At 38.7% G+C, this 144,179-nt stretch overlaps 2 protein-coding genes across 8 annotated transcripts; one reads left to right on the top strand and one right to left on the bottom strand.

The window, feature by feature from the left end:
* Positions 1-23,136: 23,136 nt before the first annotated feature.
* zfp36l2 (zinc finger protein 36, C3H type-like 2) lies at positions 23,137-25,121 on the bottom strand. The gene is given in 4 exon segments (XM_079801145.1): positions 23,137-23,809; positions 23,813-23,815; positions 23,818-24,399; positions 24,943-25,121. Coding segments are annotated over 4 exon segments (1,152 nt in total). The 5' UTR covers positions 24,985-25,121; the 3' UTR covers positions 23,137-23,284.
* A 38,622-nt stretch (positions 25,122-63,743) lies between these two features.
* ppm1bb (protein phosphatase, Mg2+/Mn2+ dependent, 1Bb) lies at positions 63,744-107,919 on the top strand. 7 transcript variants are annotated; one of them, XM_079846119.1, is made up of 7 exons: positions 63,744-63,840; positions 64,039-64,127; positions 94,983-95,828; positions 97,342-97,459; positions 97,961-98,072; positions 101,335-101,392; positions 105,831-107,919. In XM_079846119.1, exons 3-7 carry the CDS (start codon positions 94,998-95,000, stop codon positions 105,858-105,860), a joined length of 1,149 nt encoding a protein of 382 aa, XP_079702245.1. In that variant the 5' UTR covers positions 63,744-63,840; positions 64,039-64,127; positions 94,983-94,997; the 3' UTR covers positions 105,861-107,919. The 7 variants fall into 7 exon arrangements, with proteins under 7 accessions (XP_079702245.1, XP_079702242.1, XP_079702244.1 ...); XM_079846116.1 differs by lacking the exon at positions 105,831-107,919 and adding an exon at positions 102,077-104,075; XM_079846118.1 differs by having other exon boundaries at positions 63,766-64,127.
* The last annotated feature ends 36,260 nt before the right edge of the window (positions 107,920-144,179 follow it).

Here is a 144,179-nt window from a genome sequence, read left to right as displayed (position 1 = left end):
TTCTTAGTCATGTTAAGACAGAGAACTGGGCCCACACTGATCGACTTCACTCCGGAGACATACATTTTACCCCAGTGATTCATATGTTGTTTTGAAACACTTAAAGTCTTTTATATTTTTAATGTCCTTTCTGGGCTCTCAATAAATGACAATAATGAAAAGCAAGTAAAACTGCTAACACTATGGAAAATGTACAGTGTGCTGCATTCATACTCAGTTTTACATGCATAATATTGCTCAACATGACACATTTTCTTCACACCTCACATGAATGTGTCATTTAATCGATGTCTGTCCCTCTCATCTGAACCGACGGTCCTTATAGCACCCATATATGACGTTGATGGAGTGTTCAAGTTCACATAGATTGCACGTTCAAACACGCTTATCTTGGGTGAACCTGTTTTACTGTTAGGTTTTACATCTTTATTATTGTGACTTCTTGACACCACCTGGGAAAAACAAAAAATCATGCCTTTTTTTAGAGAGTTGGGATTGTTCAAATGATGCCTGTTCATACCTGTTAGTTTATTTTGGCACTCTGCATGGTGTGCTATTGACTATAGTTGTAATGCATCATGCCTAAAGAAAATGATTGTGACAGATCCAAAGTAGTTTTATCTTGCCTGTCTAACTGTGTGTGTATTTTTGAGTTTCGTTGAGTGTCCATTGGTGGACTTTCATGTTCCCTTCTATATAGCAATGGCATGTCAGCCACACACCTGCTCCAGACCAAGGGACCTCATGGTGGATTTATATCAGGCTGCTTTTGATGCTTTATTGGGCTGCAGACCTGTCCAGATGGGCCTTGTAAAGAGCCCAACAAACCCGCACACCTCCTGCCTGGTCAATCTCCATAAACCGCCAAATGAGATTCACAACATAGACAGGGGAAAATAAACCCAGAATGCAGACCACAAAAGCCTTGACTGTCCACCCCCACCCCCAGACCGGACAGCAGGAGATGGGACAGGAGGCAAGAGAAAGCGAGCTGTAAATACCCGCATGTCTGTCTCCATGACAGTCTGTGGGACATTCAAGGACAATCCCATGAGGCTTCATTGCCAAGGCCTGGTGCACATTGGCATTGAGGACTGCTTGTGTGCCCGCTCCTATTTGAGCCTTAGAGCAAGTAAATCAGTTGAGTGGTTGATGTAGAGTTTTAATTTAATGTTTACAAAGAACAGCAGTTGTTTTGAGTGAAGCTTTTTACTTGAACTTGAACTTGGACTTGAGGTGCTCCTAAATATTTGCGCACATGTATGTACCAAAAAGAACATCTATCACCCATGTGTCACCCATGTCACTCCAAACTTGTATGATTTACTGTCTTCTGTTGAACACAAAAGGTATTTTGATGAATGATTGAGGACTGAAGCTTTCAACTGTAGGGCCCGCTAAAAATTCATTCCAACGGAGGCTAACGATTGCAGGTGAAGGTCTTTTCAGCTGACCAAGGGATTTAATTCCAATTCATCTTTTATCTGACTCCATTTTATCATAATCTCAAATTTAGTTAGAATGCCAATTGGTTATTTGGTCATTTATATTTAATAGTTAATCGCACATTTAATTATTCTGTTTAACCCTTTGTTGAAATTATACTCATTCATAATCTACTAGAGATAAATAATAATCCCAGAGTAAGTATAAATCAAAATGTAACAATTTATTAACAGTCAGGTAAATGTACAATGCCACTTACATAATCAATTCAAAGATAATCCATACATAACATCAAATGCTCTGAAGTAAAGCGTGAAAGATGCATTCCTGACTTCTGAATATTATCTAGTAGACGCTCAGCGTTACGGGCCGAACTCGCTGCAGTATCGCGCCGAACCTTTTGTCACAGCTAGTTATATGCTCAGACCAAGACAGAAATCTCTTTCAAATGGAAACACGTGTTAACAATGGGAATTTACATTTAATCACAATCCCATATGACCTGTATTGACAAAAGAATGGTTGAAGCCACACCCACCGTAATTAGCCGAATTTCTCTAACTCTTAAAACCTTTATTATCTTCTTGTTTACTTCTGTGGCGATGAGATCTTTGTAGCAGTCGCACTGAGACATTTCAAATGATATCAAACACGTATAATACTGTATAGTGAGAATTGACATTAAATTATGTTTTATTAACAAGGTTCGGGAGAAGCACATTCAGATGATTGACACAGGTGGAGAGTACTCAGCCAATCAACAATAGAGGTGTATATATACGCAGCAGTTCTACCTCCATTTGTTGACAGTTATCAGCAACCCTCCACCACCCCTTCTCCACACTTTTTACTCTAAACCCCTTACATATTCGGGGGGGGGGGGGGGGGGGGGGGGGGGGGGGGTGTTGGGTACTCTGAGTTGAAAGCTGAGTTCGGGGCCTAAATCCGAGCTCGAAGCTCTCCCCCCGGACAGCACGCCAAAGACGCATTCAATTACTCTCTATAAATTATATGTAAGTGCGAACTCATGATACCATAGATTTTGTGAATTCTACAGGAAGGATGGGGGAAGATTCGAGTAAAAGGAAAAGCATGTGAATTAAAGCCATTCTCAAATGATTCACTCAGTGTGACGTTGTCTCGGATGGGAGTGATAACTGTAAGAGACAGATGTTAATTTCCAGAAAACGTCTTTTGTCTTCTCGGGGAGTTCTCAATTCAGATGTTCTGGCATGCTAGCTTTTTACAGTCTTTTTTCAACCATAAAAGTAGCTAGCATCAAAGTGGTCCATATGACTCATGACTCATATGACTCATACATTTCAAGTCTGGAGTCATGCTATAAATTTGTTTATTGTTATGACTGATAATCTTTAAATCAATGAGTTGAAACCGAGAATTAAAAAAGTCTGATATGCGAACAAATAATTTAGGTTTTGTGAACTGGATCAACAGTCAAAAGAATGAACCTTATGAAAAAGAAGTGTATTTAAGTGTACTATTAGTATACTTCTTTTAAAAACAAAATAAGAACGTATACTTTTTATGTACTTCTCAGAAATATACTTAAAATTGCACTTAAGTATGCTTGACTTATATTGACAGAAAAGTTATTTTTTCACATAGATTTACATACTATCTTATAAACGTAATTTTTTTTAAAATATTGATTTATATTAAAAGTACAGTACAAAAATATATACCGAAATAGGAACAGTAGTACACTTAAATAAAAAAATGATATATATAGTAAACTATAAACTTGCAGTATAAAACTACTAAACTAGTAGTTTACTGAGAGTACACATCAAAGTGTACTTTCATGAACTAAAAAAATGTGTTTTTAGTTTTTGACTAAACTGTTGTGTACTCAAAGTTGACTACTGTTACACTTAAAGTACACTTAAAAGTATACTTTTATAAAAGTGGGCCAATTTAGTCCCAAGTATTGAAACAGTACACTTACAAATACTTCTTGAACTTTATTTAATTAAATGAACTTGGAGCATACTTCTTTTTTGTAAGGGGATTTACTCACAAATCGGGCATCACTGCAATTCTTATGAACTCTCATAAATAGCGTGGCGGATGGAAAGATTTTCAGTGAATACTGACTTTTGGTCCGTTCTGTACATAATTCTCATGTAACTTCATAAGACTTGAGCTGCATCCAAACTTGGATACTGAGTACTACATTTGATGAAAAACTTATTTTGTGAACATTCAAAAATTATGTTTTATATATTATGAATTTGTGTAGTATACATGAAATCTAGATGTACTACATCCGGCATGTTGTCATCGAATTGCGTCGCTTCACTGCCATCCTCTCCCGTGGCCTCATGGGATAGTAAAGTTTCCATCAGATGTGCACTTCAGAATCTCTGCGGAAGTAGGCATATTTGGACACAGGGTTGGAATACAGTCCGTGAGTCCACTGAGGATTTTTTGTCATTTTATCTTCATTCATTTTCATTACTGATCATTATGAATATCCCTCAAAATTTCACTTTCTGTGTTCCACAGAAGAAAGAATGTAATACTGGAACAACATGAGGGTAAGTATGACAGAATGTTCGTATTTAGATGAACTATTCCTTTAAGATTTCTGTTTTATGATAATAAATGAGCTAGTTTGGCTGTATCTGACTCTGTTTCCAAAAGACTGCACATTACAGCTTATGCATCCCACTATGTCCCAGGCAGGGAGAATGGACATGGAGATCCGCGACCTGCGATCTTAATTCCGTCAGGGAGCGCATTCACTGGAAATGTTAATGACAGTTTTGTCATGCAGTTCATTACTGCACCCATGACTCTTCTAGGCCCTCGCTCAGACGGACAGAAAAGAGAGGGAAGGCCTTTAAGCTTGAAAGAGGGAAGAAAAAAGAAACCTTTTTGAGACCAAGCACAAAAGACACAGGGAGATGCTGAATGTGGTGGCTGCCAAGCGCTGGGAATTCATGATTGGGTTTTCTTCCTCCTCATTGGCAGTGGTTCCTGCTTGAAAAGAAGGTCGAGGGGGTAAGTTTGCTTGAAGCGACAGATTGCAGATGTCTGTATTGGAGTCTTTGAAAGTGTGCCCCCCTCCTCTCCTCCACCCCCAAGAGAAAAGCTCCATACAGTACTGTTTTTTACTCATTCTATCACAAGAGCGCAGGAGGACCAGACACTTTTCTAAAAGAGTTACCCTTGAAAATCCCCAGAGCTGAACACAACATAGGATTTTAACCCTAGCTTAGTATGCTGACAGGGACATAAGCACCATAGACATCGAGAGGGACACGTTCCCAATACTCAGAATAGCGGTTGACCGATATGGCTTTTTTTTTTTTGTGCTTTCTTCTTCAATTATTACATTATGTGGTTTCATCCTTGTCTGCTGAGGTAATATACATTATATTTATTTCTACTTTGTTATAAATTAACATTACATTGAAACCACAAAACTAGTCAACTCAGCCCTCTTGTTCTGCGTGCTTTTGAGAGGTTCTCAAGTCCGTGTGTATGGCACATGTCAAGTGTTGACAGTGTAACCCAGATAGAGGGATGAGAACGCAGATCCCAGCTGACCTTTCCCCTACTTTCACACACACACACACACACACACACACACACACACACACACACACACACACACACACACACACGCACGCACACACGCACGCACGCACGCACGCACGCACACACACACACACACACACACACACACAGAGAGAGAGAGAGACAACAGAACCCATGCTGGCATGACAGATTAAACACTAGAAAGGTGAAAGTGACTAATCTAAAAATGTGTGATTTTTGCACAACTAGTGGCACCAAACAGAATTGCAATTTGTTTGTTTGAAACTTGTAGAGAAAAACCAACAACAATACACTCTTTTAGCAATCCTGCTTGGTTGCACAAATTGCATTTAATTAAAATAGACTTGACATTTTCACATCACATCAAAACTGACTTGGAAACATGTATTATTCCTCCTCCTTTATGTTTGTTACTTTTCAAATGCTTTATATGTGTAGATTTTAGATTTGCCCCAGAAGCTTGACTTTCAATCTTACAATATGAAGAACCATCATATAAATATAGACATGTTTAAAATATTTTAAACCCTTTAAATTTTTTGCGTGTGTGAAATTTTTTAAAAACGTCCACAGGGCCATACTTGAAGAAAACCTTTTTTTTTCATAATTTCTCCTGTGTTTAAATCTCTTCATCGATGTGTGTCAAATAAGTTGTGTGAGGGATGATGTGGTGGCTTTCTACTGCAAAACCCCTCGGGCTGGAGGCCTGAAGTGGTTCGCCACAGTAATTTCACAGCCCCTGAAATTACGCAGGCAAGGTGAGTAATGGCAGCTTCTTGCAGAAGTCCAGATGGTAAGGCACCTCTTGGAAGGGAACGGTACTGTTCCACTACATCAATTTAGAGCTGAAGGATGCCTCTGCCACACTGCCCCATGGGTCATGAAACGCAAATATTTTCATCAAACTGCAACACCGATTCTCAAGGGGTTTTCACTTCCTCCCCATTCATCAGTGGTGAGTCTGCAGACCAGCTTCTGATCACATGACAACTTCTCCTGATTAGTGGTTATCTGGTGGAGGATTCTTTCATGACTCGTCATCACTCTGACCACAAGGGTCTTTTCTTCTGCATGTGCCGTCATGTGTGTCAAACCAGTAATCTTGTGTGGTCATTTAGTCTGTGGTTGACCTCTCATTTTATTCCACTGAAGAGCCACAGGTACAGAGAGATGAAGATTGAATATCAGAGCAAGTGTGGACAGACACACAGCTTAGATTTACTTAGATGTAAAAATAGAACAAGAAATCCACACAAGCTGAGGGCATGCAAGGTTATGAAAGTCACTCAGTAAACTTGTCTCACTTCCTTCTGTCCACAAGTGCTAGAACTTCTAGGATCTATCTACGCTGTAAACAAATATATGATCAATAAGTTATGACAATATGTTTTTACATTGCTTTAACTCATCAAAATAAGTTAAGCAATTTCCAACTTTTTAAAATGACTTAAACCATTAATTGTACTTAATTTAAGGCAGCAACTTTTCTACTCTATCTATCTATCTATCTATCTATCTATCTATCTATCTATCTATCTATCTATCTATCTATCTATCTATCTATCTATCTATCTATCTATCTATCTATCTATCTATCTATCTATCTATCTATCTATCTATCTATCTATCTATCTATCTATCTATCTATCTATCTATCTATCTATCTATCTATCTATCTATCTATCTATCTATCTATCTATCTATCTATCTATCTATCTATCTATCTATCTATCTATCTATCTATCTATCTATCTGTCATCTGTCTGTCTGTCTGTTCATAACTCCAATAAAGTTTTGTTACCTTATCATAGCATTAAATAAACCAAAGACTTGATCTCTGAGGAAGCTCTTTGTTGATACCAGGATTACATAAATCCAATAAGCAGTGTAGTGTTGTTCCTTACAAGAGATTATTACAGTAACACACAACCTTTATAGTCAAAACTGTTATTTTTGCTCAGTATGTTGTTATTTTAGTGTATACCTGCTTTTAGTCAGGTTTTACTCTTGGTCTGAACCCAAGTTTGATTCTACGCTCCTCCCCCTGTGGATGCTTTGCAAGAGTTGTGAAGAATTTGAGCTGCTCTGAATGTAATTTATTTGGAGACAAACTACGTTTAGACTTTAATAAATCTGATGGGGAGATTGCAGAGATGCAAATTACAATAGTTGTTCATACCAAAACCGTTTCAGAGTTTAAATGAACTGCACTTTAGACAGCCGTTTTAAATGGACTCAGGTGTGGTTCACTGGCATGAATCCAGTGTTGAGAAACCATCTACACATCAATCAAACAAACAACTCTGACGTCAGGTTTGTACTAAAAACTCGTAAAAAGTGCTAGAGGGATTAAATGATCAGAGAAATCGAAGTGAAAAGGGTGACCTTTCAGAACAGATGTTACCATTTTTTCATTACTTTATTAAAAAAAGCTGCAAGCCAAGAATCGTTTGAGTTGCTTAGACATCCTCACACCATGTACAATTTGTCTGGTAATGATCTGTCATGAATTTTTAAACATACGTGTACGAAAGACAGCACGTGGACTGTACAGTCTGAGGACGTGCCCATGTTCACAGAATTACAGCCACAATTGAGCTGTTGACCTGCAGAGGTTTACAATTCCATTATCTCGTGGTCAACCATTAATCATGGGTTCACAAAGGGGTATAAGGTTACAAGGGTTAAACTACCAGGCATACCTGAAAAACCAACACTCTGTGTTGCAACGTAAGTCTTTTAAAAACACTTAAATGTCACAGGTAAGACAGTGCTTGACGGTAATTCATGCTAATCTTCGCCCAGTTCTAGTGCACTAATTCCCTGAGTGTGTAAAAACTGCACTTACGCACAGCTGTTTCGCCATTTTATGGTCCTGCAATGACGGCAGAGCAAAAGCTTGTCAGTCTAGCCGCACAGTGCTTATCAGGTGAGGGCGATATTATGAGACAGGCCTGTATAAACAAGTGAAGCAGCAAGACACAACCGAGAATCCAGACAAGACTTCAGCATTGTTACACTATAAACATTTTATTTGCTTTGTAAATATGATTTCCAGAGAAAATGAGGTATTGCAAATAAAATTTAAGAGTCAAAAGTGATCAGTTTACTTAACTTAATTTTTTCAATTATGCATGAAGTTTATTTACTTTACTTTATTTTAAGGCAACAGGTTTCCTCACTTTTTTAAGTTAAGTCAACTGATCACTTTTTACAGTGATGCTTTGTATAAAGCTAGAAATCTCTAGAAATCTTGAACATTTTCACCATGTTTCAAATAATGTTTTGTATATATTAGCATTCCGTGATGGAAATGATGTGGATATGACCATTCTATACCAACATGTTTACAATGTCAACACATTTGTCCTGACATGGCAACTTATATAGCTATAGATTTATGTAGCATAAATACACACACTTAAATAATAGTTTTACACTTTGTGCATGATTTGACAAAATTACAGCTTAATTGCAAATGAGGAGCAATAAATAAAATACTATTGTGGAAAAAGAACTGAACTAACTTTTGTTTTCTTGGTAAACAAGTATACTAACTTATTTAGAAACTTTATTAGGACCAAAATTGTTTGTCATGAAAGAACTAATAATGTTATATTTATATTTTTCATATTATTTCCATTTAAGTTTTGGACAAGGATAAAACAATGAACTCTATACATCAAAGTCATTAACACAGTGCCTAGATTCTGATTTAATACACTTCCATACAGCCAGCTTATGTAGCGTCAGTTCTTTCAAGTTTTCTCCTCAAAGTTGTGAAGACCTTGCGGTTTAGCCTATAAATGCTTCAATGTGTTTTCATTTCTTTATCATTACATCAGATGTGTGGTTTGAGAGACATCCAGTTCAGAACAAGACTCCCCAAAAGCAAAGCCTCTAGGTGAATCCAGAATTGTTCAAAGTTAAGACAGGTGAGGTGTTTAGCTTTAGCTGTAGGTAACTGGTTAGACTCATCTTCCCATCTCTTCTCCTTCAGGGGTGAGGTGCTGTGTGTACATGTCTGACCTGCAGCTCCGGTGAGCTGTCTGATTGACTAATACAGCCTAGAAGCCTTGAGGGTTTTTCTAGTGTAAATGCTAAGAATATTATTTAGTGAAGGCAGTACTGTAGTTCAAACACACTGACTCATACCTTGCAAATCTAGTAATTTGCATTGTTACAAAACACTGTTCTTTGGAACTTTCTATTAATCAAAGAAAAATTTATCACAGATTCCACAAAAATATTAAGCAGCACAAAATGTTTTCAACATTGGTAATTTGAATTTTTTCTTGAGCACCAAAAGAGCATATTATAATGATGTGGTGATGTGACACTGAAGGCTGGAGAAATGGCTGCTCAAAATTCAGGTTTGCCAACACAGGAATAAATTACATTTTAAAATATATTAAAATAGAAAACAGTTATTTTAAAGTGCAGTTATATTTCACAATATAGTACAAATAAATGTAGCTATGGTGAGAAAAAACAAAAAAAAAATCTTTCTCCAAACATTTGAATGGTAGTGTATTTATACACAGATGCAAAACATTATGACCACCTACCTAATATGCTGTTGGTCCTCCGTGTGCTGACAAAACCGTGCCAACCTGCCGAGGCATGGACTCGACAACACCCCTGAAGGTGTCCTGTGGTATCTGGCACCAATATGTTGGCAGCAGATCCTTCAAGTCCTGTAGGTTGCGAGGTGGTGCCGCCATGGCTCAAACTTGTTCTTACAGCAGATGCTCAATTGGATTGAGATCTGGGAAATTTGGAGGCCAGGGCAACACCTTAAACTCTTCATCGTATTCCTCAAACCATTCCTGAACAATATATGCAGTGTGGCAGGGTGCATTATCCTACTGAAAGAGGCCACTTCCACAAGGGAACAACATCCTCCATCCACCATCCTAATGCCATCATTTCCCCAAATCGGCGCACACGTACAGGGTTGTCTGTTTGATATAAAAGAAAACGGGACTAATCTGACCAGACGACCTTCTTCCACTGCGCCAGTCCAGTTCCAACACTTGCATGCCCATTGTAAGCGCTTTTGATGATGGATAGGGGTCATCATAGGCACTCTGATTGGTGCGCAGCAAAGTGCAATACACTGTGTGTTGTGACACATTCCTCCCATATCCATTATTAAAAATTTGACTTTCTGTTGGCTCGAACAAACGGGATAGCCTTTGTTGCCCTTGTGCATCGATGAGCCTTGGGCACCCTGATGCCAATTTGTGGTTTGTCTCTCCTAAGACCACTGTTGGTAAATTCTCACCACAGCTGACCGGGAGCAACCCACAAGCATTACCGAGATACAAAGGGTGCGTTCCATTCGACCGTAAGTGGACTGCAGAGGGTATTCCGCCATCTCAAGTGAGATTCCAATCCAAAGGGAGCGAACATGTTCATTTCGAAGGGTACTGTGAACGGCATAGGGAAGAAGGGAACATCGATACATCACTTCACAGGAAGTGGAGAGTGAAAATCACCCAACTGCCATTGCGCGACGGCGTCGCATCACTTGTCTGAACTAACGATGGAGCAGAGGCGTTGAAAGAGTTTTAAACAGCTCTGCGATGGAGGAGTTTATAGCATTTTAATATTCATAGTTATTATGCAAACTATATATTTATGAATGGTTATGGCAATTCGCATATTATATTTTATGAATATGTAAACAAATTAAAAGTGTTGAGAAGCAGCTGAGCTTTTTATATTTTACTTTATTTACCTCAGGAATGTTTACTATGCAGCTGCGCTTGGGAAAGAAAGCACACGAGATGAGACCTCTACAAAGACCATTGATTAAGAATAGCCTACATGTATACATAGTTAACCAAATCAAAATGTATTTTCTTATTGAATGACAGATGCAGCTTCAAATGTGTTCAGTCAATACAACTTATATGTAAACTAATAAAACTAATGTTTTGATTATATTTTTAGATACACACTGTGTGTTTTATGAATGTATATAGCCTACTTATTATATGGTTTTAAAAAAAACTTTACTTTTTGAAAGTAAAGTAAATTACTATACTAATTTATGTTAGCTATATCATAATCTGCGCGACCCCGTCTTTGCCTTTCTTTGATGATGTTGCAGGGCGTTCCAAATGAGTGATTATTGTCAGCGAAGTCCACTTCAACTGATACACCATGCTCAGGGAGTAGGGAGCAGTGAACAGTGCATAGGGACCCTGTCGAATGGAATGCACCCAAAGTCACTCAGATCTTTATTGCCCATTTCTCCTGCATCAAACACATTGACTATGAGAACTGATTGTTTGCTTACCATCTAATCTAGACTGTTAGGAGAATGATATTCGCTTTACCTGTGACTGGTCATAATGTTTCCTCAGTGTATAGTATATGCATCAAAACCTTTATTATAGGATAAATGCAGGAACTGTTGAGCTGGCTAGCAGTATTTGGGATCCTTGGCATGTGAGGAACCTCAAATGGTAACCTTAATATGAAATCTTAAAAGTTTCCATATATCAAAACATCCATAAATTAATCACAGGGTGAATCACTAGAAGTGGTTTTTTTTTAAGAGAGTCTTATCTATTTGACTTTATCTTTTATATGCAATCAACTCAAAGAGCTGTAAAAGTAGTCTGTCCTGCTCTCCTCAAGGGGCAAAGTCCCAGATTGTGAGTCAGACAGGAAATTGTTTATATGCACTGATATTCGCTCTGAGCTCAATCGTCCTCTAGCCGTCTCATGCCTGTCTGTTGATTTGTGAGGGCCAAGTCACAGTGCGATGACTGTGTGGTGTTAGGTTTCTTTCCAGTCCCTGGAGTATGCGAAAAATGAAGCGCACATGCAGCACAAGTCCAGAAGAACATCCAAACAGCCTGAGTTGTGTAAACATGAAACACAGAAAGGATGGAAGAAGTATCTGAATGAAGCCTGAATGTGGATTCAAATAAACATCTGTGGAGTGGTCCAGACTCAGTGTCTTTGGCTCTCGCTCTGATGGTTTTTACCACTGAAGTGTTGCAAAAGGCTGCGGCCAGCACTGTGGCCTTCAGATGGTGACTGTTCCTTATTGTTCAAGAGTTGAGAGAGAGTATGTCTATACTCTTTCACTCACACTTTGGGCTTTTGTGTGTTTGCATTATCTGTTGACAGATGAGTGTACAAGTGAGTATTATTCAGAAGAGCGTGGAATGTGCGGAACATCTTCGGAAATTCAGAATATGTCAATCGCTCATGCCTGCAGATGCCTAGAGTTGGTATGTGACTGTCACGCAAGTATTTTCACCTTGTCAGTAACCTGAAAAATAATAATTAGTAATGTCTGAGTCCAACCGAAGCTGCCTACAACTTTAGCTCTGCATCAAATTTAGTGAGTCCCGGCATCCTACCTAATGCAAAATATACAAATATCAAACTATACGTGAAACAAATGATTGATTCTAACAGAGGAAACATGAGGGGAACGATTCTCATAAAAAGCATTAATATACATTGCACACACATTTTGGGTGAAATAGTACATTTTAAAACGTCCCCATAAAGCAAATAAATAACGGAGTGTCTATTTACACCAAGTGCAAATAGCGTGCCTTGCTTTTCGCGCTAGCGCCGCCTAGCAATGCCTGGTTGGACCAAACAAGATTAAAAAAAAGAACATGCACATTTCAATGTCTTCATTGGTGCAGTCAGTAAAGTGTAAGTCCTAAGGATTTTGATTTTGACGTGATCGACCAGGGTTCGAATCCACCTTTTGCTGAGCTCGTTCTTCTCCCTTTTCCCATTACATCGGAAAGGCATTTACTTTCAATAAAAATTAAGAAAACTTTCTACAAGTGGAAATAAAGTGCCTAACGAAATGTTTAATAATAATAAAAGCATGTATTGGGTAGGGGTAGGTGTAGGGAGGGCTTTTATTGTCCCATTAAGGCGGCATTCAGTGAATAATTTTAATAAATATAATCATTTACACTCATCCTATTAATGTACAACAATACTGAGGTGCAAATAGTATGTATCTGTCAAAATAAAATATAAATTGCATGTAATTACTATTTAAACATATTGCAAAGAACTGCTACTTTTACATGGTGTAAATAGAAGAATATCACTATTTTCACTTAGTATGCTATTTCACTTAGTAAATATCATCTGTCGCTAAGAACATTTTATTTTCACTTAGGGTAAATAGAATCTAGTTGCTATTTACACTCGGTGTAAATAGTATCTATCGCTATGTTTAAATGTATTCTTAAAAATACATTGTAAAAATGGCCGAGAAATATATTCCACTGCTAATATTGATTTTATATATATATATAAAATCATATAATTTTATATATAAATATATAATATATTTTGGGTCATTTATATATATATATATATATATATATATATATATATATATATATATATATATATATATATATATATATATATATATATATATATATATATATATATATATTCATATTACTCCAAAATATATTAAAATGTGTTTAATTTTATGTTGAACATTTCTTGCCCATTTAACCTCTATTTTGTATTATATAGTTTTAAATTTGAGAAATATGTTTACAACATCTATTTATCATGTATTTGCAATGGATTTTGACAAATAGTTTTTTTGTTTTTTTTTGCCTTTCAACCTTTCTGCTATTTTGGATGGTTTTTACACTGAGCTTTTTGCAGTGCATTCTGGGATTGGCTTCTACATGGAGGTAGGTAATGATTACATGTGAACATCCCATTTCCAGGCAGGAGAAACAGAAAGGCTATTCTCTCTCTCATCAGCCTTGCGCTCAAGGTCAGTTTCGTGTACGCTTCATACTGACGTCAGTGAAGACTCTAACATAGCAAACTGTATGTTAATGTGTGTGTGCTTGACCTATTTAGCAGCCAGGATAGCAAGAGGATCAGAAAGGTGACTCACTCCTGTATGAGTCAACGTCATAAAACTTGAGCAGGAGGCTGCAAGCTCCATATAAATTAATTTAAACTGACATAGTGAAAAAAAGCATCTGGCCAACACCAATCAAATGAGCATGGCTTTAAATCAAGCTTTATCTAACAGTGAGATTTATTAAAGGGCACCTGTTATGCAAAATTCACTTTTACATGGTGTTTGAACATAAATGTGTGTCAGCAGTGTGTGTACACAACCACCCTATAATGGTAAAAATCCAACCACTCCTGTTTTTTAATCTCCATAAGCAGCGTATCAGAATAAGCCGTTTGCAGTTTCTATGCAATGTGACATCAGATTTTTCAGGCTTTACTTACTATTTACGTTCACAGATATAAACGACTGTGTTTATGTGAACCTTTTTTGACATTACTTTGTGTGTATTTGACAGTTTAAGTGCATTGAGTTTATAGTTACGTTTATAGACTGATATGGCTTTAAAACGCATGTAGATAATAAACTTTCATGATGATGAAGAATTGCAATGTCACGTGAGCGTGACCACGATAGAGATGATAGTCAAACCAAACAGATGTTTTAGTTTTTGTCAGAGATTCTGAGGCATGAGATGTACCGGCTCCGCCCTCTTCTGGATCGGGGGCGGGGAGCAGCAGCTCATTTGCATTTAAAGATACATGCATGAAAACAGCATGTTTTTCCTTCCACTCAAAAATACTTTTTGCAACATGGAATAATTAATGATATGTGGGCTATTTTGAGCGGAAACTTCACAGACACATTGTGGGGACACAAAAAATCACTAAGTATTACAGTTTTTCTCAGTCGCTTTGGTACATTTCTCGAATCATCCTCGACATTTGCAAAACAGTAAGTCCATTTCTCAAAACAATTCGTACAAATAGCAAAACACCATGGATTACCTGCAAAAGCCAGTCTCTTGCTCAAAATCCTTAGTTCATCTCTCAAAAGTAAATATCTGTGTCAATGAACATGTCAGTGCCATCAGAATGACAAGTCCTTGTGTCATTGTGTATGAATAAGACAGTCAAATTGCTTAGTCATGTTGTCAATATAACTGTACTCTGGAGGGATGTTCTAATGTAAATATGGCTAAAATTTTGATGACAATTATTGTTAATTGTAGGTTACACCTTAGTGTATGTGGGAGTTTGAATGCAAGAGACTGGACAAGATTCACATTTATGCTTTTACTGTTTGTACTGTAATTTGTTGACAGACCATGTCATTGCGATACAGAAAGGAAAAGACAGCACTGCATAGCACAAAGAAAAAAACCCCCAGAAAAACAAAAGTAGAAATGTGAACGTCTAACGGAAATGTATAGAAATATGCTTGACATTTTATGACAACCATTTTGCATGTAAAGACTTATGCTATGAACTAATGCCTAAATGTTGTGGGGGTAAGACTATTCAACAGAGACCCATTATAATACATTTTGATCAACATGACATAAGCAACTGATAATGTAGGAAACAGCAGAGAATTGTACATAATCATTTGCATGGATGTACACAAGCATTTGCAACTTGTTCAAGGAAATGAGAAAAAACAGCTTTTTTGATGTGCACAAGTGACACATTGATGTGAAGATTGAACAGGTAGCTTTGAGAATTTCAATTCTGATCTGAGAAATGTACCAAAGCGACTGAGAAAAACTGTAAGTCACTCCACATCTGCAAGTTATGGAAGTTAATTTCCACCTCAGAGTACGTATACATATATAGATATAAGTTGCATGGATATATTTGTGGCAATAGCCAACAATACATTGCATGGGTACAAAATTATCGATTTTTCTTTTATGCCAAATTATGTAAAGATCATGTTCCATGAAGATATTTAGTAAATTTCCTACCGTAAATATATAAAAAAATTATTATTAGTAGTAATATGCATAGTCTAAGGACTTCATTTGGTCAACTTTAAGGGCAATTTTCTCAATATTTAGATTTTTTTGCACCCTCAGATTCCAGATTTTCAAATTGTTGTATCTCAGCAAAATATTGTCCTATCCTAACCAACCATGCATACAAAAAATGTACCCTTATCCAGGGTCACATATATAGGCCTATATATATATATATATATATATATATATATATATATATATATATATATATATATATATATATATATATATATATATATATATATATATATATATATAGTGCCCTCCACAATTATTGGCACCCCTGTTTAAGATGTGGTCGTGGACTTCTAAAAATTCTCCTTTTTTTTAAACAACATAGAACCCAAATGCAAAAAAAGACAAAAATCCAACCTTTCATTTTATTACATTACTTTGGTGGTAAAAAAAAATCACACATTTAGAAAAAAACTAAAACTTGAAATCATGTGTCCCACAATTATTGGCACCCCTGATGTTAATTCTTTGTACAACCCCCTTTTGCCAACAAGACAGCACTTAATCTCCTCCTATAACATTTCACAAGATTGGAGAACACAGAGAGAGGGATCTTTGACCATTCTTCTTTGCACAATCTTTCTAGATCATCCAGTGTCCTGGGTCTTCTCTTATGCACTCTCCTCTTTAGCTCGCCCCACAGGTTTTCAATTGGGTTGAGGTCTGGGGACTGAGATGGCCATGGGAGGACTTTGAGTTTGTGACTGCTGAACCATTTTTGTGTAGATTTTGCCACATGTTTTGGATCATTATCCTGCTGAAAGACCCAATGACAACCCATCTTCAGCTTTCTGGCAGAGGCCATCAGGTTTTTATTTAAAATGTCCTGGTAGTGCAAAGCGTTCATAATGCCATGCACCCTAACAAGGTTCCCAGGGCCTTTGGAAGAGAAACAGGCCCACAGCATCACAGATCCTCCACCATACTTCACGGTGGGCATGAGGTGCTTTTCGGCATACTCATCTTTTGTTTTAGGCCAGACCCACTTAGAGTGTTTGTTGCCAAAAAGCTCAATCTTAGTCTCATCTGACCAAAGCACACGATCCCAGTTGAAGTCCCAGTACCGCTTAGCAAACTCCAGACGTTTACGTTTGTGAGTGTTAGTGAGAAAAGGCTTTTTTCTTGCATGCCTCCCAAACAGCTTGTTGGCATGTAGAGAGTGTCTGATGGTTGTTTTGGAGACTTTGTGACCCCAAGATGCCACTCTTTGATGCAATTCTGTGACAGTGAGCTTAGGACATTTTTTTACTTCTCTTACCATCCTCCTCATTGTGCGTTGTGGCAATATAAACTTGGGACCTCTTCCAGCCTTGTTTGTCACTGTTCCAGTTGTTTTAAACTTCTTAATGATTCCTCTGACTGTAGATACGGGCAAGTTAAGGCGAGTGGCTATTTTCTTGTAGCCATTGCCTGACTTATGAAGGTCGACACACATCTGCCTTACTTGAATGGTGTGTTCTCTTGTCTTTGCCATGTTGACAAATGAGTAAGAGAATTAGGCCTCTGTGTCACGTAATTTTTATACCCCAGGGAAACAGGAAGTCATGAATTACTAATTAAAAGTTCCTAGATACCCTGACCAACTTTAGCAACTACAGAAAAATATATTTAAAAAAAAATCAATTAAATTTTTCAGAGGAATTGTTAGGGGTGCCAATAATTGTGGGACACATGATTTCAATTGTTTGTTTTTTTTCTAAATGTGTGATTTTTTTTACCACCAAAGTAATGTAGTTAATGTAACTTGTACTTTTTCTCTTTTTTTGCATTTGGGTTCTATGTTGTTTAAAAAATAAGGAGAATTTTTTGAAGTCCACGACCACATCTTAAACAGGGGTGCCAATAATTGTGGAGGGCACTGTATATATATACTGGCCGTTTTTTTTTCCGGCAGTGGGCAGTATCAAGATGCATGTTGACTAAATTCAAGCATTAAAGAGAAAACAGTGTCTTCACTTTTATCTTTTTAAACATTAATTTCCCACATATAATTGAATGAGGAAAGGAAAAACAAAAGAAAACTTCAACAACAGACTAGCATGTTGACTACTTGAACATACATTTTGCTCTCCTTTCTTCCTGGCCAGCAAATTTCTCAATGACTCTCTGATTAAAGTCAGTCATCTCAGTAGTGTCATGACGTTTGAATTTTCAGTTAGATATTTGAGGCCTCTTACCCCCGTTGTTGTCCACAAAACTTCAGTACCGACACTTTGAAATAAAAGACAGGGAAAGCAATAAAGGGCATTGCTAACAACACATCCAGCCAGCCACCTAACTTACGTTTCTCATAACAAGTGCGTGAAGCTCCGAGTGTAGCTTCGTCCTCTGCCACTGGCCTGCTGCTGGATTTGTAAATCGCGTTGGTTCGGGATCCTTTATCCTTTTTTTTCTTCCAGCGAACGTCTTGTGAAAGAATTTGGTTTAACTGCTGCCATCTCTACGAAAGTGATCATCCTAACAAGGTTTTGGCGGAGTCGGAGTGACTGTGTCGCCCGCGCACTTTCGCTTTAGTTGCCAAGAAGGGAAAGGTGAATGACAGGTGACGAGAACCAATCAGAATGGATAAAATAGCACGCATCCAATTCTGATTCGCCAGGGTCGCAGCGACCTGCGTCCGGAGGAGGATCTTTAAAAAACCAATTAGAGACCAGCTTCAGGTCACATGCTGCCCGTAGATTTTTGTACTCAGATAGACATCCATTGGTCCGGCGTACCTCGAGCATGAAACCGCATGAAACATAGAGAAGAACATATAAAATAATTAACCGATAAAAGCCCATTTTTATTACATGCTGAGGCTCTTACTAACTAACAGCCGGCACATCGTATGAGTAGCCTAAACTATTTTATTTTTATTTCATTTTTATATAATTTTTGCATACATGTATATTTCTGGAATTTTGATGGGCGCCCTCTATTGACCAGCCGCCACTGATATATATATATATATATATATAGTATATAGTTCAAATAAGAAATGAGACAGTCAGATTTGAAAGAATTTTCAATGTTTAAATTGTGCAAAATAAATGAGCTTGTATGAAAATAAAGTCTTAATTTTGAGAAAGAAATTTGTAGTTGTGAAATATCGTCACCTTTGGAAATATAAGTCACATACATGAGTCATGCAGTCTCTATGTGAGAAATAATTTTTACATTTTTAAGAAATGAAGTCACAGTTGCGAGCTATACAGACACAATTCTGAAATCGTAGTTGTTTTTTACTTATTTTAGGTGGAAAAAGGCTTCCATAGCAGACAAACTTCACCACATGAATTCTTTAGAGTGAACAGGTTGTGCCATTGTTCTGTGCTGTAGTATTTTGAATCAAATCCCAGATGGGCCTCTCATTTCCTTTAGTTTAGACCCCTACTGAGTGCGTTGCTCTTTAAGGGGTCTTTGAATTTATTGTTTTGCACTGTGGGTACTGTGTGACACAGCAGATTCATCATGCTTGACGGTTTATTTCTGTGTCCCTGATTCTATTATGCCAGTGAATCCATCCACTGTAGAGATTTCCTGTCTGCTTGAGTCCATATGGTGGAGTTTGTCTCAATCCAAGCATCACTATTGCTCCATTGGAATCTAGCCCATCTTGGAGGAAACTAAATCAAGGAGGGCGATATCCTTATCGGGCTAGTAAACGCTTAGCCCGCCACACCCCTCAGAATTTGTGTTTATGGATGTGATGTGCTGTAACTTTTCTTATGACTCACTGAACTATATTGTGTTGGCTTTCCCCTGGTTGCTCTCAGATAACGCTTAAGACAATACGGCTACCTCGGAGGCAGAACACATGGGGTTATGAGTATAGGACTGTTTGCACAAGGAAGGAAGTGTTCACTTAGTGCTTTTTAGAATCCAGCACTTGAGGAAGAGGAGGAGGAGGGTGGGACTTCCTTGCCTTGTGCATGGAGGCACTGAAACTAGCACCAAGCACACATTTCTGACAACAAAACAGGAAAGGCACAGACCAGTTGGTTTGTTTGTCACAGGTGCTCAGTTGCTGAAGATAAGCCTGAGCCAAAGTGGAGCCTGTCCTCTATCCTTCAATGCAACAAACCCTGTTAATATGTTAAAGGATTAGTTCACTTCAAAATGAAAATTTCCTGATAATTTACTCACCCCCATCTCATCCAAGATGTTTATGTCTTTCTTTCTTCAGTCGAAAAGAAAATTAATTTTTTGAGGAAAACATTCCACGATTTTTCTTCACATGGTTTTCAATTGCAACCAAAATGTTGAAGGTCCAAATCAATGCGGTTTTAAAGCACTTCGATGGGCTTCAGAGGTTCTGCGTGATCCCAGACGAGGAATAGGGTCTTATCTAGCAAAACGATCGGTCATTTACAAAAAAATTACAAATTAATATACTTTTTAATCTAAATTGCTCTGCGGCCGCCAGTGATTGCACAATCCCGTTGAGACGTCACACTAGACGTAGACGAAAGTACCGCCCCAACCAAACGTGCGAGGACTAATACAAACGCCCTTTACCAAAAAACACTCCATCTTCAACTTCAAAATCGTCCGACATCGTTGTTTTACCTTTTTTTTTTTTGATAACGGGCGTTTGTATTAGTCTTCGCATGTGCGCTTTGTAAATAAGGTGGCCTACTTCTACTGTGACGTTTTCGACGTGATTGTGCAATCACTGGTGGCCGCAGAGCAAGATAAGCAATTTAGGTTAAAAAGTATATTCATTTATAATTTTTTTTATAAATGGCCGATCGTTTCGCTAGATAAGACCCTATTCCTCGTCTGGGATCAAGCAGAGCCTCTGAAACCCTTCAAAGCGCTTTAAAACTGCATTGATTTGGACCTTCAACATTTTGGTTGCAATTGAAAACCATTATGTAAAGAAAAATCCTGGAATGTTTTCCTCAAAAAACTTAATTTCTTTTCGACTGAAGAAAGAAAGACATCAACATTTTGGATGAGATGGGGGGTGAGCAAAATAGGCTATAAGGAAATTTTAATTTTGTGAACTAATCCTTTAATAACCCAAATTATAAAACTATGTGGTCTTGTATTAAAAACAGCATATTGTCTAATTGTTGTCAAATATATATATATATATATATATATGATTATAATAAATCAAGAGACATATTTGACTGTCAAAGAAGATCATTTATTCTGACTCAAATGTATTTTGTTTGACCAAAAAAAAGTGTGACAAAATGTATGGATGCAAATGTGAAAAATGGCTCTGTGCCTTAAGCCTACTCCACATAAATCACAAAAGAGGGGTAGTGGAAAATATCTAAGAGGAATAGCTCTGCTCCCAAGAGTCCCTAATCAGTGAACAGAGTGGTTTCCTGCTTTTGTGAGATGTGGTTCATTAATGGCTGACAACCTTTCGTTTACACATGCACACTGACACGCAAAAGACCCCCACTACTCTCACACACAAGCACATTGGATCCAGACATGTTTAAGTAAATGTTCACATATAAGCTAACGCAATCATTTTAACGTTTATCAAATTTATCATACATATGCTTGTGAGAGGCCATACATTACGATCCCTCTAAGTTAAACAACTTTGTCAAAGAAGTTCTTAGGATGTAAATATTTGCATAGCGCCTTATCTTCACGAGCAGACCCTTAACACTGACACACGTCTGCCTGTATTTTCCTAATTCCATGTCTTAACTTAAGCACAGGACGAGAATTTCATATATTAGCCTAATACAGGAGAGTCTTTAAGTTGCCTTTATATGATGATACTGAGCACATCTGCATTAATCAAAGAGGAAATAATGGACATTGTTGCACTTTTGACCAATACACTACCTCCCAAAGATCGCTGTGCAAGGCCACTGCTCCACCCTCATATTTTCTGCCATTCACACAAAGTAGGCCTCGGTTGAACATTCTGCCAGGAAAAGAGAAATCATAGCTATTTTACCTGAAAGAAAAGCAGGAGTGTGGGAAAAAAGACTAGAATAAAAAGTAGACAATCGTTTACAGGACACTGCATGAATATGTCCTGTCATAAACAATAAACAACTCATATATCCCACTATTAACTGAATAAAAACTCCTCAAAACAACATCTTGTTCAAAAAATGCCTTTATTAGAAGTTCTATATTTAAAATAAAAACATACAGTACAAATTTACTCTGCACACTTTCTATACACCCCAGCTGACGTTCACGTATTACATTCAGTGTTGCTTTACTTCATCTAAAAAGTTAAAGTAATCATTATTAACCAACTACACAACTTAATATCCCCAGTCAGCACGTGTAGAGAAGCACAGTTGAAAAGCAGAGTATTTTTCATTAGGAATGGTGCGATTGAATGATCTAAACGTAAAAAAATAAACAATGAAATAGCATCTCATTCCCCATAAAAAGGCACCTTGATCTATGAGCTACATTCAATTCGATTGGCTTTAGATATACACCAAAGCGACTGCTTTATTAGGTTAAGCTACAGTATGCAGGATCCTCAACCCCGACAGGGACATATTAGCTAGCTGTTAACCTCTAGATAGGAAAGTGCTACATTCTCTGGCACTAGACAGCAATCGTTATGCAACTGTGTGCAAATGGTTACTTTTGGGGTGGGGGGGGGGGGGGGGGTCTCGTAGTTATCGTTGAAGGAGAAAAAGAAAAAAAAAGAAAGGAGGAAACAGTCATACTTGTAGGTGTGAAGTCAGTTAGTTCTTTACGGCCAAAAAGACCTCATAAGACAGGCTACATTCTACAAATGCCCATAGATCCTCTGACGCTCCCCTTCCTCCCAAGAAAAATCACAGCGTGACCTCATCAGACGCTCCCACTTTTTAATATAGATACACAGTAAACAAAGTCGAAATAAATAGCATACAATCTTAAATTATTTACCTATTTACAGTAAAATAGACAAGTTAACAAAAATATATTATTGTGAGACAAACCCAACAGTTTCCAGATTAATATTGGCGATCACAATTTAAACAGGAATATAAGTGTATTGCTTTAGATTTGATAAATACCATATGGACTCAATTTCTCCTTGAAGGCTATACTTTCAAAATGACAATAAATAAGTTAAATAGATTTCAAAGCATGATGCAAAATGCAATGATACCACACAGCTTACAAAAAAATCTGCAGTGACATTCCACGGCCAACTCATGAGTCCCAGTTCTTGTGCGCTCACACCACTTTCAAACTTATGGAATGTTTTCCCAAGACTTGCTTCTAAATGGGCCTTTTTTTCTAGACGGCTGAAGCCATCATCTTGGTATGTCATTGTAAGGAAAATGAGAAAAGAAATATATAAAAATCACATCTCAATCATGAGAAAACCAACGGCTGAGACTGATGTTTGACCTGAAACTCATGTTGGCACTACTTGGATAAAAGGCTATAACAATAATAGCAAGTCAATCGTCTGAAATCGACAGCCTGCTGAAGATTGGCAAACGTCTATTTGCGTCCATACTGGGTGACTCCGAGCCACTGATCGTGCCGGAGGAACAGCAAGAGCCGCTATGGTAGCCCTCGGGATCTGAGAGGGAATCCGGCGGGCTCGGTGGAGAATCGAACACTGGAGACTCTGAGAGTGGATGCATGGAGGGCAAGTGGCTCATTTTGAAAGGTGGCGAAGGGGGGCAAGTGTTGGTCTGAATGTTACCGTACAAGCCACCGCTGGTCTGGTGGCTAAAAGCACTTTGGGTCTGAGAGATGATGGGGGCAAGAAAAGCCTTAAGATCCTGATCTGGGAAAGTGAACGCGTTCAGACAGGGTGAACTGGGAGTGAGGGCGCAGTTGGGTGGTGGGGGCGTGCGTGATGTTGGGTTGTCAATCAACACGGACTCGTTGCTGCGGGAGCTGGAGAAGCCAGAAAAGCTCAGGCTGTGGTGCAGCTTCGGTCTTTCCCGCTGTCTCAGGAATAGGTTTGAAGACTCCTAGACTCCTTCTCGCCCAGGACACCAATATCCCGGCTGAGCCTCAGTTGAGAGTTACTCGTAGCAGCTCTGCGCTCATCTGCATTGTGAATGAAATGGCAGCGGGGGCCGTACGGGCAGAAACCGATAGTGTGGAATGTGCGACACGGCTCAGTTTTGTACTTCGGGTGGCGGGAGAGGTTTCTCAGTTCGTGATAGCCGTGAGCAAACTGACACTTTTCTCCATACTTGCAGGAGCCGTTTTCCTCAAAAGGTCTGCAAAGTTCAGTTTTGTAGCGGGTCGAGTTGATCTGAGAGCCAGGCTTTTGCTGAAGGATTTCCTGAAGTTGTTGACTGCGTTCCCCTGTGTCACTGAACGCACGGTCTCTGTACTTGTTTTCTTTATTCATGAAAGCAGGTGCTGAGCTCTCAAAACCGATCTGGAGCCTGTTGCTCATGTTGAAGTCCATGTGGTTTGTTGAGTTACTCCTGAAATAACCAAAAGACCTGTTGCTGTTGGTATTGGTATTGGACGCAGCAAATGGGACCCCAACATTCCTCTTTTCCAGCATATTTTGGAGATAAATTGCATTTGAACTCGGGACTTTTTCCTGAAAGAAACCAAACAGAGAATTCCTAAGCACAGATGCCAAATAGGTTCAGTGGGTACAAGTTTAACCCTTTAGAAATGAACTACAAGAGTGAAATCGCTATTGCACATGACCAAAAACCTCCTGAGGTGACAGAAGTTAAAAAACAAACAATTCTGAGAAAAGTCAAATGTGTATGCTGAATGACAAAACTGGTATGTTCTGAATCAGCATGTCTCGACGTTAAATTTACAGTTTGTGTAAAACTACCTTTATTTGTTGAAAACAAATACGTAATATTATTTTAAAAAAGTGTGACAGCGCAAAAAAACGGAGTTACAAAAAGAAAACTCGTTCCTCGCTCTCTCCCTTTAGCGCGCTGTGCCACAGAAAACTGAGTGGTAACATTTAGTAAACATGGAGCTCTCAAGTTACACATTTTCCAGCGCGGATACATTGAGAAAACAAACTAAGATCAACAAAACACCAAAATAAGTTGAGAAAACAAACAGAAGTGACTTTAAAACAGCTTCTAGTACTCGTTTTTAAAACATAAACTCTTACCCTGTCGAAATCATATATGGAAGACAGCACCGAAGCAGACATTTTCTATAGTGAGTCCCAGCTCAGAGGGGGAAAAGTTTTCGGACCGAGAAGGATCCTTGTGTTCTCAGAGAAATCCACGGCTGAACGTGGTTTGCGTCTTGAAACGGAGTCGGGGAAGGTCGCTGGAGTTCTTTGGAGTTGAGCCGCACAGGTTTTGGGGAGTGTCGTACATGAGCAAAGTTTGCACATGTGTATAAATGCGGTGCAGCTGTTAAAGGGAGGAGCTCAACAAAGTTTCAACAGTGCGCTGCCCGAAGCCACGCCCTTTCGTCACGTGGGTTCGGAAACTCCCCCTTCTAGACTTCAGCAACCCTAGAGCGCACTGCGTGCCTCAAGCCAATTCAACACAACATAAATTGAACTCATGTTCTTGAAATCGAATTCTCCTCTGCTCCTCCTTGTAGCTCCCCACAAGAGGTCTGACAATAGATTATTAATTTTTAAGGCTGAATTTCTCCATCTAAACTACTTTCAAAATTGCACATTGCTATGTGCCATTAACTGTATTGTTGTTTTACAAATTTTTACATAGCCTAATATAGTGGTGCTTAATCCTTGTTATGGAGGACCACAGGCCCAGAACCGCACATCATGGATGTCTCTTGACACATTTCAGGTCTTGCGACCTCTACATTGCCCCCTATATGTTAAAATGTGATGTGCCGTTAAAATAAATGTGGCTTTGCTTGGCAATAGGCCTGGATTTTTGGAACATATTATTAACTCTTTTTATGTGCAACATAACAAACAAAATTAAGATTGTGCTGATATGTCTATATATATATCAGCGGGGTAGCCTACAGCATCAGCTGTGCAGTTTTAGATGTCAAATCAGAAAAAATCCATTGTGCCTGCCAAAAATTTACTCAACCAGAATCTTTACCATTCGAGGAAAACTCTCTTAGCATCTCTTAAGCTCATAAAAGCTAATTTTATTTGATCAAAACTACAGTAAAAACATAGGCTACGTATTACAATTATTATAATTTTAAAATAACTACTAGGCTATATATATTATAATTGTTATAAATATTATAAAAAGTTATTTATTCCTGTGATGGCAAAGCTGAATTTTCAGCATCCAGTCCAGTTTCATTGCTCCAGTCTTCAGTTTCAAATCCTTCAGAAATAATTTGATGAACACTAGTTTGACTAGTAAACACATTCTATTATATTTGTTCCTGTTTAAAATGTTGTCTGCCCAAATGGTTAAAGGAACACGTCGACTTTTTGGGACTTTAGCCCAAGTCCATACCATTCTCATCTCTGTGTGTGCCATAATTCTGTCTGACACACCCACCACTAGCTTAGCACAAAGACTGGAAGTAAACGGCTCCAGCCTATACTCCTCAATAAGTGACAAAATAAAGCCAACATTGTTGTGATATGTATAGTTACATCGTGTAATAAGACTAAGATGAAAAGTTATTCATCTAGCCGATATGACTAGGAACTATTCCCTCATTCCTGCGTAATGATAAAGGAACTTTGAGCCGTACCATGGGTGCAGCGGCGCAATGATATTACGCAACTTCACTTATTTTATTCGCTTATTGAGCAGTAGGCTAGCTGGAGCCGTTTACCTCCAGTCTTTGTGCTAAGCTAGGCTAGCGGTGGGTGCGTCAGACAGAGTTATGGCACACACAAAGATGAGAAGGTATGTATGGACTTATCTAACTCTGGGGGATACACTCTAAAAAAAAAGGTTCTATATGGCCCCAAAAATGATTCTTGGCTCGTAATCATAGGGGAACCTTTTTTCGTGCTATATAGCACCAATTTTGGTGCTTCAGTGGTTCTTCAGCGGTTCTTCAGAGGTGCTGTATAGCACCTTAGTCAAAGAACCGGTGAAGAACCTCTGAAGAACCGCTGAAGAACCACTGAAGCACCAAAATCGGTGCTATAGCACTAAAAAAGGTTCCCTTATGATTACGAGCCAAGAACCATTTTTGGTGCCATATAGAACCTTTTTTTAGAGTGTACGTTGAATAAGCTAAAGTCCCCAAAAGTCACCGTGTTCCTTTAAATGTTTGCATTATTTCATTGATTTGTTTCCACTCTGAACTCATTGACTCATGGAAAGGAGAGCTGACTAATACAGGCTTTGTCTGTGATATCCTGGTTCAGTGGCTATTTAAGTTCAGTCCATGTGAAATTCCCATCATTTTGAAATAGGCAGTTTCTCTTAGCACTCCTCACCACAGTGCATGATTAGACTCATATATTATGTAATATGTTACATGAGTTACAGGGACCATCTCATTTTGCGTGATTCAACTTGTGTACATAAACTAAAGATGAACTGCTCATATTGGATAGGAAAGTGGCAGAACACTAATCATAGTAGATGCAGTTCTTGGCTACAAACCCTCAATTTAGAGCTTTAAATTACGCAGAGTGCAAGCCTTAGTTCTGCCGTGGCTCACGGATAACTGAATCAACCCATCAAAAAATAAAAAGAAGAAGAAAACTCTCAAACAAAACTCTGTCCACAGAAACCACTCATCCATTACTCTGACTCCAGTTCTCGCTGAGCTGCTCCGATCATTCCAAAACATTACATCACTGCACATAGAGGGAACATCACTACTATGGCCAGAGCGGCTGCCAAGGCGTCTGCACAGGACTGTACACTGACTTCTTTGTGATGTCCACAATGCGTATCCAAGGCGACCCCTAGAGAGGACGGCCCATAAGGGAACGTTTCTTGTCTTCCATGACAACGCATGGTAATGTTGAACATTCTTTCTCTGACTGTACTGTTGCTGTGCCGAGTCACACTGACTAGGCTGCTATCGTTTGAAGATGCTGCTGATGTCTGCCGCAGGTTCATACACAGTAGCCCCTCATTTCCTATTATATCTGCAGAATAGTGTCATTGATCTCTCATTGAAAATACAGACAAATTGGGGCCCCTGTTTTCGACCCAGGAACTTCCTTACAGGCCGTAGTGCATCCAGAAGCCATGTTTGAGGTCTGCTCAGCTTGTTTATGTACGGTTACACCCAGAGCTGAATTTAACCCCAGCTTCCATCTGCTGCAGCACCCAGGGCCCTGCACGGAGATGAGACCGGTTTGGGTCGGTCTGTGCCGCTCGCTTACTACTAAACTCAACTTGCTCCTATGTGTTATTATCGTCAGAGGCGTCTCCTCTGTGGCAATATTCTTTTTTAGACAGCTTTTTTATGTGCTTACATTGACCTTAAGGTTCATTTAAGGTACTTTTTAGCTGGACTTCCATGTCAATTTTATGGTATGAAATTATTTAAATAATAAATAAGGAAATATTTAACAAATAATAATAAAAAGGAGGAAAACAACTGTAATTTTATAAACACAAAAACAACTGTTTAATTTTAATGTCAAACTGTAATTTAAACTCATACATTTTCTTTCTATTAGCATTTTATTGAATTTTGTTTTTAGCCAGATTTAATGTAAATTGTATGGTTAATATACACATATTTAAATACTAAATACGGAATAATTTAATAAAGAATTATTTAACAAAGAATATTAAAAAGGAGGAAAACACATTGTAAAAAATAAATTTTGACTCATTTTCACTCATAGGATAATTTTCTATCAGCATATACTTCAGACAGATTTCTTGTCATTTTTATGGAAATATTGAACAAAGAATATAAAAAGGAGGTAAACACATTAAAAATATAAATATATTTTGTCATTTTGACTGTAGTTTTCCATCATAAGACTTTTATAAATTTTTTGTCAAATTTATTCTAATCTACTAATGTACCCACCCTTGTTTTCAGATTACATTTTGGGAGTCTCTCCTAAACTGGTGCTGTTCCTCCCTCCTTGTCATGCCACAGAGCTAGTATTCTGGGCTTCAGTGTGCCCTATTGGCCTCGCCACAGCCAGGCAGCCTTTCATTACACTAGCCGAAGGAGGTGCCCTGGACATCCCCATCGAAGACACCATCACCACACGTCCACACCCCAAAAGTGTGCCCAGCTCAGTTCTCTGTATACGTCAACAAGAGAGATGAACAAAATAGCTGCTCTGTAGCACATTGTTTGATTGTCAATGTAGTTGAATCACTTCTATATCTAAAGCTTGAGAGCTGTCCTTGTTGTAGCATGATTTGATGATAGCCTATTAACTGGTGTTTGCCTGGATGCCAGCCAGTATGACGACGTCAGGCTAAACTGGTGTACTTATTTGACATTAAATCATTTTTATTGTGAGGAAATTTGTGAGGTTTAATGAGAAAATAATAATATGCAATTAGCCTACTTTTATTGTCATTCACAATATCTTTTCAGCCTGACATGTATGGGCCTGTGTTGGACTGGCCATTCCTCCATGGTGTTTCCATGTCTGTGACGCTGGGCTCCGGCATCCCCACGACCCTGAAGAGGGCAAGCGGTTTGGAAACTGGATGAATCAATGTCATGGCTGGAACTACAACGCCCTCTGCTGATGAAATACAGCAAGGAAATCCCTTCCTTTCACATCCCATAAATGTATGTGCATCATTAAAAATGTCATACATGTTATACATTAATACTGTAATAAGTGAGACTATACCAGCTATTTCAGCTTTGTGGTATAATAATAATATATAATAGCCATAATAATAGGACAAATTGTAGAATTAAAGAGATAAAGTGTGCCCGCAGTTAAAAATTTGGCCATTTAACCCTAGTTGAATGAAAAAAAAAAAAAAAGGGTCAATGTGCCAGGTGTAGTTTGAATTTGTTATTCAATTTAATCAAAATATTATATCTTTGATTCTGTTTATCTGCATGCCAATATTTTACCGGTCACCAGAGGGCAGTATGACACTTTTTACATCAAAATGTGTGTGTGTGTGTGTGTGTGTGTGTGTGTGTGTGTGTGTGTGTGTGTGTGTGTGTGTGTGTGTGTGTGTGTGTGTGTGTGTGTGTGTGTGTGTGTGTGTGTGTGTGTGTGTGTGTGTGTGTGTGTGTGTGTGTGTGTGTGTGTGTGTACACTGACTCATGGGCTACTCGTGTCACCGTGTTGACCAAAATTGAGGTCCCCATGAGGAAACAAGCTTTGAAATCATACAGAAAGAGTTTTTGGGAAATGTAAAAATGCAGAAAGTTTTCTATGATGGGTAGGTTTAGGGGTAGGTTTGGTGTAAGGGGATATAATATGCAGTTTATACAGTATAAAAACCATTACGCCTATGGAGAGGCCCCACAAAGATAAACCAGACTGTCCCCACAAGGAGATCATCTACATTGTGGGGACGAGTCAGCGGTCCCCACGAGGGAAATGGATTAATAAACGTACTAAATTATGTTTTTAATGTAAAAATGCAGAAGGTTTTGTTGTGTGATGGGAAGGTTTAGAGGTAGGATTAGTGTAAGAGGATAGGATATCCAGTTTGTACAGTATGAAAATCATTACGTCTATGGAGAGATGGTGAAACCGTGTGTGTGTCTGTCTGTGTGCGAGAGTGTGATTGTGTGTGTGTGTGTGTGTGTGTGTGTGTGTGTGTGTGTGTGTGTGTGTGTGTGTGTGTGTGTGTGTGTGTGTGTGTGTGTGTGTGTGTGTGTGTGTGTGTGTGTGTGTGTGTGTGTGTGTGTGTGTGTGTGTGTGTGTGTGTGTGTGTGTGTGGTCCAAGTATATCCTACGTTATGGGGACAAAATGTCTCCACAAAGATGATCCAAAACCCTTGTCCTTGTGGGGACATTTTTTCGATCTGGAAAAGAGCTCATAAATCAAGTTATGTGGTTACACTTTATAATACTGTTCCATCATTAATGAATAACTACACAGGAACAAATGAGTAATGCATTATTAACTAACAAGAAACTAATTAACAAATTAGTAAGTAATAGTGCTTAGTTGAAGGTGGTAGTTCACTATTAGGTAATAACTACACATTTTTCACACTTCCCAGAGGACTACTAAGAACTACCATATAAAGATTAATAATTAACATGAACAATGCATAAAATATAATAAATTTTAAAGTAGTAACCCACTATTAATGACTCAAGTATTACCAAATACTATTATTAGTGTGTGTGTGTGTGTGTGTGTGTGTGTGTGTGTGTGTGTGTGTGTGTGTGTGTGTGTGTGTGTGTGTGTGTGTGTGTGTGTGTGTGTGTGTGTGTGTGTGTGTGTGTGTGTGTGTGTGTGTGTGTGTGTGTGTGTGTGTGTGTGTGTGTGTGTGTGTGTGTGTGTGTGTGTGTGTGTGTGTGTGTGTGTGTGTGTGTGTGTGTGTGTGTGTGTGTGTGTGTGTGTGTGTGTGTGTGTGTGTGTGTGAGCTCAAATCATACTAAGTTAATTTTTTTTCTTGAAAATTGATTTTTTCAAGATTTACTTTTTTTTTTTAAAAGGACATTTTCTGTGATAGAGTTATACAGGATATAATATACAGTTTGTACAGTATACAAATCTCTATGTCTGAGAGTCCCCATAAGACATGAAAACACAAATTTTAAAATATTACAATTTTCTATTTACTACCGCTATTACCATAGTGCAGATAATAGTTAATATAGTGCATTTAATATATTTATTAAATAACAAATAAAGCATAATATGTATATTAATTTATAATAATATAATAATCTTTGTTTAACATTTTTCAAAATGCAAAAATGTTCATTTTATTACCAGGTGTAAATCCCAAATTCAAAATTGTCTCAGAATTTTGCACGTCAATAAAGGTCATAAATTAGTTTAAAGAAACATCTCAAGTTGGTGTGAGGTACAGCTGAAAAACAACTCACAATATAAACAATTAAAAACAAGTATACCGAAGTAAACCATGTTCGCACAACTGCTTCCCCTGGCCTTAAAAGCAGGGACTATTTGCTGACTATTCGGCACATAAAACTTTCATTCGACACATTAATGCTGCTGAGTGGATTAATGTGCAGGACGAGGGAGCTGGTTGGCCAAGGCGCTCTAACGGACACTGGAAGTGAAAAGCTGTCTCATGCTTGATTGGACCTGACCTCCTCGCAAACTCATGCAACCTGGCAGAGTGAACTCTGACCCCCGTCTGCGCCTAAGCTGTAGTGACACGGTCAAGGTGACATGGCAGAGTGGAGCTGACTGAGGGAAAGGCTGTGCGCTGGTCTGTAGCCCAATGTAGTCACATTAAGAGTCCACCAGTAAATAATTCAGACCGAGCAGTCGCAACAATGCAAACATGTTGTTATTAGTGTTTCGCTTCAATATTCATAGCTGTGAGGGGATGGGGTGCTCGGAAAGTGATGGAGGGTAGTGATGCGTTTATGCGTGTGTGGTCTATATGCGGATTTATGTTTGTTGGATTAGGGGGTTTGCACAGTCCCAAAGACCTTTTTCCTTCAAAGCCACTGGCACCTAACCCAGTTTAAAGAAATAGTACAGGTTTAATGCAAAACTAGTTAAATGCACTAGTATGCAACTGATAGCATTTCTGGTATAATACTGATTGCCAGAAAATAAATAATTTCTCATAAAAAAAAAAAAAAGTTATGGAAAAGGCCAATTTTTTGAGGATTTTAAAAGCAGTATTAAGTAAAAGAAGGATGATTTGAGCTGTAATGCTGTTTAAATAAGTTTTACAATTGTTTTAAGTTTATGGCAATGCATTGTCATTGTGACAAGGTTGTAAAATTGAATATAGATTTGCACAGTCAATGTTAGTAAGCGATTTTTCACACAAAATTCAGGTTGACATGCATATTGCGGCTGTACACTCTTAGAAGAAAAAGTTCTATATGAAACCTTGAAGGGTTCGATTAGGTTCTTCATATATAGATTTAGTTTTAATTCATTAACTTTGTTTTAATTAATTTTAAATTACATTAAATTAACATTTTAAAGAGCTCATAAACATGATGTATCAATAGAAGAAGAAAAAAAATTAAATAACCTGTAAATAGCATTAAAGTAATATGTAATCATTTAAGACATTTCTCCTAATATTTATTTTGGCATAGGGTTATTTAAAAAGAAACCTTGGGTTGTATAGAATTTTTTTTCTAAGGGTGTACTATTGATGTTTTTTTTACATTTACAAATCTGCCCCATTTGCTTCCATTGTAAGTCCCTGCATCCCAATGTCCATACATCCTAAATACTATAATACATATATATACATAATTATAATACATATATATACTATATAGCACCATATCTTAACATGTTCTGTATATGGTAGCGGTGCTATATAGCACCTTAGCAAAAGAACCGGTGAAGAACCACTGAAGAACCACTGAAGCACCAAAATTGGTGCTATACAGCACTTAAAAAGGTTCCCCTATGTTTACAAGCGAAGAACCAATTTTAGTGATGTATAGAACCTTTTTTTTTAGAGTGTAATAAGTGTGAATTAAGAATATTACAATATTAGAACCAACAGTGTGTTGAAAAGAGTATGCCAGAAGTCCCCAAATGGTCTATATTTCCGGTAGATTTTCAAAATGTGGATCTGTACTCACTATAAAGGCTAATATTGCCCACAACCCATTGCGCTTTGGAGGACGATTCGGTTCAGAACTACAAACTACATGAGTAAATAGTGTTAGAAAACTACAAAAGTGAACTCTATTTAACCCTTATTGTTTCTTTAATACACTAAGATTCCGAAGTCCAAATCTATACATAAAAACAGGATTTCATCTGATACACAAAAATAAATTCCCCCATTGCAATTTTCATTCTCATTATGCCATTTGCTGTGCTCTAAATATGCTCTAACACATTCTTCAGCTAAGCTGTTGCCAAGCTGCTTAGGAAACACTACAAAACCATATACAATGTGTTATTTAACTTAAATATCATGGAAAGAATAATCTTTCCCAGATAAAGATCCAGTACATCTCAAATATAGATTAGGGAGTGTTTTTTTTATGATGAAACTAGAGATATATCCAGTGCTCTGGATTCAGACATGCAGCATCCAGATCCCTTCATTTTTCCCTGAGCTTAAGTCTCAATCAAACTTGCTCTGTGCCTTATTTTTTTAATACAGAGTCTCAGCGGATTAATCGGGTTGCTGAACTGAGCATCAGCAGCTGCTCCTTATCCTTATCATCGCAGTAAAGACCGGCCAGCCGTCGCCTCCCACAGAATCCTGCAGGGACCTGAATTAATACTCTGTATAATTCCACACAATCCCAAGAAAAAATCTCGTCCTGCTGCCAGGCCACTTGACTCGTGTGTTCCAGTGGGCTCTGGATGGCACCAGCAATCTCTGTAATCATTCAGTAAGCCTCTGCGCTGCTCAGTTCAGCTGCTTCTTCAGAGCATTTTAAAAAAAAAGAAAGAAAAAAAAAAGAGCAGAGCTGGGGTGCTTTGTGTGTCAAACATGTATGTTTATCCTGTCCAGTAATTAAAATGGGGTCGCTTGACATGGCTACCATATGTAAACACATGCATACATGCAAACAAACACACATATGGACCATGATCACCAAAATGAGTTATGGACACCGTGTCTTTCAAAACCATTAAGAAGAAGAATCCATTAAGATGAGTCTGTTTTCATGTCAAAGAAAGTGTAAAGAAAAATAATATCTTAATATCTTATAATAAAAGAGAATAAATACTATTATACCTTTGAAAATGTAATGTAATATTACTTAGTTGTCGTTTATGATATATTATTGTCGTTGTTTTGAAATATTATTCAATATTTCATATTTGATCAAACTTTTGAAATATTTTGCTTGTGCTTTCTTTCTTCAAAACAAGGAAATAATTCATACACTTATAAGTGTGGTTAAAGGGGTCATGAATTGAGAAATCAACTTTCCCTTGAGATTTTGATACACCCCAAATCAGAAGAAGTTGGGACAGTATGGAAAACGCAAAAAAAAAAAAAAAAGAAGTGATTTCTAAATTTACTTTGACTTGTATTTCATTGCAGACAATATGAACACAAAATATTTCATGTTTTGTCTGGTCAACTTCATGTCATTTGTAAATATGCATCCTTTCCTGTCATTCAGACCTGCAACACATTTCACAGGACAGTTGGGACAGGAGCAATTTAGGGCTAGTAATGAGGTAAAATGGTTAAATAATGATGTGATTTGAAACAGGTGATGTCAACAGGTGATTGTAATTATGATTTGGTACAAAAGCAGCATCCAAGAAAGGTCTAATCCTTTAGGAGCAAAGATGGGCCGAGGATCGCCAGTTTGCCAACAAATACGTGAGAAAATTATTGAAATGTTTAAAAACAATGTTCCTCAAAGAAAGATAGGAAGAGATTTGGATATTTCACATTCAACAGTGCATAACATAAATAAAAGATTCAAGGAATCCGGAGGAATTTCTGTGCATAAAGGACAAGGGCGCAAGCCTAAGCTGAACAACCGTGATCTCCGATCCCTCAGGCGGCACTGCATCAAGAATCGTCATTCATCTATAAGCGATATCACCACATGGGCTCAGGACTACTTTGGCAAACCTTTGTCAAGTACCACAATACGTAGTTACATCCACAAATGCCAGTTAAAACTGTACTATGCCAAAAGGAAGCCCTATGTTAACAGTGTCCAGAAGCGCCGTCGACTTCTCTGGGCTCTGGGGCATCTGGGATGGTGTACTGTGGTCAGATGCATCAGTATTTCAGGTATTTTTTGGGAGGAATGGACACCGTGTGCTCCGGACCAAAGAAGAAAAGGATCATCCAGACTGTTGCCAGCAACAAGTCCAAAAGCCAGGGTCTGTCATGGTATGGGGTTGTGTCAGTGCCCTTGGCAAAGGTAACTTGCACTTCTGTGAAGGCACCATTAATGCTGAAAAGTATAGAGATTTTGGAGCATAATATGCTGCCTTCAAGAAGACATCTTTTCCAGGGACGTCCATGCATATTTCAACAAGACAATGCAAAACCACATTCTGCACACATTACAAAGTCCTGGCTGCGGAGGAAGAGGGTACGGGTACTTGACTGGCCTGCCTGCAGTCCCGACCTGTCTCCAATAGAGAATGTGTGGCGCATTTTGAAGCGCAAAATGCGACAACGAAGACCACGTACTGTTGCCCACCTTAAGCCTTGTTTGCAGGAAGAATGGGACAAAATTACACCTGAAACACTTCATCACTTGGTGTCTTCAGTCCTTAAACGTCTTTTAGGTGTTGTGAAAAGGAATGGCAACATTACAAAGTGGTAAATGCTTTACTGTCCCAACTTTTTTTGAAATGTGTTGCAGGTCTGAATGACAGGAAAGGATGCATATTTACAAATGACATGAAGTTGACCAGACAAAACATGAAATATTTTGTGTTCATATTGTCTGCAATGAAATACAAGTCAAAGTAAATTTAAAAATCACTTCTTTTTTATTTATTTGTATTTTCCATACTGTCCCAGCTTTTTCTGATTTGGGGTTGTATATAAAAAGTCATCTAATGCCTTTTTTCAAACCTTCTACCCCTGAAAGTGCACTGGAACGGTAGTCAAACCCATGACTTCCAACCCGTGAACTCGTACTACATTGACGTACTCCTAGTTACGAGCTCTGACGTCCCATAGACCGCGAAACAACAATGGCAGCCCCTAAGGATGCAGTGTTTATGAAACAAATGAACAAATAACGTATAAAAGGTATATGTCACATGTTTAGTCTGTTTTGGTTGTGTTTTCATTCGGTCACATGTTCCTTTGTCTTAGTTTCCCGCCACTTGTCTGTTTCCTTGGTTACCCTCGTTAGTCTAGTTCTGTTCAGCTGTTTTTAGTTAGTCATCACCTGTATCACCTGTGCCCTTCATTTATTCAGTCATCTGTGTTTGCAATTTAGTTCCTCTTGTTCACCCCACTCTTGGTCTGGTCACCGTTATGTATTGTGTGTATTGCTTGTATTGAGATACCTTCACCAATAAACTTCATTTGAGTAAAGTATTTACCTGTCCTTGCCTTCCTTCCTGCCTGAGCACATTGTATCAGTATAACAGTAATATACCTTATTACTATTGTATAAAGGTACTGGTGTAATAAGGTACATTATTCTCTTGCCGAATGCGCCATTTTTTCTCCTCAGTTTCCCTCAAATAAGCAAGAAGTAAGCACGCCACGCTTTGTTTACATCTAGCTACCACAATTCCTTGGACTCAGGCAGGCACTTTGCCTGGAACGCTACAAAGTCGTGAGTCGTGGTTTGAAGTTGTAACTTACAGGCTCAAAACCCTGCCTGGAACACAGCATTAATATAAGAATATCCTGTAAGTTTCAGAGCTGAAAACGTCCTTGTTAGTCAAAGAAACGATTTGATTGACAGTTGGCTCAGCAAATGATCGATCTGCGGAACCTCGCCCACCGACTCGCAACTGAAAAGTATGTGAACCGCTTGCAGAATCTGTGAAAATGGGAATAATTTTAACTAAATGAGAGGGATTATACAAAATGCATGTTATTTTTTATTTAGTACTGTCTTGAATAAGATATTTTACATTAAAAATGTTTACATATAGTCCACAAGACAAAAAAATAGCTGAATTTATTAAAATAACCCTGATAAAAAGTTTATGAACCATTGATTCTCAGTGCTGTGTTTCGTTCCCTGGATGATCCACGGCTGTTTTTTTGTTTTGTAATGGTTGTTCACGAGTCCCTTGTTTGTCCTGAGCAGTTAAACTGCCCAATGTTCTTCAGAAAAATCCTCCAGGTCCTGCACATTCTTTCGTTTTCCAGCCTCTTTTTCATATTTCATATAAATGAATGACTGTACAATTTTAAGATCCATCTTTTCAGACTGAGGACAATTGAGGGACTCAAACACAATTACTAAAAAAGGTTCAAACATTCACTGATGCTCCAGAAGGAAACACAATGCATGCCGGGGGGTGAAAACATATTGAATTTGAAAATCAAGGTAAATTGTACTTAATTTGTCTTCCGGGAAACATGCAAGTATCTTCTGTTGCTTCTGAAGGGCAGTACTAAATGAAAAAAAATTATATTTAAACTAAATAAGAAAAACGTGGACATCTTCATCCTGTTCAAAAGTTTTCACCCCCCGGCTCTTAATGCATTGTGTTTCCTTCTGGAGCATCAGTGAATGTTTGAACCTTTTTTTAGTAGTTGTGTTTGAGTCCCTCATTTGTCCTGGTGGATCTTAAAATCATACAGTCATTGCTGGAGAGGGTTCAAATATGAAAAAGAGGCTGGAAAACTGAAGAATGTGCAGGATCTGGAGGATTTTTCTGAAGAACATTGGGCAGTTTAACTGCTCAGGACAAACAAGGGACTCGTGAACAACCATCACAAAACAAAAAAACAGCCGGGATCATCCAGGGAACGACACACAGCACTGAGAATCAATGGTTCATAAACTTTTTATCAGGGTTATTTTAATAAATTCAGCTATTTTTTTTGTCTTGTGGACTATATGTAAAAAAATTTTATGTAAAATATCTTATTCAGGACAGTACTAAATAAAAAATAACATGCATTTTTAGGGGTGTGCATTGGCACTGCCCTCACAATTCGATTCGATTACGATTCACCAGGTAACGATTCGATTCAATTCGATTCTACGATGCATTGCGATGGATCAAAATTCTACTGCACACAACAAGGCAAATTTTTAATCAGTCATGAGGCAATACAAGCAGTCAGATATTGAACAACAGATTGTATTGGCTGCTATGTGTGTATTATCACTCTCCTGTATCTTTGACATAAATGTCATTAAATAAAATAAAATTGAATGGTACAGTAAAAAGCTTTGAGACAGGGCACTTCATGAACTCCTGTGCAAATATTAATCCGTAATTACAGTCACACTATTGTAACAACAACCACCACCCAGGCACCCAGCAATAAAAATATTCAGTGCAACACACACAGTAACGTTGACACTAGGGACTCGTCAATTCTCGTGCTTGATTTTAGTGTGGCAGGCGCGTTAGCAGGGCGTAAGCAGCGCATATTTTTTTCGGCGCCCATGTTAACAGATTAGAGCATTCACATCGCACGCAGAGGCGGCGCGGCAGCGCATCGCAGGAGGAGAAGCAGCAGTAGTGCCGCGATCGTTTCGGCGCCGAGTCTATTTTGCCGCGCTGCTCACGCTGATTTAAAGCCACAGTGGATTGTTCTTGATCAAAACTGACCAGATTAACATGGAAAATAACAAATTCCACCATGAAATCATGTAGTGAAGTGCCCCGTGTGTTTCACAATCACCATATGACATCCAGAGCTGTTAAAAAAATTAAAAACACAACACTGCCAGAAGTTTTTGCCCAAACTTCAAAAGCCTGTTTAAATTATTAAAACTAGAAGCATATATTCACTTTAATGTTAACTTACATTTATCATGTGAACTACTTATATACAACAAGTTATATGCATATGTGTTTGGGACAGAGGGGAACACGGTCGCATTTGCAGCATGCTGCCCATCATAAATCAAAGCACGAGACAGACGGGGCTCGGAGGAGAAGACCGTAAATGTGACATAATGTACAATATTTGTCTGCATTTGCAATATCCGCGCGAGACAAACGCTGCCAGTGTGAATCCACAATGGGGGCGCGGGCTCCGGCTCTCCATACCCACCGCTCCGCGTGCGGTGTGAAGCCGGCGTCAGAATCCGAAATGTGCCCAGATGTCCGCTTTCCAATCTTTGGGTGCGTTTTTAATACCCGTCTATCGCGGTCATCTCCCTCCGCCTCAGCCATCTTGATTGTTGTTGTTATGACCCTGGAAGTAATTGAAACTTCACAACTTTATTGTCCAACTCAAGTCCAGAAAATAAACGGTGACATAATCGATTATGGCACTTTGCCGCATCGATGCTGAATCGTGCATGCCCCGCATTGCGATGCATCGCTGAATCGATTATTGTTGACACCACTATGCATTTTGTATGATCCCTCTTATTTAGTTAAAATGATTCCCATTTTCACAGATTCTGCAAGCGGTTCACATACTTTTTCATGCCACTGTATATCAGGGGTGTCCAAACTCGGTCCTGGAGGGGCCACTGTCCTGCAGAGTTTAGCTCCAACTTGCCTCAACACACCTGTAAGTTCCATAATAAGACCTTGATAAGCTGGTTCAGGTGTGTTTAATTGGGGTTGGTGCTAAACTTTGCTGGACAGGATCAGGATTGGACACCCCTGTTATAGATAAATAACATCTACGTGGAGCTAAACCGGATCAAACTTCCAAGCAATAAAGCTTATGGCAAAAAAAAAAAATGAAATACAAAATTATTTTAGAGGAATATGCTTGCACTCTGTCACTGAATAGATATTTAAAGTAGGCCACTTTTTACTGGTAACATAAACATTTGGCAGTATCAGGATTCACAAATATTCCCCGGTTGCATTATTATACATTATATTCAACATTATAATGACACTAAAACACTGTAAACTTAATTTTCATTTTGGGTGAACTATACACAATACAGATTGTCACTATCTATGCTTTTTTGTATTGCGTTATATTGTGACACGATATATTGTTACACCTTTCAGTGAGTGTATATGTGCATTAGACAGCTATAGAGTTGTGTGTGCATGGACAAACAGGCTATATATCTGACCTAAATGTATGTCTCCTGTCAGGAGGAAGTGAAAATGAGAGCGTGGCTTTGTGTCTCGTCTCCGCTGTGACATAATCAGAGCCCCAGATTTATGAGCAACCAGATCCCTTCTGAGGCTTAGCACTGTAAACAACTTGGATCAGGCCACAGATTTAAGAACATGTACCACTTGCACTTGGTACTTTTGGTCAAAGAAGATTAGGCATGACAATTTTTAATTTGTTTCTGAATCCGTTTTATAAGACGATAATGCCTCCACTGTCTTTTTATAGCATAGGGTCTGATATTCTTATAAGAAGAAGCCAAATCAGGGTTTGAGCAATCAGAGATGAGAACCACAAGAGAAGAGGATCATGGGAATCACTGGCACTTTACAAATTAAACTGGTGCAAATTAAGAATCCTGCAACATCGCTGTTGTTGCTCAAATTAAACTTTAAATCTGTACCACACATAAATAAAAACACCATCACACCGTTTGAGGCATGTACGCACACACACACACACACACACACACACACACGACTCGTTATCTTTGTGGGGACTCTCCAGACGTAATGGTTTTTATACTGTATAAACTGTATATTCTATCCCCTTACACTAACCCTACCCCTAGTCCTACCCATCATAGAAAACTTTTTTTGTTTGTTTACATTTTCAAAAAAACTCTTTCTGTATGATTTATAAGCTTGTTTCCACATGGGGACCTCAATTTAGGTCCCCACGGTGACACGAGTCCCCATGAGTCAGTGTACATTCAGGTTGAAGTTCCCACCAGGATAGAAAAACATGAACATGCGCACAGAGTTTAGCTCCAACTTGCCTCAACACACCTGTAAGTTCCATAATAAGACCTTGATAAGCACACACACACACACACACACACACACACACACACACACACACACACACACACACACACACACACACACACACACACACACACACACACACACACACACACACACACACACACACACACACACACACACACAATTACAAATTGCATGAATTAAATTTAAGTATGAATTAAATGTCAAAAAAACTATATGTAATATAATACTTATATTAAAAATATACATTTTAATAATATTTCATTCATGCAATTTTAAAAATATAAAACAATATTTCATACATATTTCATATATAATATTAATCTATATAATTATATGAAATATATACAGATATAAAGTCAAGTCAAATTAATTTATATGTGCTTTATACACAGATCGTTTCAAAGCAGCTTTACACTGATATAACAAGAAAAATGTGCATTTCAGCTGTTGTTCAGCTGAAGTCAGTTCAGTGTTGATTCAGTTCCATTGTAAAGATTATCAATTATTAAATTAGTTAATTTAATCTATAAATCAGTTCTGCAGAAAACAGTGATGTCATCCTCAAGCTCTGTTCAGTTCCCATACAACAGCGTCAGTTCAGTAAGATCAATAATATTGTTGAATATTACGTTTTCCCAACTAAGCAAGCCAGAAGCGACAGTGGCAAGGAACCCAAACTACCAAAAGAATGGAGAAAAAAAGTTCTTAGCAGTTCTCCTCTGGAACGAATGAACATGGTGGGTGTGATTATGATTCAGGCTGCATCACAGGTCAGAATTTAGATTGGGATCAGTAGCATTCAAATATATATATATATATACCAAGATTAGTTTTCATGAGTATTCCCTGTGGTTGTTAAACACCTGAGGGAAGTCTTTTGAAATGTAGGTTTGTCAAAAGAAAAAAGTTTAGTCATACATTTTAAACTGTTTTCTGAAGTGATAATTATCACAAACACATCCAAAGAGTTTTCATGTGTAAACAACAACTTGTGTAGGCCTACATGACGAACATTTCTGTACATTGTGTACACCCCTGAAGAAACAATGCTTATACAATTTTTTTTTACAATATTAACACGCACACACTTTGGGTATACCGCACTGTTCAGGTTTCTGACGTTAAATAACAGAAATCCACTGTGAGTGTAAGTACAGAGAGCATGTGCTGCAGAAGTAAGACTTCAGTGCAACCCTGTCCTGAGACGCCCGTGATAGCTTATCTTGTAAACTTGAATCTCTGATCCATGCAGACAGAATTATTCAGGCCTGGCATGTATTTAAACGTTGCAAATCTCTCAGGGACCTTTCCCAGCTTTGCCCTCTGTCTCACAAACATTTTCTTATCCTGCATGAGCAGGAGCTGACATCCGATGAGTTTTTCATTAATAAGACCAGACTTAATCGCACTTTAAACAGGAATAACACAAAATGACAATGACAATAATAATCATATTTCAGCAAGGATAAGGCAAGGAGAATAATCTTGGCGTGACACGGATGTAATCCCAGCTCTAGCACATTGTCTGTGAGGATCTAAAGCCCACACATGCACACAAAACCACCTAAATGCTGTGCAACAATTAAACTCTGCTAATGAGAAAAAAAAAAGTGTATGTCAGCTCCATTCAAATGTGTGTTTCCATTAAAAAATATTGGTTTCAAAATAAATAGTGTGCTGTATTGTTAATTAGTCCCCGGCCGAATGAAAGGAACGTCCTCTCTTTAACTGACCCATCTGACAACATATTATGAGGCCTGGAAGGCAAACATAATTCAAACATCAAATAAAAGGACCCAATCTGACAAAACCTCGTCACAAGCCCTAATATCCGGGGTACTTCTGAATGGCTGTTGTCGGGAATGTTTTTGACCACTGCCTGGCAACCAAATACAACTGAGACGTTTAACCTTGCCATCTTGCACCAGAAATTGTACAACTGACAAAGACATGACTGTAGCTCCAGTGCAGATTTCCATTTTGGGTTGAATTAGAAAGGAGAGAGCCTTAAAGAAGAGGGGTTTCACAAAAACAAAATAGAAAATATGTCACATTCATACTTTTATCTTGCTGGAAGGTTCTTCAGTTTTCGAACATATGGATCATTTCTCATATCATTTAGGCGTATGTGTGTGTGTAGTTCCCATCAACTCAAGCGAATCCTTGAATGATTATGGGATTATGATGGGGATCATTTGCATGGTGTTGTAACAGGCACTGTTTTACGGTGAGGAGCGGCACACTCTCTTGCTGTTGCATTCCCATTTATTATGCAAATGAAGCACTGCTTCTTTCTCCTGTCAGAACAATGAGAACGGGCACAGAGGGGGGCATCATCTGGGTCATGCTGCGTTTTAAAGCTCTCGCTTTTGTTTGCTTTTTGGCACGGTCTTGATCTATCAGAGGGTCATTAAACAGTAAAGTAGGACATGCCGGAGCTCCGCCGCTGAGGAAGATGAACAGACCGCTGGAGCTCTGCCCAGGTGGTTGAGTGGATGGTTAGAGATCACTCAATTAGCACATGCAGAAATTCATTTAAATCGGTGCTGACATTGTCAAAGAGCGGCATCGAGCGCTCTGTGCGCGACCCTCTGAGCTGAGTGGGTGACGGTGCGTGTTCCTGTCGTCTGGAGGTGGCAGAATAGGCGCAGATGCTATCAGGGGCGTAAATCACGGGGGGGACGGGGGGGACAGGACCCCCCCAATCTGAGGACTGTCCCCCCCTAAAAACCATGCTGAGTATTGTAAATAATATAATGATATATACTTAAAATACATGTGTAAGTAGTAAAACAATACAAAAGCAAACAGGACAAAAAAATGCGTTTAAGTTTAGAAAAATTTTGAGTTCCCCCCTCCCCCCTTGCCCCACAGTGGTTTGATCCACCGCGCACCTCAACTAACTTAAGGTTACCCATAGAACGTAAAAAAAACTACAACACAAGTTTGTGGAGACAACAAGCCCTTCAGACAGCAGTTATGAAACTCCAGTAAGCTGTCAATACTATTTTATTCACTTTAAACATCAGATGAACTCTTTCGGACTCTTTTCTCTTTAATACAGATTAAACACTGTTAACATCACTTGCCCACCGCGGCACCGCCCAGGGCCACCGTCATTTTCATTTTTATAGTAATACAATAATTTTGTTTAGTTAGAGAACAGACACAACAGTTAAAAACTGAATGTGTCTGCTCAATACAGTACGAGCCGAACGAGAGTCAGATTTCATTAATCACCAGAGCAAACAGCTGACAGACAAGATGATCGCGGAACATTTGGTTTCAAAGCGACATGTAAAAGTGCCTATTTAAGGGAGTGTGTCATTGTACTGTTTTCTTGCTGTGTTTTTCATTAAGAATAATACGCTAATGAACCCATAATTCAAGCAACCCGAACCCGCCCTCGAATTGGCGCTAATTCTAAATCTAAAATATATGCGGACGGCCGCTCCGCCAGATCTGTGTTGGGCTTGCTGCAGTTGAATATCTAAAGATCTGAATAGTATAAAATACTATGTGTAAGATAGGAGATAATTTAATAATTATAATATGACTGCGTGGGGAACCTTACTCATATTTAAACAACTATCGCTTTGTGTTGTTGGTCAGATAAAATGACAGAGAAAAGAAAAACGGACATTAGATCATTTTTCAGTGCACCAAAACGCCAAATAAGCACAAAATGTTTTTTTTTTTTTTTTTTATATTATTAGGCCTATATATTTTTTTTGTGGTACACATATCCTTACAAGTACGATTTTGGCTGTATTATTTGTGTCCCCTTCAAAAATTGCTCTTGAGAAATTTCATGTTTATCGTCCCCCCCAACTGTTAGATGAAATTTACGCCCCTGGATGCTATTAACCCTCAGCCTGTGGGTTCGCAAGCCGCATCGGCCCGGGCTCCTCCTCAGAAATGTCCATCGCTGCGCACAAACTCCCCCACACAAACACGCCCAGTGAGGCACATTAAACAAGGGTGACAGGTCTGCTGGTCGGCAGCCAGGCTAATGGCTATACGCTGCCTGAGAAGAACGCAATTCTTTGGCTCTATGTGGACTCGGAGTGTGTGAAATGCTCAAAACATTCTCCCATTACCATCCAAGTCGCAGTCACACAGAAGTGTTAAGACAGCCGAGCAGAAGGGATACGGCAGGCGGGAACAGGAGAGCTTAGTAGGCCTATATGTTCATTTTTCCATTCAGTTGTTCTGAAACAGCTTATTTAATGTGATTAATAGCAAAATATTCGAAAATAAGCAATGAGACATGCATGTTTATAGTGACTCGAGAGAATTTTATGTAGGCCTATTTAAAGGGATAGTCCACCCAAAAAAGAAAATTCTGTCGTTGTTTAGCCTACTCACATGTCGTTCCAAACCTGTAAGAATTTTTAAAGAACGTTGGTTTCGATCTGTTATATTTTTGACCATACAATGGAAGTGAATGGGAATCAAAACTCTTGGTCACCAAAATTCTTCAAAATATCTTCTTTCGTGTTCCAGAGAAGATCCATCATACAGGTTTGTAATGACATGAGGGTGAGTAAATAATGACAGGATTTTAATTTTGGGATAGGTTATCCCTTAAATTATTATATATAATTTGTTGAATACATTGGTTTATTGTTGAAATATAAGAAAGACTTTGCATGCTCGTGTGAGGTGAAGTTCATAGATGATTCTGCCTCCACAATAATAGTTGCTATTCAGGCATACTCCTGCAGGGGGCAGAAGTGAACAAAAAACACTCTGGAGAACATTAAAACAAATAGGTCTTCACATCCCATTACACTAAATGAGTGGTTGACTTAAAGAAGGCATTAATAGGGCTGGCTTTTTAGCCAATGATCAGTGAAGGGGGTGCTTGACATTTAGAAAATGTTGTTTGTCAGCCTGAGGTAGAAAGCAAAATGTGGGACCTTTCTGAAAACATTTAAAATCCTGATATGTGATTTTCTTCAATTAAATAAAATGTATAAAAATATAAAAAAAATGACAAACCATGTATGAATGGATAAAAGGTTTAGCCTGAATTTAGCTAGTGCAGTGAAGGACAGCTTGTTTTGGACCAAATGTTGGTTTTTAGGTATGGATGTAATTATATTTATAACATGTTTTTGACCATTTTCATATACTTTTCCTATAATGTGTGTAAAAACTGAGAACATTTATTGAAATCATTTACTTTACTTAAATTATGTTATGTCACAATATTTATAAAAACTTTATTTTTATGGTGGAAATCATACATTAACATGAGCAAAATATGGGCCTCAACTAAAACGAATAATTGTTTTGATCCAATATATATCAATTCAACAGATTATAAATAATGACACTGATGTATGATTTTAATTGCTGATTTAATTGAGGAAAGTGCCTAAATGCACCAAACCCTTCCTGTACTTTACTGTGAATTAAGCGGTTTAGTCTAAATGTTCTGACGAGACTCGACCACTTTATATGATGAACAGATTTAATTATAGGCTTTTATTCACATATAAACATTGATCAGTGAACATAAACAGAAGCTCAACTGAAGCTCTCAGAAGTTCTCATGCGGAAGCTCAAACGTGCTGCGAAACAAGAATGAACATCATTGGATTTTGCCGTCAAGCAAACATGCTTGAGCTTCCGTTTACCACATCTGATGTGTGAGTTGATGAATGTTAATATGTGAATAAAAATCTAAATTCAAACTGTTCAATATACACATGGATTAGTTTTACAATCGTTTTATGAACTTTTTGAAGCGCCAAAGTGGTAGCATAGACCGTCAATGGAGGGGCAGAAATCTCTCAGATTTTATTATAAATATCTTAATTTGTGGTCTGAAGATGAACGAAAGTTTAACTGGTTTGGAATGACATGAGATTGAGTAAATGATGACTAGGGTGAACTAACCCTTTAGTAAACAACCGAAAATGTAACCCTAAAGCCTACTATATTTGATACATATAAATTCCTAAGGCCTCTAAATAATCAGCAAACCCGTTGAAAACACAATCTTCTAAATAACTGTTATATTGTTAGTAATATTCCAAGATGAAACCTTACTGGACTGAAACAACTTAGGTTAACTTGGTTATCCATCTTGTTTTTTTGTTTTTAGAAAAAACATGCTAAAATGTGAATATCAAATATGATACACCAGGCTTTTGAGGAACATTTATCTCTTTGTCATCATTGTATTGCATTGCGTTATATGTATTCCCCCCCACAATAAAAAAGTACAGAGCTTTGATCATAAAACTTACCATTTAAATATAATATTACTAAGATATTATTGAGAGATATAGTGATTATAGTGTTATAAAGATCTCATTGATTTACATTCCAAGCTATCAGAATTTCATCTTACTTTTTGACAGATAACTATCAGCAACTGCACCAATTTGCATGTTTTTGCTCAGTTTGGGAACGAAATTGAGGTGTTTTTCCCCCTTCCATTTGAGCTCCATATATTCTCCATAATATTGATGTATAAATTAATCAACAGAAAAACACACCAACACCTTTTTTTTAAATATATATATTGATATATTTAGATATAAAGTGATATTAAATATAAAGTGTTACATTTAAAAAAAAGAAAAAAAAAAGAAGCTTTTTTATGGCATATGTCAAGCTTTGGTTAAACTTAAACTAACTTTTCGTTCTTATTTTATCACTTCAGTTTTTTTTTTTTTTTTTTTTAAATGATTGTAGAATAACTAGACTCTTTTACACCAGTGTCCCTTTTAAGAATTTAAATGGCAACAGCCAAACGTACTGTTAATTGTTCCATCAGAAAATATGTTCATCATACACGCTTCAAGGAGACTGGAGATGCCAAAGGGTAAGGAGTGAGATCAACCATACACTCATCACATCACTGGTCCACTGATTCACACCATTAAGTGCGTCTGGGCCCCACCAGCACACCCGAGATCAAGGCCTTCACACCGAGGGCCTTGCCTGAAGACAATCCATAGGGTGGTGAATAAGCGCCCCTAGCCTTTGTAGCACAGAACCTAATGCATATGCAGCAGGGTCTATAGGCTATGGCTTCGGTCTGCTTCTTGTTCAAAATGCGAAACATTTTAATGTGCTTCCATGAACCTCGGTTCAAGCAAGTGCATACTCTGTTTCAGCACTTGAGAGAGAGAGAAGCCTGCTAAACACTGACCTTCGGTGCCTTAACATCTCACCGTCTGAATATTCAGCCAGCGGTGAATAAAAGATGAATTCGCTTTTATACTCTATGGTGCCGCTAAAATGTTTGGGGGGGAAAGGGGATCCGGAAAGCATGTGTATTAAGAACTAGCAGTTATACACAACATGCCCCTTCCATATCTCAATGGACTGCCATCCATTCATTCACACGTTAACCTACGAAAGGGAAAGTATACTGACCTGGACCTTTACACCCCTGAATCAAGTTATTGATTTCTTCCCGCCACTCCGCAAACCAGCATTTCCTTCTCGGTTTGGCACAGTGCACTCTAAAATAAGGACTTTTTTTACTTCGTATTTTTGACTTGTTTTGCAGTATAAATTTCGAAACATTCTTAGATCAAGATACATTTACGTGACAAGCTAAATTACTTAAAGGGTTAGTTCACCCAAAAATGAAAATTCTGTAATTAATTACTCACCCTCATGTCGTTGGACACCCGTAAGACCTCCGTTCATATTCGGAACACAAATGAAGATATTTTTGTTGAAAGCTGATGGCTGAGAAAGGCTTCAGACAGGCCTCCATTGGCATTCAGTACATTGACACTTCCAAGATCCATGAAAGGCACTTAAAACGTCGTTACAAAGTCTATCTCACCACAGTGGCTCTACAATAATTTTACAATGCGACGACAATAGTTTTTGTGCGCAAAAAAAAATCAAAATAACACCTTTAACCAACTTGTTCTCGACTTCCGTGTGTGCCTCCACGACGCATGCGCGAGAATATGACGTAGCGCCGGCGTTCGGGAATCCATGAAATACACACTTTAACCCCATTTTGAGAACTACGCCGAGACCTAAAGCACGATCAATGTAGAATCCAACAGCTTAGACACGCGCGTCTTCCTCTGCTCGTAAACAAATCGCTTCTGGGTCATATGTCCAAACGCCGGATCTGCGTCATATTCTCGCGCATGCGTCGTGGAGGAATACACGGAAGTCGAGAACAAGTTGGTTAAAGGTGTTATTTAGATTTTTTTTTGCGCACAAAAACTATTGTCGTCGCATTGTAAAGTTATTGTAGAGCCACTATTGTGAGATAGACTTTGTAACGACGTTTTAAGTGCCTTTCATGGATCTTGGAAGTGTCAATGTACTGAATGCCAATGGAGGCCTGTCTGAAGCCTTTCTCAGCATCAGCTTTCAACTAAAATATCTTCATTTGTGTTCCGAATATGAACGGAGGTCTTACGGGTGTCCAACGACATGAGGGTGAGTAATTAATGACAGAATTTTCATTTTTGGGTGAACTAACCCTTTAAGGTGTTAAGTCTTGTTTTCTGGAAAAACAATCAAACTTAAGTGAGTTTATAGTTAAAGGAATAGTTCACCCAAAAATGTAAATGCTTTCTTCACTTACTCACTCTCAAGTTGTTCCAAACCTGTACGAGTTTTGTTTCTCAAGTTTCACAAAAAAAGATATTTTAAAGAATTTTGGTAATCAAATAGTTGATGGTTTGATCAAAAGGATACCATTCACTGCCATTATAAAGCTGAGAAGAGACAGGATATTTTTTTTATGTAACTATGATTGTGTTAGGCTGAAAGAACCTAGGATGGCTTGAGGGTGAGTAAATTATGGGATAAATTTCATTTTTGTTTCTTTCTTCTGCTGAACACCAAAGAAGATATTTGAAAGAATATTGGTAACCAGACAGTTGACCGTAGCCATATTTTTCCCTACTGAAAGTCAATGGCTACCGTCAACTGTCTGGTTACCAATATTCTTTAAAAAATCTTCTTTGGTGTTCAGCAGAAGAAAGAAACTCATACAGGTTTGGATAAATATGAGGGGGAGTTTGGGTGAACTATCGAAGTGAAGTGATATGATGGCCAGGTATGGTAACCCATACTCTGAATTTGTCCTTTAAAGGGTTAGTTCACCCAAAAATGAAAATTATCCCATTATTAACTCACCCTCAAGCCATCCTAGGTGTATATGACTTTCTTAAAGAGTGACCTCTGACCCGACGCATGACGTATTGACAAACGCAGAATTGCAGAGGATAGAGCAAAACAAAACACTGGTCACGAATTAGAAGTCTAAAACTGAATTTTTCAAAGAGAAATGTCGAAGGCAGAAGTGTTTCATGAAGGTTGAAAGAGAATGCATTGGTTCTGGAGCAAGAGCAATAGGAAATTAGGCACTGTTTTTGGTTATACCTTGGACTCATGGCTCTTTATTGACATACAGCAATCTGACACTTGCACCATATGACATTCATCTTGCTCAAAAGCTGCTATTTATTTGTCAAAAATGCATTTTACTTAGTTGGATCAAGAATAAGCCCTCTTTGATTCGTTTGAGAAAATCAAAAAAGTGCACAATTTTCCTAACAAAAACGCATCCCTTCGCTTCAGAAGGCCTTTATTAACCCCCTGGAGCCGTATAGATTACTTTGATGGATGGATGCACTTTTTTGGGCTTCAAAATCTCTGTTATTATTCACTCCCATTATAAAACTTGGATGAGCCAAGAATTTTTTTTTTAAAATATAATTTAGATTGTGTTTGGCTGAAAGAAGAAAGTTATATACACCTAAGATGGCTTGAGGGTGAGTAAATTATGAGATATTTTTAATTTTTGGGGAGAACTAACCCTTAGTTAGTGCACATTAGGAGTTGTGAGTAGCGAACACACACTACAAGCTATGGACACACACCCGAAGCAGTGGGCAGCTATTCACTGCAGTATCCCAGGAGCAATTTGGGGATAGGTGCCCTTGTCATTGCCGGTATTGAGAATCAAACCCACGACCTTTGGGTTACAAGTCTGACTCTAACCATTAGGCCACAACTGCCCACTTTAAAGTCGCCATGAAACAAAAGTTGCGATAGTCTTTTCTTTCCTATTGTGATGTATATCGAGTGAAATGGCTTCTTGAACAAGAAAAAATGTAGGGCGGGACTTCATTTTGTCCATCTGGAATTGATTGGAGCCAGTAAACCCTGGCAAACCCGCCCTCAAGCCAGTAAACGTCATCAATGTATAGAGATGTCATTGCAAGAGTGAGATTAAAGATAATGAGGGCACGTTAATGAAAAAAATAATGACGTGCAGATAAGAGCAAGAATTGTTCAGTTTGATTTAATGCTGACTAAAATAGCGGGAAATAATTGCCAATGGGGTAAGGAAAAAAAACAGTTTGTTATTGTTTTAAGCATGTATGAAGTCACTTAATTTTGATAAATATTACAGAAAACAAGACTTTATATCTTATGTCATTTTGCCTCTCAAGTAAATGTTTATCGAATTAAGACTGTTTAAATATTTTACTGAAAAACAAGACAAAAATACTTCAGTGTGAGGAGAACATGGAACAAGAGCGAATGAGAAAGGCTTTCACAAGGAAAAAGCATTTCAGACGTGGCCAAGAAACAAAGGCAGGGTGGGAGGTGTTGACTATCCGTGTGCATGCTCTGTGTCACAAACGATGAAATAAACAAGCCTGCCTGTCTAAAGCCTCCAGCCTGCTTTGTTCACTCATTTGACGGCTCATCAAAATGCAGTTACCTCTCGAGGTCTCCAAGCTAGGGCTGCCAACAGCACCTGTGGCAAGAAAAATTATAAAAACAAAACGACAGGGTTACTCAATATTTAATGCTGTTGTGGACGGCGTGCTTAATGCAAAGTGAATCCCCTCAAAGCGTTCAAAATTCACAAAGAATTACATCAGACTTTATCTATGGAGGAAGAGTGAGGGTCAAATGGAGAGTACGAGGTATATAGTGACAAAAGTCAGAAAGGGGATAGACTGCCCATATGTATCGCACCATCTCCTCTGTATACGCACACACGGAGTAATACATAATTAACCATGCATACTAGATGCATTAATGCAGACATTCACAAATATTTAAACATGATGTTGCTTCCAGGCAAAACTGTCCAGTCAGCAACAGCTGCATGATGTCACCAGCAATAATGATCTAACTCTGCCTCAGAGCGGCACTTCCTTCAGAGGAATGGAGTGTTGGAATGTTCACTCCATTTGTATAACTCCTATAGTAATCGGACTGCACAACTTGATATGTTTAATTATGTGTTTCATCATTTGCAGTTACTAACCACTTAAGTTTTGACTCATGACATGACAAGACTCATTTTCCTCTATCCAAACTCTGTCCAAACACTGCAAAAAAAAAATTCTTCCTCAATATTTTTGTCTTGTTTTTCCAGTAGGCTACAAATACCTACACATTCTTAAATCAAAATGAAATGACTAGAGGAAGCGAAAGACATAAAATAACTAACTTAGTGTCTTGTTTTCTAAAAGACAAACAAAAGAAGAAAAAAACATTAAATGTAAAGGTGCAGTATGTAGCCTACTTATGAGGATCTATTGACAGAAATGCAATATAATACATACCTATGCAGGGTTGCCAACTTTTAAGACCATGTTGGAGTGAGATTTTATTTTTATTTTTTTGATGGGCGATGTTGTGGGGCTTACGGTATACAATGGTATATCGATTTCGATTTCAGTATCAATTCATAGCCTACTGTATACATATAAGGAAATAAGGATATGTACGTTATTAACATTTTAAAATTTCACAAAGAAATCTAGTGTTTGATTATATCTAAATATTTATTAAAATGCAAAACTGCAATACTTTTTTGAGCAACTAGATTAGATACATGTATATTGATTAAAGAGCCATAAAGGCACCAGTAATGGCATTACAAATGGAAATTATTATTTTTGGAGCCACAAAATGACTCTAATTTGCCTCTTTGAATAAGAATTCACTAATTTAACCCTAACTACTATACTAATTGTAATATAAATAATAAAAAATATTAGAAGAAAAATATTTTAAGTGGTCATTAATGGACCATAATTATTGCACAAATAGTATTTAGAACTGGACTGGGAAATTTAAAAAAAACAGTATTTATTCATAATGTGTAATCAAATTTTGGATCTACATACCGCCACTTAACAAGTGCAATAATTTGATATGCCGTTGTAAAAAAGCCTTTTATTGTGATATTTTTAATGCATGTTGTAGCACTTTTTATTATATTTATATAAATGTTATATTTTTAGATTAATATATTATACAGATAATTTTTGCACAGTAGTAGGCCTATATAGAGATGTATTATGGGCCAGTGCAACGGAATTTCGTTCATGTGCATTCTGTATGCACAGTTAAATGACAAATAAAAGCTAACTAGTACCAAAATATCTCAAAATATTCAATAAATATTATTGAAGTAAAATATAGAACATTTATTCAATTGAAAAATAGTTAAGGTGTATGGTCATTGGTCACATTTGACCATCAATGAGTATGAGTGTGACCAATTAGTAAGGAATACCTGAGGACTAAATACAATAAAAAAACGTACTCGGTTACTTAACGTAACCTCGGTTCCCTGAGATAAGGGAAGGAGTACTGCGTCTTAAGACGCTGTATGGGAATTCTCCTATTCTCAAATATACTGAAGTAATTTGTAAAATCACGCAGTGCTACTGCCCAGTCAAAACAGTGTCGAGACATCTCGCACGCTATTGGCTGGCCAGTGGGAACTGCATGAACCAATGGCAGAACAGTGTAATCTGAGCGAACCAATGGGCACAAAGCCCGCGAAAGGGGCATATAAAATACGCTGTAACTGTCAAAAACATCAGGTTAAATCGACTGAAGCGACGATCACCCGAGTCAGCGCCATAGCACGGCCGTCTACGCAGTACTCCTTCCCTTATCTCAGGGAACCGAGGTTTCGTTAAGTAACCGAGTACGTTCCCTTTCGAACGGTCAGTTCGTACTGCGTCTTAAGACGCTGTATGGGAACCTGTAAAATCCCGCCGTGCTATGATAAGCGCAGTGACATGAACTCCCTCAAGTTTGAACACTTATTAGAAAGGGCTCAAGACTAGAGTTACTGACACATCATTTATATATATAATATATATGTACACACGTCTTATACTACTGGGCTCATAGAGGCCGGTAACTATAAGGAATGTGTAAGCATTGAAGCATATGAAGGCCCCAATGCCAACTTATGACGGGGACGGGCTTACAAGGCCGTCTAATATTCGTTAGGCAGTCTTAGTATTTTTATACAGCGAGGACTTGTGCCTGCAGTGCAGGGACATCCAGACTGAAGAATCTGGTTAAAGTAGATGGTGAGGACCAACCTGCCGATCTACAAATGTCACCCATAGAAAAACTCCACTAGACCACGCCCAAGAGGAGGCCATGCCTCTGGTGGAGTGAGCTTTGACACCTATGGGGCATTGGAGGCCCATAGTGTCATATGCTAACGCTATCGCGTCCACTAGCCATCTGGCTAGGTTTTGTTTATGACCGGAAGTCCCTTAGTTCGGTCACCAAAACTAACAAAGAGCTGCTCCGACTGTCTAAAGTGGGAGGACCGCTCAATATATGCTCTAAGCGACCTAACAGGGCCGAGCAGGTGTAACTGTCTCTCATCCTCGGAAGTGGGGAGGGCAGAGAGAGTGATTACCTGTGCTTTGAACGGTGTTGAAAGCACTTTAGGTACATAACCATGCCCTGGTTTGAGGATGACTTTAGAATCGCCTGGGCCAATTCTAAACATGACGCGTTCACAGATAACGCTTGAATGTCACTGACACGCTTAACAGATGCCAGTGCTAATAGCAGGGCAGTTTTCAGCGAAAGTGGCTTTAATTCAGCCGTCTGCAGCGGCTCGAAAGGAAGGTCTTTTTAGTGCTCTTAGGACCAATGAAGGTCCCAGGATGACACCGTAGGAGGGAGAAGGAGGTTAAGCCTCCAGGCTCCTTTTAAGAATTTTACGACCATGTCGTGTCTGCCTACTGATTGGCCAGCTATAGGCATATGAGATGCGGCGATAGCTGCCGTGTAGACTTTGAGTGTGGATGGAGTGTGTCCTGCATCCAACATCTCTTATAGAAAAACAAGAATTTGTGATATCTCGCATGACACTGGGTTATAGTTCCTGACTGAACACCAGTCAGAGAACACTGACCATTTAAGGGCATAGAGACGTCTAGTAGACGGAGCTCTAGCTTCACTGATGGTGCTCAAGACACTCACTGGGAGGTTCTCGAGCCCCCCTTGAGTGGCCAAACCTGTAACGCCCACAATTTTGGGGTGGGGGTGCCGGATTGTCCCGTTCGCCTCAGAAAGGAGATCTTTCCTTAGGGGAACTGGCCATGGGGCTGCTGATAGTAACTGAATCAACTCGGGAAACCTGATTTGGGTTCGCCAGAGTGGAGCCACTAGCAGGACTGTGTGCTCGCATTCCCTGATTCTTTTTAAAATCTGGGGAATGAGCAGTACTGGTGGAAAAGCATAAAGTATGCAGCTGGGCCATTCGTGGGCCAGCGCATCCTTGCTCTTTGAAAAATAGATTGGGCAATGACAGTTGTCTTAGGAAGCGAAGAGGTCGACCTCTGCCCTCCCAAAAACACTCCATATCATTTGAACCGTTTAGGAATGGAGGGCCCATTCCCCCGGGGACACGAGGCCCCTGGAGAGCATGTCTGCCTGGCACATGCACTGCTTTTAGTGAATGTAATTTGCCTTTTGCCCATAGGAGGAGATGTCTGACCTGTTGGTTGAGCCATCTCGACCTGAGCCCGCCTTGGCGGTTTATGTAGGAGACCACAGTCGTGTTGTCCGTGCGGACTAGAACATGGTGACCTGAGAGACGTGGTAAAAAAGTCTTGAGGGCTAGCACTGCTGGCAGCATTTCTAGGCAGTTTATGTGCAACCGTGACTCCGTGCTCGACCATTAGCCGAAGGCCGGTTCGCCTCGTACAGAGCGCCCCAAACCGAGTTGGAGGCGTCCGTGGTGACCACCATCCGTCTGGAAACTGTTTCCAAGTGACCACGGGGTCAGGGCTTTGACACAGCCGCGGCCCACTTTGATCCAAAGCTGGCCTGAATGCCACGCTTGGGAAGGAACCCGTGATTTCAGCCAGTACTGCAGGGGGCGCATGTGTTTCATACCCAGCGGAAGTACTGGAGAAGCTTTTGCCATTAGGCCTAGCATTCTCTGACATTTTTTAGGGGTGTGTTGGTTCCCATTTTGAATGAACATGCAAGCTGCTGTGTAGTCAGAGCGCATTCGTCCAATAGCCACGCCCTCATTTGGGCTGAGTCTAAAATCGTTCCCAGGAAGGAGGTTCTCTGCCTGGGAAGCAATGAGCTCTTGGCTGTATTTATTCTGAGACCCAGGCATTCTAGATGGCTGAGTAGCATAGATTTGTGAGATTTTATTTCTTCCTCTGACTGGGCCAGTATGAGCCAGTCGTCGAGGTAGTTCAGAATACGCATTCCCGCTTGTCTTAAGGGGGAGAGAGCTGCATCCATGCACTTCGTGAAAGGACAGGCCAAATGGCAGGACTGTGCACTGATAAGCCTTCCCGTCGAACGCGAATCTCAAAAACGGTCTGTGACGTGGGATAATTTGGATATGAGAGTAAGCATCTTTCTGATCCAATGAGAAAAACCAGTCCATCGGGCAGATTTGCGCGATGATCGGTTTTAATGTCGGCATTCTGAAAGGCCTTTTGATAGAGCCTTGTTCAGGTGTCTGAGATCTAAGATGGGCCTGAGGCCGCCATCTTTTTTGGGAACAAGGAAGTTGCGGCTGTAAAACACCCTGACTCGCTCAGAGCTGGAATTTTTTATTTTATTTATTTTTTTAACTCGCCTTTATGGCGGTAGAATGAAGGGGAGCACGCATTAAAGCGGACTCGTAGTTTACATTCATTGCATGAAAAACATTCAGAACAGTATTTTTCTCCCTGACCGGAACAAAAACGGGCTGTGGGGAGAGATGTGACACTGTGTGGACAGCACTTAAGTGTAGCGGCACACACCTGTAGTGGGCGCGTGCTCTACATATAGAGCGCTCTCGCGTGAGCAGTAATCTGTGAGAACAGTGCTTATGTGCAAGGTGCATGTATTTTAGTAAGGTCGTTGTTAAAACACAGCGTTGATGTGCAGGCGAGCGTGTTTGACAACAGGCTAGTTGACTGCAATATTTACATCTCCAGTCGCCTGAACCGAGGGGATTGAGACAATGTAAAGTAAGTCTGTAGTGGTAATCCGGCCACAGCAGGACTTTTGAGTGTTTCTATAGCGCTGAATTAACAGTGCTTATATGCAGGGGTAAACCATATGTAGGGGACACACTGCCTGCAGTCATAACAGAGGAAATAACTCTTAATTGTTTATTAGGATCACCGTTAATACAGCGTTCTGTGTGTACAGGCGTGCATGTTTTATAACAGGCTCGTTTACTGAGAGAAGTGGTGGAAGGCTTGGCCGCCATTCACTAAATTGAGACTCACTGAGAAACCTGTGAGAGCGGGTCTCGAACCGGCAACCCTGTGTGCGAAGTACACCGTAACAGCAGAGGGCGCGGCTATGACGTAAGTCGCGCTCTTGACGGTGTTTTCAGTGTGTGTGGCGTGCATGTTTCATAACAGGCTCGTTTACTACACTGTTGAACCTCTCCAGTCGCCTGAATAGGGGACTGAGAGAAGTGGTGGAGGGCTTGGCCGCCATTCACTAAATTAAGACTCACTGAGAAACCTGTGAGAGCGGGGCTCGAACCGGCAACCCTGTGTGCGAAGTACACCGTAACAGCAGAGGGCGTGGCTAGGACGTAAGTCGCGCTCTTGACAGTGTTTTCAGTGTGTGTGGCGTGCGTGTTTCATAACAGGCTCGTTTACTACACTGTTGAACCTCTCCAGTCGCCTGAATAGGGGACTGAGAGAAGTGATAGAGTGAAAAGACGCAGGGCTTGGCCGCCATTCACGACGCCATTATGCGCTAGACAGCGAGGCAGCAATGGCGTAAGTCGCGCTCTCGATAGTGAGAGAGGGGGCGCATGCGCTGCAGGAAGCGCGAGCTGCAGTGAGAACAGCCTGTAACGTAAGGCGCGCTCTCAATATCTCCAGCAGTCTGAGAGAAAGTAATGCGGGAAGCTCCGGCATTAGTTTGCTCGTCCACTCTGGCATTCTCTGTCCGCAGCGCTTCTTAGCGCGGCCCAAGTGAGAGAAAAGGAAGAGCGAGACGTTGGTAATCGTGCGGATTCGTCTTCCTCATTGCCGCCGAATGAGACCAAGCCCTCTGCGTCGAGCGGAGGGAGCAGGTCCGATCGAGGGAACGTCACAGGGGAAACGTCTCTCTGAGGTGAAGAAGAGTCAGGCGGGCACTGGGCCGACGTGAACTCGCTAGCCTCGGTTTACTCAGCCCTCTGGCTCCGCCGTTCTTTCCCGCCGAGGCTCGGGCGGAAAGGGGAACGGGAGAGCGCGAGGGCCGGGGTCGCGCTCTGAAAAGAGCGCTATCCGCGAACGGAGGGAGGAAATGGGCATACCCTCGCAGTAAGAGCAGCCGGACCCGGCGAGAGCAGCGTCCGCGTGGGCCTTGCCCAGACAGATCACGCACCCGTCGTGGTTATCCTCCTAGTGTAGGTAAGTACTGCACACAAGTGATATGTTTTTCTCAGTATTGTACAGAAAGGATACACCGTAGTGTTTCACCAAAGAGCGCAGGGGAAAGGCATGACAGCTTGCGGGATCGCTGGCGATTTGAGCGCGCTGAAATACAGCAGGCCGCTGACTCTCGCAGGACGTCCGGGCTGGTTAGTTCGCTATTCCGCTGCAGGCTCGTCAATTCACGGTGAAGGTGGTGTAGTTCGAGTTTATCAGCGAGGACCGTATATCGTCGCTGAAGGAGATTAATCTGATGTTTTTGACAGTTACAGCGTATTTTATATGCCCCTTTCGCGGGCTCTTGCGCTCAGCTTCGCGGGCTTTGTGCCCATTGGTTCGCTCAGATTACACTGTTCTGCCATTGGTTCATGCAGTTCCCACTGGCCAGCCAATAGCGTGCGAGATGTCTCGACACTGTTTTGACTGGGCAGTAGCACTGCGTGATTTTACAAATTACTTCAGTATATTCGAGAATTGGAGAATTCCCATACAGCGTCTTAAGACGCAGTACGAACTGACCATTCGAAAGGGAACCCATTAACATTAATGTTAACATTGTTGCATCTCCATCACTCTCCATTATAAAACGATCCTGTATGGTTGACGTAATAATCAATGCACACTATGCTGAACTGTTTACCAAAACTTGCTGCAAACACATGTAAAGTGGAGCTGTTGTGTATCAAGCCATTCAAATGTATTGACACACCGCTAGAAGTATTGAGAGGTCCGTGAAGCACGTGACCACGTGCACCACCACCGGGAGATGAGAGAGCATGTCGCAACGCCGTTTTTCAACACTCTGGCTTTGACTGTTATGCCATATTAGCGCCAAAACGCTATTTATTGTTTGAATTTCGCATTAAAACTTAAAAAAATATAAAAGCTTAGACTTTGTTTAATATCAAAAGCAGGTTTGGCAATTTGGCGTGAGATTTATGCTGCGTTCCAGGCAGGTTTTTGAGCCCGTAAATTACAACTTCAAACCACGACTCACGACTTTGTAGCGTTCCAGGTAAAGTCACGCCAAACTGCCTGAGCCATAGGAATTGTGTGGTAGTTAGATGTAAACAAAGCGTGGCGGACCATACGGGGTGTATGCTAATTTACAATCATTTCTATCGCCAAAGGTGCTTACTCCTTGCTTATTTGAGGGAAACGGAGGAGAAAAGCATTGCAGACGGCAAGAAAAGCTCTTATACCTTTTATTTTACGTTATTTGTATATTTGTTTCATAAACACAACATCCTGGGGGCTGCCATTGTTGCTTCGCGGGCTATGTGATGTCAAAACTCGTAACTGGGAGTACATCGATCTATTACGAGTTCACGGGTGGGAAGTCACGGGTTTGGCTGCCGTTCCAGTGCACTTTCACGGGTAGAAGGTTGGAAAAACACGGGTTACGGGTTGGCTGGAACGCGGCATAAGTTGGGCAGCGTGAAAGCGTGAGACAGACCCTGAAAGCGTGAGTATCACGCCAAATGCGTGAGAGTTTGCAACCCTGGGCCTATGTTTTCAGAGGTGTATAAAGACCTTACATAATGTACCGTTATGTTTTTATTACCTTAGAATGAGCCATTTCTATCTACATAGGCTACTCGGGCCCTGTCATGTTACTACGGTACCCCCCTAAATGGACAAACTTCTCTCCAGAGCGCTAGTCTCCGACGACCTCTCTCTGCTCTCTCTCCGATGACGTTTTTGTCCTGTGTCAGGCCCCGTAGCTTCTCTATGTGCTTCAAAAGGGTGGGGTGATTGCAATTCACAACCTCACCACTAGATGCCGCTAAAAATCACACACTGCACCTTTAAAGGGTTACTTCAGCAATTTAGCATTAAGTTTTGTATCAGTAGAAACCCAGTATATTCGAATTATCGTACTTTCCTCCCTCATGTCCGCCTGAGACGAGAGAATTATGCATTTTATTTCTGGAAAAAAATCATCCGATGACGCAAATAGAGGCTATAGACTACAGCCAGTAGAAGGAGCTAGTTCCGCATGTTTTCAACCCGCCCATTGGGGTGGGATCTCACTCACAGAATGTAAATGTGCACGGCCGCTGCCGCTCGGCTTGGGCATTAATAACGGAGCAGTACGGAGTGTTTCAACTTTTCAATGAATTTTTCAATGAATTCCTATGAAAGTTAAGCTTCCATAGGCATGATCTGATAATGCGCCAGACTGGACACACGTCGTGAATGACTGCCGCGCTTACCTCAGCTCAGCTCAGCTCAGCTCTTCGCTCTTGTGATGAATGAAATCTGACTCCTGCTACATTTGTGTCGTAACTTTTGTTCGGCTCACTCACACTTTATTGAAAAGATTTTAATTGTAGTGTCTATTCTCTAACTGACCAAATTATTTTATTACTATGAATATTAAAACGACGGTGGGGGCGGTGCCGCGGTGGGCATGGGATAACCAGTAGCCGTGGCTTTGGGAGTGGCCTCGTTGGGCAGCGAAGCAAGTGCATTCTGGGAGTTGTTGTCTTTCATCCACATCCTTTTCTCGGTCTAGAAGGCGCCAAATTCAAAAATAATTCCGCATTTCTACTACATAAATGACCCAGTTTAAATACACATTCATCTTCCCAGCGCTGAAGTACCCCTTTAAGTAAAAACTATTTGCCTATGGGGTACATTTTTTTTACCTGTTTTCATTTTAAATTAAGTTTATTTTTCTTACCCAATTGGCAGTTTTAAGCACAAAAGCATTTATACTTAATATCTTAGTAATTACATATTTTTTGCTTGTTTAGAGATTTGTATTGGGAAAACAAGACAAAAATGCTGAGGAACTAAAACTCCCTCCAACTCTTTTTTCAGTGAAGAGAACAGCTGCCAGTGACCACTTGATGGTGCTGTCAAGCAGCCAATGGTGGTCTGTCCTTTCAAAACTTGATAAAATATTCATAAAACAGCATAACTTCAGCTCTCAAGACATGAAGGCATTTGTGTTTCCGTGTCTCTGGATGGTTAACCAACATGATGTGAATACAGTATATGCAAAGAGCTGGTGCATTTAAGCACTGAGGCAGATGTGTTTCATGAAGGTTGAAAGAGAATGCATGGGTCCGAGCTGGAGCAAGATCAATAGGAAATTAGGCACTGTTTTTGGTTATACTTTGGACTCATGGCTCTTTATTGACATACAGCAATCTGACACTTGCACCATATGACATTCATCTTGCTAAAAAGCTGCTATTTCTTTGTCAAAAATGCATTTTTACTTATAACCCCTCTTTGATTCATTTGAGAAGATCTTCTAATGCTTCCTACTTGAGAGAATCAGTGCTTAACTTAAAAGGGAATGTAGATACTATATCTTAAGACATATTTTATTTGGCACCTTTTGTTTCCTCTTTTGTTTCCTAAACAGTGTTTGTTTGTTTTGATTTTATCTTTTAAGTCTGCATGATGACCTTAGCCTACTGTTTACTGTTAAAAACAAATAAAGATTCATTAAAAAAGAAAGACATCCATTGTTCTCTACTTTCTATAATGATAATTTACTCCTAGCTAATTTTTATTTACCCATATTTGACTTCAGATGCATTGCAAGTCATTGTTTAGATTTCTTAGTAAAGAATGATTCAATCAACAAGTAAAAGTGAAAGAGGTCTGGTAGTTAAAATAATAAGAAAAGTAAGGTATTATAGCCTATTTGTTAAGGTTATATATATATATATATATATATATATATATATATATATATATATATATATATATATATATATATATAGCTGCATTTGTTTGATTAAAAATACAGAAAAAAAACAGTGATATTGTGAAATATTATTCCAATTTAAAATAACTTACTCCAGTCTCCAGAGTCAAATAATTCTTCATAAATCACTCTAATGTTCTGATTTGGTTCTCAATAAACACTTCTTCTTATTATCAATGTTGAAAGCAGCTGTGCTGTTTAATATTTTTTTGAAATCAAATTTTTATTTTTTTCAGATTCTTTGAGAAAGTTCAAAAGAACAGCATTAATTAAAAACAAAATTTTACTCTCTCTTTTAATTTTATGAATTCTTGATGAATAAAAGTTGGCCTATACTAAAAAAAAACGGTTAACACAAAATGATTAAGCAGCACAGATGTTTTTTTTTATATATTGATTATAAAGAATGTTTCTTGAGCAGCAAATCAGTAGCCTATATTAGAACGATTTTTTAAGTTATCAAATGACTGACGATTGGAATAATGATGCTGAAAATTCAGTTTTACATCAAAGGAATAGCCTACATTACGTTTTAAAATATATTCCAATAGAAAACAGTTATTTTGATTTGTAATATTATTTCACAATATTACTGTTTTTACTGCATTTTTGATCCAATGAATGCAGCCGTGGTGAGCATAAGAGACGTCTTTTTTAAATAAATCCAAACTTTTCAACGGTAGTGTATATTAAACAATACTGTATATAACAAATGATATATTACTAGCCTACTACCTACTGTTGGTTTAGTGCTGTAATTAAAGCACATCGTCCCAACAGTGACCCGCGCGTCACCCTCGAGATGGATGGAGACACTCAGCATGACAAACTGCGATGCGTTTTGTGCGTAATGTAAACTACTGTTCAAGCTTCATGACGGTAAATGACAAGACGAAAGCCAATCAAATCGTGGGATTGGCCATCTGTAGTCTTTGCTGTCAGCAAAATAATCCAATTAGCAAACACGCCTTGTGGAGTTTTGGCCAATCATCGAGCCACTTGAAGAAACTATCCCTCCCCTCCATCAAGACGCACAAGACTCTGAACCAAAGGATATCTTGGCCTCCCTACAGAAGCTGATTATTCGGATCTATGTAATGATTTATCCCACACCATGATCCCATATTGATACGAAACTTAGAAAGATTTAGTCAATAAGTGGATAGACTTGTTCAGGGACATCTGCGTTGGCGTCAAACATGCGCAAAAATTCACGCTATCAAAGCAGAGAATCACCGTAAACGGAATGATCGTTTCTCACGTGAAGTCACCCTGATTGTTTGTTTTTAAAGGAAGCGGCAAGCATATCGACTCCGAGAATATCCGCGAACAAGAGACCGACGTGGGAACGAACGCTGACATCCTCAGTATATCTGGAAATGTAAGTATGGGGACGTGTGGGCCTCGGGTTTGTTCGACGAGGGCTCGTGCTAAGCTAACCAGCGCGAGCCTGCGCGTGATTTCATTGCTAAGTATGAGGCTTGTTGTGTAACGAGCGAGCTGACACACAAGCGCAGCTATAACGATATTTGACTGACATTACCGCCCACTTTCCATTTGGACACAACAAAGAACCACTGTTGTTGTTATTGTGTGTAGGTTTCGAGTTGTATTGCTTTTGTTTGTCCAGTAGCAGAGACAAACAAACAGGCGCGCGTCAGAAATAATCCTATCGGCTCGTGCTCACTGTTAGTAAGAATTCAGTGCATTATGTAATCAACCTCAGCTCCTGTCAGCTTTCCTTCGGTTTCTCTGACATGTTTAATGCATTTCTCACTCAAACTTGACGCTTCATTTGTCTTCTAAACCTACAATGCGTTGGCTCACATTTCCTCTCGGTTTCATGCTTACCACAGCTGATTACTTTTGCTTTACTGGGTGTTTGCAAGGACGGCCTGATATATGCTAAAATCGTTGCAGTTTAGCTCTTGCAAGGCCTCTTAATTTATATTATTAGCTGATATTATTTGCATGGCTTGTTTTCCTGTAATACAACATAATGTGATTTCATACTTTAGATAAAGTGTTGACAATAAATCTCCTAACTGAGATAATTTGAAGAACAGAAGACAGTTACATAACTTGCTAAAAGTTTGCCACCATTCAACTTTAAACTAGATATATAATGTAAAAGTGTTGTAATCATCATACGTTCCATAGCCATCCATTCAAGCTTTTGATATTCCTAATGTCAGTTTTGTGATGCATATACATTTGTCATTTAAAAAAAATCTCTGATACAGTTTTAAATGTCATTTCTGATTATAAATCTGGCAAATCTTAATTGCATAATACAGCTTAATTAATAATACCTCTCCTAGTTCTAAGCATTGTGGATACATGCTTCAAAATGTATAGTTTATGACCTCTTTGCGGTCTTTTGCAAGTGCCGATTCATATCTAATGTGGGATGACTTTTATATTTGTAATCTTTTCTTTGACTGAGTTTAACTTTGCATTGGTCATAACTTTTAAAGTTTCAGAATGTGTTCTCTGAGACACTACCATTCAAAAGTTTGGGGTCAGTAAGATTAAAAAAAAACTACTTTTATTCAGTAAGAATGCATTCAATTACAGTAAAGCCATTTATAGTGTTAGAGTAACTGAAACTTTGACACACTGCTCATCTGCAAGGAGATTAAAGGTCTGATTATAACTGTAGATAAAGGGCTTTGGTCATCACTTGTTAACCCAATCGGTACCACTGTGGACTGTAGACATGACGACAGCAGTTAACACACTTTCTTTATCATGATTGAACACTGTGTGAAACTTTGACCAAGCCTGCTGTTCAGAGAGTGCAGAGTTTGCAGTTGTTCATCTGATGCTGATTGCTAAATGATGGACCTGCGTGAGTGGGGAGGACAGTGTAAGAAAAGCTGATGAGGGGACCTCTTTCTTTTCTCAGTGGCTTTCTTAAAGTCTGTCCAGTTTGGTGACAAGCACAGAAGTATTGGTGGGAACCGAAGCATGTGTCTTACATGCAGGTTTCTTGTGATGGCGAGCTCATTGAAAAAATATTTGTGGAACAAATGCTTGTGGAAGTCACAAACTCCCTCCTTTATCACTTGCTGAGTATGGGTAATGGTGTAGTTCATGTGAAAATGAAAATTGTCATCATTTACAGTCCTTTTATGCCGTTACAAACCGGTATGGTTAATTTTCTTCTGTGAAACACAAAAGAAGGTATAAGTTCTTCAAAATCTCATCTTTTGTTTTCTACAAACAAAAACAAAATCATAGTGTTGGAATGCCATGAGGGTGAGTAAATGGCCGCAGAATTTTCATTTTTGGGTTACTGCTGTGTAGGGTTGTCACGGTACCAAATTTCCATTAGTAGGTACCAATACCAGTCAACATTTAACAGAGCAAGTGGCAGGTCTTTTGTATTTATACACTTTAAAGGGCTAGTTCACCCAAAAAATAAAATTACCCCAATGATTTACTCGCCCTCAAGTCATCCTAGGTGTGTACAACATTCTTCTTTCAGATGAATACAATCGGAGTTATATTAAAAAATGTCCTGTCTAATCCAAGCATTATAATGACAGTGAATGGCAGCCGAAAATTTGAAGCCCAAAAAAGTGAGCCCAAAAATGCATCCATTATAAAAGTATTCCATACAGCTCCAGGGGGTTAAAGGGATAGTTTACCCAAAAATGATAATTAGCCAATGATTTACTCACCCTCAATTCATCCTAGGTGTGTACGACATTTTTCTTTCAGATGAATACAATCGGAGTTATATTAAAATATGTCCTGTCTAATCCAAGCATTATAATGACAGTGAATGGCAGCCCAAAATTTGAAGCCCAAAAAAGTGAGCCCAAAAATGCATCCATTATAAAAGTATTCCATACAGCTCCGGGGGGTTAAAGGGATAGTTTACCCAAAAATGATAATTAGCCAATGATTTACTCACCCTCAAGTCATCCTAGGTGTATATGACATTCTTCTTTCAGACGAATACAATCAGTTATATAAAAAAATGTCCTGGCTTTGTAATGGTAGTGAATGGCCATAGAAGTGCATCTATCCATCATAAAAGTGCTCCACACGCTTCCGGGTGGTTAATAAAGGCCTTCTGAAGCGATGCGTTTGTGTACAAGTAAAATTCATATTTAAAACTTTACAAACTGTAATCTCTAACTTCTGCTAACTGTCGTACGCTTGTTCACGAGAGACTGGCGTTCCAGGGTATGACGTAGGACGCTCAGGTAAGAATATGCTAGTCCTCGCGAGAACCAAGTTTTTTGACATCGAAGGACATCCATGTGAAGAATTTAATTGTTTGAGCTATATTCTAGATTTTATTTTAATTATTTGATTATCCCGTTTTAAGGCCAATTCACACTGCATAGACAAATGCCAACAAACAGTCTGTTGGAGTTTGTTGGATTAGTGTGATACCCCTGTCTGTGTTTGTTGCCGTTGGTCGGGGTTCCCGACTGAACAAGTTCAATCAGAGTTTGTTGGGTCGTGAATGTCTGAGCAGTGTGGTATGATTTTCCTAATCTGACCTGGACACGAACCGTTGCCATGACGTAGGGCTGGGCGATAAATCGATTTTATCGATTAACTTGAATGTGTAGTTTACATTGATTTCTTTGAATGAAAATCGGTTTTCTCTTTAACATCCGCCGATGCTCCACTCTGGCCTCCCGTAGTTCGGAATGGGCTCAGCCTAGGGCTGCAACGACGCGTCGACGTCGTCGATGACGTCGACTACGAAAATACGTCGACGTGCGTGAAATGCGTCGACGCGTCGGCGGCACATTATTTACGTTCTAGAATGGAACAGAAGATCTAGAATAATGGCAGCTTCTGCTCCCGGGCATAGTGAAAATTATCATTTATCATATAAAGCCAGACCGCGACATTCAAAAGTGTGGGAGTACTTTAAACAGAAGCCGAATAAAACTGTGCTTTGTTCACTCTGTAACGCCGGTTTCACACTGCGCGCGCAGGCAGAGCAGAAGCTGTGCGCGTGGAGAGCGGGAGCTTTCACACTGCAGTCAGTGTTGCCAAGTCCGCTTTTTTCCGCGGAATTGGGCTAACGTTACTTCTACACTGTTGCCGCGGGCTGTGTCTCATGTCCGCGGGTTGAAGCAAAAAAACACACATATTTAACACCCCGAACGCGATGTTTACCAGAGAACCTCCCCGAAACGCGATTGGGCTTGTTTTGGGCTTGTTTTGAGTAACGAATGGGTGGGTTTTGTTGTGTAAACCTGGCAACCCTGCTGCCAGTGTTCTCTCGCGCAGCTGAACCGTGGCGCGTGTATTGCAACAGACGGTCACATTTTCCGGGGTTCTTCTCCGACCCCAGTACGTCTCGTGCTTTTATTTATTATGGGCTGCATATATCTCCTGTTAATGCGACCTGGTTCCGCTCTGTCCCAAACACATATGCATAATAACTTGTTGTATATAGGTAGTTTACATGATTAAAGTAACATTAAAGTTAAGATATGCCTCTAGCTTTAATCATTTAAATGTGTCTTTGAAGTTTGGGCAAAAACTTCTGGCAGCTTTAGTCGTTGTTTATGCACATGTATCTTCAAAATAGACGACTAGTTATACTATATTAAAACTATGCTGAAAGCTCCTGTATGTGAACCTTTTGCAGATAAATCCAAGTGCATTTTCGTTTACTATTGACACAAATCAATAAGTAAATCATACTCAACTACTAGCCTATAGTAAACAACTTTTCCTAATTAGGCCTACTCTGTATACATTTTATGATGAATAGTATCATTATATATTATGTTTAAAAAGCTTCTTGTGTTCATATATTTCATTATAAAATGGCATACTATGTACACTACCTTTCCTGAAATACAATTAATATTGTCATCATTCATTGATTTCATGTTAAAATAATATACAAATTCACTACCCTCTTTGAAATACAATAATCAGTAAAAAAGAATCATAAGATTAATCTGGAAAAATAATCGTTAGATTAGTCGACTAATCGAAAAAATAATCGTTAGATTAGTCGACAGAAAAAATAATCGTTAGTTGCAGCTCTAGCTCAGCCTGCCCCAGGCGTTTGCCATAGAGATACACAAACAACAAGGACAGTGTCATTTTACAACATATAGTGTCATTCGTAATTGGTTCGGGTTTTCGGCGCCAGTTGCAGAAAAAAAACGCTGCAAAGTGTGTTTGAAGTCTGAACGGAACCCAACTCATTTGAGATGACAAGCGCAGTGCGAGCTCACACACGGGCCGATCTCGATCACGTGACAACGTTACTACACAGCGCTGGGAGGTCCAGTGAGAAGGCGTTTAAATTCATTACAGAATTAATAACATCCCTACTGCGAGATCTAGTGGAAGCGGTCGCACAGAATTCTGTTATCAGCGCTGTTTGATCGGATATCTGTGGTTTATAAGACAACATGAGCGAAGATCAGAGGTTTCAGTCACAAATCACCAACATTCACCATAATGTACTGTAGTAACACCACATGGATTTAATGTTGTTGTCATTATTCTTCTCCGGGTTCGTACAACCTTGTGAAATTGAAATTCAAGCACTTAAGGGTTTTCAAGTGCTTCACACTTTTTCTAGCACTTCAAAGCTCTAAATTTTATCCAATTTTAATGTTATTTTTAATGTGATGATTTGTAAAACTAAATGTAAAAAAAACCCGGTATAGTTAATTTTCTTCTGTGAAACACAAAAGAAGTTCTTCAAAATCTCATATTTTGATTTCTACAAACAAAAACAAAATCATACAGTGTTGGAATGCCATGAGGGTGAGTAAGTGGCCGCAGAATTTTCATTCTGGTTACTGCTGTGTAGGGTTGTCACGGTACCAAATTTCCATTAGTAGGTACCAATACCAGTCAACATTTAACAGAGCAAGTGGCAGGTCTTTTGTATTTATACACTTTAAAGGGATAGTTCACCCAAAAAATAAAATTACCCCATGATTTACTCGCCCTCAAGTCATCCTAGGCGTGTACGACATTCTTCTTTCAGATGAATACAATCAGAGTTTATAATACAAACTTTATTAACCCCCTGGAGCCGTGTGGATTACTTTTATAATGGATGGATGCATTTTTTTGGGCTTCAAATTTTGGGCTGCCATTATAATGCTTGTATTAGCCAGGACATTTTTTAATATGACTCTGATTGTATTCGTCTGAAAGAAGGTCATATACACCTAGGATGACTTGAGGGTGAGTAAATCATGTGGTAATTTTCATTTTTGGGTGAACTATCGCTTTAAGCAGAGATCACTTTAATCTGAATCTCTTTAGATTCAGTCCTATATTAAAATATGGTTGTCACTCCAGAAACTTTTCAATGTGTACTTAGCAAATTATGATTGGGTTATATGCAGAGAGTGCTCGATTGATATTCAATGAAGCCCATATTACTTCACTTTTGTGGCTGCACATAACTCCCATTATAAGTGGTGTAACCAAACAAGATACCGTGATTATAAAAATGCGACGATATGTATCATTGATGTAAAATATGCTTTGTGAGATAGAGTTAGATTTATCCAAAGCTTGGTTCACTGTATTTATAAGGTATAATTCACCCCAAAATGTAAATTCTGTCATGTACTCGCCCTCATGTTGTCTCCTATAAGATTTTCATTCAATTTCCAAACGCATATTAAGATTTTTTTATGAAACCTGAGAGATTTCTGTCCCTCCATTTAAGGATGTGATGGTGAGGAAATTTTCCCACCGGTTAATCGAAGTGTGACAACACCGGTAATACCGGTATCACCGACGGAGGCTTTTGAATCACTAATTCTATTTAACCGAAAGTAACATGCACACGACCGCTCTGAACTGAAAACGCGGCAGTGCGCGCACACCGTGAATGACAGCTCGTCTGTAAATGTGCGCTCTGTGAGGCCATGGGTGCGTCTCAATCATAGTCTGATCAGTGCCCTGACTACTCGCCATGGATGAATGACAGTTCATCCGTAAACCCTTGTTTATACCCGACGCGGACGAGGCGTGTGCGCAGTCAGCGTAGCGGAGGCTCGTGCTGCGGAGCCAGACGAAAGTAAACAATGCGCGCTCTGTGCGGCCATGCACATTTTACTTTCGGTTTTGAATTAGCGCCAATTCGACTGCTGGTTGCTTGAATTGTGGGTTCATTAGCCTATTATTTGTAATGAAAAACACTACAACAAAACAAATGACAAACTCCCTTAAATAGGCGCTTTTATGTTTCGCTTTGAAACCAAATCTTCCGCTATCATCTCAGTCAGCTCCTCACTCTCTGATGAAGGACTCCTGTCGCTGCCGAGACTCACGGTCGGATCATGCTTTATTAAGCAGACAAGTTCAGTTTTTATTTGTATTGTCTGTTCTCTAACTGAACCAAATTATTTTATTACTATAAAAAAATCAAAACGAGGGTGGGGCGGTTCCACGGTGGGCAAGTGATGTACCCGGTGTAGAGTCTGAACACGGGCAACACGGACTATCTCTAAACCTTAAAAGATCCCAAAAATTTCATAAAGACATTGTAAAAATGGAGGAGTCTGTTCCTTCTTCCAAAGAGACATGATGGCTTTGAGGAACAGATTTACATCGACACGCGTAAACACGGATGTTGATGATCAAGAAAACAACATGAGAGTGAACGTTTCAAAGCGTTTTAGATGGTTTGTACTTGTATGTATAGTGCATTAATAGCGGGAGATGCGGGACATTGCTAGTACCGGGAGAGTCTGTGTGTGCGTGACTTGTCTGTGTATGAATTGTGACGTATCTCTTTACACCCCTATCCATTATAATAAAAAAAACAATCGGCCTATACTGCGCAATAAATTTCTTAATTTTTTTTTTCTTTATATTTTGTTGGTTATAATGTGACCATTTGTGAGTGTGCAGAGCTCACACTGAATAAACTCTGGAGTATTCGTAGTTTTCAGTCAGGCCTGTCTATTTTCCATCTCAAAGGAATACATTATAAAAACAAAAATATGTGAACAAAATGCAAGTGTTGGGAACTTGTGATCCAGCACCTGCTGCAATATTTCAATCACTAAAACGGGGGGACATTCTAAAACCTTCTAAATTTAGTCTTTTAATGTCACTGTCTTACTATATTAGTTCTTAGTACAACCTGGTAAAAATCACTCGTGGTCGGTTTTGCCTTCCAGCTGGGCGTTCTTATAAGCGTGTGACTGCTCTGTACTACTGGTACTGGTGCCATTACGCTTTTAATATTTGCTTTAAGTATTGACTTGGTACCGATGCCGAATAGGGCTGGGCGATATGAATAAAGTCTCAAGCGAAGTGACAGCGTGAAGCGATCAGTGTTTCAATTGCGAAAAGACGCAAATAAAACCGCTTGTAAACAATGTCTTGTAACTTACCTCAGAAAAGCCATTCAGTGATCATAGAAAATCAAATAAATCGTTAGTTAGAAAAAGGAACTCTAGAATGGCGCATTTTGCTAAATAAATGCACCACATTACATATTATATTGTATTACTGTTCTTCAATATTTAATGTTTGAATAAATCTGTCAAGTTTTTGTGACCGCCACCATTTAAATGTTTATATTTAAAAATAAATTGAGTAGAAACATAATTATGTAATTATAAAGTTAGTATTATAACATTCTTGTGAGTAGTTTGTTTATATACAAATCAGTTCATTTTAACCTCCAATATTAATGTAGTACCAGGTGACTCATTAGTTGAGAGTTTTTTTCTTTTTTTTTCTTGAGAAAATTTGCCATTTACTATGCATAGAAATCAGGGGTGTAACGGTACACAAAAATGACGGTTCGGTACGTACCTCGGTTTTGAAGTCACGGTTCGGTATGAGTTCGGTACAGCAGTTTTACAAAATTGCTTTTTATTTATTTTTATTAAACAGTGGTTTACTGAAAAAGAAAAAAGTGTCTGTCCTTGAAGGAATTAAATTATAACTAAAAGTTTATTGAAGATATTTTTGTAAATTATATAGGGAGCCCTTACTTGCACTGTTGCACATTAAAGGTTAACAACAGAGCCCAAACTATTAGCCTAAATTCAGTTGCTTTTTATTTTTATGTATAATAATCAACACTCAAATAACACATTGTATGCAAACATGTAAACTTCACATAAGGCAGTTTTTGCATTAACTTCTAAATCTAATTATAAAATAGTTTTTATCCAATTCGTTGTTAAAATATAATCACTTATAGCCTACACAGTGTCTGTCATTTTCATGACAGGTTTATTTAACATGCATGAAATAATCAAGACATCCCTAACAGGTTAAGTAGAATATAATGAATATGCTAATATAGATCATAATTTTATTCACTAGATAAATCAACTCTTTCACTAAATATATGTGGACACTGAATGACTGCCTGAGGTAACTTAAATGTGATGCTAACGTTACATGACATTGTTTAGCAGTTATATTGACTTTCCGCCGTTGAAACACTGATTTGGCGATTACACCACATATGATTAGGGTTGGGTATCGTTTGGGTTTTTTTCGATTCCGGTGCCAAACCGATACTTTTAAAACGGTTCCGGTGCCTAAACGGTGCCTGAAACGATACTTCTTTTTTTTTTAAAAGGCCACCAAACGAGGTGGATGACATTAAATGGCTTTTTATTTATTTATTTATTATTTAAATTGAACCATTTATTAAAAGTTTAATGTATACTTAAATGTATGAATATAAATAAATACAAAACACAATTTACTTATTTACAAATTATAATTGACATATTTACAAATTCACAGTAAAACCTAAGCCACCCAACTACAACAAGCCTAATATAACTCTAAACAGTTACAGTAATAACAGCAGTCGTCTGTATTCTTGCTCTGCTACAAACCAGCTTCGAGCTTCAGCTTTATTTTGAAATATGATCATATTCTCTGGCTAAATATTTTTGAACGCATCGCCTTAATGTTTCCATGGTGACGCGTCATATTTCTCACATGACACACAGCAGCCGCAATAGCACTGACAGCTCAGCTGTATCGGGTTTATTTCGTTTTTTCTTTTTATTCAAAATATTCACAAACTTCTTAACTGTGTCACGAACTATCTGATGTTCAAATGTGTGAGTGAATGTGTGTTAGTTGATCTATAAAGCGCAATGGGCGGCGCCATGTTAGTTTGCGCCTCAGAATCGGATCTGTCGGATTTACAACACTTGAGTTCATTCTCGTCTCACGAAATACATGAAAGTAAGTGACCAGTGAACTGGAAGAAGAATAGAGTAAACTATATAGTTACTATATAATGTGCATTTATCTGATGTGAATAAAACACGTAACGTTAGTCAAATTATAACCGTCTGAAAGGATTGTCATAGCCGCTTTCATAGACATCAGTGTGTGTTTTTTGCTAGTAGCCTACTTATGAACATTTAAATGTCTGAAACCTGAAATAAACATGATGTCGTTGAAAACACTGAATAGTTGTCATGAGTTGTGATGTGACCAGCGCTGAGCGTCTGTCTCTGGCTCAGCCAAAGCGCGAAAGCACGTTTGAATTTTGGCACCGAAATGAGGAACCGAAATCTGCGTTCTGATTCGGTCCGGTACATACCGGTTATATAAGTACCGGTGCCATATTGGAACCGGATTTCGGTACCCAACCCTACATATGATACACGACAGTAAGTTGTAATGTATCCTCAGCATGCCTTCAGATGGTCATTCATGTTTATTCTTTAGGAAGAGATGATCGATCGCCTTCACAGATGATCGCGTTCACGCGGGTGTGTGTGTCGCGCGGCCACTTGAATTGCAGTCACGCCACATAGAGCATCAAAACGGCATTTATCGTTTTAATTTCGTGATAAAATGGACTGAATACTTAATATGTTCGTGTGGGAACTCGGATTGAAGTGTGTTCCGCGCTTAAAACAAGCCTACTGTTAACTGTTAAAGATTGCACTCGGAAACCGTTCGGTACAGGCTAGCACCAAACCGAAAGCCCTGTACCGAAACGGTTCAGTATGAATACATGTACTGTTACACCCCTAATAGAAATGCATCCAAATTAATCAATGAACTGAATCGGAATCGAAGCACAAGCTTGTGAATTGAAACGTGAAATTTGTGTCAATACCAAGCCCTAGTACTGAAGTACCGGTACCTTTGACAAACCCTACTGATGTGGTTGATGTCATTACATGGCAGCAGACAGAAGTGGTGGAAAAAAAGAGTTATTAGATACTTTTCAGTTGTCTTCATGATGTTTTCGATTGGATTGAGACTATGTAGAGTATAATTTTAAATGCTGTTTAAATGTGCATTATCATAATGACAGTCGCAGGTAGCGCCACTAATTTTCTTGGCATGCTCTTAATATGCGTATGGGTCACAATCAGGTCGTGTAGATCACCCTCTTATTGCTGTCATCGTGCTGTCACCGCTGAACCAGCTCTCCAGCTCACAGACTAACGTCAGGGGATTAATGTCAAGAGGCCCGAATAGGTGGTGTGTGAGGACCACGACAGTGTGAAAACATGGAAGATGTTTCCTATGCTTTGAGAGTATTTGTATGTTTTATGGGTTTGGCAGGGTGGTGTTCAGAATGACTCAGGATTAACTCTTTCCTCACCACTTCCCTGCATGTGGGTGTGTGAGAGGCGTGTGCAAGTGTTTGCACTGAACGTCTGATGTAAAGGAGTCTAAAAAAATGCATTCGTCTTACAGTAACGTTAAAACGTTTCGAGTCAGTAAGTTATTATATTTTTTCAGCAAGAATGCATTATTGATCAAATAACAGTAAAGACATTTTTAATTTTACAGAAGATTTGTATTTAAAAAAAAAATCTGGTCTTTTGAAATTCAGATTTGCCATCACAGAAAAAAATATACATTTTGAAATGTATTGAAATAGTTATTTTAAATGTTAATGTCATAGTATTACAGTTTTTTACTATATTTTTGATCAAATAAATACTGCCTTTAGTGAGCAAAATCGTTTACAAATTAGGGGTGGGAATCTCTAGGCTTCGATTCGATTACGATTCATATGGGAAAACAATCGCGGTACGTTTCTAGTACCAGTATATCGTGCAACATATCACACAGTGCTCTTGAGTTCCAAACTGAGAGATGTGGGTACTTTCACGTCTAATTGGGCTTGAATTTATGAGTTGGTAAGGCTTAAAAACACGTGCAAATTATCAACTTCCGTGAAGATGCAGCACTAGCCCAATCTGGCAAGGGACCGTTCCGTCAAGCCCTGGATTGTATTTGTCACTGTATTCTTATGTTACAGTTTCAAGGTAAAAACTTCTGCCTAGTTTGCTGGTTGGATTTGAGATGGCTTGGTCCATTGCTTTACACCTTAATGGAATCCACCAGCTGTGTTTTGATAGCCGGAGGTTGTGGATTATTTCTGAGTTGGCTGTATGGGGGTTCAGTAAAAGTGATAGCTCAGGTAGCTATAAAAAGCAAGTTCATGCATCCTGCCTTTGATATGCAATGATGGTAAATTCACTAATGGATGTTAAGTAGCCTAACCATATTTGAAATCAATAATAATTTCTTATGCCGATTATTTGATTCATAGCAATGCTATTACAGTGTTTATCCCGGTTGATAATACTTTTATTGAATGTAATAGTTCTGCTTTGTCTTAAGGAGTTTGTATAGACTTGTGAAGTGGATATTTTTGCAGGCAACTGCAGGTTTGCTTGGTTCAGAAGTTACATTGGTTACTAAGATAATGTCTCTTCACCTTCGCTTGGCTTCTCTTAGTAATACAACTTTTAATAGATAGTTCACCAAAAACTAGAAACTCATCGTTAATTATTTGCTAACCCTCATGTCTTTTTAAATCTGAATGACCTTTTTTCTGTGGAGCATAAAAAAAACATCAGTTTCTCAAAATATCTTAACTGTACAATGGAAGTCAATAGTTACCTGTTTGTTTGCCAAGATTGTAACTAGGGGTGTAACGAGACCCTCATGTCACGGTTCGATAGATATCACGATACTGAACTCATATTATTGCTATACTCCCAAGACATGGTTAAAGGTTAACAAAAAATTTACTGTTGATTTAAAAATGCTAAATTTGGTATTACTTTGGGGGGTGGGTATGAATAGGCTGGTAACCCAATGCACTGGACAATGGTGACACCAGAATGAAAGTATTCATGATTCTGGAGCTGAAAATACAGAATTATTTTAGACGAATATGCTTGCGCACTCTCACTTACTAGATACATTTAAAATATTGAAGGCCACTTTTTACTGGTAACAAGACATTTGGCATTATCAGGAAGGACCCACAAATATTCCCCATTGTGTTATTATACAATTATACATTATATTCAACATTATATATTAGGGGTGCAACGGTACATAAAACTGATGGTTTGGTACACACCTTGGTTTTGAAGTCACGGTACAGCAGGGGAGAGAACTAAATATAATTTAAATAATAATAATTAATATTATTATTAAACAGTGGTTTACTGAACAAATTTGTCCTTAAAAAGAATTCAATTATAACTAAGTTTCTTAAAGATAATTTTTTTTTAATCTCTGCTAATGCTGTAAAGTGGAAACTATATAGGGAGCCCTTACTTGCACATTACTGTAGTAAAACAACAGAGCCCAAATTAGCCTAAATTCAGTTGCTATTTATTTTTAGATATAATAATCAACACTCAAATAACACATTGGGCCTCATTCATGAAACACGAGCAGAGCAAATTTGTGTGTAAATCGTTCGTAAAGCCGCTCTGACATAACTTTTCGAATTCACAAAGATGTTCGGATTTTCAAAATATTAGTTGGTACGAAAGAAATTTAAAACCTGCTCCCTACCATGTGTAAATGGTGCGTAAAACATTTTAATTTTGTGTGTTCTAATTTAGGCAAACCGTGTTGACATACCATAATACTTCGAGCTCATTTGCCCTGTTTTTTTTTTTTTTTTTTACTGTTCAACTTTGGGTAAAGCACAGCGCTCATCCCTGTCTCCTTTTACCCAGCCGTGGAGCACTCACAGTGGATGAGGGGCGGGACAAATACTACACTGACCAATCATCCCACTTGTACACCGACCGAACAACAATGTTGAACTTAATATTGATTTTTACTGCATTTTTATATTCAGTAATATTCTTCTAAATTAGATATTAGTAACACTACTGCCATGGATGTTCAGTATCATAGCAACCAAAGTATTTCAAATTGGTCGTTTTCAGAAGAGCACCAGGTGTTTTTTAGCTGGCTAAAGTGTGTTTGTGAATCTAGAGCTGCAACTAACGATTATTTTTTCTGTCGACTAATCTAACGATTATTTTTCCGGATTGATTTTATGATTCTTTTTTACTGATTATTGTATTTCAAAGAGGGTAGTGAATTTGTATATTATTTTAACATGAAATCAATGAATGATGACAATATTATTGTATTTCAGGAAGGGTAGTGTACATAGTATGCCATTTTATAAGGAAATATATGGACACAAGAAGCATTTTAAACATCATGTATAATGATACTATTCATCATAAAATGTATACAGAGTAGGCCTAAAAATTAGGAAAAGTTGTTTACTATAGTAGTTGAGTATAATTTACTTATTGATTTGTGTCAATAGTAAACGAAAATGCACTTGTATTTATCTGCAAAAGGTTCACATACAGGAGCTTTCATCATAGTTTTAATGTATAACTAGTCGTCTATTTTGAAGATATACATGTGCATAAACAACGACTAAAGCTGCCAGAAGTTTTTGCCCAAATTTCAAAGACATATTTAAATGATTAAAGCTAGAGGCATATCTTAACTTTAATGTTACTTTAATCATGTAAACTACCTACATACAGCATGTTATTATGCATATGTGTTTGGGACAGAGGGGAACCAGGTCGCATTTACAGCAGATATATGCTGCCCATCATAAAAAAAGGCACGAGACGTACTGGGGTCGGAGAAGAACACCGGAAAATGTGACCGTCTGTTGCAATACACGCGCCACGGTTCAGCTGCGCGAGAGAACACTGGCAGCAGGGTTGCCAGGTTTTGACAACAAACCCCACCCATTCGTTACTCAAAACTAGCCCAAAACAAGCCCAATCGCGTTTCGGGGAGGTTCTCCGGTAAACATCGCGTTCGGGGGGTTAAATATGTGGGTTTTTTTTGCAGGGCTGCCTGCTAAAATTCTCATTCCCGGGGATAAATATCACATAATTGGGATCGCTTCAACCCGTGGACATGAGACAACAGTGTAGCAACAGTGTAGAAGTAGCCCAATTCCGTGGAAAACGCGGTGTTGGCAACACTGACTGTCAGTGTGAAAGCTCTCGCTCTCCACGCGCACAGCTTCTGCTCTGCCACCGCGCGCAGTGTGAAACCGGCGTTACAGAGTGAACAAAGCACAGTTTTACTCGGCTTCTGATTAAAGTACTCCCACACTTTTGAATGTCGCGGTCTGGCTTTATATGATAAATTATCATTTTCACTATGCCCGGGAGCAGAAGCTGCCATTATTCTATCTAGATCTTCTGTTCTATTCTAGAACGTAAATAATGTGAATATTTTCGTAGTCGACGTCATCGATGACGTCGACGCGTCGTTGCAGCCCTATGTGAATCTGGAGGAGAGTTTTTGTAAAGGTCCATTTTACGCGCAAATTACTCTGAATTTGCTTGTATATTTGCGAAAGTTTCATGAATGAGACCCATTGTGTGCAAACATGTAAACTTCACATAAGGCAGTTTTTGCATTAACTTCTAAATCTAATTATAAAATTATGTTTTTACTCCAATTCGTTGTTAAAATAATCATTTAGTACACAGTGGCTGTCATTTTCATGACATTTTATTTAAACATGCATTAAATAATCAAGACTTCAGTAATGGGTTTAGTATAATATAAATCATTATATAGGCTAATATTAGTGATGCACCGATCATGATTTTACATGGCCGGTTCCGATACCGATTTTTTTCAAGAAAACTGGTCGATTCCGATACAGATTTCCGTTTTTTTTTTTTTTCACAATAAAATAATGAAAGTATACATGAACAAGATGTTTATTCGGTATTTAACAGGCCAAATTGGCTTTTGGCCAATGAAAACAAGTCCGCAATCTGAAATCAACGGGAAATTGAATTGGGTTGAACTTATGTGAAATTGAAGGCAACAACTGCATATTCTGCAATCCAAATAACACAATCAAAACACATTCAACAATCCAAACAAAGATGTTACTTAAATCAGCATTTGTTTTTAAATTCAGTGTAAAAAAACTAAGTATATAATTGTTCCAAAATGTTAAATCAAATATTGTTTAGTGCAACGCAAAAAACTAAGATGCTACAGCAGGTGCTTTTTAAATCAAATTAAGTCAATGTAATTCTAAGGTAAAATTAAAAATGATCATCCTATACAGAACTGATAGTATTTCATTTCAAAAGTGCATGCCTGTTCTTCTTTACAAAAACTAGTATTTTGGCTTTGTCACAAGTTAGTCTGTTTCGTTCTCATCCGATCCAACACGTGAGAAGCTGAGCTGAACAAACGCTCACTATCTACGCTTGTGCACGGCGCGGTTAGGTAAGCTTGCGCAACTTCAGCTCGCGCCGGAAAGCGTCTCTTCATTCCCTTCAGCATATCTAGTCTCTTCCCTCAGTTCTCCAGTTTCAGTTTCCGTTCTCCAGTTTCATGTCACACTAGTGACATGTTCGCGAATGATTGCAATATAGGCATATGTGCACGCGGGCGCACTTCCAGAAAAATCGGCAGAAAAATACATAGAAAACTGGTTCCGATTTGTGGCCGGTCAACCGGTGCATCCCTAGTTAATATAGTGCATATATTTAGTGAAGGAGTTCATTTCTCAAGTGAACTAACCAGCTGTAGACACTGAATGACTTACCTGAGGTAAATGTAATGCTACGTGACATTACAAGCTGTTTTAATGACGTTTTTCCTCCGTTGAAACACTGATTGAGCGGTTACATGATATATATGTTTCAGAAAGTTGTAATGTATCCTTTAACCCATATGTTTATTCTTTGACTAGGAAGAGATGATCCCGTTCACTCACGCTGCTTGAATTGAGGCACGCGCCTATACAGTGATCTGTGTGACGCCACATTGAAGAGCTTCAAAACTCCATTATTGTTTAAATTTCGTGATAAATGGACTGAATACTTAATATGAAGTATGTTCCACGCTTAAAACAAGCCTACTGTTAACTGTTAAAGATTGCATTCGTTACTGTTCGGTACACACATGCACGTACTGGAAGTCCTGTTTCGTACAGTTCGGTACGAATATGTGTATCGTTAAACCCCTATATTATATATATATATATATATATATATATATATATATTACTAAAAATTTGTAAACTTGAATTTTATTTCTCACAGTTATTTTCATTTTGGGTGAACTGTACACAATACATATTGTTGCATTTCACACGACATATTGTTACACCTCTTTTCTAAACCATTATAAACCTTCCTTTATCACCTTGTCTACCATTTTATTTGACAGTGGTTGAAATCATTATGAATATTATGATGAAATATTGCCTTTACAAGCAGTAGATCATTGCAGTGCTTATAATAGAAGGGGAAGCATCACTGGTTTTGGATGTTTACGATGGCGTCTTCATGACTTCTTTATGAGGGTCTTAAATGGTCTTGTCTATCGTGCAAACAAAGTTTCACTTTCTTCTTTCTTACAGCACAAAGTTTTCTGCTTTTCTGTTCATGTTGTCTTTTTCTTCCCCAGCTAACCATTTGGTTCACATAGCAACTTCTTCTTTGCGTGCCTGAGCAGCACCATTGTGGCGAGAAGGAAACAAGCGTCTGCTGTGAGTGTGTTTGTAAGATTCAGAAGGTGCAGAGTTTTGAGGGAATTTGGGCATGCCATGTTTTGAACTTAAACTACTAAATATTTTTTGTTCACATCGCAACATCAGTGTCCCAAATGGCACCTCTGTTTGCACTGCCACTGCACCAACTTGCTTTGGCTGACTTACCGTTTTGTGTGGCCGGTGTCAAAGACATTTAGTGAAGTAAAAGTCTTAGAAATCTGTGTTTTAAAGTGTTGCATTTTTTAAAATCTGTAACACTGATGCTAGGTGTCTGTTTCTGATCTTGCTGTAGTCTAACCATCAGGCGTCACGCCCACAGATTGTCTGATGCATATTGCATACAAAAATGGCATGAGCTCGACACTACCAATCTTGATTGGCGTCTGCCCAATTTCTAGGAGTAAATGTCAGCCGATAGTTGGAAATCTGTCTACGTGAAACTTAACAGTACTGAGGTCCGTGAACACCATAAAAATGAAAAGCAGATGTGGTGAATATGCAATTGCAGTAAAAAAAAAAGTCACGACTTGAATGTTTTTTGAATCATAGGTACACAGTTTGAACTATATCTCAAATGTCTCCAGCTCCTACTCAAATACGTGTTGCTTTGCTGTAACATCAGCGGGACTCAGTATTGCATGTTTGTTGTACCTCTATATACCTTTTTGTTCACATGCTGTGATCGCAACTGCTGCTCCTGCGGAGAGCAGCGATTCCAACAAGATGATGCTCTTCTCGAGTCTTTCGATAGAAGATTTCAAATAAAACCATGTTTCGCTGAGTCTCCAGTTGTGTAGTACCTTGTACGAAAGAGTTTCAGGTAGTTAATTGTCATTAAATTTTAACTTTCCCTTTTTTGATCCCCTCGGTTGTCTATTATTCTCCTTGCACAGACCTTAAAGACCTTTTAGTGAGCAGACTGTCAGCTCACACCCCCAGTGGTTGTGTAAGCCTGCCAAAATCCACTTCCCTCTTACGCCGATACAATGTTTTTTGGCTGTGTTTTAGCAGTACAGGCCTTTGCTTCAGGTTTCACTGTGTGGTTTTGATACAAATGACTGGCCAGTTACAACAGTTTCGAGGGGAAAGATGGCGAGAGTTTGCGGTTCCAACTGTGATAGGGCGGTGTGGGAGTTACAGTGCGTCTTTGAGGGGGCGGATAATTCGTACAGTAGATATGAGAGCTCTTCTGTGCTTTACATGTGTGCATGGGGAGAGGAACCCGACGTCGCATCTTTCATCCTGCCTCCAGAAAAGCAGAGGCCACATATGGTGTGAGTGATAGAAGAGGGGTAGGTTGTCGCTCTCCAAGCTCTGTGTTTACTCAGCTGAGGCTAGCTGGACAGATATAGCTCTCTCCATACAGGGCCTCGTTGCACTTCTTTTGTTTTGGTGCCTTGGTAATGCAACACATCTTCCTTTAGCTAAGGGAGTGCCCTGAAACTGTATTATCTGGTCCTTTGTTGCACTCTAACCACAGAAACACCTCTTTGTAACGGTTCTTGTGTGCTATCTTTAAACCTCTGTCAGAACTGGCCCATGTCTTCACTGACTTGATAACCAAACAATGACGTAACTGGCTTTCTTGCTACATAACCTGCCTATAAATACACATCATACATCATAGTCTGTTTATAAACCTTTCATAATTTGAATATGAAATGTTATTTTAGTTGGACAGGGAACATAAAGTAGCTGAAGCCACTGTACAGCACTGCATTCAGAGCCGGGGCGAGACCAGAAATGCTCAAGTGCGTGGGCCTTTTAAAACAGGGTGGGCAAAGCGTAGAGTATGAAAACTGCACGACAAATTGTCAAGAAACCATATAATTACGGGAGTGAATCCTCTACATTGTTCTGCGAATTTCTCCTGAAATTGCTATGATTGACAGTGATAACCGTAGCAACGGACTGAACAAAACATTTGTCGAAATAGACCTGTGCATTTAGTGCTGTAGTGTAGCTTAAAAATCTGCAATTGATCATTGAAACTTGCTTTTAAAGGGGTCATGAACTGGCTTTAAAAAAAAATAAAAATACTGTTGTCTGAGATCAACTTACTTTATTTTTTTTTCATTCAAAAACATAATGAATAAGTAATAGGCTATTTTCTGCCCTGGTTTTGAGGCTCTCTCAAGAAATGCTCTGTTTTTGTGGGCGTGCCACACTGAAGACTTGGAAGTAAATACCCATGGCTAGGATTGGATAAGATTTGCATATTTAATGAGCTTCAGCTCCCCTGTCAGTACATGGTTTTACATCATGCGCGTCCCACATTTTATCTTCTATATGTCTATGTTTGCATACTAGGGATGTCGAAATTAATCGTTTCTTTGATGCATTGCGATACAGGCGAGGACGATTTGGTATCGGTTCAGTAATAGACCATAACAGATTATAATGTACTGACGCTTTTCTGCCATCATTTGTCGCGCACGTGCGTTGTCGCGGTAGCATACAATGGCAGAGGGAGGCGAGACGCGAGTAATTAAAAATGCTCCAGCTACTTTAAAAGCAGACATCTGGGCACATCTCGGCTTTTATGAACAACCTGGTAAGCACGACCTGGAGAACACACACGTAAATGTGTTGCAGACTGTGTGTGTAAATCATGTCACGCACAAATAAAATGTGCATGGGGTAATACCACTAACTTGAGAAACCACGTCAGCCGTTTTCATAGTGAGCTGTTAACGCCTGTCAGTGCCAAGGTGGACCCAGCTCAGCCAAAAATGGATCAAATTATAGAAACAAGTTCTTAAAGGGCCTGTTTACACCTGGTCACTTTATGCGTTTTTACAGATCAGATATCTATCTGATTTATCAAAACGATTTCATTTACATTGTCACATAAAGGTATTTCCGCAAAACGGATATAAATCTCCAATTTCCGCACTGTGCAGATTTAATGGAGTTAACGTCACCATAAATAACATATGTGAGCTGCATTTTATTAACCAATTAATTAAATTGCTAATTTCAAAATCAAAGACAGCAATAGGAGAGCGTGCGGAAACAGCACTGGTAAGATCATTCAGTTTCTTTACTTTTAATGAAGATGATTGTGTGTTGAGAATCTGCAACTTGCTTTCGGTTTTATTTGTGGTAGTGTCTGCGTTAGCTTGATGAAGAGATACTCAGCTGCTCGTCTGCGGCTATGCATGCCTTAGTAGCGCTGTCATATTTGGCTATAACGTGATATAGCCCATAACGCTCTCCCACGTTTGTTTTTTAGCATTGTTGGGAGGTGTAAAATGTTTTCAACAACTAGATGCATTTAGACTTTAGTTTTGCTGTATTGCGGCCCAGACCACTTCCTGAAGTGGCTTTTAGTATATTGTGTATTTATTCTAAACACTCCTGTTGTCTTCTGTGCCCAGACTTGAGTTTTGTTTGATACGTTAAGGAAGGGTTTTTTCTTTGAGCAGGTAAAATTAAAAGTTCAGTTCATATAACTGACTGACTAAATTATATACACGAGGATGCAGTGCATCATCAGTGCATTGTGATGCATCGTGATATCGAACCGAACCGAATCGATGGCATGATAATCGTAATCGAAACGAACCGTGAGACCAGTGTAGGTTCACACCATTATTGCATACCATAATACCGATAGACACTTTTTGTCACCAGGATAGCCTATACCTGTATATCATCATACTGCCCAGCCCTAGGCTCTGTACAGTTTTATATGCATTAGTGTGCAGGCACTCAGAACACTGGCAAATACTGTCAACTTGGTGGTGAATTTTAGAAACCGGCATAACTGTTAACACATTTGTGACACCATGTCATGACACCATACATAAGATATTTACTGCCCATGTGCCCAACAAAGCATTGTTCGTCATATCAAAAGAGAAAGCTAAGTGGTTTAGCCAGAATCCTATCAGTAGCTGACTCTATAACAGAGGTTAAGCTCAAAGACTGTTTTCATGCAGAGCCAAAGCGGAAATGTGTGTGGGGGGGTCATCTCATGTCCCAAGAAGATGCAGAGCTTGCAGCTAGGTCACTGAATGAAGCTAAGCCTACTGTTTGGAGCATGGCACTGGAGTTGCTTGGTGACGCCACAGTGTTTACTTTATATTTAGAATGGAGTCTTGTAAAGAAAATAGGGGAAGAACTTAAGAAGTCCTAATTGTGCCTCAACAAGATGAGGTTTTGAGGATATGACATCAATTTGGACCTTTTTATTTTATTTTTGTGTGTGTGTGTGTGTGTATGGATAATCTAAATAGACTAAAAAGAAATGCCCCCCCCTTAGCATTAGAATATATTAATTCATTTTCAGCATCCTAATTCTTCACAATGTTGCTCCAGCAGTAAGTTTTCTTAAGCTTGTATTACACAGTTTCTATAGCAGTAGTTATCCTTATGGACTGCATAGTTTGGCTTAGTTTTTAATCCATGTTGGAAGGTTCCCTTTGCATTTGTGTTTTCTGCAAAAAATGCTAATAAAGCAAACTGCGGCAGTTGTAGTGTAGAACTTACATATACACTCGAGCCGGTATATGGTTATCGTGTTTATATTGTTTCACATGATAATGTTGAGGAAATGGAAAAAAAAGAATATCCACATGCTCTGGTGAAAGATGCCCTCGTGTTACGATTTGGAGGAGCGTTTGTGCTTCAGATGACTTGTGCAATCAATCACAGTTCTAATCGCAAGAAAGCATGTCAAAATGAGTATTCCCAAACTGTAAATGGTTAGTTCATTCAAAAATGTAAGTTCTGCATTTACTAATTTTCTCATGTTGTTTTCGTGTGTAACGCAAGGATTTTAACATCGTGTTTACTACAGAATGTGCGTCGTTGTAAATCAGTTCATCATATATAGCCATCGTGTCTCTTCAGAAGATTTGGATTATTTAGACCACTCGATTATTTCTACGGTGCAGTTATGAAATGTTTTGGTCTTTTAAGTAGGGATGGGCGATATGGCCTAAAATCCATATTGCGATTATACATTGCTGCCTCTTGCGATTAACGTTATATACATAGACAGTAAAAGAAATGGACACAGCTACCCCATAGACTTCACGGAGAAAAAGCGAAGTCAAGTAGAAGCACACAGTTGTAAGTCCTCTACTAGTTGTGCAAAGTGAAATCTGAATCACGTTGTTGAAATATTTAGTCCCGTTGCTTTTGGCTCTCTATGGGCTTCTCCACATGCTTCTCCCTTAACCTTATCAGACTTTATGCCTCCACGTCCCCCCGATTGCCTCATACACAGTAAAAGATTGCTTGCAAGCTTCTCCTTGGGTCTATATGGTCATTTCTCTACTGCGCGCCGAGAGTCGCGTGGTTATGACGCAATCGTTAGCCTATTTTTTACAAAAACGGCTTCTACGGGTCGATAGTGTAAGCTACAAGGTAATGCAGCCTTTTATACATTGTTGTGTTTCTTTAGAAATAAACAATGGACAAATTGAGTCTTTAAACGCCTCAGATGTAAAGTTATTCGCTGTCAAAGTGACACCAAAATGAATAGCAGTCAATGGAATGCTAACAGCAGGTGATGGCTTGGTTAGTAATAGGGATGGGAATTTTGGTAGATATCTCATTTCGATCATCGATAGGTCTCAAAAACGAGTACTCAAGTATTTGGGGGTGAGGCTTGTGTGGGGGGCGGGGCATCTCCGTCATGGAGATATGAAACTATTTTAAAAGTGTTACGAAAATTAATGGTGACAAATACAAACATCACATGTCTATGAAAACATGAACATATGACTAGAAAAAATAACTGCTAGATTATGATGCATAAATGTTTAAAAAAAAAAAAAAACATCTAAAACCAAAATAACCGTCTCAAATAACCCAATCAATCACATCATTGTAATTGAACTGAAACTGTAAATAAACAGCACCCTACGTAGCTTTGCTAGCAGGTTAATAAACTCAACCAAACGCGCTCTATATTAGATTAATCAGTGTGTACCTACTTGCATCATGCGCACGTGAACTTGGCCGTGCTAGTTTTTACACATTTTGAATGCGCTCTCCCTTAACAACAACGCCGATACACGGGCAACTAAAGCACAGATAATTTACAACACTATTACAGTTGTGTTCTAATTATAATGTTATGTACATGACAGATTGGCTCTGCACATCTTGCACTTAATTTTATTTTTCCTGATCAAAGTGATTACAGAGTACAGACATTGCGCGTTTTCGAAGGCATAATGAGAAACAACTTTAAATAAAACATAGGTCTACTGTTAAAAAATTTGAGAACGAAGTAACGTTGCTGCATTAATATCATCAATGCTTTTGAAAGAGAAATAGCCTATCTAAAAAGAATATAACCGTCTCAAATAACCCAGAGTCGATCATGTCGGGCATTGCATGTGAGCTGAAACTGAAGAGAATGAACACCAGTTGGTAACGGCAGCGATTTACTAGCTGGTTATTAAACTCAACCAAATGTGTCCAAATGAGATTAATCAGATATAGACAACATAAAAGTAATCTTACTACTTGCATCTGCAGAAAAGGACGCGGATGTGCACATGAACTTCACCGCGCTAGTCTGATAGAACCCTCGTTGTGGATTTCCTTTAACAGCTGATACACGGTGAACTAAAGCACAGATGGCCTAATTTACAACATTCTATTACAATCTTGTTTTCATTATAATGCGATGTACTGTATATGACAGATTAGCGCTGCACATCTTGCACTTAACTGTATTTCATGATCACAGTGATTCCATCACTGCAGTGCGCGCTTCAGTTTTACTTTATTTCGCTGGTCTGGAAGGCGTGCTGTCTAACGCTAACCAATCAGACCTCAGTTACCGCCCAAAATGCCGCAATAACCAATCAGAAAAATAGACAAATATATTTTTTAAAGTCAGGGCGATCATCGTTTTCATGATCGATTGTCGCTGTCACGTTCGAGTACTCGATCACTGTTGCCCATCCCTAGTTAGCAATGACTGCCCCTGGAAGGTACGCTTTCCGGGTGCTGGATTACCCCCTTGGATATATATCACGATATATAAATTATATTAGAACCATTTCAGAACAGGTTACATAGACCCTAAGGAAAGCCAAATTACTAAATGTATTTTTTTAAAAGAAAGAAGGAAACGTTGTATGTAGTTTTGAGAACATTTATTGTGCAAAACTGTAATTATACAACATAATGTTGCAGATAAATAAAATTCAAGTACACTAGCTGCAGACTTTAACAAATAAAAAGCAGAAAAAAAACGTCCTGCATGCTCACACCATATAATGGCAGGAAAACGAAAAGGATACAAAAGTATCACGCAATGATACAGGGAGACGCGCGCCATATATGGAAAGTGTTCAGGATGCATACTATAAGGTTTTGCGAGAATGAAACCTTATTATTCAGTCAAAATACTGAGCTCGGTCGTTACTCTGTGCGTGTTCCCGTCAGGTTTTTTTTTTTTTTTTCTGCTTGAATGTCCTTGGTTCTTAAATGCCACCCAAGATGCAGAGAACAGGAAAAACTGGTGTCTTTTTAGTTAAGGAACAGACACTGTACTGACAATACTTTTAGTATTAGGCAAAGAAAATGATTGTGTAATGCACAGATACTTTAAATAAAAACATATTTCAAACAAAGTTTCTTACATGCAGCCTAATGTAACTTATTTGTTTTTTAACATTTTGTTCTCTTATTGAAATGAAAACTGGTGTCTTGTTAATAAAGGAACGGATTCTGTGAATTAGGTAAATACTTCCAGTATTAGGCAATTATTTGAGGTGGTAGAACAGATTAGTCGTTACCTCTCTTAGCTGGAACTGTTGCCCCACACACTCTACAGAGTATAGTTTGCTGCGGCTCGTCGGGCGGCTTAAATCAAAACCAAGTCCGAATAATGGATGTTGCACCGGTCTTTTTCACCAGCTCCTCAGTTTCGCTTTCAGCCATGCTTACTCGAGATGACGAATACGATGATGCGTTTCAGCCAGTTGCAGCTTGTGGCTCTAAATTTCGCAGGTAGATTGATCATCAACATGCATTATCGTGATTTTTAGAATTAAAATCTCTATCGTAGGCCAATTTTGTATTGTTTATATTGCATATCGTTTCTATCACCCGTTACTACTATTAAGTTTTAGAGGAATGGACTTTAAATCAAGGGACAGAAATCTCTCAGGTTTCATTAAAAATATCTTCATTTGTGTTTGGACGTTGAACGAAAATCTTAAAGGTCCCATGGCATGAAATGTTCATTTTATTAGGTTTTTTAACATTAATATGAGTTCCCCTAGCCTGTATATGGTCCCCAAGTGGCTAGAAATTTTGATAGGTGTAAACCGAGTTCTGTGTGTCTTTCTCTGCCTTTGAGGAAGTTAAAGCTTAGACAAGCCGATCAGGAATCTTGCCTGTTACGTCGTCATAACAGGTAAGGTTACCTCCCCTTCCTCTGCTTTGCCCGCCCAGAGAATTAGGAGTAAATGGATTCAGTTTATCAGTCGCGATGTCAGCACTGGCTTTACAAACAGACTTTTACCATATGGATTCGACAGCACCGCCACAAACAGTGAGTAACAGTGTTCATTAATCTGTGATCAGGGATTTCTGATGTGTAGCTAAATATTCAAGTTCACGCAGACTTTCTTTCGAAATCGTTTAATGCTGTTGTTTATGCATCAGCGAATCAAGCCAGTGACTAAACGATCAAATTCACAGCATTTCTGTAAGTAGCATGAAACAAATCTGTTATTTAAATGATTAAACTAGAGAGCGATCAAAGAACACTATAATGTTTTGGAGCTGTGAATCACACATCGCGAGTATATCTGCGCACTTGAATGACACTGTTAAGCTGCACAAAGCTCTTACTGTATTCATGTTGATGTCGTGTTTGCTGTTAGTTGTGGTGAAAGCATTTTGTGAGAGAACGCGCTGCCTTGACGAGAACACTGCATTCACGCGATCAGCAGACTGCATGTGTACTCAATGCTCGTCACTGCAGCTTTTCATGTGAATAGATCATAAAATAATGCTATATTCAACACTTTGACGATTTGTTCATCTCGACAGCTGTGATGGTAAAAAAACCTAGTTTAGGGTGTTTAGAGAGGTTCCACATGTTACAAAGTTCGTAGAATAAGGAGGAAGACGACAGGTCGGGTGACTGGGACTCGTGTTTATTCAGAACTCTCAGATACAAACAAAATAAACTCGCACTCACAGCGCTCTAGCAATCTTTATCCAGCTCTGTGTCTCTCTGGTCCACGTCTCTCTCTCTCTCTCTGGCAGTGCGTGGAGATCTCGCTAAACCACGCCCCCTTCCGCCACATAATCTAATACACATTTCAAATGCAAAGATGTCAGCCAATCACCACAGTGGGCGTTTTCACTGAAGTCTCACAGCAGACACGCCCCTTGAAACAGAGCATTCAAGCCAGAGGGCTAATATCAGTATAGAAAAATGCTTTTTATTTCTAAATTATAAAATTTTGGGATGTAAAAACCATACTAACAATATAAGTACACCTCTGGAAACATTATAAAATAATATAAAAATCCATGCCATGGGACCTTTAAAGGTCTGAAACGACATTTGGGTGAGTACATGACAGAATTAAATTTTTTTGGGGTGAATTATGCATTATGAGTACAGTAAGATGAGCCTATAAAACTTACTCTATCGTGAATCATATAGTTTACATCAACGATGCATATCGTTGCATTTTTTAATTTTGCGATATCTCAAAATAACGATGGATCGTTAAACCCCTAATGTTTAATCTTGCCTTCAGTGTGTGGTGAGGAGATAAAAGTAAGCTGTCCTGTTTCAACTATCTCTTCCTCGGGTCCACATCAAGCCAGCCCCCCCCCCCCCCCCTCCTCCCATTTCCTGCTGTTGTGCCTGTTTATTAACGTTTGATCTGATACGTTTGTGCGTTTACTGCACCTGGTCTTGTGCTCTTGTTTTGAAGCCCAAGCATTAACAAAGCTTCCTCTCGAGTGTATCTGCCATGCTAATGGCAGGGTTTGATCAAAGTGAGCGCTGCATGGTGGATCAACCCATTTACCCAGAGATCATCCTAGCCTCGAGGCCTTGGAAAAAGGAGGATCTGACAAGGACGTCTGAACATGAATGTTGGGAAGAAGCCCTTTACCCTGCATGAATGACAGCCATAAGGATGCGGCACTTCGCCCCTGCCCACTTTCAGAAGCAAGTAACCCAATCTGGGTTTGAAAGGATATAAATAGAGCCATGCTCAGAGGGGGAGGACCTGCCAAACCAACAGCCTGGCCAGCCGAGCCATGACACTGCACAACAACTTGTGCCCTCATCCAACCACTCACACACACACACACACACACTCCAGCTCCCAACCGCCTTTTTTGGTCACATGCCTTCCATGCCTGTCGTGTGTGGACTAGTGAGCAAAAAGCTGGCTGTGGACACCACCCTTCTGGGTAAGTCTAGTTTTAGTCCCTGATGGGCCACATGGTCTGGTTTGGATGAAACCATGATCCTCTGAATGCTGGAACTTTCACTTGTTCTTGGCCCTGCTGACCGGTGCCAGTTCTCATTCTCCCAATGGATAAACAGACCTGCGAAGAGGGACGCTTCAAGACAGTTGAGAGAAAATGTAATTTGACCTCTCCCATGACCCTGCTTGTAATATCTATTGGCAAACCTTGACTTACTGCTAGTTAGTAGCGTACTGTCTTTTTTTGGATTTGCTAGGTCAAGGTCCCAAGCTGTGATCGCATAGCTTACGAGGCGGCTCTCGTTCCATTTGTCTAATGGCTTATTTGGGCTTGTAATACATTTCAGTGGCTATTCCTGGAGTCATGTAATGGTCTTATGGTTGGGGTTTGCCCAAAGCGGCTTAAAGCTGCTCTACACTTTCTAATCCTGCATTCAGATGGGGAATCAGACATATGAAAAATACATTTAGCCTTCTGTCTTGGTAGTAATCAATAATACATTCTTCCTCTGACATTGTAAGTTCTGCTAAGCTCGTTTAAAGAGTGTTTTGCATACATGCGGCAGTTGTGCAGTACACACATGTGTTTGCTGTCTGTGTGTGCTTGTCTTGAGGATTGCCAAAGCCGGTTTGTTTTTTCGGTTTTGTTTTTTTTTTCCAAGCGTGGTTCATGGTAGAGATGACACTCGAGATGAAATGTGATGCAGGAGCTTGAGTTACTGTTCGGACACACCCCATTTGTCTGTGTAGCTTATGTGTCCAGAAGCCTTTTTTGACATCCTTATGTTTTAATTTAGGCACTGCTTCTCTTATAATACTGTGAGGAGTTCGATCCAGCTTTTGACAGGAAACTTTCATTTATGCTATTTCCCTGAGCTGCCCCTTCACTGAAATCCTTCAGTCATGCTCACAACTTGTTGTTTGAGAATGAAGATTGACCAATATTGTGTATCCAGTAACCGATATGTAGAACCACTATTTCAGTCAATCAATTAATCATATTTAAATGATTTTGGAACTTAAGTTTACGTGAGATTGGCAGCTGAATTTAAAGCTTTTCCATCATAGGAATAAATTACTTTTTAAAATGTATTAAAATAATAAATAGTTATCCAAAATTTGTTACACAATAATTCAGTTTAGTGTTTTTTTTTAATCACATAAATTTAACCATTGTGAGAATTAACGCCTGCTCCATGTCAACAAATTTTACATTGCATAGCAAATAGTAGTTCCCTGGTGCCTTTCATGTTGGGTAATGCTGACGAAATGGATCTAGTTAACCAGTGACAAAAGTCAATACTTTCCAATTCTGCAAAGAATTTCACATTTAGCGTCATGCTAAATGTTTTAAATATATGCTATTTAATTTTGTTTTGTTTTTTTTATTTCGCTGCCAACTCATTGATTTCTGACTGATTTAGTCCTCGAATACTTGTATCCTCATATTTAATCGGTCTTGATGATGATAATAATTGCTAGGGATGCACCGATACCAGTACTTGGGTGTTGGTCCGATACTGTGCTCGTAAAACTACCCCGATACAACTGCACCCGATACCACTTTATGGCTAACCATCTGCGAATGCGAAGCCGCACATAAAGTTATAAAATTCGCTGTGCACACCGCGCTCTAATCCTCCCTCACCCAAGAGGAGATTTATCTGAAGCGCCAGAGAAAACAAACGCATTCATTGTTTTGCTGCAGGTATACACTTTTCAAAATAATATATTAATTTCAAGATACAACATTAAGACGACGGTAATTTAAACATAGCCTTAAATGTGCTAATTTTTTTTTTTTTAAACGACTAGTATTTTCCAAGGCGTCTAGCAGAAGCACTAACGCTTAATCGACTAGTTTCGCACATCCCTAGCTCAGCCTCAGTGTCACACATTGCATATGAAAACAGAAACAGGCTCATAGCTGAAAATGCAGAGAAGCTTCTTTTCATCAAAAATAACCTGCCTCTCACTTTTCCGAAAAAGGCTTTATGGCTATGGTAACATATAATTTCAGTTGCTCTGCTACTATGTTGTGTGGTACTGAAATCCACTGAATGTTACAGGTTACATTTATGTGAAATGGGCAGCAGTGCCATGTTTGTTTAGGAAAACACCAAGTTGAATGTTAAAATGTCAGCAACAGCATCAATTTGTGCATTTACTTTGTGACACTCAGAAAGTGAAAAACATCTGATGAAAATAAAACATTGTTAGAAGAACTGTAATGGTATTAAGTACTCGTATCGGTACTCTGTATCGGCAAGTACCCAAATGTAAGTACTTGTACTTGGTCTGAAAAAAGTGGTATCGGTGCATCCCTAATAATTGCTGAGGCTTGTTTGAAATATTTAGTTGCTTTTGATGAGCTTTTGGCAGTTTGTCTGTCATCTTCTTATCTACTGTTACAGTAGCCTTTAGATCACATCAAGATCTGTCAGTAACTCCGTAGGCAGTTGTCCCTTTCATAGCCTTCATTCTCATACGTTTATACATGCACCGTTTCATGAACAAAAGAGGATTGATGACTTTGTATAATACTAAAGAACTTTGTTGTCAGCGTTACGGCTTTGTTAGTGTGCTCAAGTGTTTGTTTGGCTGGTGTCCTAAAAAAGCCCAACCCGTGTTTATGGATTAAGTTGCCATTAACACATTTAGAATAACATAGGAGTAAATGATAGAATTTTAGGTGAACTAACCCTTTAACAATATCATGCTATGTCATCTTTAAAACACATATTAAGATATTTTAAATGAAACCTTGTTTCTTTAAAAATATTTTTATTAGTTTTTTGACGATTAACCAATGTCTTAATGGAACGACATGAGGGTAAGTAAATGATGACAGTTACATTTTTTTGGGGTAAACTATGCCTTTAACCTTTCAAAATGCGCTTTGGTGTTGTAAAACTTAAGTCATAAGTTGCTTTTTGTCATGTAAAACAGCTTTGCATCTCTCTTTTTCTTGCAGACGGTGTCCTGAGCCATGGGGGCCTTCTTGGACAAACCGAAGACAGAGAAACACAATGCTCATGGGGCGGGCAACGGTCTGCGCTTTGGCCTGAGCAGCATGCAGGGCTGGCGGGTAGAGATGGAGGACGCACACACGGCCGTAGTGGGTCTGCCGCACGGCCTGGACGACTGGTCCTTCTTCGCAGTGTATGACGGTCACGCTGGCTCCCGCGTGGCCAACTATTGCTCCAAACACCTGCTGGAGCACATCATAACCAGCAGCGAGGACTTCCGTTCAGGCCCCGACTCCGTGGAGGGTGTTAAGAGTGGCATTCGTTCTGGCTTCCTGAAGATCGACGAGTACATGCGCAACTTCTCGGATCTACGCAACGGCATGGACCGTAGTGGCTCCACGGCGGTCGGCGTGCTGATGTCCCCCGAGCACCTCTATTTCATCAACTGCGGAGACTCCCGTTCAGTGCTAAGCCGTGCCGGACAGGTCCGGTTCTCCACGCAAGACCACAAGCCGTGCAACCCACGTGAAAAAGAGCGCATTCAGAACGCAGGAGGTTCTGTGATGATCCAAAGGGTGAATGGTTCTCTGGCTGTGTCCCGCGCACTGGGGGACTATGACTACAAGTGTGTGGATGGAAAGGGCCCCACTGAGCAGCTGGTATCTCCGGAACCGGAGGTGTTTGAAATCCCACGCGTTTCAGACGAGGATGAATTCGTGGTGCTCGCCTGCGATGGCATCTGGGACGTGATGAGCAATGAGGAGCTGTGTGATTTTGTGCGCTCTCGGCTGGAGGTGTGGGATGATTTGGAGAAGGTCTGCAACTCTGTGGTGGACACCTGTTTACATAAGGTGAGGAGATCACAACAAACGTCTCTAAAGGATAGTTTAGACAAATTGTTAATTTACTCACCCTCTTTAACTTTTACTTGCCTTAAACATTTAGGAGCCAAATTAAATATTTTATTTGTTAAAGGGTACATAACCTCTTGAGTACCTTTTAGAGTAGTATTGCAGCCTCTTTCATGTTTATCAAAGATATACTGTACAGGCTCTTTCTGAAAACAGCCGAGCTCTTGCAGGTGTGCAGTGGGCAGAGCTAAAGAGTCACGAACGTGCGCACGCACGCACACGAAGACGCGTAATAGATCATGGCATTATCCCTAGATAACTTTCGCACTTATTTTATTGCCAACAAAACACAGACATCTGATGCAGTTTCACTCCCCGCCTGCGATTTCAACTCGTGACTGGGATCAAACAAGCACACTTGCACAACTCCGTTGCTGCTCCAGAAAAACAGCATCCACTGTTTCCTTAACGCTGGGTTATTTGGGAAGCTGAATATGGTTATCTTTCCCTCACAACCAAAAACACACTTCTTTAGGGACGTTGTTGATTTTCAAAATGACAGTGCTACCGACGGCTAGCAGTTGTGTCTCTGAATGATGCAATGACTATTATGCAAGCAATCAAAACAGAGAACTGTTCTGACAAGTCTTTTTTTTTTTTTTCTCTAATCGGCTTCATGACTTGTGCTGTAAATCAAACATAGCAAGTTTGAGGCTTTTACTTGAATCTTTTTGACTGACTCATAAAAAAAAAACGGTTGACAATCAGTCATTTGTTTACAAATTGGACATCACGGCTTGAGCTGTGTTTGCTGTGTGTCAAATAATGACATTTAAATCTTGTTTTTACTCTAAAGGTGTACCTTCTTAGTCTATTTGTTCTGTTTTACATTAGTAATGAAGTTGAATCATGGAGTCTTTACATAATCGCTATAGTCCTGCTAGTCTCATTAGACTTCCCAGCTGTGTGTAACTCGTGATTCTATAAAAACAATCCCCACTCTCCTTTTCCACGCTGTATTTAAAAGTTTAATTTTTTCCCCCGCCTCATGACATTCAAGAATCCAAAATCCCTCCATTTACCCTTTTCGAAAACCACATGAGCCCTCTGCCTGTGTTGACACCAGCTCTCCAGATGATCAGAGACCTAGTGAGTGAGGTCACAGCTCTGGATCTGGCATGGATTTGCTCAAGTTGATGTCAGGGCTTTCCGAATTAGTCTATAACCTTCATACTTTTTTTTTGTGATGTATGGCTCATATATACATTGGAAAGTTAGCTCCCCCCCTTCCACTTGGAAGATGTTTCTCTACGATGGTCTGCTTTGTGTCTAAGTATGAATAGATGTCACACATTTCCATCTGAGGTAAATATTGGCAAAATTGGAAGCGGCCTAGATTTATATTGGTTTACAATAGAAGCTTGTGGTGTTATAAGGACTTGCTTGACAGGTTCGACTTTTGTGCGGTGAACTGCCTTTTTTTAACCTACCATCTCTTTTTTTTCCTAACCAGGGAAGCCGTGACAACATGAGTGTTGTTCTAGTATGTTTCCCCAATGCACCGAAGGTCTCAGAGGAGGCTGTCAAGAGAGAGGCCGAGTTGGACAAGTTCCTGGAGGCTCGTGTTGAAGGTAAGTGGCGGAACCTGTTAATTTTTCAGCTAGCTTTTTACATTGTCCATCGAGCGTTGTGGAAATGACCATCTTGTTGTTCAAAAAAATGTCCTAATACCAAGACCTTATCATCAGCCATGTGTTTGAAAATGCTCGCTGTATGTGCTGTTTATATTGTAGTCCTCCTCTTCTCCCTCTGTTTCTTCTCTTTCAACATTCTGGCATGTTCTGAACTGTCTTGAGGCTCATAGAATCTTTCCTGGATGGGGAATATATAAATCCTGAACAACATTCTTGTATTTTCCACTAGATATTAGTCAGGACAGCTGTGATGAAACCTGTTTGGCGTTCTCTCTCCAGCTGGATGTTATTTTTCTCACACTGTGTCTATAAGTGGGATGGCTGATCCAATGCCTACACCTTTTTCACAGCGGTAGTCATGGTGGAAGAAATGCTTCAGGCTTCCATTAGCACACACTTCCATTATTCCACATTTGTAATGTAATTGTCTCTCTGCAGAAATCATGGAGAAGTCAGGGGAGGAAGGCATCCCAGATCTAAGCCACATCATGCACAACCTCCGTCCTGAGAGCATCCCCAACCTGCCACCGGGAGGTGGTCTCGCTAGCAAGTACGGTTCCAAAATTAAGTAACATTTCTGCTGATCAAAGCTGTTTTGTAATTGCCCTTCTATTGTAATGGAGGTGGGAATCGGCAGAAACTTGGCAATGCAATATTATATTGATATGATGAATACAAATCACAGTGTGCCTTGACTTTAGTGGATGCATGATTTTGGCCTACCTGGTGATATTGGTCATATTGATTGATATTGGATATTTAATTGTGCATACTCTTTTCTTCTTTTTTTACATTTAGATTAACTTTTTAATCTTTAATCTCTAGTAAATGTCTTGATGACTATCCATTCTTCTTATTGTAAACATATGTTTACATTTTGTTGTGATGCCTAAATTCACTTGTATCATTCATTATATCAATGATTAAGTTTAGTTTTTATTAGTGCTGTGAATCAATTGAAAATAATTAACAAATTAATCGCATTTTTTCTGTAATGAATCATGATTTATCGCAATTGAAAAACATCAGTTTTTAATATTTTGATAATGTAATAATTTCAGTCACTCTCCAAATTAATGAAGAAACAATTTAAAGACTATTTTAAATAAAATAATTTAAAATAAAATAAAGCATATTTTAAATATTTGTTGTAATGGCATCTTTTTATGATGAAGGCATGTATCACTGATAATAATGTCTCTATGAAACATTAATGACATTACATTATAGTATAACTGAAAGCTACCAATTTTAACCTTTGTTAGGCTTTAAAAAATAACAATATTTAAACAATCTTAAAACAATCTTTACATAAACCCATTATAATAAATGTTATATTGGCCTTCCCTGTTACACATAGTCAACACAGAGATTGAATAAAAGTAACAATACCTTTCTTAACTGCATAAATAATAAATTAAATGAAGATTAATCATCATTAAAGCTAAAAAAAAAATGCTGTTCCCGTTGTTCTTTGATGAACATTAATAACAGACATCATCAGTGCTGCTGTCACTTTAAGATTGGCTGCTGCCGAACATGACGCGGATCTGACGCGCTGTCCCTCGCATCTCATTTTCTCCCAAGTTCATTTAAGACGTTATTTAACTAATTTAAGACTCCTAATATGAGAATACTCGACAAAACTGGCATTTTGGCAAAATTCTCTGTGTTGTTGTTAGTTTTTGTTCAAGCGAAAGAGAACTCGATGTGTGCACGAGACTGGCGCGCATGTTGAGATGCACCCACACAGACAGGACATTGACATACAGCACGTTCTCTTTTGTCTTGTTGCACAGATGATTTAAAAGCATTTACATGAATAAGAGCGTGATCATATAATGTAACGCTGGGCAGAAATGGATATAAAAACTGACACTGTGTTAAATATTTTTAAAGGGGTGGTAAAACACATTCTTTTGAAGGCTTGATTGTGTTTGTGGGTGCACTGTAACTGTAAAAATGCTTCGTTTTAAAAAAATTGCCTTATTTTTCATATATTTGACCTTTATTCTACACTGCTCTGTCCCTCCTTGTAAAACGGTCTGATGCTTTCCGGGTTGTATGAAGCCAGTCCCTCAAAAATACGCGATGGGCTCTGATTGGTTAGCTGGCCCAGTGTGTTGTGATTCGCTAACCGCCTAGTGCACGTTTGTCGGAAACGTCACGCCCCTTACCGTTACCGGAGGCTGTGCTTTGGCAGTAACATTATTAGAAACAATATTTTCAATAAAACCATACCAATCTGAGCCCGAATCAGACCAAGAACATTTTAGTGAAGATGATCGAGCAGAACCTGTTCATTCCTCAAGAGTAAAGACTGCGGATCTGTAGTGATCGCTACTGAATGGCACTGTTACTTTTGTATTTTTAGAACGATTATAGCCAAATATCTGTCGCAAGAACTAACCCAAAACGAACACTAAACACTGGCTTTACTAGTAAGTTAGCCAAATCACACACAGAACCATGTTTAGCAAGCCTGTAAATAAACAATACATAAAAGCTCTAATCAAAGAATCATTTACACTAATGCCAAGTTCGCTGTTGAGATTTTAACGTTAGTGTTTGTAACGTTAGGTGTTCGTCGGATAACGTTAAGTATGAATGAGCATTTAACAGACTGGTTTGCAGAACAGTGTTGTCATCTGTTTACTTCCTTGCTACAACCTATTACAGGAAAACACATCGATGAAATATAAATCAGACTTACAGGTTGTGGCCCGTAAACAGCTTCTGTTTGTAAATCCAGCTCTCAGGACAAGCCGTTGTGTGATTCCTGAATTGAACTTGCGAACATTGTGGAAGTTTTCCTCCGTGAAATGTGCAGCGCGCGCGTCGTGCATCCACGCACAGGCAGTGTTTTTTTTCACGCAGCTGACGTTGTGCAAATCCTGTATTGAACTCGCGAAGATGGTGGAAGTTTTCCTCCGTGAGATGTGTTGCAGGGAGCCCCGAGTGCGCCTGTTCCCCGCTGACTCAAACACACGTGCATATAACATGCTGTATGTTACACACTCTGCAACGCACCCCCGTCCCAAGGAAGGCTGAACAGAGCAAGTACCCCAGACCTGCAATCCGGATGAAAATAACAGCGTTTCCTCGGCATCGCGGCAACAACACTCCAGCCTAACTATACCACAACAGCGCCGCGATACAAAATGGCCTCACCCCCCCTTATTTAATATTCTCGGAGGAGGGGTTTATGTAAATATTGAGCCTGGTGATGTCACCAACCCTGGAGGAATGTCTGTAGTCGCCTAGCGGCCGTTTGCTGTAGTTCTTAGAAACTGATTTCTTTAAAAGCAAATATCTCCCTTTGCTTTAAACTTTGAACGTTGTAACTTTGCAGATGTTGTTTATGCTCAAGCAGCAACATTACACGCTAGCTAAAGTTAGAATAGTGAAATCGTGGTTTACCACCCCTTTAATGCGTAAAACTGAAAAACTGAATCGCCCGCGTTAACGCTTTATTTTACCCAGCACTAGTTTTTATTTAAAAAAAAAATTCTCATTGATTTAGACACAATAGTGTTAAGTTATTGTCATAACATAATTATAGGACTTTTGGTTTCATCCAGAATTGTATACTAACTAAACAATAAATGTGAAAATTGTCATTTTTTTATAATGTTGCTGGTATATAATTATATAGTATATCAAATTATTTTAATGTGATTATTTAAAATTAATTGAAGATATTGATTCTTGGTGTGAGAATACAGCTGTAAAAGGTTTATAATGTGTACATAAATTTATGCTCAAATGAAACATCTGAGGTTCTGTCTAATCTCTTTTCTCTTCTCTTCCAGACGAAGTGTAATTGAAGCCGTTTACAACAGGCTAAACCCACACAGAGAAGAAGATGGGGTGAGCGTTTCCTCACTTTTTTGTTCGTATAAGAATTAAAAACGAAAGGTCACTTGAGTCTTCTTGCTTAGACTTAAGTCCATTCATTTACTCATCATCTTTTAATACATTTAATGCATCACACCAAAATATTTTGACCTTAATCTAGGTCTTGCTGACGCTACCTCTTTTATGCATACATTTACTCCCTTGATCATGAGAAGTGATACATTTAGTAAGTGATTAGCAAATGTTCTACTTAGGCAAGTGTAACTGGTACTCCGAGATAGCTTTATATATAGGTCAGATTAAACATCCAAACACCACTATCGTTAAGAGCAGTGCCTCTGCATTTAAGATGTAAATGCAAGGCTTTTTTGCAGGCCTTGGCTTTGTTTGTCCGTCTGTGCTTGTGCCACTCTGTAATGGTTTGTATTTGTGTGTTCGCATCTTGGTAAAGCTACTTCAGCAAGTTTATCGCTCCTAGGACTTGTGTGAAGAGACCCGTGTTGACAAGCTCCTGCATCTTTTGAACACTCGCTCGCACACACAGACGAACACACATTCGCCACCACATATTTTGTCGCTCTTCAAGCGTGCTTCTTTCTAAATGAAAGGGCAGTGTAAGGTCATGGGCAGGTGGCCCGCTCTTTAAGCGGGGTCTCTTAACCTGCTCTGTCCACTGACACTGGCGTCTTGCACCAGGACAGCCAGGGGGGAGCAGCCGGCGGTGAGGAGGAAGGCAGCTCTGCCGCCGCCCAACTGCTGGAGGCGCTACGACAGTTCCGGCTCAGTCACCGAGGCGAATACCGCCAAGTGCTGGAGCAGGCGCTCTCCACTTACCGGCTGTCCTGCGGGACTGGTGCCACGACACGGACCGACCCACAGGAGGAACCTCGCTCACCCCCACCGTCCCCGGCCACTGAACCCCTCAGCTCTGAGGAGGGACAGGACGAAGCCGCCACGTCACCATCTCTGGACGAGCTCTCTGACGCCCCCACTGCATGACCCTAATTAGGACCCACTAAACCCAGCCCTGCTATCAAACCCTTTTCCCCAGATTGCTAGGTTGCTTTTGGTAATGTTCCTCCTTAGAGCAGTTTCAGTGCAGGTTTTTGGTTGTCTTTATGGTTTTGAAATGGCACTTTGGGTGTTTTTCTGGGGAGGGGGGTTTGTTTAGAGAGCTCTGCACAAAGTAAAAGTCGCATACAAAGGAAGTTTTGCGCAAAATTCTTATCTCTAAAAACCTGCTCTGCAACTGCAAGTGAGGTTGATCTTGGCATATCCCAGCTCTGTCTGCTGTAAGCACTTTCTCGTATCTCTGCCTTTAGCCTAGTGTCTTTAAAATTTGACCTGGATGAGTAATCTATTGAAGGATTGAAAGGATAGTTCATCCAAATGTGAACATTTTCATTGAATCACTCTCATGTCATTGCAAACCTGTGTAACTTTCTTCTACGGAACAGTTTTTAGTTTTGTGTTTTTCTTTTGTTTTGTCCACTTTTTTTGTGTTCTGCAGAAGAAAGTCATACAGGTTTCTATTGATTTGAAGGGTGAACATCATTTTTGGGTGAACTGTCCCTTTAAGGAGATTTGACTACTGTCACACACACCTGAATTATTTGACCATCACTCTTTCACACCCATCGAGTTTACCCATGTAATTAGTTGGGAGTGGGAATGGGTTAAGTGGAGAATCTGGGCTGTGCCAAGAATACACACAACTGTTTGCTCTCGTGCCATGCGATGCATGTGTACACCTGATCCTGGGTTGTCCCGTGGTTGATCGTAGTTCTAGGATATTAACGTACTGTAGTAAACATCAGGTACAGCTTGATTTATGCTCTTTATCTAGTGTGCGTGTGTGTGAATCAAATGTTATGCAAGATGATTGATTAACTGATCAAAAGCAATTCTTTCACCATTTAAAAGGGAACTCTAATGCTGTGTGCGTGTGTGTGTATATCTTCACTCCATATCGCTTTCATATCAGTTTATAATTTGAGCTGACCTCTTGAATATGATTGTCCTGTGTCTGCTCTTTGAGTGTTCAGTTATCCAGGTGTTTCCTTGAGGAAAAAGCACAAAATGGGAATGCACTGGCTTTATAAGCATGGACCATATGAGATTAAAGAAGCTTACACAATCATATGTTCTCGCGAACTCTCTATTCAGTCAATGACTTCACATTTGCAATATAAAAGTCATTTGTTGAAGGGGACAATACAGACTGCATTACCTTTAGGAGAACATGATCATTCGTGAATGTCTGTACTCTGCAGTATTTGCACAGGGCTTCTTATTGCACTTATCTTATTCTTATGACCCAGGTTTTTTGGAAAGGAAGCTGAATTCTGTCCACATGGATTGTGTGTCATATCGCAAGAAATCTGTTCCAAACTGCTTTTGTGATGTGTTTTCTTTGGCTGATTTATCAAGCCATTTGAAGCTGATTACTTTGTTGAATTGGAAGTTAATGCATAATACAAACTGTGTAATCTTCTTAACCGTTAGAGTAAGTGCATGCATAATGCTGCCATTGTTCTATTAAACTCATGTTACTAATATACCCCCTCAGCAGTATCGAAGAGCTTTACTTGATTGCCCATAGAGCAATATTTCCAGGGCAAAGGTTTATATTTGTTTTGTTTCACGCTGAAGTTCTTTGAACAAAATAATCAAAATAAATCAAATTGAACTATTGATATCTGTCTTGGCTGCCATTTATTAATCTCATCACTGTAGTGGAGATGGTACACCACATACAGTCTCATGAATGCTTTTTATGGCTCTTGAAAGAACTTGTGCACTTAACTATCATTCATACTCCTATATGGCTAATGTTCTTACTCATGAGCTCAGTGGAAGTTTGAGGCTTGAGGTAAGTGAGCTTCAAATGTGCATTAATCAGTCTTCAGGCTGGGGAAAATTGCATTAAAAAAAGAAAGAGAAATGCTGGCCGGGCCTTGCAGGTCTTTTCCCACCCATTTTGTTTGTAATTGTTTTACATTTTCATTAGCTTTTATTATTAAGTGTATTATGTTTGAGAGTTTATGAATGAATGCTACTACTCCTGTTCTGGTTTTATGCAGATTTTGTGTTATTGGTAAGCTTTTTTTGTCCTTTTTTTTTTTGTCTGCCTACATTGGAGTCACCTGTAGGTTAGAAGGCACCCACACTTTCTGTTCAAAAGTTTGAGGTCTGTAAGATTTGATCATTTATTGATTGAAGTCTCTTATACTCACCAAGGGTGCATTTATTTGATCAAACATTATATTGTGTAACTTTTATTACAATTTCAAATGAATGTTTTCTATCTGTCGTGATTCCTCGATTAAGTTTGAGTACTCAAGTTTTTTTTTCTTCTTCTATAAAACTATACTGTGATTACTTGATTTTGATACTTTATTTGAAACCATTATTATTGCCTCATTGTTATTATACATGTATTTTAAGTCATTTTAAGGGCTATTGTTTGCTTGGGTCTATTTTAATTACTCGATTAATAGTCAAAATGATCAATCGATTACTATTACCAAAATAATCATTAGTGACAGCCCTAATTTTAATTGAATTTAAAATGTAATTAGTTGTGATGGAAAAGCAACTAATAACTGCTTTTAACTATTTTTTTTTTTTTACTTTCAACTTTAATTCCTCTATTAAATTTGAGTACTCGTTTAGTTTTATTTGTTAGTGTTTTTCTATAAAACTATACTATACCGATTTTGATACTTTATTTGAAACAATTATTATTGCCTCATTTGTTATTATATATGTATTTTAAGTCATTTTAAGGGCTATTGTTTGCTTAGATCTATTTGTATTACTTGATTAATAGTCAAAATAATCGACCAATTACTCGATTACCAAAATAATCATTAGTGACAGCCCTAATTTTAATATATTTTAAAATGTAATTAGTTGTGATGGCAAAGCTGAATTTTCAGCAGCCATTAGTCCAGTTTTTAGTGTCACATGATCCTTCAGAAATCATTCTGATATGCTGATTTGCTGCTGCAGAAACATTTGCTATCCATCAACTGCTTATTATTTTTGTGGAAACTGAGATGACAAATATTCAGGTGTTTTTGATGAATAGAAATCTCAAAAGAACGTTATAAATGTATTTACTGTCACTTTTGATCATATTAATGCATCCTTATTATAATAATAAAAGTAATATTTAAAAAAAAAAAACATGCTGACCTCAAACTTTTGAACAGGAGTGTATTTTCTATGAGAAGTATGTAAAACTGTTTAGTTAGTGGGTAATCGTGTTTCCGTTACTTGGGAATTCAAAAATGAACAAATCTTCCTTTCTCTCCCTATTCACACCCTCACACATTTCATTCTGTTTCTTTTTACTTCCCCGATTCTCACTAGTGAGTGCTCTACCCTTTTTAATTTTTCTCTGTTTGCTCATTTCTTTCCCTTTCTTGTTTTCTCCCTGTCGCAGAGCGGAGGTGACCTGGACGACCCCTGGTAGCCCGAGCAGCCAACGGCTTCTGAATCCACACGAGAATGTCCTCAGTTCACACAAGAAAACCCTTGCTCACACACTTTTTTTGGTTTCGATTCGGAAAGCGTCATAGGAAATGTTAAACAACGAGTCTGGGAATACACACGCTTGATTTTAAAGATGAGAAAACTACATAAAATGTTAAGATATTTTTTTTTTTTTTTTAGAACTGCATTGTATGGTAGAGAGATTTATTTTTACTCCCCCCATCCCCCTCCCTCCTGAAATCTGTGTCGATTACGAGCAGCGACGAGACTGCTTGAGCAAAAGTTGCTGGATGCTAATTTGGAGGCATGAACTCTGAACTCAGCTGGAGGAGGGCGGGGCCAGCGGGCTCTGAGAGGGACTGGGACCCTCGTTCAGACGCGGCTCTCTTTTAACCCCTTCACACCACGCATGTTGCAGCTTTTTGGAGGCATGATCTCAGTTTCTTGTTCACCGTTTCCGCCGCCATCTACTTTAACCCTGCGAATCTTACAGGCTCTACCCGACCAGCTGGACACAGAAAAAATTATGTATCTGTTGTGGATTTTTCTTTTTCTCTTCTTGGGGCAGAGGCGACTTTCTTCTTGTGTCATTCATTTTGGTGCTTGCTGTTAAAACGAAAATGTAAAACAAAAAAAAAGGACACTCCTATTGACAGCAGGAGATTATGGCAAACCCAGATTGGAGGAACTTGTCACGGCGACTTCCTTATAGTCGCCCCAGAGACAGTACATAAAAACTGAACTCCTCTTCTTCTGCTCCGTACTCTTCGCCCCCAGCTCTCCCCACCGAGTTTCTCCCATCAGCTTGCCTTCTGGTTTGTGGTTTTCTCTAACAAAATTCTCGAATTTAGAATAGTTTTCCCCCTCTATCATTTTTAAATTTTTTTTATTACAGATTATATGGCGTAATTGGTATTGTTTGATTGCACTCACATTTGCTTATGAAAAACAAAAAATACTAAAAACTATATGAAAGAGAAACTATGAGATGGTAGAGTATTTCTAAAGTGAAACTGCAGAAATATGTATGTGTATATAGCTATATTTTTTTTCTCCTTTAACAGCAGAGTGAAAGAGTGGGAGGGGACGCTCTCTCCTCAGACTGGCTGATAGGTACTTGAATATTCATAATGAGTGGTTCTGAATTTTTTTTTTTTTTTTTAATCCTTAAAGTAGGATTGTTTTCGAACCGTGCCTGTAAAAGGTGAACCATGCTGTAAGGGTGTACTTGCAGGACAGTCGGCTATGGATGAATGTACCCCTTATTTCACACTGATACACATTACATATACCTTCACGCACCCATTTGTACATGCTCATGCATAACACTTTCATATGTGCATTTATCGTTTGATTCGCTTTCTAGTATACATTCACGTTCTTACTCCATTTACTTCACACGCAAGTTTTTTCCTGCCCTGTCTGTACATCTGACACAGACATGCTTTGGAGGCCTTCTTTTCTTCCTCCCTTTTTTGTTGTTGTTTATTCATCGACTTCACCTGCTCTGGTGTGTAGCTTTAAAATGAGTGTGTAATTGAATTTTATGAGATGATTATGTATGTATATATATTTTTGCAGTTTTCCCCTCTTCTGGTACACACAATTTGTAGCCATATGCTGGAAAGCTTAATTTTAAGATGAATAGATCGAGTCTGTTTCCAGATGGTAAAGATATATTTTGTGCTGTGAGTGCTCAAGGACATTCATTTGCATTGTGTATATCAACAATTATTGTTGCATAGAATAATTGAGACAAAGTATTTTATTTATTCCAAGTCTGTTGGCTTAAGAAGAGAGGGTTTCACTGGAGGGGGAAACTACTGTCCCGTGTATTTTGGAGAGTGTGATCAAATTCTCTTGCTCTCACATCCTTCCTCTATTTCTCTCTGATTCTTTCTAACCACCCGACAAGCCCATGTAATGAACGTCCCCAGTATGATGTTGTGATGTTTCAGTAGCAAACAGTGAATATGATCTGTTCTCCTCAATAAAGGATTGCTAAAGTTTGATGTTAACACAATGACTTGCTTGTGGTTAAAATGGTGTCGTCTTGCTATATTCCAGGAGGGGAATTAAGGATTCACACCATGAATCATTCAGTGAAAGTGAAATTGTTTTTTTTTCCTCTCAGGAAACCTCTAGCCATCTTATTTTCAACGCAGATGCTGTTTTCTATGAAAGTGCAAGACTTCCGATTCATTAGCCGTCGTTGAGTGCAACAGTGTTCTTCCACATTTTCAGCAGCCTTGGGAAAAGTATTTTCCCAATTTGATATTTTCCCATAGGTATTTATAAAGTCTTTGAAAGTTATAAGGCCAAACCAACCAACTACTATTCATAACATTGCAAACTCTTGAAGCAAAGAAGTATTTAAAAATCGGACAAAAAGACAAAGGTTCAAGACGTCTAGCGGCTTTAGTGAGAGAAAAAAAACTACTATTTATAGTATGTTTATTTATTGCAAAATATGCTATATATATGAGTGCTAAGGAGTTTGTTTGGCACAATTTGTTTAGATTCTCTAATTGGTGGAGATTTCTTTATAGAATTATGAGTAATGTAGTTTTAATCTGGAATTCATGCAGTTGAATAGAATTTAAAAAATGTTTTAAACAATGTAGGCTGGTGGCTTCAACAAATGCATACGCTCCTGACCTAAGCCAAAAAATGGCAAATTATGTAATGTTCTGTTAATGGTCTTAACCATGTTAATCACAAATTAGGAAATGAGAAATAATTGCACAAATACTGTAGATAAAGTAACTTATGACAGAAAATCCTTCCCCAGCTTGCAGACAGCTTTTTCATGAAGAAGAGTCAGTGTTGTTCCACTCAATGTTAAAGTTCATGAGTTTAAAAAAGTCTCCCAGTTTGTTTGAGTTTAATGTGAGACCAAATATCTGCGATGGTTCAAATCTGGGCTCTGACCAGGCCAAAACATGAGCCTAATGGACTTGTTCTTATCCACTTCTTGGTTGTCTTTGCAATTTTGGGCAGGAGCATTGTCTTGTTGGAAAAGAACATCTGCTCATTCCTCTTTAGATAACTTTCCATTTGTGGGAAGCAAGCAATTCTACAATATGCTCCTGTACTCCAAAGCATTGAATGACTTTTCACAGTGAAGCCGCTTGCCAATAGCCAAAATAAAAGCTCTCCACACAATGACATCTCATCCTCCATACTTCACTGTGGTAGAGATGCATTTATATTTCACCGCAGATTTTTGGACACACTGTTCTGGAGCATCACCATGCAACTCTACCACACTTTCATCGTGATTCATCACTCCACACACAAATTCCCATAATCTGCCAAAAACTTTCATTTAGCTAAATTCATGACCAATTCAATTTGTGGTTAAGACAATTAAAAGCTAAGTGTTTAGCCATTTTGGTCTTAGACCATTTTTTTTTACTATAGGCTATTGGCAACAGTGAGTAGGCCTGTCTTTAGAGGTTCATAAGTTATCGTTACAAATCACGTCCCCATATCAATGAATGCCATTTTACTTCTGGAACCCAACTGCTGCACTCTAAATAGAAGAATAAAGTGCAGTAAGCTGTTTGCACCACAAGCCAGTGCGTTTGTGTACGATAATAAGTTAAAATAATATAGCTAACAAATGCCGATTTAGAATATCAAACAGCATAACGGAGTGTTTTTGTACCGCTAAAATAACTCGAAGTGGACGACACCGGAACATTCACGTAAATGAGGTGAATTGAACTGATGTGTACACACTGTTTTGAGGTGTGAACGGTTATATCAGTGGATTGACACAAGAGGGCGTGATAACTGAGTTGAAGTCAAACTTTCATCAGAGGAGACGAGTGCTGAATAAGAAAGCGTGCTGTGATCCAACGAGTTCCTTGAGCAGTATCTAGTTTCTTGGAAATGTTTGGTATTTTCTTTGTGCCAAAGCTATTAAAAATAAGTTGACTTAATTATAGAACAAGAAACTGCGGTTTAGGTTTAAAGGGACAGGAGTGTGTATTTCCTCTTGGTGAAAAACAAGTCTTTTTGAAGCTGAAAAGATTCTGTTTCATTAAGAGGATGTATGTCACTTTAGCCTTGTATCTGTGTGAATGACATGAGAAAAGATGAGGAACAGTGTGCATTACACCTCAGCTGAGTGCACATGCTCACCTGACTGTAGGCTGTTGAAGGGTCGTCACCTCTCACCCCTTCTGCTAATCAACAGCCTCTGAGCTGAGACATCCTGAACTGGCTTTTTCTTCTTTTTTTAACATCTGCACCTCATTACAATGTCTCCCACTGCAAAGCCTAAATCCTCTTAATGATCTAGTATAGACCCACCCCCATCTAAAAAGTGTCCCTGCATGGTTACACAGTATTGTTTCCCATGGATCAGGATGCCAAACGTGTGGATTAAGGTAATCCATACTCTTCAGGCTGAAGCGGTGGGGAACTTGACTAGATTGCGCAGAACCTCTTAGGTTTGTGGATTGGGAGATTAAGGCAGGTTAGATGACGGCTAAATGGTTTGAAACGGGTTATAGGGAGGATAGTTTAGTCAAAACACCTGTTGACTGAGGGGCAGATTATTCTTTTTTTTATTTCATACAGTGAAAACGATGATGTTAAATGCCTGGTGTGGTGCTAAGCAAGAAGTACCGTAGCTATAGTTTTGTTTAGTTTTTTTCTTGTCTGCAATAAAAGTCAATGAAGACCAATGTTGTTTTGGATCCTATTGACTTTCATTATATGGGCAAAACAGTTGAAGCATTCAAAATTCAAAAAATTCTTACATTATATTTTAAGGTGTCATTGTTACTGTGTAATTATAGTCAAACCAAAAATTATTCAGATTTCTACTGGTGGGTGCAGGACACTAGTGAGGATAGCAAAACCAAGAAAACTCTGACATAATATACCCAAAAATTGTATACCAGTAAAATTTGGGACCTAAAATTATTTTGACATGCTGACCTGTGTTTTTTCTTTAATTGCTAATGTGATCTACACCACAGACTGAACAAAATTAAGCATTTATTGGTAATCGGTTGACCTAAATTGGTATTATCTAATTGCGTTCTTAAATTTGACAGCTGATTGGTTGATTGTAATCCATTACATATACCTTTCTATCAAGTTATCTTACATTATCAAGATTAATTTGTTCTGACACTGTTTAACTCTGAGTTCTTGACATATTTTATTACCACACTGTAAAAAAAAATTCAGGTCTCCAATTGAAAATGTTCTAGTGACCGATCACATCTAAATTTTTCAGTTGGCCAAATTGAATTTATGCAATTTAATTCAATTAAAATTCAAGAAATTCAACTGGCCAACTAAAAAATGTAGATGTGATCGGTCACTAGAAAATGTTCAATTGGAGACCTGATTTTTTTTTTTTACAGTGCATTTTCTAAACTATGGCGAATAAACTGTGAAAAAATGTTGAAGGTGTCTGAATAAATTTTGGTTTGACTGTATATTTAAGTACTGAGTAATATTAATTAACAACATGCACTTACTATAGGGTTAGAGTAGTGTTTGGTTGAGGTTTAGATGCATAATTATGCATGATTTACTATTATTACTATGGCAAGTACGTGTAACAAGGATACTGTAAAATAAAGTGTTGCTTTTTTGTTTTTAAAAACAATGTAAAAGTGGGATGCAAAAACATTCTGTCTGAACACGTCTCACAGAACACGTTTTGCAGGGCAGTGGAATGGAGAAAAAACTTGTTTTTAGAAAGCTCCAAAAGACATGTGAGCACAATGGTCAAATACGTCCATCTAGCCCATGTTTTCATAGAAAAAGATTGGAAAAGCAGTGCAGTGGAATGGAAAAACACGTTCCGCGTGAACGGCCGCTAACTGTAAATCAAACACCTAAGTTAGCAGCTCTGTTCCAGACGCAAATCTCATTTGAGAGGATTCACGCTAAAAACAAACAGATAACCGGTGTAGCAGATGTTTTAGCTGTTTAGCTAGCATTGCCTTTAATTGTTTAGCTCACCTCTGCACTGATTACTTGTGCTCTTTCAAACATCCAATATATAAAGCAGGCGTCATGGTTTGTAACGGCCTGCTAAAGTACCTTAGCTCGTGTGTATAGAGTTAGCAGTGGGGGTCTGAGCGGTTGATCGGGAGGGTGGGCATGGGGGGTGTTAGGGATTACCCTCTTTTGCAAAGCCTAGTTACATTGCAGAAGTAAATGAGCTGTTGAAAGAATGCATCCAGGGCAGGAACAACCGTACGTCCTGGGGGCCGAAGCTTAACCGCCGCCCGATTGGTGGGATTACAGAGGAAATGAGAGGACAGAGCAGGGGACCGAGAGCCAGGTAATTCAGCTCTAATTAACCACATTCACCGACTTGCATGTATTCTTCCCCACCTTTTCTTCATTCCTGCAGGATTTGTTCCTACCTGTTGAGACATACTGTTGCCCTGTGCATTCTCAGACATCATTGTTTGGGAGCCCAATGCTGCATGTTTGGACTGAGGCAAGTTTACTTTACCTCGTTCCGCAGGTCACCGTCAAAGATCGTAGCCCTTGCGAGCAGCAGGTGTTGTACGGCTAATGTGTTTGTGTGATAAACTTTCTCTCAGTCTCATCTGACTTCGTATTTGTCAAGCGACGTTAATTACGACTCTCCCCTGCTATGTCTTTCTCTGTTTCTCCATCTCTGAGCTGTCACCTCTGTGTCAGTGGATATCCCTGAGTCTCAGCATGCAGCGTCCATTGGAGCTGAATGCGCCCTCCCTCTCAGCCACCGGCCCACCAGCCGGCGCTGTCCTGACATGACAGCCCATTGTGTTTGTCCAGCCAGGCCGAAACCCCTGGCCGCAGGAAGGAATTAAGAAAGGATAGGAGGGGAGAAGTAATTATGTTTAGTCACTGAATTCTGTAGATCCCTGTGTTAATTATGCGATTCACCACAAAACACTGTCAAGTCAAGTGAAAAGAGCAGGAATGCCGGTGAGAGCGGATCAGAACATGACACCTCGGAGCCCCTGTGAGGTCAGGGCAGGACCGTGTGTTTGTAAGGGTAGGATAAGCCGCTCACGTACACCAGGCTCCAATTACAGGCCTGCCCATTCACATGCATCTCTCCTTGGCTCGTCTGGTTTGTCAGCAATTTTTTTGCAATTAATAGGGCGTGAGAATCAATATGCCGTAACGTGCGTCTGCAGAGTAAAAGACTGTGTGTTGTGTAACCGCTCTACAGTACATTAAACTAGATCAGGACACCCCAGTGCTCTCTGCAACTTGTTTGTAAGAGTCTCTGTAGTACTGTAGTCTAGGGGTTTTCAAATTGTGGCGTAAAAAAGACCACATTCAAAGGTTGTGAATTCAAGATGATTGGGACACGTTTTCCAAGTCATCTCAATGGCAAAGAGTGTCCAAATCACCCTGAATTCACCCTACTGTATATCAGTCATTTGAAATTGGTAAGAAAGGCAAACCAAATTTATATGTGTGTGTGTGTGTGTGTGTGTTTCTAACAATATATACATATACAAAGATATATACACATACATAATACACACATATTTGTGTGTATGTATGTATTATGTTGGAATTGTATAGTACATACTCTATATTGTGTGTGTGTGTGTGTGTGTGTGTGTGTGTGTGTGTGTGTGTGTGTGTGTGTGTGTGTGTGTGTGTGTGTGTGTGTGTGTGTGTGTGTGTGTGTGTGTGTGTGTGTGTGTGTGTGTGTGTGTGTGTGTGTGTGTGTGTGTGTGTGTGTGTGTGTGTGTGTGTGTGTGTGTGTGTGTGTGTATATGTATATGTGTGTATATATATATATATATATATTATAATATACATTTATATATTAAAGTAAGTAATTAATATATTGTGTGTATATATACACGCATATATATATATACACACACACACATTTCTAACATAATAAATACATATACAAATATATATATATATATACATACACACATAATATATATACTATACATTTCCAACATAATATATACATACACACAAATATGTGTGTATGTATGTATGTGTGTATATATACACATATATATATATATATATATACATATATATATATATATATATATATATATGTATATATATATATATATATGTGTATATATACACACATACATACATACACACATATTTGTGTGTATGTATATATTATGTTGGAAATGTATAGTATATATATTATGTGTGTATGTATATATATATATATATATATATATATATATATATATATATATACATACACACACATACATAAATATATACATACATATATATATTAGGGCTGTCAAATGATTAATTGCGATTAATCGCATCCAAAATAAAAGTTTGTGTTTACATAATATATGTGTGTGTACTCTGTTAATTATTGTTTATATATAAATACACACACATTCATGTATATATTTAAGAAATATTTGCATGTATATACTGTATATACATTTATATAATCTATAATATATATAAATATACATTTTTTATATATAAAAATAATATTTTTTTCTTAAATATATACATGCTTGTGTGTGTATTTATATATAAATAATAATTAACAGAGTACACACACATATATTATGTAAACACAAACTTTTATTTTGGATGCGATTAATCGCGATTAATCTTTTGACAGCCCTAATATATATATATATATATATATATATATATATATATATATATATATATATATATATATATATATATATATATGTATATACGTATATATATATATATATATATATATATATATATATATATATATATATGTATATACGTATATATATATATATATATATATATATATATATATATATATATATATATATATATATATATATATATATATATATATATATATATATACGTATATATACACGTGTATACATTTACATGTGTGTGTGTGTGTCTAATATATATATATATATATATACACACACACACACACACATTAATATATAAATGTATATATATACATTAATATATAAATGTATATTATATATTAGTAATTAATATATTGTGTATATATAAAAATGTGGTTTTCTTTGTATATAAATCATTTATGGCACCATAAGTTTTACTCTGTAAAAGTTTAGGATTATATTTATTATGAAATGTTATAATAGCTGTGTATTTCAGTTTCAATGATGCATTTTGGTTTTAGTACAATGACGAATAACAGCTAATCAAGCTTTTAATTAATTAAGTAATTAACATTTAAAAATTAATTTTGCAAACAAATTTGCTTTTTAATACGAAGCTTCATGTTTATTATGTACAAAATGTCTGCTTAAAAATACATAGCTTCATTTTTAGGAAGAGGTTATTTGGGGATCTTTGTGTTCAAAAAGTTTGAAAAGGCATGCTGTATTCATCCTATAGTATCAGTGAACATGCTATTGTATAAAATGTATTTATACTCTCCTTCACAGATGTGCTGTAGCCTGGGGAACCAGACCAATGTGCTTCTAATATCTGTCTCCATATTATGGCTTCTCTTTTGTAAGTGAGGAGAGAGAGGCAGATACGATCAGGTGCGGGAGCCTTGGTCTGCGGGCTAGACCAGGCACTGGAGGAGACAGGAGAGAAGAGGAGGAAGTCATTTATGGGTTGAGCATGTTTCATGCCTCAGAAGTCATGTTGAATTAAATAGAGTAATCACTGCTTGAGGCCACCCTCTCTCCGGTTCACTCTCTCTTTCGCTCTTTGTACCTCATTTGCGGCTGAGAGGAGTGGATTATCACTAGATCACCGCAGAGGCCGGTCCAACAAACGCGCACACACTTTACTTCACCACAACGTGTGTTTAGAGCCTGGTCTACTTCATTTTTTAAGTTTTTTCTTTTTCGCACATTGTAGTCTCTCACTTTTGTTTAGCCAATCAAAAGCTCGCAATCAAGTCTCACTGCGTTTGATTTGCCCACCAACCTGTTAGTCATTTGACCCTGTGTCCTCCAGCCAAACGAAGGAGAAGAACCACAAGGTCAGAGAGATAAAAATAGTTTTGATTCAGATCAACTGAAGCGTTTAATTCTGGAGGTGCCCTCAGGCCACTTCCGTGAATGCTCTTAATCCACTTCTATAATGCACATTGCCCAATTGTGTATGTGCATTATCTGGACGCAATGTGCGCTCCTTTGGGCGGTCATTGTGAAACACAATGCTGAGTGTCTCCCGTGAGCCGTATGAATTTAGACGATGACAGCTGAGCGTGGAGACAAGGCCATATATCTTATTTATGGGGCGGAGGGAAAGGTAGCAGCGGGACATGGGTGTCATATTGAGAGGCTGATGAGGGAGCAGAGAGAGTGACTGTGAACTGCTTCCGCCAGCATAAGTTAGATGCCAAAGAATGGCAGAGTAGGGATGGGTGTAACACTTTTTTTTTTGTACAGTTTGTAGCCCAATGTTTTTTGTGCCGTTTCCCTCAGAATTGGATCTAATTTTCCCATGCTCGTTTGTTACCCATTACAGGTTGTTTAAATCTAAAACGTATTCATAAACTCTATAAATTCACGTCAAGGCCTACAACAATCGCTGTCGTTCAGTCTATCAAAGGGTTGGATGTCAATTCGACATTTCTACGTGTTTATTTGTTAAAGGTGCATATGCAGCTTTTTTCGTTTAAAATTAAACAAATTTAAGTAAGGCGGCGGCTATTTGCACTAAGTGCAAATAGCGATAGAGGCTATTTACACCAAGTGTAAATAGCAAATAGATTCTATTTACACTAAGTGAAAATAACATTTTCTTAGCGATAGATGATATTTACAAGTAAAATAGCATACTAAGTTAAAATAGTGATATATTCTATTTACACCATGTAAAAGTAGCAGTTCTTTGCAATATGTGTAAATAGAAATTACTTGCAATTTATACTTTATTTTGACAGATACATACTATTTGCACATCAGTATTGTTGTACATTAACAGGATGCAATAATAACAGAGTGTAAATGATTATATTTATTAAAATTATTAAATGGATGCCGCCTTGATGGGACAATAAAAGCCCTTCCTACACCTAACCCTACCCAATAAATGCTTTTATTATTATTGAACATTTCGTTAGGCACTTTATTTCTACATTTAGAACATTTTTCTTGTAATTAAATGCCTTTCCGATGTGATTTGTGATGAGAAAAGGGATAAGAGCGAGCTCTGCAAAAGGCGGATTTGAACCCGGGTCGATCACGTCAAAACCAGGATCCTTAAAGGGTTAACTTCAGCGATTTAGCATTAAGCTTTGTATCAGTAGAAACCCGTTAGTATATTCAAATTATGGTACTTTTCCCCCTCATATCCCCCTGAGACGAGAGAATTATGCATTTTATTTATGGAAAAAATCCTCCGATGACGCAAATATCGTCATTTTGCGTCATCAGAGCATTTTTTGCCGCATGTTATCAACCCGCCCACAGGGGAGAGATCTCTCACAGAATGTAAATGCGCATGGCCGCACGGATCGGGCGTTAATAACGGAGCGGTGGAGCAAAGTGAGTGTTTCAACTTTTCAATGAATTCCTATGAAAGTTTACAAAGCGAGAATGAATGATGCGCTTACCTCAGCTCTGCTCAGCTCTTTGCTCTCGTGATGAATGAAGTATGACTCCTGCTTCGTCAGCTGGACCCCAAGGGACGTTTAAGGGTTAAGGCCAAAGTATACTTCATTTTTTACACGTATGCGAGGGTCAGCGGACTGTGCGCGTGATGCGAATTTCGTCACCAGAAGAGTATGCGCGTAATAAACGTGCACAGTCGGATTTTTGTAACCACGTACTTTCTACGTGCAGGTTGCACATGCATTTTTTTTAGTTTTTACATGGGTTGTAACCTGTGGCGAGAGATTGCTCAAAACGCATACGAGTCAGAAGAAGTATACTTTGCAAGGCTGCGTGCTCACGGATGCGTAAAAAAACAAAGTATACTATCAGCTTAACTCTGTTTCACTATGGTAAGTCAATTCAAAGTGTTTAGACCGGGATGCTTTTCATGCTCCGGCTACTTTGATGCATGAGTTGCATAGGTTAGTAAATGTGCCAGAAAGGTTGACATGGAGCATCTCGAACCTCCGGGGAATCACCTGTTTAAAAAAAAAAAAAACCATAGAACAGAGAATCATCTTGCATAAAGTGAAAGCAACAGAGCTCGTAATAGAACGAGAACCAACATTATAGGCTTTTCGGAGATGGCAAAAATTGAGGGATTTGAAATGTTGTAAAGGCGTCGCAGAGATGGCATTTTTATTACTCAACAGGGGAGTAAGGTATATTATTGAACAAATAAATTGCCATATGAGTTCATTGTAAAGCATTATCTATTGTGAAGGCTCATTTCATTATGGTTGTTATAGTGATGTTCCGGAATTTATTTTTAAGGAAGTTCTGTGTATATTAAAGGGGTATCTAAAGTAACGTCTTCAGATAGTCAGCTTGAGATCCTTTTCATCTAAACTGATTGTACCTCTTCAGCCTAGTTGTGAATGTTTTATGTGCAGTAGCCATATTCATCCGCAGTCACGCAAAGCCGAAGCACAATCAAAACAATGTTCTTCTGTAAAATGCATGCATTTATGTGTACCTTTAATGAAATTGTTCATATTTGTTTAATACCTTCCTTAAAGAAACTATTTTATTCAGCAAGGGTGCATTGTATTGATCAAAAGTGAAAGTAGATTTTGTTGTACATTGTTGCAAAAAATGTCAAGCAAATGCTGTTCTTCTGAACCTTCTATTCATTAAAGAATCCTGAAAATGCCACGGTTTTCAAAAAATATCAAGCAGCACAACTGTTTTCAACGATGATAATATATTTTTTTATGAGCAACAAATCAGCTTAATAGAATGATTTCTGAACGATTTCATGGGACACTGAAGACTGGAGTATTGATGCTGAAATAGAAAAGTTTAATTAAATTGTAATAATATTTCACAATATTACTGTGTTTTTGATCAAATAAATGCAGCCTTGGTCATCATAAGAAGTCTTACTAACCCCAAACTTGGTAGTGTATTAAATTTAATTAAACTTGGTAGTGTATGCCAAATTTAACAAGAAAATCTCCTGATACAAATGATACTTCTTTCATTTAACTTTTTTTAAAAGGGATAGTTCACCCCAAAAATGTAAATTGTATTTAAATTGTATATTAAATTTTTTGTTTTGGCCATACTATGGAAGTCAGCAGAAGAAAGAAATTCATACAGGTTTGGAACAACTTAAAGGGATAGTTCACCCAAAAACAAAAATTTTATGTTTTTCTGCTTACCCCTAAGGCATCCAAGATGTAGGTGTCTTTGTTTCTTTAGTAGAACACAAATTAAGATTTTTAACTCCAACCGTTGCTGTGTGTCACTCATAATGCTTGTCAATGGAGACGAATTCTATTAGAGTAAAAAAAAAACATGGACAGACAACTTCAAATTAAACCCCGCGGCTCGTGACGACACATTGATGTCTTAAGACACGAAACGATCGGTTTCTGAGAGAAACCGAACGGTATTTATGCAAATATAACACCTCATATCAGACAAACGCTTTAGACTGCCATCACTTCCCGTAGGTGAGGTCAAAATAGCGGCCGGGTCATAGATATATACATAGATACCTCATTAGTGCCTGCGTGGATCATGGTGTGGATCGCTCGAATGAGGAATCTACGTTTACATACCTATGACCCGGCCGCTATTTTGACCTCACCTACGGGAAGTGATGGCAGTTTGGAGAGCTAAAGCGTTCGTCTGAAATGAGGTGATATATTTGCATAAATACCGTTCGGTTTCTCTCAGATCTTTTCGTGTCTTAAGACATCAATGTGTCGTCACGAGCCGCGGGGTTTAATTTGAAGTTGTTTGTGTATGTTTTTTTTTACTCTAACGTTAATAGAATTCGACCCCATTGACAAGCATTATATGAGTGACACACAGCAACGGTTGGAGTTAAAAATCTTCATTTGTGTTCTACTGAAGAAACGAAGACACCTACATCTTGGATGCCTTAGGGGTAAGCAGAAAAACATCAAATTTTCGTTTTTGGGTGAACTATCCCTTTAAGGGTGAGTGGTGATGGTGAATGATTTGTGGCTGAACTATCCCTTTAGTTTAACGTGATCACAAATAAAAAAAATTATAATTAAAGTGAAAAGTTGTTGTTCCTTTCTCACAATTGTTTATTTGCCCTGTAAATCCTTTTATATTTGTACAGAGACTTCAGGAGGATGGTGGAAACCCTGTACCTCATTTAAACGGTTGGTGTTACAATGTTACAACTATATCCACCCTCCCCTACTTTTAGACCAGCGAAAATTGTATCCATTACACATAGAACCATGTAAGTTACAACCAACCTCACACTTTAGTTTCAGCTTTGAAATGTCTAACATAACTTTAATCTAGTCCTATGTGAACAGCGGTACTGCACCCGCACTCATATATCTCTATTTACACAATCGGATTGGCCACAGTAAGCAGTGTTAATTGCACTTACCAGTAGCCTGTGGGCGTCATGGGGATTATCGACCTGAATCATATTAGTGAAGCTTCCCAATGAACGGGACATTTACGGATCTGTGGCTTTGATTGTTTTATCCTGCTTTACTGTTCAGTGTGGAATGTTTTAATCCAATAACAGACACTATATTCTGACAGAGGTACAGACCGCGGTGCTGCCTCACCGTGTGCCACCAGTGGGTGGCAGCAGTCTCCACTTTTTGCATGGCGAGCTTATTCAGGGGGTTCTCTGGTGGTCTTTGAGAATCTGACAGCGCCTGTCAGTAGGCCTAAGTGTCCTGCAAACATGCAACATTCAGAGCTTCTAATTTAGGCTTTTAGCTGCGAGCTCATTTGCAGGGTGCCTCGGAGCAAAAGCAATCTCGTCAGGAGAAAGTTTACTTTAAGACTGAGGCGCAAAACACACTTATCGAATTACCAAGGGACTGTTTATGTGAGTATGTATGAGTGCGTCTGATTTAAGGGACAGTTTAAAAAAAATCTGTCATTTACTCAAACCTGAATGACTTAGCCTACTCTTTTTTTGTAGTTTTGAAGAATGTTTCAACGGTTATTTTCCATACAATAAAAAGCCAATGGGTCCAAAACAGCATTACTCCATGGTCTTTCATTGTATGGGGAGAGAAAAACAACAACACTTTAAACCGTTCATTACACTTTTTATGCAAATATGACTGCAACGATTGACATACAAAACTGTCAAATGTTTTCCTTATATTGTAATAATCATCACAAACTGTAGTAATTGCCTAACATGTATACATTCTCAAGAGGTTTAGTAACCACATAATCTGTATTATTTTAGCTGTGTAGGCCTATTACTGACATTTATTTATTTAAAATGTGTATTTATATTTTAAATATGTTCTGTGTTCATACAGGTTTGGAACAAAGAGTGAGTAAATGATTTTCATTAAGTTTCTGTAATGTGGTGGACGCTGACAGGCACTGCTGAATAACCAGATGACCGAAGGGTTGTTAATGCATATGGAAGTAATACTAAAGCCCTCTACTCTCAGACCTGTTCACACAGCACTCAAGAGGGGATTTATAACTCCTCGCATCCTCTCACAGTCCCCATCACCATTCCACCTGTTACCTTCTCTTTCTCGCTTTAATCCCTGAACTTTGTCACCTTCCAAAAATCTCCATCTCCCCTTCTTCTCCGCTCTCCTCTTCCCTCAGATACACCTGTGGCGGTCTTATCTGCGGCTGTGCTGTGTGAGTGTGGTATTATGAGATTAAGGATGGAGCTCTGATGATCGGATGCAGGTCTTAATTGGAGTGGAAGGTGTGCTTGGCTCCAGACAGTGATTTTGACTCAGGGATATGACAGTCGAGTAGGGCTCAGGGCACTGATACGGGACCTGGTTGGTGGAAGGATGTCAATATAATTCTCTAATCGTTTCTGATTGGTCCAGGGAGCTTGGTTGGGATAGACGGATAAGGAGAACGACTCCCCGCTCTCTTGTGTTTCGATGTCTTAGCACTCTCTCCGTATCCACGAGCTTAATGGCCGGCTGTCCATCATAATGCAATCATAACTGAAAGGTGTTCCCAATCAGGATTGCGGATTAAGAGATTACGCTCGCATTGTCGCTGCCCATTGTGAGGGGTCAGGCCCGCGTAATTTCGGTGATGGAGGACTGGTGTGTTTCCGTGTGCCTTTACCCAGGTCACCCTGACGGCTTGTGGCAGGTGTGGCCTCTCTAATGACAAAAGACCATATTGATATAATTGCTCTCTTTTTGTGATTAATTTCATATTGTAATGGGACAGGATTTAGCAAAGCTCTCCCCAAAACTCCCAAGCTTCTCATTACAGGAAGAGCTCTGTCGTAGCATCTCACTGCGATGTTAATATAGGCCATTGTAGTAAATGAGCGCCCATTAGGTTATTGTATTTCATTGGTCTTTTAGAGGTGGAGCAAAACAGCCCAAATTGGGGTAAAGGCCCGTTCACACCAACAACGATAACTGACTATAGGGTTTTGTTAATCATTCTAATTCTATGAGAACAGGTAAGTCCACAACACACCAATAACAATAATGACAGCGGAAACATATCATTAAAATCGTAATCCACCTGATGTTAAAGAGCGCATGCTTATAACTTACAGAACGTTATCAGGATTTGGTGTGGATGCTAATATAGTTATCTTTATAATTATCGTTTTTCGCCCTTAAGAGCCTCATGGGAAGATTAAAAACCTCTCGTCACAACAAGTCCCCGGTTGATGCGTTCAGAGACTCGGGGACCGTATCGAGCAGGTGTTCATACTGCACAGATTGAATTTGCTGCAGGGCATCCTGCGAGCATCCGCGGCCGCCTCTAAAAGCCTGAATTAGAGCTTCTGAATATTACATGCGTGTAATGGGGTTTTAATTTTGGAGATCTCCAGTATTGTTCATTATTCAACGGGGCATTTTACACTAGCGATCGCAGCCGAGTTCCACCTGTGGATGAAAAGCCCTGCAGGTAAAAATTGGATCAAAATTACAGCATGACCTCCTATCAGCTGGTCAATCTCATTCACTTGGCCGTGTAGATTGTGAAAGCACGGGGCATTGTGAGTTTGGGAGGCCGTTAACTGAAATGGCCTTTGACAAGACCCCCCTTGTCACCACGCACCGCTTATAGGGCCTTTTTTGCCCTGTGCGTCACGCTTTCCTCCATTGCTCTCCATTCATTCCTCCCTCCTCAGCAGGCCTTCATAAAGAAACAGGCCCAGCCGTTGACCCCGCCATTCAGACCAGGGCTCTCTGCTGTGCCCAGCATGCCGTCTAACAGGCATTCTCAGTGCCCCATTTCTGATGGCTAGAATTGCCCGGGACCCTCGGGGTCAAATGTGGGCCTGGCATATGCCCCTAAATCGCACCAGCGTGGAGTAGGAACACCTGAACCCTTGCCCTCTAAAATCAGTTTTCTTCTTTCCAGAGATTTAAGAGCACTTTTCAATGAATCTAGATGGGAAGAACTGAGCTAATCGCAGAAGGATCTACTAATGAAAGCGCGTAAAACAACAACCGTGTTTTTTTTTTTTTTTTTAAGTTCTGCGCTCTGTCAAAGCCACGACGTGCCTGTTGCGTCCCTTCAAAAAGACGCTGTGTGAAGACATTACTCAATTATTGCTCTTAAGTGCCTCTTAAAATTTAAGTGCTGCGCTGTCTGTCAAGCTGCCATTATGTTTAAAGGCTGTTCCCCTTGTGTCTGTTCATCTTATCAGTTTTAGGGCAATTTCATAACGGAGCAATTTAATCCACTGTGTGGTTTCAATCCATCGAGTTCTCCGGCGGTATCACTGGAAGTGTACACTCATATGCACACAGGCAGCGAAGCAGGAGAACACAGTGTTTTCCACAGTATGTTGATGGCCGGTGAGGTCACTCTCTCTCTCTCTCTCTCTCTCTCTCTCTCTCTCTCTCTCTCTCTCTCTCTCTCTCTCTCTCTCTCTCTCTCTCTCTCTCTCTCTCTCTCTCTCTCTCTCTCTCTCTCTCTGATAGTGAAGAGTGGAAGATGAGCAGGTCTCTGTGGAGTGAATAAATGTGTAAATGCAGGTCGTTCTTCTCTAATCCACAGAGGTGGAAAAGCACTGAGCCGTTAAATAAGCAGAGAGCTGAGCCGCTTTGCTCTTCGCCTGCATATTGACCAGAGACTTAAGATGATTAATGCAGCACTTTAGCGCTGCAGAGTAGTGTGTGTGTGTGTGTGTGTGTGAGAGAAAAAGACAGAGAGATGGACAGTGAGAAAGAATAGAGATTTTAATTGTTCTGTTTTAACGATAATGACTGCATGAAGTCTGAAATGACAGATTTGCCATGTCTTCTTCCTGTAAACATATTTAAAAATCTTTAAAACAAGATCAATTTACTTGAAACTCAATTGTCGAAGATAATAAGATTTAAGACATACATTTGACCCCTGGACCACAAAACCAGTCAGAAGTTGCACGCTTTTATACCATATTCTTTTATAATATACCATTTGTGGCAATAGCCAACAATACATTGTAAAGGGCAAAATTATCGATTTTTCTTTTAATGCCAAAAATCATTAGGATATTAAGTAAAGATCATGTTCCATGAAGATATTTTGTAAATTTCCTTACCTAAATATATAAAACATTTATTATTAGTAATTTGCATTGCTAAGGACTTCATTTGGACAACTTTACAGGCGATTTTCTCAATATTTCTATTTTTTTTTGCACCCTCAGATTCCAGATTTTCAAATAATTGTATCTCGGCCAAATATTCCTATCATACCAAAACATACATCAATGGAAAGCTTATTTATTCTGCTGTCAGATGATGTATGAATCTCAATAAAATAAAAAAAAGACCCTTATGACTGGTTTTGTGGTCCAGGGTCACAAATCTAACAAGGCTTATTAAAAACACAAGAAAGTTACGTTAAAAAAAAAGACATTCTCAATATACGTTCTCAAAAAATCACACTACCTATTTTATTGTTTAGCATTAAAATATATATATATTTTACCTTAGACATTTTTATATATCTTTAGAAATATTTTTTTTTTCTTGGTTTAAACCGGGGTGTTTACACTTAAAAATGCAAAGAAAAACAATTTGCCAATAATGTAAGAACCCAAATCTAGATATTATATTTTATAACATTTATATTTTGTATTATATTTTTCTATATTGTTTAATTTATACGTTTTATATAAATAAATTAAATTGCATTTGTATTGTTTAGATTACTGTAAAACAAGACACTCATACTGATTAAGATTTTTTTTTTTTTTTGTGCAATGCACAGCAAAAACCGTGAAAGACTCATTGTCATAAAATTCACTGGTTGTCAGCACATACCCAAATAGCGAACAATTCCCCAGATTGTGAGATGAGAGAAATGACAAGTAAACCGTGCAAACAGGTTTTGCATAGCTTTATCTGAATTCAAGAAGTTGCGCTTGACATCCCAATCCCAAGGTTGCACCTCGTTCGCAGAGAGGGGTTGTAATTGGCTACTGACAGCAGGGTGAAGGGTCAGATGCAATCGGGACTCAGGTAATTTACTGGTGGAAGTGATTTACGTGTGTGTTTGTTTTTCATATTCACCACTCCATGAGAAATTGCATTTTTAACAGGGCGGGAGGGAATGCAGAACAGTTGGATGCTGATTGCAGATATTCTGCATGTGCTGTGTGTGTGTGGGTGAGTGTGTTTTCTATGTGCATATTTATGCGGTCACTTAGTTGCTCTCCCCTCTAACACAACCGTACAGAAGAAGCGTGTGGACTTTTGCACTGCATAAAAATCTGAATAAAGTAGTAAATGTAGCAGTATGATGCTTTTTGTGCGAAAGATATTCAAATCAGAAATACTCAGCAAAGATGGTAAAAGAATAGCCATGTAAAGCTTTGATAACAGGCTTTTCATGGCAATGGGCTGAACAGTGCATGTAGAAAGAAACTGTCCTTTCATGTTGCTGCATGTCACAATAGGCCAAAAGGTGAATGCCAGCAGTTATAGACTGAACCAAATAGGCAACGTCAGATCTCGCAAAGCAATAAACCTTTTATAATACAAGGGGTCATCTTTCCCTCCATAGATTACCTGTACGGCTGCAGATCCATTAACCTTGAGTGGAACACATGACCGTTCTCTGAGCTTTCTGGTTAGGAAGCCAAATCAAAGTTGTAAGAGAGAAAATGGGAGTGAATATAGAGCTGTGAAATCATGGGAAAGGATCTAAAAATGGCCTTCTTGTATTTTTCGATCACCCGAAGGTTGCGAAAGAATCAGATGTGCGAACGTTGCGGAGGTATTTCCGCATGACACTGCTCAGGACCTTTATTTGGCTTTGCAAAAGTCTCAATTGTAGTTGTAAATGGACTAAGGAATCCCGTTCTGTTCCCTTTGCTCATCTTGAAAATGAATAAGAGTACAGTTTTGACATACGGATGCCAAAAGAAGCTAGAAAGAAGCATGAATCCTGGGAAAACAGGTTGAGACTTCTCAGCTATGTAATGTTGCCTTCTGGCTGCTTGGGAGTAAACCTTTATGTTGGAAACATTAAACATCTATTTTATTCTAAGACTATATTTGCTGACTAATCGAGCTCTTGCTTTGGGAAAACTTTTTTTTTATTATTGAAATGAGGTTTTGTGTAATTCTCTTAACATATAGTCTAAAAAAATATTTTTGCATTAGCACTTAATTGGTCATGCTTTTTAACAAACAAACCACTGACACTTTACAGTAAGGATCACTTCTTTAACATAGTTAATGCATTTGTGAATTTACATACACATTCATTAAAGGGATAGTTCACCCAAAAATGAAAATTAGCCCATGATTTACTTACCCTCAAACATCCTAGGTGTGTATGACATTCTTCTTTCAGAATATTCGGAGTTATATATATATATTAAAAAAATGCCCTGGCTCTTTCAAGCTTTATAATGGCAGTGAATGGCTGTTTCTGGTTTGAAGTGCTCCACACGGGAATCAAGTTTTGTTACCGTTCTAGCGTAGGACACAGGTGTAGCGTAAGTTCCTGTGACGAACGCAGGAGCGAAGAGGATAGAGCAAAACAAAACTTGGTTCTCGCGAGAACTAGCATATTCTCACCGGAGCGTCCTACGCCATATGCTGGAACGCCAGTACGACAGTTGACGAAAGTTAGAGATTACAGTTTGTAAAGTTTTAAATATGGGTATTTATCTTACACAAACGCATCGCTTCTGAAGGCATTTATTAACCCCCCGGAGCCGTGTGGAGCTCTTTTATGATGGATAGATGCACTTTTATGGACTTCAAAACAGAAACAGCCATTCACTGCCATTATAAAGCTTTGAAGAGCCAGGACATTTTTTTTAATATAACTCTGATTATATTCGTCTGAAAGAAGAATGTCATATACAACTAGGAAGACTTGAGGGTGAGTAATTCTCATTTTTGGGTGAACCTTTAATGTTAATGATGTTAATATCTACATATACATTTTTTAACATTTCAAGTGATATAAACAACATTATGAACATGAATTGCCAATGAAAATATTTGTATAAATGAATTAACATTAAACTACATGATACTAATGGATTATCTAATGTTGATTAATTGAACCTTATTGTAAAGTGTTTAGCCGTATGCCATCAAATGATGAGATGGTTTAAAGACATCTTTCTTATATCAATGACAACTGTTATGCTACAAGTTAGCTACACTAACAGTCATGCAAGTTTCTGTGCCAATTGTGTCTCCTGTAATTAGAGGTGTACGGAGGTGGAAAATTGTGAATGTTGGATCTGCCAGGCAGTGATGAAGAAGCGTCTGTGGGGAATAGCTGGAAAGAAAAGGCAGGAAAATGCAAAGTGCTCGAGGGTCCCTTGGAGCCATTTCAGCACTCTCACAAAATCATTTCTGCAGATAAAATATTCAAAAAAGCAGTTATGTTTTCATTTAAAACATCATGTCCTCTGTAAGTTCTATTTAATGTCAAACCAAGCACTTGGGTTTATCTCAGACGTTCGTTTGTGTATTTGTAGCCGCTTGTTCACTATCCATTTTAACAGTTGGGGAAAAAAATATTGTTAGCTCTTCAGCTCTTGTTTGGTTATAGTTTATGTACTGTGTAACAACACTTTATGGATCAAGGCTAAATATGTGCGCGCGCCTCATGCTCAGTTTGTTCTGTTGTGTGCTCAGATGAATGCTTTCGTTTGAATAGTTACGATATCCTGCTTTCAATACTGTTGACATTTGTTCACCTTCATTGAAAGTCCAATAATTAAAAGAAAACGTCTTTAGAATGTGTATTGTACAGGAAGTGTGTGTTGCTATACACTTCAACATAAAGGTACCACTTTTCATGGAATGGTTCTTAAAAGAAGCATTTTTCTCTATTAAAAATAAGGATTATTTACTGGCATCTATGTTGAACAACTAAGAAAAAATATTTTAAGAACTGTTCACTGAAAGGTTCAGTGGGGAACCAAAAATGTTTGTTCTGTGGCATTAATGTGGACAAAGAACCATTGGTAGCACTTTATTTTACTGTCCTGTTCCGCATGTCCATACTATTATTATAGCAATTACAATTATAACTACCTTCAACCCCTAAACCTAACCTTAACCCATGTAGTTACCTCATTACCAGTACTTTCTTGTGTAAGTGCACTGGAAGTACACATACTGTAAAATAAAGTGTAACTGAACCATTTGTGCAATGGTAAAATTCTTCAAGGTTTTTTTTTATGGAACCTTGACAAAACCAAAAACATTTAAGAATATGTATTGTTATCATTAAAAAAACAAATACCTTTATTCCTTAACTTTGGAAGCAGGATATTTAAACAAGATTGTTTTTTACCTTTTGGCTAATTTGTTTTTCATCTTGGAAGACATTTTGGAATGAATTTTGGTATGAAGTAGATTAGCCTTCATTCCCTCAAATGTTACATGTAATAGGACTGTACAAACTAGAGAAATTAGACAAAAGTAGTCAAAAATAAGTGGGGAAAAAAAAACAACGAGTAATATTCTCTCCCAGTTGCCTTGCGCTTCTGTCAAATGGTAATTGGGGCCAGTAATTACTGTAAGTGGAGGGTTAACAGGCAATTAACCCGAAAGAAACAGTAGAGAATGTAAAAGATCAAGAGAAAGGGAGAGACAATGCATGATGAGTCCAACTAGAGTAACACATTTCCTTTCAACATTCTGATCTTTGCCTCCCCTGTCAGCCAAAGGCCGGCTTTGTTATACAAAAAGAGAGCTCTAAATCATAAAGGCAGTCATCAGCGCTCAGAAAAATCTGGACAAGGTCAAGTCAAAAAGGACTGAAAATGTGTGTTTACTGTGATGTTTGAAGAGGTGAGTACAGCTGCACTGCCGGCTGATTTGCTTTAGTGCGTTTCTTCCGACAGTCGCTGAATGTGCACTGTGCCATCTCAAAACACTTTGAGAAACGGTTCTTTGTCTGACCTTTTAAGAAGATTAGCCCTCTTAAATGAGTGCTCGGAGACGTTCTGATTCAAACCTTGCAGGTCTGGCAGGTCAACTAGTAAAATTAAGTTAAGTAAAGTCCACTTTGACTCTACTGGAAGTGGAGATGGGCCTGTCCGTCCGTCTCAGGGATATGTTCCTGGATTGAGCCCGTGAGGTCTCTGACACTCCACACAGCTTTAAAAACCTTAACCTAAGCTGATGTGAACGATCTCCCCTCGGCTCCTCTGAGAGAGTGCGTGTGCGACGGGGAAGGGGGGCGGTTAGTTTATTGAAGCTGAAATGATTTTAGCCTACCTCTATGTAAGGATGTGCTTTGCCAAGCAGACTGGCTGAAGCTCAGCTTACTTTTTTCCTCAATGCATTTACATCCCCAACACCTGCATCACTTATTTTTTTCTTAACCGCTTCCCACCCACTTTTTTTGCTCCATTAAACCCCCTCATTTGAATATGGCGTGCTGGAGATACTGTATATTGCTCTGCCGAAAGCTCCTCCATAATCAGGGACGCTACAGACCTCTCTGAGCTTTGTGTGCGGCTGTGCGGGTTCATGAGGTTCTGTAATCGCACGCATTCAGCGCGGAGCTCCTCACCTGTTCCCTCTCTCCGCTATCAGAAACTCATCCATCAGTAACCTGGACAGTGTTAGAGGGCCTTTAATGTATCTCCTGTGGCTTATTGTCCTTCCAGCTTTGCCCCTCAAGTCCAGTGAAGTGTGGAGCAATCACGGGCCTCTGTGGAGAACGGAGCAATTTTTTTTTTCAGAAAAGGGGGGGGGGGGGTTACAGTAGTTTGTGCATGCACATTTCCAGAGTAGCAATCTTCCCTTCCTTTTTCCGCTCTGAATAAAGGTGATGAAATCCCTCTCGCTGCCACTAATCTTGAGCTGACAGAGAGGGCTGCTATACAAGACTCTCTCTATCTGTTGTGAGAGGCAGTGGACGCCTGCTTGTAAGCCGCTTATGATATTGACTGCCTGCTTCCTTTCCCTTTCAGTGTGGCCCAGCCACTTATGGATATACACACACTCACACAGTCTGCCATGTGTCGTCATGAGGAAACTCTTATTTTGTCCCTCGTGACTCAAACTGTGTGAAAGTTGAGAAAGCTATGAGAATGTTTCTTTAGGGAAACATAAGGAATAGATAGGGAATCGAGAATGGGTTCTTATTCAGAATCGCTTCCAGTAAAAAGTAATAATAATAATAATAAAACACTCTGGAAATGAATGACACATTATTTATTCAACAATTCTGCAAATTGCAATACGGCAACTATACTCTAAATCTATAACTCGCAACAGATGTCTGACTCCCAAAGAAATCACTGGTCTTTTTAGTGAATCCAAAATATGCAATGCATCTAGTGGTATTCAATTTCCCCAAAGAAAAAATCTTATATTATATTTTCTGTTTTGTGAATCAAAAGACAACGGATGTAGTCTGATTCCCGAACAAATGACTATAATGAATTGGTCCTTTTAGTTGAATCAAACCCATATTGTGCAGTGTAGTCCGATTCCCGAATGAATTACTCTTACGGTTTCAACTATTTTAATTAAACGAATTAGTTTAATCAAATCAACTTGTATTTAGAGCTTGTTTTTCCTTTTGAGTTCACAAAACTGACACATTTTAAGTAATCGGAATTGTTTCGTTGTTTTGGGTTTTATGAACTTGTTTCTTTTAATTTAGACAAACTTAAATTTAACTGAAACTGGAATTTCTATTTCCTAGCAAGCTTTGCCATGACACTCGAAAGGGAGAGTAAATGCTAAAATTAAGTGTCATGTGATGATTTTTCTGCAAGATTAATGTCAAATGGGAGATTTAAGCCTTGTTTATACTCGATGCGTCCGCGCGGCAAAAATGACGTCAGTGCGTGAGACCCCATTTCGCGTGGCGGTGTGCAGCGCATTTTTTGTGACTTTTCCCGCGGCTCTGCATCCGAAGATAGAGTTCTAGGCGAATCTAGCCGAGCATGACGTCTCATCACACTGGCACCCAGTTTGAACCAGGTTTGCACGTGCAAATGTGTTGCTTATATTTACAAAATGAGCCTACAAAAGCATACACAAGCCCCATAAGTTCCACGTTTAATAAAAAAAAAATGCACGAAACTAAATTAAAATGTGAAATTAGGAAATATTTAAGAGATCGTTTATTTAGTTGTATACATGTGTACTTACATTTTGTTCTCATGCACAAGTAATAATATCAAGGTTTACTGAGTTTTACACGATTCTTTTGTAGTTTGGTACTAAAAGTGTACTAAAATAAATATTGTCACCTGTGTACATTCTTCTACTTCTTCTCACCGCTGTTTCCTGATTTATAGAACCAGGTTTATAGAACAATTACTCCGAGTCGCCCTCTGTCGTTTCAAAGAATAGTACACTTTTTAGGGGTGACGAGTGGAGCATGAGCTTAGTTTGAGAACAGATATGTGTTAAATATTCCACGTTGCCATACTCTTTCAGCATTTGCTATGCTAAGCTAATGCTATAAAAGCATTGTGTTACCAATTAGCAAGTTGGCATTTATTGAATTAGCTAGTTAAACCTAGCCAAGTTTCCACTTCTAAAAATATTTGTTGAGATTACATGATCATTTTAAGTTAAATGTATGAATTAGCTTACTCAAATATTTCAAGTTAAGAGCAATTAAAATGTATAAGTACAAAATAAAAATGCCAGTTCTGCTTACTTAAACTTTAAAATTTTTGATGTAACTGATTACCTCAAATCTTTTGAGTTTTGCCCTACAGAGTGTATGAACAGTGTGTATGAACCAGCTTTTAGTGAATCATACAGCTTACAACTTATTTTGTGAAAAAATCAGTAAATCAGTACTGACCTATTACAGCGTTTAGTTAAGGATATGCATTTTTCAGCAGTATTTTATAAATATTAGCTAATTAATTATTAAACTGTTTTATTTGTTTAGTATTGTTTAATATGATGTCAAGACAAAAGAAAGAGATAAGGCTGTGTAAACACATCTTTTGCAATAATTATGTTTAAAAAAATCCTTGGAAATCATTTCATTATTTGGCAATGGATTTGCATTTCTTTTTTCCCCAAAAATGAATTACAAAGTACTAAAAGAAGCATTGATCGAGCCGTTAAAGAACCTGAATCATTGAATTCTTTACTATTCCCATCCCTGTACTACCAGCTGAAGGTCAGGCCAACATTGTTGCTCTGATAACTCCATTTGTTCAGATGAACCGTGTTGAAAAGTTCTCCTGGCGTGGTGTTGTGCTTTTATAACCTGGCTATTCCATCAGACTGAGTGAGGACAAATAGATAGCTGTCACTCATCCATTGTCCTGAATGTCTTGTACAACCCAAAGGCCTGCACTATAGGCAATCTCACAATGTCATACAGTGGCTGCTTTGGCATTGAATTGTTCAAATCGTATAGTAAAAGAACAGAAAAGGACAAAGATGAAATCTCGGCTGTGATGATGACAGCTAGAAAGGGGCGAGGTAAATTGTCAGTGAAGGAGAAGGGAAGGAGGGGGGTGGACTAGAGACTGGGAGGAAGAGAGCAGGTTCATAAAACACAATCAATCCACTTTGGCCTGGGCTCAATTATCCCAATCAAGGTTAATTCTTTTGAACCTGGGCACCGCTAAAGGGCACGAATACAAAGGCGAGAGTAGAATGTAGAGAGGATTTACTAGGAAAGAGGGACACATTGATAGAAGACCATAAATCAATGATTTCTATTCAGAGGCACTCATATCAGCGTTTTGCTGAGAAGGGCTGTCTGGAATTGTGACACCGATTGCGCCAGTGCTATTGATTGACACATTTACTTTTTAATCTTCCAGTGTTCATGAGTGTCCGAACACATAAAATCATTCAGCCCACTCCAGGTGAGAAAGAGTGAACTTTTGTTTTCGTTTTGCTTTATAAAGGCAACTTCGAAGGTTGCACAGTGCAGTGGCGTCCAAAAGTCTGAAAGCACAGAATTTTTTTTTTCAAAAAATCGAATCATTGTAAGAATTAAGATTCATAGGTTAAACTTTTCAGTTCATGCGCATCGTATACTAAATTTTTTTTTTTATTGAAATCGATATGCTGATTTGTTATGAAATATGCTGTGTGCATTTGGAAAAATGCATCTCTAGTGTTCTCTGACTTTTTGTTGTGTATGAGACAAATCTTTGACTCATTTATTATATTCCAGGTCTGTGCATAGTTAATTAACATTTTTGTCCCCTTTTTAGTGACATGGACACACTGGCATTTTGCAATGTAGAGTCAAATATGAGCACCTGCAAAAATCTCAGAAATTGCCTGTGTTGATATTAATTCCGTCCCCTGCCCACACACACACACCTCTATAAACACCAGTATAAAGAGGCCAATTGCTGTCGTGCAAAGTTACATGAAGGACATCAGACAGGCCGAGCGAGCCGATGGCAGAGTGACAGCCCCGTGCGATGGCTCTGACCGATAAACGCTAACCTGCAAATGAAAGGCTCTTCAGTCCCCATCATCCCCTGTCACAATGCAATTACTCTACAGGGCGATAGCAAGATAGAGGCTCGCAGGCAAGCAGATAATAAAGCTATTGACTGATGTGACTTAATGATTAGAATGTAAGAAAAAAAGAACATAAGGACAGAAAAGCGCTGCCAGATTGTCAGCGTTTGTGACCGTTTTTCCTCACCGACACAGATACAGTTCAAGCCAGACGAACAATCCTATCGGAGCATCTGAATATGTCCTGCTGCACTGAGCTGAATTTGAGTGAGCCAGATACTGAGGGCGAAAAAAATACGTTGGACTTGAGGATCTGTGTTTAAGTGTTTCATTGTGTCCTTCAGAGAGCTTTTGACTTTGAACTGTTCAACGGCGCTCCTCCTCTTCCTCCACTCCCTCCTTGTCATGTATTTACACTCAGAGGAGAGATTGAAGACGTAAACGTGTAATTAGTCTCCATTGTTGTCTTTGCAGATTAGGAGCACCGTCAGAGCATGTCGTTTGAGGGGGCCGTAAGTTTGCACCGTGATTGGCTGAAGGGGGGCTGGTCCGGGCACCCTGCCGTGGGCAGAAATAGTGTTTCCCCCAGGCGTAATTTTAGTGTAGTGAGTGTGAATAACGAGTGATTATTAATCAGAGCCCGGCAGTGTGATCACAGCTTCCTCTCCGAGAGCTCAGGGGTGATGTTCAAATTCCCTTTACTCAGTGAGGAACCGTGATGGTTTAGAGTAAGCAAGGTTTAGATTGAGAGCTGGCTGAAATAAGAAGCAGAATGATTGACAGGCGGCCTGTGAATGTTTGTGCGTGAAAAAGGTCTTACTGGCGGTTTTGATGCTGTGACGCTCTGATTATGTGACACATGTTGTGACGCTGGCCAAAGGCCACTAGGAAAGGCGCATTCTTGCCACCCCGTCGGAGCCCAGGGGCATTCTACCCGCCCCCCTCCCCCCGTAACGCCCAAGAATGACACTTATCAGATGGTCCATGTAACAAAGAATATTGCTTCACGTCATTTCCCCTCTGGTCTGATATGACAGCGTTATTTCATTGTTTTAAACATCTTCATGCCTCAATAGTCAGGGAAGAACCATCAAAATATGACGATTACAAAGAGCTGGAAAAGAACGAATGAAGCGCTATGATGATGAATAGGAGAAAATAGTTTTTCACTCACACTTTACCTTTCATCTTTTCAAGGGTTTTGATGATCTGGCATATGAGTAATTTTTTATTTCTTTAATGCGAAAAGGACATTACACTCCGCTCAGCATAAGCCTTGAGTTTCCTGTGAAAACCCGCTATTGTGCTCCTAGTACATGTGAAAATGAAAAACTATACCAGAACGTTTTTCGACATATGAGCTGCCTGTAGTTAATGCAAGCTGTTTTTGTTTTTTTTTCAGGAAGAAATATTCTGGGTTGAAAAGAAGTTGAGCTCTATCAACAGAACTAACTGGGTTACAGTGAAGCACTTACAATGGAAGTGAATGAGGCTATTAACAATTCAAAAAACAACATCTCTATAGTAAATCCACAAGACGTAAACAATACGGTATGTGAAAAGAAAACACACATCTTTTTCTGTGTAAAGTTATATTCCATTTCACAACTTCACTGTGCCTAAAACTCACAAATGACATTGATTAATCGGCCGAATCGATTAATCTCGATTAATTGCATCCAAATTCAAAGTTTGTCTTTACATAATATGTGTGTGTGTGTGTGTGTGTGTGTGTAGTTATGTAAATACTGTATAAATACACACACATGCATGTATATATTTGAGAATTGTTTTTATATTTATATATAAAATATTTATATATATATATATATATATATATATATATATATATATATATATATATATATATATATATATATATATATATATATATACAGTATACACATGCAAATATTTCTTAAATATATACATGTATGTGTATATATTTATATTTACATAATAATTATACAGTACACACTTATATTATGTAAAGACAAACCTTTTTTGGATGCGATTAATCGCGATTAATCAATTTGCCAGCACTAAAAATGTAATAATACAAAATAATAATACAATTATATGAATCACATTCTTCCTCTGGAAGTGCCTCAATGTAACCTTGATTTTTTTTTAAAGAAAACAATCAACAAGCCAAAAATATTTTTTTTATCAAACTTAAGCCACAAATGCTGTTGATTTGAGCGGAAATTCCTTTAATGATGTTATAAAATGCTTGAGAAAAGAATAAAACACAATACATGCAGCTCATGGTGCACCAAAAATGCAGATCACATGATAATAATCTATTCAGTGAAAGTGGATGAAAAAAAAAAATCCTGTCAACCCCATTAGTTCCAGAAGAGCAAACATACCCATAAACACCTAATCGGTTATAACATCAACTGGTAACATAACTGACTGGAATAAGTGTCTTTAAGCAGCACCATATGATTTTAGCTGAGTAATTTAGCAAATGCTCTTCTCTCCCATTGTTCCGTCCGATCACTCAGGTTTCATTGCTCTGATTAGGTGAGCAGGCGAGAGATTAGGGCAGATTATGGGGAGATGTGCGGCCAGCGTGGCAGACATCAGAGATGACCTGACAGTTCCTCCCCTACCCTGCTGAGACTCCCCCTAGACGAGGGGCCGATCGCTCAGTGCGAAGCCGTGGAGGTCAGGATGGGGTACAGACGGACAGATGCATTTAATGATGTGTTCTTCAACCTGTCATCCCTTACATGCAACGTACAGTATACCCGGAATGCTAAAAGACTAGGGCGCTAATAGCGCAGGCACTCTTTGACACGGGTGATGTAATTCCTCTCAAACCCATCATCCTCTCTCATTGTGCCGAGTAGCTTGCACTGCCACTCAACGATTAAGATAAATAAAGCAATGACTAGATTAATACATCATAATGCTTTAATATTTTTCATATGCAATTTGGATTTATAGTCCTTATCTGTCTGATGCCTTTGGCTAATCTACGCCGAGACCCTTGGCACCCAGGCAGTGAGATAAGAGAGGGCTGAGTTGGGTGCAGTGCAAGGGGAAAACATTACGCGCTGAATGAGATTGTTGTTTATCTTTCCTGGCTTGGACTATTCACTTTGATAAAGAGACACATTTGTCTGAGAAAATAAGGAGCAAATTGAATACTCTCTGGGGGCCGGCTCTCATTTGTAACCCTTTTTAGAGGTACACACACACACACACACACGCAGACGGAAAAAGAGGGAGAGACAGTGCTCATGTTTACCTCACTCATTTCTCATTTTTGCACTTGAAAACCACGATCACAAATTGAATCTGTGTGTGCAGTTTTTTTCACTGCCAGTGATTACATCCGCTGTGTTTTTGACTGCGTTCACATGGAAATTTGGAGGAGCAATCTGTTATCATGTCGCATGAATTTGGCTGGTATAAAAGAATTGTTTTTTGATTGCTGGGGTTTATGGTACACACACATTCGAATCGAATGATTGTGTGTGTGCGTCTTGTGAAGACGCTAATCTATTTGGTAAGGAAACAGCTGTGAATGGCACACCAGACAGCTGTTTTTGTTTTTGATTATTTGTTTATCAACCTTAAGCCCCCCTCTAATTAAAAACAACCACAATAACATCAGTGAAATATCATAGCAAATTTACAGTCAGGTTTTTTAACAAAATAATGTAATAACCTGAAATGTTAAACATCTGCCCAATCCTCTTAAAGACAGAAAATCAGCATGTATCAGTGCAGGGTTGACTCTTTAATCTAATAGAAAAACATCAACATCTATTTTATCTCATTAGATAAATAAGAAAAAAAAAATCTCTAGAAATAATATTTTAATGTATATTTTAATATGTATGTTTATTATATAATATATGTTAATTATAGTTCTATTATATTTTGTCACTTTTTTTTCTTCAAAAATGTAATGTGTTTATAAGCACTTTATACACTTTATAACAATAGATCAATAAGTGGTGGGTTATGTTGTTGTTATTATTATTATTGTTATTATTATTATTATTATTATTATTATTATTATTATTATTATTATTATTATTATTATTATCATCATCAATAAGTGGTGGTAATAATGATGATGAGGATAATAATAACAATAATAAAAATATATAAAAAATAATTATTATTGTTATTATTATCATCAGTGATGATGATGATGATGATGATGATGATGATGATGATGATGATGATGATAACAATAATAACAACAATATGTTATTTTTATTATAATTATCATCATCAATAAGTGGTGGTGGTGATGATGATGATGATGATGATGATGATGATGATGATGATGATGATGATGATGATGATGATGATGATAATAATAAGTGGTGGTGATGATGATGATAACAATAATAATATGTTATTTTTATTATTATTACCATCATCAATAAGTGGTGGTGATGATGATGATGATAATAATAAAAATAACATATTATTATTGTTATCATCATCATCATCATCACCACCACTTATTGATGATGGTAATAATAATAAAAATAACATTATTATTGTTATTACCATCATCAATAAGTGGTGGTGGTGATGATGATGATGATGATGATAACAATAATAATAATAATAATAATAATAATAATAATAATAATAATAATACATTCATAAATAATATGGTCATTAACAATTCATTAATAATAATAAAATAATAATATAATAACAATAATTATTATTTATATTTTATTATTTATTATGTTTTTGTTATTAATAATAATAATAATAATAATAATAATAATAATAATAATAATAATAATAATAATAATAATAATAATAATAACGATATGTTTGTTGTAACGGGTTGTCCGGCCTGGGGGAATCCTTTTCTCCGTCATCATGCAATGTTTTTGATTTAAAATCGTCAGTCTCTATCTGTCTGTATCTCTGCTGAGAAACAACAGCACACTCCAACACAATATCACTCTTTCATCTATGAACTCTTGCCTCAAATCACTCCAGCAGCACATATGCTGCAGATAAAGAGCAGAACAGTTTCAATTCTCTTTTGTTAAAGTGAAAAGACATTATAGTAAACACTTTATGCATTGAAACAGAATTACTCCTTTGTAAAATTAGTTTTATGTGCTCATGCGTCAAAATGAATTACTGGCCTAATGAGAATAAAAAGAATCTATCCAGACGATCACTCGTCACATTTTATATAGAAAGACAATATACTGCATTTTAAATCAGTTCGAGTTAAATTAGTTAAAACACATTTACAAACCTACGTATCTACTCAATGCTCTGTGCTCGTTTTAAAATCAGTGGCATAGCAGGATGAAGAGAGTTTGAAGTGCAGGAATGAACTTGTTAAGGTGTGAGAGAGTGAGGGGAAAATCAGCACCTTTGAATAGAGTGACATAGAATACCATCAGTCAGTGCACTGATAGATATTTTTGAGACACATGGCACAATGTGTGGCACTTAGACATTCACATTAGTTCACCAGCTAGGGTTACCAGCCAATTAGAATGCAGGATTAATAAGTCAGGTGGAGTTACCCTCCAATTTGAGCCCAGGATCAGGGAGACAGGTAGAGTTTCACTCCAATTAGAGCCTGGGATTAAGTACCATGGTAAGGTTACCTGCACGTCTTTCCAGATTTGAGTAGCTCCGGTGAGGTTATGCCACGGTCAGCTTTAGTCATATTGTCACACCTTTGTTTTGTTTGTTTCTGTTCTTGTTTCCCTTTTTGTTTTTGTTTTTCTTTCATTCTTTTTATCTGTTTTTGTTTGCTTCTTTCTGTTGTTTTTCTTGTTTGCCTGTTTGTTTGTTTTTAGTTTATTTTATGTATTTGTTTGTTTGTTTTTGTTTATTTTATGTATTTGTTTGTTTGTTTCTTTTGTTTATTGTATGTATGTATGTATGTATGTATGTATGTATGTATGTATGTATGTATGTATGTATGTATGTATGTATGTATGTATGTATGTATGTATGTATGTATTTGTTTGTTTGTTTCTATCTATCCTGCTTTTTGTTTGTTTGTTGTCTTTTTTTTATTTCTCTTGTTTTTTGTTTATTTTATTTTATGTATGTGTTTGTTTGTTTTTTTCTTTCCTATGTTTCTTTAGTTTTTTTATTATTTTATGTATGTTTCTTTCTTTCTTTCTTTCTTTCTTTTTCATATTTTTATTTTGTTTAGTTTTTTGTTCATTTTATTTATTTTATGTCTTTGTTTGTTTGTTTGTTTGTTTTTATTCTTGGTTTTTTCTTTAGTTTTTTGTTTATTTCATGTATGTTCTTGTTTCTTTTTTGCTTGTTTTTTATTTGTTTGTTTCTGATTTTTCTTGTTTCTTTTTCTTTTTGTTTATTTTATGTATGTATTTGTTTGTTTGTTTGTTTTGTTTATTTTATGTATGTATTTGTTTGTTTGTTTCTATCCTGTTTTTTGTTTGTTTTTTGTCTTTCTTTCTTTCTTTCATGTTTTTTGTTCATTTTATTTGTTTTATGTGTTTGTTTGTTTGTGTTTATTCTTGTTTTTCTTATTTTTTTGTTTATTTTATGTATGTTTTTGTTTGTTTGTTGCTTGTTTGTATGTTTGTTTCTTATTTTTCTTGTTTCTTTTTGTTTATTTTATTTATTTATGTATTTGTTTGTTTGTTTCTATCTATCCTGTTTTTGTTTGTTTTTTTGTCTTTCTTTCTTTTTTATTTATTTTGTTTGTTTGTTTGTTTGTTTGTTTCTTATTCTTTAGTTTTTTGTTTATTTTATGTATGTGTTTGTTTGTTTTTCTTTCCTATTTTTCTTTAGTTTTGTTATTATTTTATGTTTGTTTGTTTCTTTTATATTTTATTTTGTTTAGTTTTTTGTTCATTTTATTTGTTTTGTGTTTGTTTGTTTGTTTTTATTCTTTGTTTCTTTCTTGTTTTTTTCTTTTGTTTTTTGTTTATTTTATGTATGTTTTGTTTCTTTGTTGCTTGTTTGTTTCTTATCTTTCTTGTTTCTTTTTGTTTATTTTATGTATGTTTTTGTTTCTTTGTTTCTTTCTTCCTCACTCCTCTCACAAATACACTCATTTATTCACTCATTCCACCCATTCATGTACAAACAGTGGAAACTTGACTCTCATGGACAGGATGCTGAGGTGAAGTATGCAGATGAACCCATGCGGCCTGGAACGGGCAGGTGAGGATTAGCCCCTGATTGAATCGTTCCTCTTATCTGCTGTCAGACAGAGCAGGCGGCAATACTGAGCCTGTTAAGATGGGAGCTGATTTTGTTTGCCTTGGGAATACATGCACACATAATGGAGCAGCACCTCTCACCAGTCTCCGGAGAATTGCCTAACAGCTCCATTTTGCAGAGGTCGCTAATACCAGACCTTAAGAGCGCTCACTCCGCTTGAACTGTTTTTTTTATTTTTTATTCTCACATATTAACACCACTTCCCACCCCCAACTGTTCACTATGGGGGGGGGGAAACATAATTCTACATAAATTGTAATTAATATATACAACACTGAATGACCTCTGATTTTATTAAAGGTATAGCATCAAACAAACCCATAAAACAAGTTAAAATGAATGGATTCTTGAGCTTTCCAGCCTCCCTTTAAACCAAATTATTCTATACATTTTATATAAATAATCGAAAACTCAATCATAGGTATCATTTTTACTTCACTTGTATTAGAAATAGTAACTCTTTTAAGTTTTTGTTTTGTTTTTTATTGATTTATTTTCAAACTATGTGCACTGCCCATCAGGCCACATCCCATTTTAGTATTGTCAGTGTTGTTGTTTGTTTTGTTTGTTTTTTCCTGTGCCTTTTTTTTGTCAGTTTTGTGTGATTGCATATTCTTGAGTGAATACTCTGTATCCTCAGGGAGTGATGAGTCTGGAGCATGAAGCAGAATATGAGTGTAGAGGCAGCTGTGGTGTCCAGCAGAAGGGCAGTTATCCTCTTAACCCCCGAGTCTCAGCACAGAGAGACGGGCTGCTCAGTGCAGGAGAGAAGCTGATAATGCTGCTTCTTTCTCCACCCGGGCCCCTCTTAATCTTTTTCTTATACAAATGCTGGCGAGAGTCATGAATTTTAATATCGCCCCCTCCCCGGCCGTCAGCCCCCCTCTCCCGTTTTTTTCTCAGCATAGTTATACGGCAGTTCAGAATCACACACATTTTCTCACCGTCACAAACTCTTTTAAAGTCTCGTTTTTCGATGAATAGAGATTTTCTACGCTCTAATTTCCCGGGTTGCTAATCGTTCTTCCCTCTACGATGGCTGTGTTTTCTCCATCGCTAATGCTAGCGTATCATTTCAGCCCTTGCCTTGATAATTACCAGAAACAGTTGCACAACAAAAGTTGTCTGTTATCATATGGGGTTTGTGGGACACGCTGGGGGTTCCTGCGGTGACGGCGCTGAAGTGGCAGTGGCCCTGCTCGTGCCCCAGGGGGGCCTCTCTCAGAGCCGAGACCTCGCTAATCACTACCTCTAACGAGGCTGCTAATTGAGCGCACTCCCCTCCTTCGCCGTCTCTGAAAACATCATTCAGCTCTGCAGTTTGAGTCGCCTCTCCGTTAAACAGCTCACCCATGGTAACGGCAAAAAAAAGCGCGACGGAGGTGACCGTTGCGCCCCGGAGGGTGTGGCGCTTGATGTTGTGACCACAGCGGCGCGAACATGTGCGTTTCGGGCTCGAGTACGTTAATAGAACAGTATAGGGACCTGAAAGAGAGGGTGACATGTCTTTATTGTTACCCTCCATCTTGACACGGCACACTCAGCCTAATCACACATAATTGGATGGGAGGAGTTGAGGGCTGCAGCCTTTGTGCGCAAAGGGCATGTGGTCAAGTTAATGGGGCCCTCACTCCGAGTAGATCGAGATCGCTCTGTGTTTTCCCTCTTTTCCTGCTTTTCTCGTTTTACCTGTTTGTTTTTTCCACACGCTCGTTCCCGTTGCCTTCTCCTACTCGTTTTTCACCTGCCACTTCTACTTATTCTGCCAAGTTCGTTTCATTCTCGTATTCTCGTTACAGAACCGAGATAAGAATGTTTCAATGGGGGGGATAATGTAGACCCGTAATGCTTTCATTCTGCCACCGCTCAGCGTAGATCCAGAGGAGTATAAACACGACGATAATGCTGTCAGACCGTGTTATTTTCTTTGTCTTATTTTCCTCCGTCTGAGGTTTAATTCAAATGCCAGAATGGAGCTTGTCACACAGCAGCATCCTCTTGTTCCTTTCTTTCGTCGCTCCATTCATCGGAGGGAGGGAAGAGAAAATGTCAGTCTCTCCACACTGTCCTCCGGCGCTTGTCATCTTAACAGCATCAGAGTGACATCTGCCCCCGCCAGGAGAGTTCCCCGAGTGACAAGCACCCATCACGACGCTGGCGTCTGATTGGATAATGAACTGTAAAATTCCCCATCAGTCAATCAGTCCAACTTTATTATTGTATGCGTGACACCTTCCACAATTGAATTGTCACTGATTGTGTTATGATTTACACAAAGGCACTTGATTTCAGATTCCTTAAACAGTGACGGGAAGGGGCGAATGTGTGTTTTAGCCACTTCCTGTGTGAAAGTACTCATTACCGTGCAACCTTCTCTCCTGGAAAGTTATGGGTCATATCCTGGGCTCTGTCCTCAGGGTTCAGACCCATGCTGCTCCCAACAATCAGAACAACCTTAAAGGAGATCATGTTATACAATGTCCCTCTCTCCCTCTGTCCCGCACTGCAACAATGCCCTAACTGAGCTTTTCAGTCTGACCAAACACGGCACAAAAGCAAAGCGGAAATTGGGGTAACTTTTCGGGGGCTTAGAGGGCCACTCAATAGAGACAGGGGCCTCTTGGGTCAGAATGGTGGTTAATTTGGAAGCAGGAAGTCATTGTCCAAATGGTAAAAAGAGCTGGGTTGGAGACGAGGCTAAAGGGTGGAGTGGGCATTTCTTAATATCTTAAAGAGATGGCTTCTTTTTTGTCTTTGTTTGTATTCCGGGTGTATCAGAGCACTGTTGTCTTTCTTGTGTACTGTGCTTTGCTTTGTATTTGTTACTTCCTCTGACCACACATGGACCTGTTGCCATCTAGTCTACTTCTTTTTCCTTGAACACATTCGCACATTGTCATTCCATTGCTTGTTTTACTTCCGACTTGGTATTTCTTGTTTTTTTAGTCATGTTGAAAACGTCATTCGTTCACGCACGCCGTGGCCGTGCCGTTTGTGGATTACTCATGCCTACTTCATACCTCCTTTGTGCCCCTTGTATTTGTCACTCTTTTGTTTGAGCAGGCCAAATATTTAGCAGCACCTCTGTGTGGCTAAATTGGGGAAGATGAG

Source organism: Gobio gobio, assembly GCF_949357685.1.
Source record: "Gobio gobio genome assembly, chromosome: 20".
Classification (NCBI taxonomy): domain Eukaryota; kingdom Metazoa; phylum Chordata; class Actinopteri; order Cypriniformes; family Gobionidae; genus Gobio; species Gobio gobio.
Note: the sequence above shows the minus strand (reverse complement) of the source record. Positions and strands in the feature narration are given on the sequence as shown.

Bases quoted from the DNA above. Each gene is read 5' to 3' on its own strand.
- ppm1bb (XM_079846116.1), top strand. From the start codon at position 94,998: ATGGGGGCCTTCTTGGACAAACCGAAGACAGAGAAACACAATGCTCAT. The intron at 97,460-97,960 runs GTAAGTGGCGGA...GTCTCTCTGCAG, and splicing joins CCTGGAGGCTCGTGTTGAAG to AAATCATGGAGAAGTCAGGG. The intron at 98,073-101,334 runs GTACGGTTCCAA...CTTCTCTTCCAG, and splicing joins GGAGGTGGTCTCGCTAGCAA to ACGAAGTGTAATTGAAGCCG.